Below are 144,179 nucleotides of genomic sequence, written 5' to 3'. Positions count from 1 at the left end.
GTGAGATCCTAAATTTGCAACCTTATAACCAAGAAAAACCATAAACTTGCAAGCATAATAGCATATAAATAACAAAACAAGAGCTTGACAACTTGTGCAAGCATACAAATCCTCCAACACCACATTACATATACCAAATTAGTCATATTAGTCACTAGTGGCATATAAATTTGGTTTGTTCGGATCGGTTCGGTTGATGGCTTCAACCGTATCCGAACCGTTAAACCGTAATATTTTACAATTGCATTTATAAATCGAAATCGAATTATATTATCCAAATTGAATTATTCAAATTGTTTCGAATCAATTTGGAAATTCGGATTGAACCGATTTGTGCATAAGCCTAACTGAAAGAATAAGAAGGCGCATATTAAAATTATTTTCGATAGTACAAGGGTATATTTAACCTTTCTGATTAGAGATGGGGTTGGTAGGGTAGTGGGGTTTTGAGGGGCGGCGTGGGGGGGGTGTTTAATGGTGGGATTAAAGGGGTGCACATGCTATACGAGGGTGTGGAAATGATTTTTCGAAGACGACAAGGAAAAAGTAATGAATTGGGCGTTTGGGTGGGGGTCAAGAAAATGACAAGTTTGTCCATGTGATTGGTTACTGTGTCCTAAGCTTGTCCTTGTCTTTTTATGATAAAGCTCTTTGTCTGATTCAATAGCAGTGTTTTTGGTCCATTCCTTCGGCTTTTCCCGTTTCTTAGAGTGCTTGGCATTAATTACTCGTTTGGCCACCAGAATTATTCACCTTTTCTCGAAATTTTCTTGTCAGTTTATTTAAAAATTAACATATGGCCATGAATTATTTGAAAAACAACATTCGGCCATGAATTATTTGAAAAACAACATTCGGCCATGAAAATACAAATAACTATTTTTTTTATTTTTATTTTACTTTCAGTATATCCAAACAGCTAAATGATTTTTGAAAAAAAATGATAACCCAACACAACTCCAACTTCAAAATTCCAAATAAAGTGAAAAAAATTTAATTTTCATGACCAAACGCCTACTAAGTTTGTTCCATGTTATAGTCTCCGTTCAGAAGATTTTTTTTTTTTTTAAAAGCTTAAATTAATTTCGGCCAAACTCAATTTAAGAGTTATATTTATGAATACCGTTGCTCTATATGGTTTATATAATTTACTTTTAAATGTTTCTTATACCTTTTTAAATGATTGAATTCATAAATATTTAGTTACATTTATCTTTCTCTAAGTGTCTCGTTTAATTAATAGTATTATAGTAATACATTTACCTATCTCTATATATCACACTTATAAATAAGTTTTGAAACAAATTTGATTTGCCAAAAAGAATTAACATTTGGGGCCAAAAGAAGTATAATGTAAAGAGTTTATAGTTTTTTTAAAAAACGACATAATATGTATATAAAATTTTACATTATCGTAGATATTAATCATTTAAAAAAAAAAAAGAGTCATACCCTTCCTATTTTAGGTCTCGCTTCTCATCTTTTTGCTTAAACCAAGCAATTGCGCTTCACAATGATATTAATGCCAAAAGTATGTCATCTCATGATTGTAATTAAAATACTCGTTTATATTATTTTTTAAAGAAAAAAATGATAATATTACTGTTTAAAAAGGTTATATAAGGAAATCAAATCAAATCGGACCAATTAGGTGAAGGTTAGGTGAGATGAATACGGGAAAAATGGTGTTGCTTAAACGAGGAAGAACAATATCTTAGGAAATCACTTCAGCAAATGACACCTTAATACTTGCTATTTGTCTATTGGCAAATCATTTTTATTTCATGTTATATATGCAAATTGTGACACAGAAAGGATACACATTTCTTGGGCAAGCCATTATGGGCTTGAAATAGACTAAGTTATAAACTCTGGATTGCTCCATTAATTCACATTCAGCTTAATGAAAAAAAAAAAAACGAGAAAGGGGTCCAATGATGGATTCAGGCAACTTACATAAATAACTACTTTTTAGTACTTGCTTTCAATCAGTAGCTATCATTTTGCTATTTACCATTTGTAGCTACATTTAAGCATTTATGCTGTATTTGATGTATTTTAGTGTATTTGAATAACGGTTCAATTGTATCTAACCTTATATGATGTCACATGTATTTGACTGTATTTGAATACATGCAACCTTAATTTTTCTGAATACATGTGCATTTAAAATGATGTATTTAAGTGCATTTAAACACACAATTGGGCCGCGTATTTTATTGTATTTATATATTGATGTATCCTTTTGTTTTGGTTGTATATAGTCAAACAACACATATAGTCAAATACACCTAGTTTTCCCAAAAAATACAAGCTATTCATCAATATAATTTCTCTGAATACATGTGTATTCAAAATGATTATATTTCAGTGCATTTAAATACACGGCAGAGCTGTGTATTTTATTGTATTTATATATTGATGTATCCTTTTGTTTTGGTTGTATTTGGCTGTATATAGATCATTCCCATACAATCAAATACACCTAGTTTTCCCAAAAATACAATCATCCAAATACATTAAACTTATATTTACACTAACAAAAAATGACGAAAATACACTCAGATTCTGAGATACAAGAAGAAGAAGAAGTCATAGATTCCAGTCACATACAAAAAAAGTACACTAAAAAATGACAACTCAAATCTGATATACAAGAAGGAGAAGAAGCCATGGCTTCCAGACAAATCTTCGGCAAATACACAATAGTTACCCTCAAAGAAATGAAAAATACACTCAAATTCATTTGAGAATATATTGTATTTACTCGAAAAAAATGTATACGTTCTGTTGAGTATGATGGCGACAGATTCTAGTTGACACTGTGGGCAGCGGAATCGCCACCGGAGGATAATCCATTTTTTTCAATTTGGTTTCGGATCTGGCCGGTGGAGAACGGGAATTTCTGTCGCCACGAATCCGATTAAGTTGCAGATCTATGCAAGTGTTGATGATTGTTAGGTTTTTGGATTTTCCCTTCCTATGTGAAATTGGATTAATAAACCCAATCCAATTTGGACCAGACCAATTTTGCCCAAAATTTCCTCTATATATAGGATCAATTTAGATCTTATTTTGACAACACAAGAGTGAATTTATAGCAGCCACATAGAGAGAAAAACGTGAGAGAGAAACCAGATTTTTGTCCAGAAATTTACTGCTACAGCAGTCCGCTTTAAATTGCGTTTCCCAATTCGTTAACCGTTGGATCGTGCTGAAATTTGAACTGAGAGTTCTCAACATCTGTTTCTTCGATTTCAACGTAGAGATCGGATTTTTGTGGTTTGTAGCTCTAGTTTTCGAGTACGAACAATAGCTCATTTTTTGGGGTGATTTCTCTCTTTTTTTCGCTAGTTTTGGTGTTATCTTTTATGTATTGTTGCTCCGTGCTTGGCTTTGTTGTTATAGCCATTTGGAGAACATTATTATAACTCTTGTTGTTTATAGTGGAGCTTTTGTGGGCCGGAGGTCCGTGGATGTTTCCTCTTCACATTGAAGGGGTTTTACCACGTAAATTTGGTGTCTCTTCCATTCGATTTATTTTTGCTTGCTTTGCTAGTTTATTGTTAGTATAGCTGCTGCCTAGATTTCCATTTGTGCTAGTGTTTATTGTCTTCTATTGGTTCAAATAGTGTGGAAAGTATCAATTGTCTATTTGAATGATGGAGGCAAATATGAGCAAGATGGTTTGTTTAAATGGCAGTAATTACCATATTTGGAAAAGCAAGATGAAAGATCTTCTACTTGTCAAGAAATTACATTTACCTGTGTTTGCTTCTAAGAAACATGAGTCTATTGAAGACGAGGATTGGCAATTTGAGCACTTACAGGTTTGTGGCTATATCAGGCAATGGGTTGAAGATAATGTTCAAAATCATATTGTGAATGAGACAAATGCTAAAAACTTGTGGGAAAAGATCGAGACAATTTATGCTTCGAAAATTGGCAATAATAAGTTGTTCCTACTGAAACAATTGATGAATATTAGATACAAAGAGGGCAGCCCTATTTCTGATCATATCAATGATTTTCAGGGTGTCCTTGATCAGCTGTCTGGAATGGGTGTCAAGTTTGATGAAGAAATACAAGGACTTTGGCTTCTTAATACTCTGCCAGACTCTTGGGAAACTCTTCGAGTTTCTTTGACTAATTCTGCTCCCAGTGATGGTGTAATTATGGAATATGTTAAGAGTGGTATTTTGAATGAAGAGATGAGAAGAAGATTTCAAGCTTCTTCTTCTTCAACTTCACACTCCGATGTTTTGGTTACTGAAGGCAGGGGGAGAATTAACTTCAGAGGTCAGAATGACAGAGGCAAAAGTAGAAGCAAGTCAAGATCCTCCAGGTACAAGACTTTTACATGTGACTATTGTCACTTGAAAGGGCACATCAAGAAACATTGCTACAAGTTTAAGAGAGACCAGAAAAGGCAAAAGAAATAAGGCGATAATGAAAATCGTGTTGTTGTTGTTGCTGAAAATGATCTTCTTGTTGTTTGTGGTAAAAACGATATCAATCTTGTTTGTGATGAGTCTACTTGGTTTGTGGATTCAGGTGCCACTTCTCATGTCACGCCAAAGAAGGAATTATTTTCTTCTTATACTCCGGGTAATTTTGAAAATTTACGAATGGGCAATGATAGTGAAGTTGAGGTACTTGGTATTGGAACAGTTTGCTTGAAAAGTAAGAATGGTTCGAGGTTGGTTCTTAACAATGTCAAGCATGCTGCAGATGTTCGTTTGAATTTAATTTTTGTGGAAAGCTTGATGATGATGGTTATGATCAAACCATTGGTGGTGGCCAGTGGAAGCTTCTTAAAGGTTCAATGATTATGGCTCAAGGTTACAAGATGTCTGACTTGTACTTATTTCAGGGCTCCATTTGTAATGACTCAGTAAATTTTGTGGAGAATGATACTTCATCAGAATTATGGCATAGAAGGCTGAGTCATATGAGCGAGAAGGGGATTGATAACTTGGCTAAGAAGAATTTGCTTTCTGGAGTGAAACAAGCAAAGTTAAAGAGATGTGTTCATTGCTTAGCCGGGAAACATAAAAGTGTTTCTTTTCATAGTCATTCACCTTCAAGAAAGCTGGATTTGCTAGAGTTGGTATATTTTGATTTGTGTGGTCCTTTTAAAGTAAGCTCTTTTAGTGGTGCACTTTACTTTGTGACTTTTATTGATGATCATTCTCGCAAACTCTAGGTATTTCCTTTAAAGTCCAAGGATCAAGTACTTGATGTGTTCAAGACTTTTCAGACCTTGGTTGAGAGACAGACAGGTAAGAAACTAAAATGCGTCCGCTCAGACAATGGTGGTGAATACATTGGTCCCTTTGATAATTATTGTAGACAGCAGGGCATTCTCCATCAGAAAACTCCTCCAAAGACTCCTCAGTTAAATGGTCTAGCAGACAAGATGAACAGAACTATAGTTGAGAGGGTTAGATGTTTGCTTTCAGATGCTAAGCTGCCAGATTCGTTTTGGGCAGAAGCACTTAATACTGTTGCTTATGTTATCAATTTATCTCCTACTATTACTTTGGATGGTGATGTCCCTGACAGAGTTTGGTTTGGTAAAGATGTCTCTTATGCTCATCTGAAAGTCTTCAGGTGTAAGGCTTTTGTGCATGTTCCTAAGGATGAGAGGTCAAAGCTGGAATTTAAAACTAGGCAGCGCATTTTCATTGGTTATGGTCAAGACGAATTTGGCTATCGTTTCTATGATCCAGTTGAGAAGAAACTTGTTAGAAGCCGTGATGTCGTGTTCTTTGAAGACCAGACAATTGAAGATTTTGACAAAGCTGAGAAGGTTGATTCTCAGAGCAATGAATGCTTAGTTGATATTGATCCAGTTCTTGTGACTATTGCATCTGAAGAAAATCTTCAAAATAATGAAGATCAAGTTGATAATGAAGATAGTGATCATGTTGAGAATGACCAGCATGATGCTGTTGATGCTCTAGTGGAAGATGATGTGGTTGGCCAGCAACCAGTTGCTATTGATGTTCTAGAGAGTTCTCTCATAAGATCTATTAGAGAGAAAGTACCTTCATCTCGTTATTCTCTTGACTGATGGGAGAGAACCTGAAAGTTTTGATGAGACCATGGATAGTGAAGAAAAAGAAAGGTGGTTTGACGCTATGCAAGATGAGATTAAATTCTTGCATGATAATCATACATTTGATCTGGTTAAGCTTCCTAGAGATAGAAAAGCTTTGAAAAACAGGTGGGCTTTTAGGGTGAAACATGAAGATGGTAACCCAGTTCTACGGTACAAGGCTAGATTGGCTGTGAAGGGCTTTAATCAGAAGAAGGGAGTCGATTTTGATGAAATCGTTTCTCCATTTGTGAAGATGTCATCTATTTAGGTTGTCCTAGGCTTGGCTGCGAGTCCAAATTTAGAGCGTTGCTTGATCGCCAGGGTGGTGGTTTCCTCCACACACTACTACAAAAGTTGCTTTTACCGACCAAATTTTAGCGGCTATAAACAAATTGACGCCAATTTGTTATGTAAGCGAAATCTTTACCGACAAATAAGCAATAGCCAGCAACGAATCCTTTTTTCAATGACAATTGAAATGAATGGTCGTTAAAAATTATGTGTCAAGTCAACCTTTTATTAATTTTTCATGTTCCCTCCAAACTTTTCCGCCGTTCCCTCCTTTACTTTTATACATCAGGAAGAAGTTTTGATTTTCTTGAAATCCCAAAAATCTTACATACCCTAACTCACTTCATCTCCCTCGCTCCTCTATGTTCTATCTCTTTCTCTCTTCTCTATAAGCAAAATAATACTTACAACTTGCATAACGCTAGGGTTTCAAAACCCTAAGGAAGAACAAGTAGTTACCTTCTCGGATCCTCACAGATATTGTTCAGGCCAGTACTCGATTTCTTAATTCACTAGACGATACTCTAATTTTAGTTATCATTAGTGTTTAATCCAATATTTTGAAGAATTTGGATTTTCCTTTTTTGATGTCTGATTTGGGTAAAGAATTTGCCCCATATGACTTTGTTTGTATATTCTGAATGTCTTGATTTTGTGTGTATTTCTTTTTTTTTTTTAATTCCAATGTTGTCCTTGCCAATGGGGAGGAGGGACTTGCAGAATCCATATGCTTTCATTCTTCCCTAGCAATTGCTAAATCTTGATTCTTTTGACTGGGCATCTTTATGCTGATTATTTTTTGTTGAAGATGTATTTCTTGCGTGTTCTTCAAATATAAATTTTTACTTATTTTTTATGTTTGGCTAGTATTCACAGATTTGTTTTTTTACCATCTCCCAGGGTATGAAGGAATCCAAAATAAAATGTGTTGTGGATTTCTTTTGTTCATTTATCTCAATCCAATACTAACCAAAAGCTAGCGTAGCTATTTTCTTATGTTCATTTATCTCAATCCAGCCGAACACGATGTATAACTATAGAAGTCACCACATCAAAACGTATTATAGTCAATTGGGTAAAGTTCTATGGAAAATGGAAGTGTTTGTGTATGTGTTTGGTCAAAATAAAATAATTTTTGCATCCTTTGGTACAACGAATACCAATTTATTGCATTTGGATGTTTTAGTGGGATCTGGAGCCAGAAGGCACGCCTCTAGTGCAATTGAGATATGTTAAATTGTTATTGCTATTCAGTTGATATTTCATTTTTACTGCTTGAATTCATGTGCTAGCTGATCGTAGCATGCTCTTTGTCACGTGCAAAGATTGGATCTTGTGAATATAATTTTCAGGGGAGGTAGGATTGGGCATATAACTGAAAACATAATATAAGGGTGTGTTCCTAGCAGATGATGTCTTAGACTTGAAGATGCTTAAAGAGTCATTTGTGATAGAGAATGTGGTAAGATGATTAGATAGTTCCATGTATCATGTTTAATTTGTCTTGATGATTTCTGAGTTCTGCAATAAAACTATTTGAAAAATGATTAAAGCTTCTTTTCTTTCCCGATGAAGCTTAAATTCTGTTTGCTTATGAACAACCCAGGCTTGGTAACATGACTCTAAACGGAAGATTCGCTAATTTGTAGTTCAAGCCTTATCTAGTTTGGACCTTATTCCTCCTTGTGCTCATAGATTAATATTTTAGACGTGCATAGCTTTATTAAAAAGTATTAGGTACATAAAAAACATCAATATATCAGTGAGCTTTATGATTGCTTAATTAAGTTCTATTCTACTATCTTGTGTGCTCTTTAGTTTTTATTTCGTTTGGTCTAGCAGTCTGGCCACTGCTTGGATCCTTTTTACGTAGAAAGTGTACTATGTTGAAAATGTCCATCCAGGTGAAAAAGATCTTATACGTTTAATATCAAAAAGCTGCATGTAAAGTTCTTTTTCTTAAACCTTATCAAAAACACGTTCTTGTTTTCTCTCAATTATGTTACTTTGGAAAAGATACATCTACAAAAATTGTCTAATAGAATTTAGTTAGCTTGGGTTTTTTTTTTTTCCTTTTCAATTCTGACTTTGTGAGTGGTGTAGAATCATACAAACATAAACTATAATAAAAGGTTTGGCGGCTTATATGTATAGATGGCTAAGTGATATATGTGGACGTCATGTCTTCAACTCTTTTAAAATTGATTATTTAATGATTTTCATATACACTCTCTGGTGGAGTGACTTAGCAAACTTATTCCACAGTACATGACTTGCAAATATTAAAGTAAGAATATTTTTCAGTACTGTATGTTGGTGTTCAATTTTGCATCTTAGAAGGCTCTTATTAAGGTTTTGCCACTTCTTTGGTACTGTCCACAGATCATAAATAATATTATAGGACTATACAGCTACTAAAACCAAGCAATTACACTTGCGATTGGGTAAACAATAATATGGTTACCTCTTGAATGCAGTGAGGTTTAAGCATACACCATTCTATTATCAAAAAATGGAATATTCATGCTTGTATTGAAATAAGTATAATAATATTTCCATGGTTTCAATTCATAGATTGTGAAAACACAGAATCTTGAAGTTTTGGTAACATATAAAGGTTTTAGAGAAGCTCACTTTCAGTTGACCCTTTATGGTATTCAGATTCCCACGATTAGAAGGCCAAGAAGAAAAATCACCAATCATGTTAGTATTTGTAATTGATAGGAGTCTAGACTCTGGAAGCGCTTGTTTCTTTTTAACTAGTGGCTTTAGCTCCAATTAGTTATAAATTCAAGCACATAAAGAATGAACTTCAGCAATACACCGCAAACTGGGTTAGCTTGAAGGTAGCATTGTGAATAGGGGCATCAATTATGCAGTTTGATTTTGTAAGACATGTATCACCTAAGCTTTAAACTTGATCAGCTTTAATTTATTTGAGCTGACAATTGGAACTCACCTTTCGCTTGTCAAAAAGTCAGCGACTTGGGTGTAGTAACTGTTTGGGAATTTAGCTGTGCCTTTCAACTCTACTACAGAAACTTTTCATCCCCTTCTCTTACCATAACTGTTTCCAAAGATGTTATCAATTGTAGAGCACAAATGCATGACATTACTAGTCAAAGATAGAAATATTATAGCTTATCACCGCAGATTCTATAACATTACACCTATTTCATTGTATTCTGAATGAGTAAGAGAATATTCAGGTCTTTAAAATGCTTATAGTTTACTTTTTTTTTTTTTTTTCTGCCAAATAGTTTTATGGCCATGTGTGTTTAACAATTATTTGGAATGAAGATTGGACTCTTTGATTTGTGCGTGTGTTTCTGCCTACCATTCAGTTAACTCAAAATTTGTATTTTGTTGCATCTATTATCCAGGGAAGGAAGAGAAAGGATTCAATTGTCATCACCCTTATTTATATATAAAGCATATGATGGGGTCTAGAAAAAGTAGAGAAAGGATACATTTGTCATTGCCCTTGCTGATGAAACACGCGATGAGCCAATGATTAGGATGAAAAAGGTCATATGCAAAGATTTGAGGATTCGGCAGAGAGATGTTAAAAAAAATTGGCATGTGGAAGACCATATTGATCAAGAGTTGGCGAGTTTTTATTGTCTAGTATATATTATGCCTATTTGATAAGATGCAAAATGACACTAGCAATTGGATTCAAATGAGTTACACCCTCTGTTATGTGATTGACACTTTTGTAAATTATGGATCAGTAATTTTGTTGGCTTGGATTTAATGAAATGTATTATGCTTTCTAGAATGATAATTATTATTATTATTATTATTATTGAATGTGAATAGACAAACTGAGCATTAGAAATGTTAGGAAGTTCTTAATTTTTATTGGCAATATTAAAATTGTTGAAGATCCCTTTTACCGGCCATTATAATCACCACTAAAAGTACTTCCTTTACTGGCAATAAGATGTGTCTTTATTGACAATAATAAAGGCCACAAGATGTAGTGCCTAAGAATTTCTGTAAGGGTTTTAGCAGCCATTTTAATTGCCGGTAAATAATGGCTATTAAAACTATCGGTCTTTAGCGGCAATAATAGGGGTCTTTACCAGCATTCGCTATAATGGCCGGTAAATCCTTTGCCGACGCTGGATACACCGGCCAATGTCTAATTTCCGGTAAAACTTTTAGCGGCAATATCTATTGCCACAAAAGACCATATTTATTGCCACTAAAGACGTTTTTTGTAGTAGTGACATAGTCGGGAAGGGGAGAATTGTTAGGTTTTTGGGTTTTCCCTTCCTATGTGGAATTGGATTAATAAACCCAATCCAATTTGGATCAGGCCAATTTTGCCCAAAATTTCCTCTATATATAGGATCAATTTAGATCTTATTTTGACAACACAAGAGTGAATTTATAGCAGCCATATAGAGAGAAAAACGTGAGAGAGAAAGCAGATTTTCGTCCAGAAATTTTCTACTACAGCAGTCCGCTTTAAATTGCGTTTCCCGATTCGTTAAATTTTGGATCGTGCTGAAATTTGAATTGGGGGTTCTTAACATCTGGTTCTTCAATTTCAACGGTAGAGATCGGATTTTGTGGTCTGTAGCTCCAGTTTTCGAGTACGAACAGTAGCTCATTTTTGGGGGTGATTTCTTTCTTTTCTTCGCTAGTTTTGGTGCTATCTTTTATGTATTGTTGCTCCGTGCTTGGCTTTGTTGTTGTAGCCATTTGGATAAAATTGTTGTAACTCTTGTTGTTTATAGTGGAGCTTTTGTGGGCCGGAGGTCCCGTGGATGTTTCCTCTTCACATTGAAGGGATTTTACCACGTAAATTTGGTGTCTCTTCCATTCGATTTATTTTTGCTTACTTTGCTTGTTTATTGTTGGTATAGTTGCTACCCAGATTTCCATTTGTGCTAGTGTTTATTGTCTTCTCTTGGTTCAAATAGTGTGGGAAGTTTCGACTTGGGTATTTCTTCCGCTGTTACATTGTCGTGCAATTTGGTTATTGCTTGTTTCTTCCCAACAATGATCTCTGATCTCTTCTCTGCGACGTTGATTCTCTCAAATCATCTCTATCAAATTCCAACACTCAACTTCAATCTGTAGCTCTGCCTTTACTAACAAATCTCGATTCTTTTGTTGAAGCTCGAAATAAGTGTAAAAACATAACTCTTGCTATCCAATCTCTTTGTATTGCGTTTAGTTAGTTGATCTTTGTTCTCGAGCTAATCGTCATCTTTCTGAGAATAATTTCTGCATGGTGTCGAAGTGTGTTGACTCAATTAAGAGAGATTTTATGAACAAAATACTATTTTTACTCTTCAACGAATGATTGAGAAGCAGATCCTCGGGATTCGCTCACACATTGAACGGAAAATCAACAAAGAGTTTGGTGATTGGCTTGTTGAGATCGGGGGTAGTTAGTCGGAATTTAGCACGTCAGATGAGAGCTCCCGGGTCGTGTGAAGGAGAGGGAGAGGAGAGAGGTGTTGTTGTCCTGGTTCGTCGCCGGAGCTCCGGTAGTGGGGCGGCGGCGGTTGTGTTAGTGAATAGGAAGGAGAGAGACAGGTTTTTAGGGTTGGAAAAGATAAAAAAAATCGGAAATGTGTAGTGAAGGAGAATAGAGAGAGGTATATGTATTTTGGTATAGCTACCAATGGTAATTTAGAAAATTAATTTAGCTACTAATTATAAATAAATCAAAAGGTATTTATTATCAATAGTTACCTCATAGAAGAAGCTACACCAAGTAGTTTTTCCATTCATCTATGTCATCCATTTGTTTTGCGCAGATTGTCCTTCAAAATACAATGGTCTTTAATTTGTGTCCCTCATATTTGTGGTTTTTAATTTTTGTCTCTGTTTCTTATTTAATGAAAATGTCTAGACCTGTTTCATAAGACATAATTTCTGGAATATTTGTATAATCAGAAACTGAATTTTTGCCTCGGTCGGCATAAATTACGTAGGAATTAAGTTATGCGGCCTAAGTTTTGTAGTATTTTTCAGATTATGTTGAATGTTGAAAATTTTGCCTTGTCCGATATAATTTGTGTGAATGTTATGATGCAGATGTCGAAATTAAACATAAACAAGGCCTTGTGAAGTCTAAATTATGGCACGCCAAAAATGTCGAAGGACGAAAATTAAAGATAACATATTTGAGGGGCAAACATTAAAACCACCCCGAAATAGGGGCATTTTTGGGAATAACCCATGTGCATCAAGTCTGAACGTTTAGGGGCTAAGATTAATACACCTAATGCGATATATGCTGCCCAATAATACCAAGTCCATATACGGGTAGTACTATGTAGCAGTCACCCAAAATAATAAGCTGATAAATGTATAATTTAGGTATTAATATATAAAAATTATATATATTAATGTATAATTTATGTTATTTGGTGATTATACGTAATTATATTTTGGCCGATGGACCAAATGGGTAACTTGTCCTTGCACAAATTCCTTAGACTGGAAAGTGGTACCAACCAGAAGCTCTTTAATTACTTTTATAATAAAGAAATTTGATGCTTTGTGCAAATTTGTATTTCTAGAGCTAGATCATTTGCACAAAACAAAAAACAAAAAACAAAAAAAAAAACAATGTTTTTCACGTAATTAACAGGGAGTAACAATACAGTTGGACGGTAACATTCCATATTGTATGCCGTAATTCAAATTGTGACATTTGGTCACTCTCCTGCGGACACCAAAAACAACATTCTCTTGTTTACCAGGCCACGTTCTCTTACAAGAAAAATGTGACACACGTAAAAGACTAATGAATATAATTGCTTTGCAAAAAGAATCATCAATTTGAAAATGAAATTACTCAATCAACAAGAAGATGTAGTGTAAAATGGCTTTGCAATCTTGTGCAGCAGCCAGGAAAAATGGGAGTTTCATTTCAAAAATATGTAGGAACATGAATAGGAAGTGAAGAGAAAAAAATAACTCGAAGAATAATTTTTTTAAGACTTAAAAAATACAGTAAATCAAAGGAATTAAAATTATCTAATGGCCACTTCCTCTGTGACTAGGGCCAGAATATGCTTCATGTTTCATTGCTGTATCAAGTGACGGCGAAGATAAAGAGTTATTCTTATTCTCAGTAAACCATTTTGAGTTGCTGGCATTGAAGCTTTGTTGTTCTTGATCGACATTCGTCTTTGGTGGCAAAAAAAGACGATGATGATGGTGTTCTTTAAGTTTCCTCGAACCTTGGACTTGGACTAATTGGAGGGAGGATACAATTAGGACAAGAAATACTAGGATTATAAATTGTTGCTTCATGATTTACTAGAGAGTGTTTTCTGTCTTTTGCTTTGTTGTTCTTCTTGAAAGTTGAAACTAATTGTAACATGGTTATACTAAGAGAAGTCATGTGTTTTTATAGGGCGAATACCATATTCACCAACTAGGTCGTGTGATCAGGCACTTTGACTTCCATGAAGATTTGTCGGTATTGTCCCAACCAAAACGAAGAATGAAGCATATTATTATTCTTTTCTAATTATCTATTATCTTTCCTATTTTAATTTAGATGCACATACTTTGGCATAAAAAATTGTAGCATATTCAGTATTTTCTTAAGCTTCAATTAAACGAGAATCTGTATGTTAGGATGTTGAATTATTGATGATATACTTCTTATTAATACCACTCAATAAACGTTGGAAAAGACTAAACCAAAATATTTCACATGTACAAATGGGGAAAAATTGTCTCATTCACCTAACACATTGCCAAGATGTATGGCGGGATAGATGAAATTCCTCTACGCTTAAAAAAGTCTCAAATTCGAGCCTTCCGGATTAATTTTTTTTTCTAATAAGGAACGTTTCCCTTTAATAGGCCCTATGCGGCGAAAATCTGAATTATAGTTAATTGGACTAGTATATTCCAGTAATACATGATTATTAAAAAAAACTAATTCATTAATGAGTTTTAGATAGTAATGGACTTTATATTATATTTTCCAAAAATGATTATGTCTTTACCTATATGTTAGATAATTGAATTTTGGTTAGTTAATTAGCAAATTAGCAGTAGTTATACCAGCAAATAATTATTATCAGAGATCTAGTCATGTGTCCTATAAATTTGGAAGTAGTAATACCACAATTAAGCATTTATTGCGCCAACTTGGTCCAGCTGGATACGGAGCGCACAAACCGGAGTCTGGTCGGTGACCACAAGAATTTCCAAAAACAAAATTCCTAATGAAATTATGGTATTATTCATTAGGACAACATGAACAAAGTAAATCTTTCAGTGTGAGCCGTTTGGCCATAAATAATATTTCTATAGTATTGAATATTAGTATCTGAAATACTTGTTGAATATTAGTATCGAAATACTTGTGCAATATTGAAAACTTTGCTTCAAGAGTACTTCAAATGAAATAATAATTTGTTCAAATTAAATGAATCAACAGTTTCAGCTCGCAACATCTTCAAACATTTTACCAACTAAAAATCAAGTCCGATCCCAACTACTCTTTTATACAGCTTCAAATTCATTTTTTTTTTTTTTAACTTCAACTAAATATCGTCCAATTGCCTTAATATTGTCTCTCGTTGGTTGTATTATTAAGACAAAAAAGATTTTATCAAGATTTTACCTACTCGACGTTAAACTTGAATGCTCAAATTCTTTTACATATAGATGATCTATCTAGGATGATCGTCATTCTATGAGAAACTAACATGATTTTAGCGGGGCCAGATTGGAAATGACGAAGTAGAAAATCCAATGTTTAAAGAATGAATATTAACATTCTCGTTCCGTGATGATGGGAATGAATGGTTAATCATATATTACTTGTATAATACTATGGCAGATACAATAGAATGATTCTTTTGGGGGTACTCTATATTAAAGAAATATAATACTTCGAAGCTCACCACCAAATAGTGAGGGAATAGAGAAATATTTTACAAAAATCCCAGTTGGCTAGCTGTGGAGAAATTTATTGAGGTACATGTGATAACATAATGCACTTGAAAGTATAGCCACTATATATATAATATATTATTTTAAGAAAAACAGTAGGATAAGTCACCCTCATGCATTGCAAAGGAGGGAAAACTAAGGATCGCAATCTTGGGAAGTGAGGGTTCACGAGTTGGGGTACCTACATGTTATAACATGAGTACTAATTGCATAGTTCGACAAATTTTAAGTAACACCAATTTGTTATATTCTACGCAGAATTTTCGACGATTGGCTCTTTTTGGATATCTGTTTAGTAACAACAACAACAACTCCAGTTGAATCCCACAATGTAGGGTTTGGGGAGGGTTAAATGTACGCAGACCTTATCCCCACCTTGGAAAGGTACGGAGGCTGTTTTCGAAAGACCCTCGACTCAAAAGAAAACAAGGGAAAAGAGTCAGATACAGACAAGCAAATCAAAGTAATGCGAAAATGAGAAATAACAAGAGCAAAGAAGTCAAGATAAAACAACATGAAAAGACAAGACCCATCAATACATAAAAGCAGGAATCAAAGGGCCATAGAAAGTAAAACAAACTACGCCTACTAGTGCGAAAGAAAAGCGAGACTACCTATTAGTCTTCTATCCTAATCTGAGTCCTCCACAACCTCCTATCTAAGGTCATGTCCTCAGTAATCTGAAATTGCGCCATGTCCTGCCTAATCACCTCCCCCCAATATTTCTTTGGCCTTCCTCTACCTCTCCTAAAACCGTCCATAGCCAACCTCTCACACCTCCGCACTGGAGCAGGTATGTCTCTCCTCTTCACATGCCCAAACCGTCTCAGTCTCGCTCCCCGCATCTTGTCCTCCACCGATGCCACTCCCACCTTGTCCCGGATGTCCTCATTCCTGATCCTATTTCTCCTAGTGTGCCCACACATCCACCGCAAAATTCTCATTTCCGCGACTTTCATCCTCTGCACGTGAGAGTTCTTAACTGGCCAACACTCTGCCACGTACAACAGAGTTGGTCTAACCACCATTTTGTAGAACTTGCCCTTAAGTTTTGGTGGCACTTTCTTGTCACACAACAATCCGGAAGCGAGCCTCCATTTCAACCATCCTGCACCAATACGATGTGTGACATCATCGTCAATGCCCCCATTTCCTTGTAAAATAGACCCAGGATAATGACTTTTTTTAATTTCTCTACAATTTATGTCCCTTTTAGACCGCGGTCTTAAAATCTATTTTGATCGAACTGAAAGCTTTATGAGACCAACGGTCTAAAATTTTATGTTATTGCAATCATTAGACAATAGACTAATGTTTAGTCTGCAAGGATGAGCAATGTATGAACAAACATTAAATTCGATTCAATTTAAAGCTGTCGGGAAGAATAACTTCCTGTGGGCTATATTTTTCAACTTTTTAAAAATAGAGACACTATATAAATGGTGACTTGAAAAGGGGACGTCCGCGTAAACCATTAAGAAAATATAAAGACAATCAAGGGTGTTTGTGAACTCAGATAATTTCGGAAAGCCCTATGTTTTGTCTCCCTACTGTCCAAAATTATGAATTAGGTTATTATGGGAGTCAGTTTCGTTCACCATTGCATTGACATTGCTAATCAATTTTAATTGGTCCGCTAGGGATTAATTGATCTAAAATGGGATGATCAGTAACTTTTAGTTTTCCCCTAAAATTTGAAGTTCCTCTTTAACCAACTAACGGATTAATTCAACTAAACATTTAGCAATTCTGTGATCATATTCAAAATTCACAGTTTACTTAAAATAGAGCTCATCATTCTGACATCAATGGAGAATTAATTTGTTGACTTTGTTAAAGGAGGTTGAGTGTCCAATAAAATATTGGAGCAACTTACACCAACTCTTTACAGCCATGGAGTATTTTTCTGGTGTTTTCTTCGTTCCAATTCTTTCTCCCCGATTTAAAAGATTTTTGACATTATCAAAAAAATCTTTTCGACTATAGTAAGCTACTAATCATCATTTCTATAAGTTACCAACGTCTACTTCGTATAGAAATTTGTAATTGGCTCTTTACAAAATGGATGCGTAAGATTTCTATATACTATTTGTATAGCAGATATGCAAATTCCTTTTTCCAAATCCTAATTATCCCGTGCAAAGAATGTTTACATTAATGATGTAACTTAACCTATTATAGTATGTAGGTTATCTATACCATTTATTTCAGGTTGCTAACAAATGCTAATTATATAATATTACTTGTAACTATATTTTCGGTACCGTGTAACTATTATTTACATCTTCAATAATAAATAGTAAAACTTTTAAGTGTAATTTCAATTTGCAAAGCTGTATTACTACGATCCACTACTCGTTTAGCAATTTTCAAGTGTTTGAATGTCAAAGTCAAAGCTACCATACTCGTCCACAGAGTGGACATAGATTAACTCAGCCAGCTTATTGCTAATATTTTCTTTTTCAACATCTTTTATTCGATTTTCTTTTTCAACTCGAGCTCATCATTTGACCAATGTTGGCACGTTCCGTAAGAATTCTACCTAGGCAGTTCAAAGAAGAGGCAACGGCAGAAAAATGCGTTGAAATTTTACATTTCGACCCAAGAAAATTCAAACTTAAAACAATTAGGTCATATATTTCTCTCTTGTATTCCTTATATTATATGTGAACAAGTTAATTGGAAAACTCTAAGTAGTCACGCAACATATAGGTAATGTGATGTTGAGACAAATATAGCAACCAGCTACTCATGACAAGTTATTTTGAAGCCGCCATCGTTATTTTTTCTACATATTTTGCTTAATTGTTTTACTCTAAATAATTGGTAGAAGTTGAGCTTCCTCTTATTATACCAGTTTTGTCAGCAATTTAATTTTTCGTATGTTAACGTCATCGACTTGAATAAATCAGTATACATCCCCTTTCTTCAAGGGAAGCATTTTAGAGTTAACTTACTTTTGCAATTAGTATTATCTTTTCGAATTCGGGAAATAATTTTAAATGCTTACTTTGGTGACATCATCACCGCAATTAAGTTTTCATAAGAACTTATTGCTAAAAGATTTTTTGCAATGTTGAATGCCACAAACACAGTGACGTCCTAGTCGAGTCTGTATTTCATCACAAGATGAAAATGCACCTACCAATATTCTCAGTCTCAGAGGAAGACAACGAAACAATGTTAGGTTAGAGTTACTAGTAAATGTTTGATTTTACCAAAATCAAGAAAGATTACAGATGATGCTAATTTTAGAGTAGATTAATTGCCAATTTACCACACACTACTAGAAACATAGGTTTTTCCTACTGACATTTAGTGAGAAATTTGAGCTATAAAACATGATTATCCTATTTCATTCCCACTGAATAATCTCACTGGGAAAATGCATGGCCGGAAACAGGTTCCCATTGAGACGCTGGGAAACTTTATAAATTTTTCATGTGAAAACTCTACTATTTATGTTTTTCCCACCGACATTCAGTGGGAAATAGCCCCTGAAGATTTTTCAGTGGGAAAATAGTGACTTTTTAGTAGTGTAAGTGTATACAATTCAATAACGTTCTACATACTCTCTAGATACTCCCTCCGTCCCATATTAGTTGTCCACATTACTATAAATATCAGTCCCAAAATACTAGTCCTTTACAATATCAAGATAGAATTAGTTAAATTTTTCCTACTTTGCCCTTAACATTAATTATTTTTTAAAGTAACCAATATTGATTAGAGTGCAATTAATTGGAGAGAGATAAGAATAATGTAGTAAAAAAACACTTTTATTTATGAGTTCTTAAAGGACGTGTAAAAGAGAAAGTGACTAAGTAATACGCTAAATAATCCGAGTAGGAGGGAGTATAACGTATCTTAAAGTTTATTAAGGTGTGCATTGAGACAAAAAAATCTCATGCACTCAACAAAAAAATATGTTTTGGTTTGTGGGTATTTAATACTCTCTCCGTTTCATAATAAGTGTTGTTTTAGGATTCAAGAAAAAACCGATCTTGTTCTTCCAAACTTACCCTTATTTATAATCAAGAATCATTAATTAACTTTTTTTTTTCTAGGCATTAATTAGGGTATGTTAGTAAAAATACTCATAATTTTCTAGGAGCAAGCAATTTCTTAATGCGTGGGCTAAAAACACCACTTATTATGAAACGGATGGAGTAAATTGATTATTAATAGTACGAACATTTTGTTTGTGTCGATTATATATGCAATAAATGGGGCATTTGATGTTTCTGGATTAAAAGACTCCTAAAAAGGCATGACATTTTTTTTTGTAACTAATATCTTGTATTAATAACTGGGGGTTTAATTACCAAGCAGCCAAGTTCAATATAATACAGCTTGCTATGTCTCAAAGGCATGACATTTCATGAAAGATATAATGAATCCCAAATCTATTTAAAAGTAAAATCCAATAGTCACACGGTCTTGAGTCCAAATTAAAAGTGACAAATTTTGGAGTAGATATATGTTGAAAGCAAAATATTTGGATGGTACTGAACGTCAAAACAAAGAATGGGAGGCAAAGCACTATATTGTGAACTAGCGTTAGAGTAAGGTAGGTACTAACCACCAAAGGGATATGGTGCAGTGGATGAGGCTATTCCTCTTTTAATTAGAAGTCTCGGGTTTGAGATCTCGGGTTAGAGCCCTGGGTATGAAAAAATTCTTAGTAGGAAGCGCTTCCTCCGAATGGAGCCCTACGCGGCGCCAATTCAGATATAGTCAGACTCCAATGTGGATACCGAATACCAGGTAAAAAAAAGGTAGGTCCAGGAAAAGTAGCAAAGGTCAACTGTGCTTCATTTATAAAAAGACATTATCTCATTAAAATATCTCTCTAGTTATATTCACATTAGAAAGTATTTTTCTTTCTTTGACTCTTTGGGTGTGTTTAGTATGGAAGGAAATATTTTTTGGAAATTTTCTTCCCAAATATTTCATATTTGATCGGTCAAAATGTTTTGGATATATATATTTTTTTTTTAAAATTAAGTTCCTTGAAAATTAAGAAAATAACTTTCCTTGTGAAAGTAGGAAAAATAATTTTCTTAAGTAATCTTTCAAGCTCATTGTCTCCTCGCATAGGAAAAATCAAACAGATTGGTAGGAAATATACGCCCCAAACTCCCAATCCCCTCCACAAGTCCACTTGACCAACCCAACTCTCCGTCGTCCACCCCTTATCCCATCTCTATTTTCATAATATTTTTTTTAGATTACGTATAAATGCGCTTGAGAGAAATATTTTTCTCGTTACTTGCCAAACTCCAAAAAAAAAAAAAAAAAAAAGCAACAAAACCACTTCTTTTCCAAAAAAATATTTTTCAGGAATTAAACATCTTCATGCTAAACACGTCCTTTATATTCACTCAAGGTGTAAAATTGTCATATTTACATAATTAAATCACATAAAATATATTTAGCTATAACAATCTATAAAAATTAGATTGATATATAACGTAAAAAATCGATAATTTATCTGCTAAAATAAATTAAATTGCGTTAAGTAATAATGAAGTAGTATTTTACGTCAACGTAGGTAAGTTAAACCCTTATACTTGTTTGAACTTGTTCAAGTCGTCTTTATTAGGAAGCACTCTACTCCCCAATATGGGATTTTCTGACGCGAATTTGAATTTAGTCGGGCCTCAATGCGGATAATTAGGAAGAAAAAAAAAAGTTAAACCTGGCCTTATCTAATTAGGTACCGACTTATTTCAATTAATAGGATTCAAAAGCAAACGATACCTCTTAATTAGTTTTAAACTTGTAATTAGGTAAAAGAATTAGGGAAGCAGCAGTGTCAAGTGAGCACCGTCTACACTCAGCGCGGTGGTAATGTGTAGAGGACACATCAAAAAGGAGCTTTCCAAGAATACTCGTCTACTCTCATATAGGCCTGTCCTTTTTTCACAGGTTTTCTTGTCATGCCACCTGCCATCAAAACTACCTGTCTCCCCCAAAATATTGCCTTTTCCGTACTAATAAGAAATTATACCCCCCATGCAATAGGAATGAATAAGCATAACAAAGACCGCGTAGAAAAAACAAGCTCACACGCAATTTGATCCAAAAGGTTGTTCTCGTGTGAAATGAGACCAATCTGTGTCTCTACAATAAATGCATAAATATTTATACGTATAAGATAACATCATCATCATCATCAAGTGTAAAGTCTAAATTCCAACTACTCATATAACATTCTCCACAAAAGTTAAAAAGGGCTCCGCCCTTCAAATTCCAACCTTACCAACTTGGTCCTTGGCTAGTAAAATTAGCCGAAAGAATTGTACAAACTAAGAAAAAGTAAGGCCCTTCCCTCCTCTTAAGTCAAACTTGCTCTTTTTAAGCTGCTAATTAATAAGTGTGCAATTCTATTCAAAAGCTCCTTCACCGTCCCTCTCATATACTTTTCTCATTATAAATACTGCAGCAGTTGCAAATTCTAACTACTCCATCAATTTCTTACACAATTATACACAAACCACACAAGAAGCTATAACCTTTTCAAGATTCATATATACAGCAACATGGCAGCTAGAAAAACTTCATATTTCACGTTGGCTTTTCTTTTCCTCTTGATGATCATTTCACAATTAAGCGGTGTCCATTGCCGAGTCCTTCGACAGTCACCGAAAACCGCCAGTTTTAAAGATTCCAGTATCCCAGCTATTGATGCTTCTTCCAAGGATCATCCAATGAAGAACAGCAGAACACGAAGTTCAGTGAAAAAAATGGCTTTTATAATGGTTTCTGGACCAAGTCGGAAAGGACCTGGTCATTAGTTCGTTACAGCACATATGTTAATGTCCAATCTCAAAATTTTAGAGATTTTTCTTCTCTTCTTTTTTCTGTTTATGTTTCACACATATTTTTGCACGAAGGTGTTTAAGAATTCACTATTGTTGTTCTACTTAATTAGGGGCCATTCTTTTATTCTCAAAGAAAATTAGGAAGGACATGACTACTATATGTAGACGCTTTGGGTTGTAGATGTATACTGTAATTGCAAAAGATATATACGAAATGAAATACTTTACTTTGTGTTAAGATTTAGTTTTTTAATTTAATTAATTTGTTCAGAATGTACAGTCCTATGTCAAATTTTCTAGGAGTAACCTGCAATATCCTCTTCACTGTGCATTTTACATGCTAATGGTGGTTGGCTGTATTATTTCTCAATGAAATACATGCAATTTCGATTTCAGAAAAATAATTAAGAAAGATAAAGAAATTTTGGTTTTTGTCCTACATAAGATAGATATCATAGTGGTTCAGATCAAGATTATTGCCATAACTTGATTTTTTTATTTCCCATGGAAATTAAACCATGATGACTTACTAAATTAAGCCACAAGGCATACAATAACAGAATTACAAGATTATCATTGTGTGTTATAGGGTTAATGCATTTTTTATTTATCTACTTTCAGAATTCCTAATACTTAATTCATCTGTTTTGATTGGATTTATCCGTCCTTTCAATTTTGATTTATTCTATCTCAATAAATTATGATGCTCTGAATGCATCTCCTTTCTATTGTAGATTGAAAATAAAATGTAAAAAAATTTAGTCTCAGAACCCCAAATTCAAAATTTATTACCCTTAACTATTGACTTCAAAATTCAAATGCATAACTCATGGTGACGTAAATCTTGGGAGATTTGACCACTGTGACAACTTCCGAAACTCAAGTTTTACTGGTGTTTTAAAGTTTAGTCCAAATATAGTCTCTCAATTATTTAGATTTCCAAAGTAGCTATTGTTCAATTTGTAATGATACCAATTACCATGTATTAAGTTAAGTATGAAGGACATGGAAATAAATTAAAAATGTTCACACCAAAATAATTAAACTTCTTTCGGCACATATATATTTTCAGCAATGCCCGACACATTCTACCAAATTTTTTGTAGGTACACCATGCCACATTAATAGAGATCTAGGGACGAATTAAGTATAACTTTTACTGTAATTGGCATGCATATAATTATACATGTAGTAATTACTTAAATACTATAGGTTTAGTTGAGCAGTCGATTTATGTGTAATTAGCTCAATTCAAACCTGCTCAGATTTTGGTTGGAACATTAGAAATACGTCAACCAAATAAAAAAAATTCGACTGCAACTTCAAACAGATTTTTTTTTCTGTCTAATTTTAACCAAATTATGTCCAAACGCCTAAAGGGAGTTGACTTTGTTGTAGTACTATCAGAGGGCAACATGTGGTACAACTTGAAATTAAAACCAGCCCCTCGTGGGAAGCATTAAGCTATACATTTATGACCATGCACGTTGCAGAATCTAAAATATTCTGCGACGTATACGGCGGTATGTCAAAAAGTTAGATTTTACGTAGTTGGTACTGATAGCTTTTCCACCTGCTAAAGCTGACTTGCATGTTCATAAAGAGAACAAAGAAATTGCTTGTATAACACAACATGCTATAGTTTCATGCTATAGAATAGGAACAAGAAAATAAATCGTAGCTCCGTGGTCTTACACTAGGGTTCCAAGAAGTCCTGCTAATGTTTCCTACCTCATCGGCTCATCCTATTACAAAGGAATATTTCTGGCTCAACAAGATGTATGTAATAATATTGGAAAAAATTGTCGCTTTTTTACGTGCTTATTCTTATCAAGTGTGTGCCATATTTCTCAACTTCTCTGTCCTACTCCACAGATCAAATTTGACTAAGAATATAATTAAGTTAGTTTTGGGCTAATAGTGCCTCTACCCTTCAAAATTTGACTTACTTATTCAGCATATTATCGATGGATTTTTGTGTAATGGGTCCTTAGTTGCAGCTTTTGCTCTGCATAATTTGACCAATTGCAGCTGTGAAATTAGATTTTAAAAATGTCCAAGTGTCACGGAGCCATTATCAGATGTTTTATTACTAACTTATCCTGGCTGCGTGCTTTAGATTTTTCAACATCCCCATTGACGATATTATCTTACTACTAATATGCCACATATACACGGAGTTTTGAGTTCAGTATGTTTCTTCATCCTGGATACGTTTTTCAAGTTTGTGACAACTCCATATTCATTAGACTAATTTCTGTTATCTAACAGTCAATGGATCCCAAGTTCCCTACCATGTAGAACAAGATAGAGCGTTAAAGGCCAATTCGAGAGGCAGAATATTTGCTGATGATGTTGGAATTTACAATGCGTATGGTCATAGACAGCTTGTGAAACAGTTGTCCTTTTCAACATGGAGCTCCAAAAAGATGTTCTTTGTCTATACCTGCCTTCCATTTTAACAAGTCGTCCAATTTTGTGTTAGTTCGGAATATGGAGTACGACCACTCAGCTTGCGCGCAGCTCACAACATCTAAGATTAATTTCACGAGATACCTGCGTCTACCTACCCAACCAACACAAGAATGCGGCAACACTATCCATCAAGACTTGGACAAATAACATAAAAACACCCAAGTGTTTTGCTTGAAATTTAAACCTAAAACCTCATAGTTCCCAATCTATTTTATTGACCACTAGATCACACCATTGGGATTGGGTGGGCAGTAGCTATCATTGCAGAAGCTTAGTTAAATTTTAATCTTATCTTTACTGCAATACGCTGTTCTCATGAGGTTCCGCATTTAAAGGTAGGTAATAATACTGCAAATAACAGCCACCATAGTGGTAAACATGATAATTTTGAGCCTGTTTGGATGGGCTTAAAAAAAACAACTTATAAGCTGAAATAGCTTATAAGCTACTTTAGATAAGCTAAGCCAAACGGGCCCAATTAATTTTTTAGGCTTATTTTAAGCACAAAATGACTTTAAGCTGGCCAGTCAAACACTTAAAAAAACTGAAAACAACTTATAGGCAACTTATAAGCCAATCCAAACGGGCTCTTTCTCTGCTTCTCTTTCGGGTCAATTCTAAGAAATTTGAGTTCCTCTAGTAATTGGGCGGGCACGATTAACATGATAAAAGGGCCTAAGATTAATCCAAAGCATCCTTCCTGCACCTATTAGAACATGTAAAGTAAAAGAGAAAGGGAAAATAGAGGTGATTAGAAGGGGGATGGTTTAAAGAAGTCTTAGACACCCTTCCTGAGGGGGATGGTTTAAAGAAGTCTTAAGACACCCTTCCTGCCCTCCCTCGCTGATACAGTTAAAGAAGTCTTAGACACCCTTTCTCGACTACTCCATAAGCATAACAAGTTCTTCAGCGCAAGTCAAGCATGACAAGCCTAAAACTGGGCAACTACCACCTATCAAATGTTGCTTTCACCATGTCCAAATTCGTTTATCTCCATTAACCCTAGATAAGCTGAGTAACAGTGTTGCAGAGAGAGTGCGGTAAAATATCCACGTTCGCAATACCAGCAACAACTTTTTCTTTCCATCATATCAGCAACAAGTCATCATGCCAAATTTTGAGCATCCACTACGGGTCAGGAACCAACTTTCTCCCTAAGGTTTTTTTTCTTCCTTGGAACTCCCTAAATTCATCTAGATCGAGCATACATGGTATTCAATAAACAAAAAAAGAAAAAAAAATCACGTAGCAGACAGTACGTACCTTCCACATCATACTAGTCAGTTAGATCCAAGTTCATCAGATTCACCCTGATGTGCATACAGTTAAAAAAATATCCACATTACATTCACATACATCAGTGTGCTGCATAATTTATTCCACCAGTAAAGGGAAACAAACTAGGAGATAGCACCCTCAATCAATCAGAACTGTGTGATATGTGACCGCAGTTTATATAAACACCAAAGATTTTGGCAAAAATACAAACAAACAAGCACAGCAGTGACTCTCACTTCATGGTATTCAAATAACAAGGTCCAGACTTTCGGAGAACAACCACTGCCTTTCATTAATTCTATCGAAATAACTAGTCTAAGATATCAAGCTTCGTCATGTTAAAACTTGAAGATCAGTACAATGTTTGTCACTTTAATCCCAGATTAAAAGATGAATGATCCTTTAATAAGGAGGATTCACGCTAACGCTAATTCTTTCGCTACTAATTCCCTGTAACAATCTGGAGTTTGACATATCCAAATCAAGTTTTCTGGGACCCAAGTTTATCACATTCTCCAGAACGTACATGGCTTTTGTACATGAGTATAGATTGCGGTCACCACGAATTCAGAATAGAAGTACTCTTCACCTTATTAATTGCACCTTGACATCTACCAGAATATAGGGAAGCAAACAAAACATACTATCCTCATAAAAGGAATACTATAGCTATAAAGTAAATAATGAATAAAAAGCTATAGATAACTCACTTTCTAAAATTGAAATAACAGAACTCTCCCAGCAAATTTTGTCTTATCTTCTCCAAAAATCTACTGTTTCAAGAGAACATCTCACGACTTCTTAAGCTGACACCGTCCTCCCTACTGATCTATTTACTTGAATGGTTATTTAGGAACTTGTTCATAGATCTTAAAACTATATTACCATCAAATACTCTATATCATTTCTTAATAGATCTATCTATTGATAGAAAGATCTAGATCTATATATGGACTTCATATCTAGCTATAGAAGGACCGACTTTGTTGCAATAACAAGATATAGAAGAACCGACTTTCTTGCAACAACAAAAGCTCCATCTGTCCCGACATTGTTATCTGACAATGTAACCTTAGTGAATGGAAGTTCACTCTCGAAAAACTTCAACTCTTTCTTTTAGTTGTACCATTTAGATATGTACCCTATCATTGCTCATAGATTAACCTCTCTTTATCAGTGGTAAGCAATCTAAACACACTTACTCTTGCACAAATATTTTTTTTTATAAGAGTATTCTTGCACAAACTTAACATAAAAGTGAGAGTTCATATAATCCACCCACAGAATTTCTAAAACATGAAGGTAAAGCACATTGGATACTTTCCAATTTGTACCCAAAGTGTGGTACACTTCACAACAACCCAAACTCCCTACCCTCATAATATCAGTGAATTTGTTTGATTACGATGTTCTTAGTTTCTTCCTCTTGACTGAATCTGTAACCTTCATTAGATAATTACTTTTCTATGCTTTCCCTGTTCAAACTTGAAGGTGCCAAGGAGGCATGCACAGAGCCGTCTCTTACACCAGCTAGGCCTAATAAGCTGTGAAATTGGGGGTTCCCTTACAAACAATTCGAGTTAAAATTGATTATTATTGCTCTTATACAGTTCGAACTATCTATGGATTATTGGGCATTAAAATTTGGATATCATGTAGACGAGGAGTCTACTACTACTTGTCTTTCCCTTCTGTCCAATGATTGAACAAAAAGTACAGAAGAAGAAAACTAATAAATGAACTACAAAACAGATAAAATTGAGGTACACAATAACAACCAGTTCCATCTAAAAGGATATTTAAACAAAGTAATACCAAAATCCCAATTTCATCCATCAACCACTTTTAGACAGCAATTTCAACATTACATTTATCCACCTTAACAATCCATACACAGCATAAAGCTTGTAAGTAGTTGAATTAGCGGAACCCTAGATATTTAATAAACCAAACCTCAGTACCCTTTCTTAAGACTCGGTTTCAGCAGATGAGACTTGTTCGGTGAGACCAGAAGTAGATGAGGGTTCCGAAGCATCAACAGATCTGGACTTAACGGTGTCAATCATCCGTTTACTAATCTCCTTTGAGTAAACCTCAAGTATCTCAATGCCGTCACCGTCACCGTTAGCCGTGGATCCAGCAGCATTGAAAGCTTCCTCCTCAATCAGCTTTGCAGTAACCGAAGCCTCCTCATGTGGGAGAGTTCCGTAACGTTTTGAGAGAACGGAAGGTGTTGAGAGAGACTCGATTAGACGGTTAATAACGGCGTCACGAGTGCGTTCAGTTGGTGGCCAAATGCTGAAGGAAATGTTGTTCGCTGGTTTGTTTTGGGTTTCGCCAGAAAGGGTTTCTTGGGTTATAGTTGAATCGGTTTCCGCCATTGATGGTTGGGGTTTTGGGTATTCTGGAACTTTCTGTTGTTTGCTGTTGGAAGTTGGAAAAAGGGTAAAAAATAAGGGGAGTATTTAAAGACGAAATTGATTTACGGTTTTGCGAAAAAAAAGGCGGATCTTGATTGCTGTGATTTTAGGGCGGAAATTTCAAAAGTAGTCCATTTTAGGACCGTAATTTGAAAAATAATTACTCCTTCCCTCTCAAAACGATTGTCTTACATTCCTTATTAGTTTTTTCTAAAAAAATTAACACATTTTTATATTAAAAAATAATTTATAACCATACAAATATTTAAGGCTTATTTTAGACCATAAGTGTCAAAAGTCTTCCTTTATTTCTTAAACTTCATGCCAAGTCAAACTAAGATAATCTTTTTGAAACAGAGGGAGTACTTACAATTGTAAAATTAATAGAATACATTAGTCCTTTTTGAAGATAATATTTGAAAAATATCTCCAATTTTATAAGTGGAAAAGAAACATTTTCTTTTCTCAAACTCCAAGTGTGCTAGAGTTGAAATAAAAGAAACTAGAACTAAAATAAGACGATTATATAGGGATAGATGGAAGATGGGCTAGTTGTGGGCCAAATTGGTGGCCATAAATATGGTGGATCTAAAATGATGTTTCACCATTTGGCATTTGAGACTTGAGAGAAATAAAAACAAAAGAAAAAGAAAGTGGTCTTGGCATCCGCATAGTGACAGAAGTTTCGTAAGTTTTATATTGTTACTGTTATTATCACCACAAATTCTCGTTACTTTCTAAACTTTGTTTGCAGGAATTACTTCTTGGTTTCACAAAGAATTCACACAAACTAGAAGTCTGATAGTTTATTTCAGGTGGGCATAAATGCTAATTCAAAGGTCATTAACATTCAAATGAAAACAAAGAAGATTACAGCATAAGAAACATTAGTCACACATTAGGTTGTTGCAGCTGGTTTTAAAATCCATAGTCCAATCCAGCTTAAGAAGGAATCAGAGAATGCTGAATTGTTGCTTGTCGAGGTTTGCAAATACCTTCTAAGGGCTGCACTTTTGGTATGCTAAATCCTCTACCTTCAGTCATATCCACCATTTCTTCACTTACTCTTTCCCACTCAAAAGACTGAACCAATGTTCCCAATACTAATCCAAGTACCTTATTGGCAATTCCAGCACCAGGGCAACCGCGCCTTCCTGTTCCAAATGGGAGCATCATGAACCCGCCCTCTCTCCTTTCTTCGTGTCTCTCGGGAATAAACTCTGTTGGATTCTCCCATATCTTAGGATCCCTCTGAATTGCCCACAAATTTACTAGCAACACTGTCCCCTTTGATATGTCATATCCTCCAACCTTACAATCTTCCGAGCTTTGATGAGGTATTAGAAATGGAACAGGTGGATATAATCGTAGAGTCTCCGTGATTACGTTCTGTAAGTAACTAAGTTTAGGAACATCTTCTTCGTTTAGTAGTCGGTCCTGTGGCACGTGAGTGTCTATCTCAGCTTTGACCTTCTTGATGGCTTCTGGATGGTTAAGTAAAAGAGCCATTGCCCACTCCATGCTTATTGACATTGTATCTGTCCCTGCTATGATCAATACCTACATCCAGAGTCGAATTTAGAATTTGAACTTTATAGGTTCAACCATTAAAGTTTTTAGCACCGAATAGATTGCACTCGTTAAATTATGTGCTCATAACTTAATAATTATTCTAATTTTAATGGTCTTCACATGTATATCTATGTTTCATATCTATCAGTTGATCTGTTGTCTATAGGCTACTTCTGCTCTGCCTACACTCAGTCATTATACTAAGAATAAACTACAGTACAACATTATAAATTTTGACTCAACCAAAAGAATAAGGTAAAAGAAGCCAGTTTAGGAAACAATAAAATTGAGAAGACCATATGTACTTTGCATATTTGTTACATGAGGCTATAGTTAAAGTTGAAATTGAAGACTTCTTTTGAAATTCTTGCATTATTTTACTTGATCAATGAAGTACTTTTCTTTTACAGCATAGAAGCAATGACTAACCAACAGATCAAGAGAAAGGAGTTACCATAACAATTCCTTTGATGAGCTCATCAGTATAATAAGAAGGTTCCTTTTGTTGCAGAGATAACAAGTGATCAATCATTGTCTTCTCAGCAACACAATCTGCTGCCAAGAAAACTCTACGGCGTTCATCTACCAGATCCTGCATAAATCCATCAAGCTTTTTCATCAAAGTCGAAAACTTTTTCTCTAAGCCTTTGAAATCAAACCATTGAAGAAATGGCAAGAAATCGCCTAAATTTGAGTTTCCACTCATCACCAGCATCTCTCTCATTATGAACTGAACTTTTCTTGCCTCTTCGTCATCCTCCACGTTCTCCCCATAATACCTTTTTCCAGCAATAGTCATGGAAAGTGTGTTGAATGCAAGCTCAATAAACTTTGACTTCAAATCCACCTTACAGAATCCTCCACCAACTTCACATTTCTTCATGAGTTCACTCAACAACAACATTACTTCCTTTCTCCGTGTGTTTGTGAACATAGCAATGCGAGAAGGAGAAAAAATCTCTGTTGCAGCTAGGCGCCTAAGGTTGCGCCAGTGGTCCCCATAGGGAGCTACACTAAGAGTGGTGTAATTGTAACTGAGGTGTTTAGCTGCAAGGCGAAAAGGACGGTTTGCAAAAATGATGTCATTTTTGGTGAAACATTCTTCAACAGCTGAAGGTGAGGTTAAGAGAAGGGCCTTTCGAACTCCAAATCGTAGGAGTAATATGTCACCATACATGGCAGAAACGGCTTGTAGAGTTCGATTCACTGGCTCTTTCACTAGGTGAAGGTGGCCAAAAAGTGGACGTGAAGGCGGGCTTGGAGGTTGGTTCTTCAATGTATGCTGTTTTGATTTAAAAAAGACGAAGAGGAGGATGGTGAAGAGACCTGGAATGTAATAGTACATTAGCTCCATGTCTCCGCAAGCCAAAACTCCTTCCACTACTTGTTCAACAGATCATAGTATTAGTACCTGTATTCTCAAAGTCAACCATATTATTTAGTATTTGAGATTCTGAAATCTCGAGGAGTTAAAGGAAACTAAGCACGTGGTTGCATAATTTTCTATTTTGAGTTCCAACTTGACTATCAAAGTAGGGTGAAAATCATTTACACTCCCAACTATGCTTTAAAAATTAAACTCTCCCGTCAATTTTGAACAATAGACATTCTCCTTCCTTTATCCTAATTGATTTTTTTAAATGCCTATTTTACCCTTCAAAGTTTTATTCATCGACAAAGACCTATAATTCCAATCCATGAGACTCCACAAATTCAGCATGATTGAATAAAACATCGTAATGAAAAAAGAAAAATATCTTTTAATAGGAAAGGATTCTCCATTAGGAAAAGAAAAGCCGAATTAAACGAGATCCATTATAGGGAGTTGGATTGGACAAATCAAACATCAGCTAATGGTGCTGTTACTGATATATATGAAGTGTCAATGTCCCATTAACTATATATTTGTAATACATGGTATATACATTAACGACCACTACCAACAGCTTCGATTAGGCAAATGAAAATTATTTTAGTCGCATGGCTAAAAATGTTAGGATCCTCGGATTCATATTAACTCAAAGCTGAGAAAGGAGTGTGGCCATGGACTCTCTTGGCCTATACAATGCCTCCAAAGGCTCAAGTTTGCTTAACATCAGCCCACAACTTTCATCCAACCCCGCCAATTCAGGCCCAATTCTTTCCCACTCAAAACACTGAATAAATAAGCCCAAAACTAAACCAATCAACCTCATAGCCAGACCAGTACCAGGGCAAGCCCTTCTCCCCATACCAAATGGTATAAATTTACACCCTTCAATTGCCCCTTCTATCCCTTCAAATCTCTCTGGCTTAAACTCATTTGGCTCTTCCCAGATTTTACCATCCCTCTGAATTTCCCAAACATTCACAAACAATATTGTACCTTTAGGAATATGGTAACCTTCAATAGTGCAATCTTGTGATGAAAAATGTGGCACTAGAAGTGGTCCACCAGGAAATAACCTCAACGTCTCGTTGATTATGCAACGCAAATATGGTAGTTTAAGGATGTCCGGTTCCTCCAACAAGCGCCTTGCTTCAACGAGGTTGTCGATTTCTAGTCTAGCCTTTTTCATTACCTCTGGATGATTTAATAACAGTGACATTGCCCACTCCAAAGTTACAGATGAAGTATGTGTTCCAGCAGTGAACATTGCCTTTGAAAAACAAAAGTTGAGAACATCATGTGGAACGTCGAAAATAAAATGAAAGTGAATCGTCAAAGGATTTAATTTTTATATGCCGTAGAAAAAAGTTTAGGCAATTAGTGTAGTTTAACTCGTTATAACATCTTATTTGACCTTTTCTCAAGTTATCAACTAAAGTTTGCTTGAAGTTGTAAGGAGCAGTTGACTTTTAAATCGTCTAATAATATAGGATGTGTATAAGTTATATACGTTGATTGTGTGATTTTTTTTTTTTTAATCAGGTTATTTATAAGATAATTACAAGAAGATTTCAATCAAAGGCATTAATTTGTAATACAATAAAAATGGTAACTAATCTATGATAACATGTTAAAATACGGTACTAATATGAAAATATTTACAATTGATAGTGCATCTAACAATTAATGATACAAAATGTTTGGTTATTTATAAAAATTAAACCAAAGATCAAATTATACTCAGCCTATTTCAATTTATATGTATTACTTTCCTTTTTAGTGTGTTTAAAAAAGAATGTTACTTTTTATATTTAGTAATTTTATATTCCAATAGTAGGTGTTTAAGACCATAAGATTCAAATAGCATTTTGATCTACATTTTTAGTTTAAGACTACAATATTCAAAATCACACCTACTTTCTTAAAATCGCCAAATTAGGACACAAAATGATACTGAGGGAATATGAATAAGCTTACCATTATGACACCCTTAATAATATCATCTGTGTAACATTCTGGCTGGTCTTTCTGTAAAGATAACAAAGAGTGAATGATTGTTTTCTTCTCCGCAGCCAAATTAGATAAATCATCTCTGCTTTTACGACATTCATCTATTAGACCCTGAAGAAATCTATCTCTTGTTTTCTTAATCTCCACCAAATTCTTCTCTAATCCTTGAAATCCAACCCACTTAAGTACTGGAATATAATCACAAATATTCATAATCATAGTTAGACCGAACATGTCATAAGTTGACTCAGGCCAACGTTTACCCGCGACCATCTTTGTTAACACATCGTACACCAATGTCTCAAACAAAAAATTCAAGTTCACTTTCTTAGCCTCTCCTTTGTAGTCCAAATTTAGTTTTTTAGCCAAGAATCGGACTTCTTCATTGCGGACAGCAGAGGAACTGTTGAGGCTATAAGTGGAAAATATTTGAATGCTAGAAATGCGGCGGAGATTACGCCAATGGTCACCATAAGGTGAAAATCCAATTGTTGTGCGGTTATAGCCAAGGTGTTTAGTGGCAAGAGATTTTGGTCTATTGGCGAAAATAATGTCATTTTTTGTGAAGCATTGCTCAGCGATTGAAGGAGAGGATACGATGAGTACTGGACAAATACCAAAACGGAGGTACATGATTGGGCCATATTTGCAAGAAAGTGATTTGAATGTTTGGTGGATTGGAGATTTGAGAAGATGGAGGTGTCCAATAATTGGTAGAGATGGTGGGCCTGGAGGGAGCTTTTTCTTTCTTGCATTTTGCAGATACAGAATAAAAAGCATGGAGAAAATCAGGAGTATAGTGCAGAATATGAAGCCCATCTCCAGATTCTTGGATTTTTCAGCTAAAAAGTGGTGATGGTGACTTTCATTTCTTTATCCACATATTGCCTGATAAGGTTGCGTGGGCTGATGATCAGTAAAAACTAACCAAATTGTCCCCTAGTATTAATTTCTCAAGGTTAGCTTTTGTGTTGTCGTTTATAATAAGGTCAGTTAAATTGAAGTAAGCAATGACGTCAAATGCACACTCTTTTATTCGTCAAAAGAGTTTTACTAATTCCTATGAACTAATTTAATGAATCATCTCACTGTTAGATCATGCCAGATGTACTTAAAGATTATGTAGACGTTGAACTCTTTAATTCTGTAGTTTCAGTTTCTGCTATTACAAGATATCGAGCTTATCAAGATAGAGATTTTAATTGATTTGACCGTATGAAGTTCTTTCCAGAGTTGCAAAGTCGCTGTTCCACATGCAACTAAAATTGTAGTATCAAATAAAACAAGGCCCAGAGCCACAAACTAAGCTCACATTCACCAAATAACAACTTAAGCATTGTTTCATGTTTCATTTCCACCTTGTCCTTAAACTCAGGTATCTTATTTATTAACATTCCCTTAGAACACAAAGGTAAATTTAAAAAACATACATAAACAGGAGCAGATCTATATGACGAATAGATTTAGAGCTGATCGAGGAATTGAATACAATTTTGGCGCGGAATGCAAATTGCCTCCAGAGGCATATCCTTGTTCAAACTCATTCTAGAATCATAGCGCGCGTCCAAGTTTTCCTCCAACTCCAGACTTCTCCAATCAAACCACTGAATCAAAGAACCTAAAACCAATGAAACAGCACGTAAGCCCATCGCGGCTCCAGGACATGCCCTTCTTCCCATACCAAATGGCACAAATTTATAATTGAAGCCTTCTTTTTCCCCATCCATAGCCTCAAATCTCTCCGGTTTGAACTTTTCAGGCTTGTCCCACAACTTGGGGTCCCTATGGATGGCCCAAGCGTTAACCATTAGGATCGTATGTTTTGGTACATCATAGCCACCGACAGTACAATCTTCTAATGAGTAGTGAGGCAACAGAAGCGGTGCTGGAGGGTATAATCTCAGCGTCTCGTTAATAACACACTGCAAATAAGGCAGTTTAATGAGATCAGATTCATCAAGCAAGCGCTGATTCCCCACTTTGCTATCAATCTCAGCTCTCAAATTGTGAAGTGCCTCAGGGTGAGCTAAAAGAAGTCGCATCGCCCACTGAATAGTCGTCGATGTGGTCTCTGTTCCCGCAACAAACAAAACCTGGCACACAAGATGTTTATTAGGCAAAAACTTGTGTTCCAACAAATGCACGAGTCTAACTAATGAAGTTATCTTAAAGGTAAAAAATTGACAAGATATTTAGGGATAATATCCTCTTGACATACTATCTGTCTTTTCCAGCCTGTAAATTGTAGCAAACAGAAAAGGCAAATTCTAATATAACAAAGTTCTCGAAACAGATGTGACAATTCAAAATCCGGAATTTGTTCTGAATGATACATCTGTAAGCTATCATTTTAACCTCTTATCTCAAGTTACATATCAGTGAACAGGAACAATAAGATCTAGGAATAGATTTGCTCATATTAAAACTATCTATGATCCAAATTAAGGAAATTTTGACCAGATTATGGCCATAGTTAAGGGAACATACCACTAGAACACTTTTAATGAGATCATCCGTGTAGAATTCGGGTTCCGATTCTTGCAGAGACAATAGAGTTTCAACCAGTGTGCTCTTCTTCTCCCTAGTACTGGACTCTGAAACACTAATAACTTTCTTCCCTCGAAATTCATCGAACAAACTATTCAAGAATTCATTTCTCTTCTTGTGTGCTGAGACCATCTTTTTCTCAATCCCTTTGTATCCGAACCATTTCAACACTGGCATGAAATCACACACGTTCGTAACCAACAACGTCGCGAAGAAAAATCCCCTTACCTCTTCAATTATTTGTTTACCCTTCTCTGTTCCTATGTCTTCCTCACTTACACAACGTTTCCCAGTACCAGTTCTCATCATAACATTGAACGCAAAAGTAAAAACCCAACTACTCAAGTTAACTTTTGCACCACTATTGCTATTCTTATTGCTAGCTTTGAACAAACCGCGAATAAGAGTTCGAATTTCTTCATTCCGCATAGCAGAAGACTTTTGAAGGCTATTGGAAGAGAAGATCTCAATTACAGTTAAACGGCGAAGAGCCCTCCAAAGATAGCCGTAAGGAGCCCAAACAACGGCCTTATAGTTGAAGGAAAACTTATCTCCAGCCATACTCTTAGGCCGATTTGCAAATATGACATCGTTTTTTGTGAAACATTCTTCCACAGCGGATGGAGATGACACAACCAGCAAATTTCGGCAGCCAAACCGGAGATATAAAACAGGGCCATATTTAGTTGATAAGGAGGTTAATGTTTGGTGAAGTGAATTTTTTATAAGGTAAAGATGGCCTATTATTGGAAGAGACAGAGGACTAGGTGGTAAGCGTTTTCGGGAATGAAGCAAGAATTTCAATAAAAGGATAACAAAAAATAGCAAGATAGCTAAGTAGTAGTTAGAGTTGAGATTCTCCATGGGCGAAAAGTTGAAACAACAGAGTATTGTAGAGCTTAGATATCAGGGTAGTGTAGTTTATTAAACAGATGTGCGTTTTATATATATTATTGGCAGTACCATGAGCATGAAGTTTAGTCACACGCAGAGTAATCAGTTAGTGTTTGCAGAAAAAATTCGGTAAGCAGTGACCATATGTAGCTGACGAATTTAAGTAATCGAAAAATTCAAAGTATGCCGGAAAGCAATTGTATGATAGTATATTTTATCACTTTGATAAGGATGAACCGGAGAGATAAAAGTCACACAGAGTGAAAGCGAAGTGTCATGAGTGTAACACATTTTTCCTGTTCCATTCGTTGTTTCACTTCGGTTTAAGGTATTTTTACTCGATCAGGTCATATTTACAGTGACTTATTTTATTTCAAGATACTAATTTTTGACAAATATTTACTCACATAGGTTGTTTACGTCAAATCAACACAATGTACAATGGTTAAGTGATTTAATATAATAAAATTATGCATTAATTAATCATAATTAAGTGATAGAAAAATACATGTACAAACACATGTCATATATTTATTGATTTGATGTAAGCATTCGGTGCGTGTAAGTTTTTTACCGTTATGAAGTCTAGGTTGTTCCACATGCAACAATCTTTATATAAAAGAAGGACGTAGGCCCGGTGATATGAAATTCTAAAAACTCAGTATTAGTATTTATCTTTTTTCTGATTTTTTAGGATTTTCATCCTATTTTCTCTCATTAAACAAATATTTGCTATTTTAAAACCTGGAACCCGAAACGGCACCATCAAAGAAACGATGCAATTAAAGTAACATACGTTGCTCTGTATTATAATCCCAAAAGTCACGTACTTAGGAATGAATACAATTATTTACATTAAAATATTTTCTTTGGTTCTCCTGTTGTCACATTACCCCTATTCTCTCCTCTTCTCCAATCAACATTTGTCTATGCATTTAATTCAACGAACGAAGCATAGTATCTGTATTTCTCAAGTCATTTTTTTTTTTATGACTATTTGTTTTGTCTTCTATCTTCAGGCAAAGAAATTTGCAAAAACAGTGGGAAGAAAAGTCTAAATCGGATCTAGGCTATGGCTCAAAACTCACTTTTGCCTTGAGTTTGTATTTATTCCCAAGTTCATCTATTATCTTTCTCAACTTGACATTTTATCTTTGCAAAAATGGAAGGTAAGGCTACATACAATATATGCTTGTGTTCGGTCCTTTTCCTGACCCTGCGCATAGCGAGAGCTTAGTGCACCGAATTATCCTTTATCACTTCCCTTAGCCACGGTTAGAGAATACTGATACAAATTTGTCTTTTTCTTCTTGCTTTTCCCTTCATTTTATTTTGAGAATCCAAAAGTCATACTGGTTAGTGATCGACCAATATCACTTCCATAATCCTTACTTAAACGTAATAGACAACACAACCCTTAGGACGCCTTTGAAGAAACCAATGGTTCCAATTTTAATGCTAGTATTGTGTTTATTATTCGGGGAGTCTTTCTGCGAAGTAACAATAGAATATATTACACTTTCATTTTGGCCCCAAATATTGATATTAAATAGTGTGGTTCACCGGTCTCGCGTTGACAATTGAGATTAGTATTTTATGCAATGAATATATCATTGAATGACGTCTTTGTTGCCAAGGTAGACCTTTATTCTTAACCTTTTAAGATATTGTGTATAAAGAGAAAAATAGTAAGTCCTCTCGGGGCAGCCAAGAGTGTTATATAAAAAGGATCAGGAAAAATAAGTAGCGAAAAAGGAATTAAAAAAAAAACAAATCAGAGATGTGATAGTCTTTTTGAAAAGTTTTTTTTCTTAGAAACTCATGTTTACTACTACTTTTTTTTTTCTTCTATTCAGGGACTTGTACAATAATTAAAATCAAGAAAAATTTTAGAGAAGTATATCTTGTATACATATCTATATATCTATATAAAGCAAAGACTTAGGCCCACTAACTTGACACTTTCTTTACCCGCCTTCTTAATTTCCTCGACAGAGTAAGGGCGCAGAATACCAGCGGTTGTCACTTCACTTTCTCTCCCCTCTCCTTTTTCTTTTCCGTTTTCAATTTGAGAGTTCCATTAAATTGTCTTTTATGTTTGCATATCTGATTCCTTGGATTTCCGGTATAACGCTGGCTTGCTTGGTAAATCTTTAACTTTGGGCTTTTCTTTATTTCGCATTTCACTGTTTTCCTTGGGTTGCGTGTTGTTGGTGAATGGTGATTGTACGGTTTATATTTACCTTTCTGATTGCAGCGCTGTTGTTCAAATTGATATGATTGATTTGGTTTTATCAAATTACTGATAAAAACAAATCAGTAAATTAGTTTAGTAATTTTGGTGAAACACTTCACTTATTCGCATTGAATAATTCTCTATTCCCTCTGTTGTGCTGATTATTTGTAGTACAGTTTGGGAGTGCAAAATAAGGGCCTACAAAGATCACTCTTGAAACTTGTATTGGTTCATTTACACTTGAGTTACTATATTCTTCTAAAAGCATGTGCGAGGACACATGCTGTGATTTCATAAATCTTGCTCGGGGAGGGCCTGCAAACTCCATTTGAGAGGTATTTATTCTTCTGTTTTCTGTTTTCAGTTTGGTTTTCTGGGTACGAGGAAAAAAATGAAATTCGAATTTTTAGAGTAGATGTATCACAAGTATGTACCAACAACTTGTCATGATTTCATAGAGCTTGTTGCTTCAATAGGGTATCATGATAATGTCAAATTCCACATAACCATCGAGGTTTCATCCAGTTTAGAATATCGCTGAAAGTTGATGCCCCTGATACTAATTTTCATAGCAATTCATGGTACTAACTAAAGGAATAGATGTTCCTAATATTGAGGCAAATATTGCCAGTACCAGAAGAGAAAATGCAGAACAAATCATGATTGCTCAAGCACATAAGGTTCGTCCTTAAGGTGCTCTGATTACAATACTTACTTTCTACTGGAAATAAGTTTGTAGTAACTGTTGCATGCAAAGCATTAGTATTTTTTAAACTGCTCTTCTAATATTGCTATGTGTGTATACGGTAAAAACCGGATGCGAGGCAAACCGGTGGTGCGAGGGGACCGACTGATCTGCCTTCTTCGTCATTGGAACAACCAAGCCCGGTGACCCGAGCATTCGTGGCCGTTGGTCCGTATAGCCGTTGGTCCGTACGGCTGTTGGTCCGAGTAGCCGTTGGTCCGTGTGGCCGTTGGTCCGTGTGGCCGTTACACGCGAGCCACGTGCCAGTAGCGTCCTGTCATGATCAACTACCCACCATGCGTGTGTCAGACGGCGCCGTCAGTCTAATCCCACCAAATCCGTGCAAAGCTGTCCTTATTATTATTATTTTATTAATTCATATTGGATGAAACCCATGGAAGTCACACTATAAATAAGGCATATCCCCCTCCTTTGTAGGGGTTGGCTTCTTTATTTTCCAAGAACACTTGCAATAGAAAAATATATATGCAATCTCTCTCTTAATATCTGATCCGGCCAAGGCCGTTTGTTTCCATTTACGTTGTGTTTCTTCCATTAAGTATTCAACATGGCTTCTAAACGTTCATGTTCGTAGCAAATTAAGCAAATCACTGTTACTAGCAGTTTTATTACCAAATACTCACACGCTTATTTTCCGCTATCAAATATACATCAAGATCCAAGCACATATCCTATACCCGCGTACAAATTCAATTGGTTTCCTAATTTCGGGGTAAACAGTTTGGCGCCCACCGTGGGGCTAGGATAATAGTGGTTTTTGATCTTGATCTCTATCTTACCCATCAAAATCAGAAACATCTACTGTCCGTCTCTGAAAAAACGGACCAAATGGCTAACAGTGGGCAATCTGGTCACGTCAACAACAACGAGATCGTGGCCGAAAATGAATGCAGCGGGCCACGAGGATCGCCAAACCCCACTGACCCTTTAAATACTAACAATTCAATTACTTTGTCCGGGACACAAGTCCGGAAAGAACCGGATACCCCGAATGATAATATTGACTTGCGTTTAATTTTTGAAATGTTGTAGGAACAGAGAGCGGCGATTGCCGAACAGGGAATCGCAATAGCCCAGCTGCAAAACGGAAGGGGTAAAACGACCCTGGAAAAGGCGAAGAGTGTTGCTGAACCCAGAAGAGATGAGGCACGGATGGTTGAAAGCAATGGCTCCGGAGCTGGTCCATCCACCGAGGTTCTGAGAATGCTCGAAACGTTGGCGAAGCGGGTGGACTCGACCGAAAAAAGGGTGGAGACATACAACTCTCGGGTGGATCAAATCCCGGGGGCTCCGCCTATTTTGAAAGGGCCGGATTCAAAGAGGTACATCCAAAGGCCTTTTCCTCCGAGTGCAGCTCCGAAATTGATCCCGAAGAGGTTCAAAATGCTGGATATCCAAAAATATGATGGCACAACGGACCCTCACGAACACGTGACCTCATACGCCTGTGCTATAAAAGGCAATGATATGGAAGATGATGAAATCGAATCCGTGTTGCTGAAAAAGTTCGGGGAAACTCTGTCAAAATGAGCATTGACTTGGTACGATCATCTGCCCGAGCATTCAATCACTTCTTTCGAAATGTTCGCCGATGCCTTCATAAAAGCACACGCCGGAGCCAAAAAGTTGCAGGCTCGAAAGGCGGATATTTTCCGTATAGCCCAAAGTGACAAGGAGTTATTGCGTGAATTTGTCAACCGGTTCCAAAGGGAACGAATGGAGCTCCCCCCGGTTCCGGAGGAATGGGCCGCACAAGCTTTCACAAAGGGGCTCAATGTTCAGAGCTCGACGGCTTCGTTCAAATTAAAGGAAAGCTTGCTGGAATACGAGGCTGTGACCTGGGCGGATGTCCATAACCGATACGAGTCAAAAATTCGGGTAGAGGATGACCAACTCGATCTTCCCCCGGGGCCCGTAAAAATGAACAAAAGCTCGGAGAGATCACGAAATAATTACGAACTGGAGGCCGGACCATCGAGGGAAAGGTATCGGCCATACTCTCGAAAACCAAGCTTTAGGTCGGAAAAATCAAGAGATGGCCCAAGTCATTTCTCCAGGCGGGGGTGATAAACGGGCCGAGTCCCCGGTTCAGGTATACCACCGAGGAGTCAAACGAGGAGGCCACGGCTGTGAAACTCGATCTCACAGATGAACTTCGCGAAAACGCGTTGGTCCGTACTGCAACCCAGAAGCAGAGAATGGGAAGGTACTACAATCGGAGAACCAATTTTTGACATTTCTAAGTTGGGGACTTGGTGCTTCGGAAAGATACCTTGAGCACCAAGAATCCCAACGGAGGAAAATTGGGTCCGAACTGGGAAAGACCGTACAAGATAACCGAGGTAACGGGCAAAGGATCGTGTCAGCTGGAATCCGTGGACGGGCAGCGATTGTGCAACAACCGGAACGTGGCTCATGTGAAGGGATATTACTGCTAAGGTATGGACACCTCATGTTTAACCTTTTTCTTTTTGCAGGAAGTCAAGTACCGGATAAAGTTAGGATCTAGGTCTGAAAACGCGTGTTGCACTCTTTTCCTTAGTACGGTTTTGTCCCAAAATGGGTTTTTCGACAAGGTTTTTAATGAGGCAACAAGTACAACGTGTTACTAAACAAAATAAGGACAAACGGCCGGGAACTCGGGGTCACGGCCTACGAGTGGGGGCTTGATAGCGCTCGCCTGATCTTGCAGCTCGGATAAGCACTAAGGGACTTATACCCACATCGAGGTTTACCCCGGTTAATGGAAAACGGAGGAGCTCAACAAATCAAGACCGGACCTTCTGCATTAGCCTTCGATGTAAGGACCAAACGATCATAATGAATCGTGTCCCATTTAGCATTTGCTACGGCAAAGCTAAGGCCCGGTCACCGACCATAGCCTTCGATGTAAGGACCAAACGATCGTAACGAATGGTGTCCCGTTGTATATTTGCTACAGCAAAGGCAGAAGGAATTAAAATTCTCATATGTACAAACATTTTGCAAACGCAAAGTCATCAAAAGCTGGTATAACAAAATCTTGGGTGTCTTTCTGTTAAAAGGACTTCGCCCCGATGGTAACCGCCGTATTCCGGCACTGCCCCACTCACATACTCTATATCGAGGATTGTGCCCGAAATTCGATAAAGGCGACAAGGTCACAATGACCCAAGACAAAGCTCGACAAATTCCCCCAAAACGGGGATTGCTACATCAAAAACTTTGCCAAGGTTGAAAAAATACTGACCCTAAAGAAAATGCCTATCGTAATTCGGAGACATCTGAACTTATGAAGCATCGGATAAGTCCCACGGGCACGGTGAATTAACGACTATGAGTCGACCAGTCCTAAAACGGACCAACGATCATGACAAAAATAATGGCAAACATTCAAAACGAAGAAATAAGAAGGTAACGACGAGCTGACAGGGCCACCGGTTTCAGAATTTATCCACTCCCCGTTACTCCGATAGATCGGAGATCCGGGAAGTGTGGGGCTATCTGTATACGGTAAAAACCGGATGCGAGGCAAATCGGTGGAGCGAGGGGACCGACTAATCTGCCTTCTTCGTCATTGGAACGACCAAGCCCGGTGACCCGAGCATTCGTGGCCGTTGGTCCGTATAGCCGTTGGTCAGTACGGCTGTTGGTCCGAGTAGCCGTTGGTCCGTGTGGCCGTTACACGCGAGCCACGTGCCAGTAGTGTCCTGTCATGGTCAACTACCCACCATGCATGTGTCAGACGACGCCGTCAGTCTAATCCCACCAAATTCGTGCAGAGATGTCCTTATTATTATTATTTTATTAATTCATATTGGATGAAACCCATGGAAGTCACACTATAAATAGGGCATATCCCCCTCCTTTGTAGGGGTTGGCTTCTTTATTTTCCAAGAGCACTTGCAATAGAAAAATATATATGCAATCTCTCTCTTAATATCTGATCCGGCCAAGGCCGTTTGTTTCCATTTACGTTGTGTTTCTTCCATTAAGTATTCAACATGGCTTCTAAACGTTCATGTCCGTAGCAAATTAAGCAAATCACCGTTACTAGCCGTTTTATTACCAAATACTCACACGCTTATTTTCCGCTATCAAATATACATCAAGATCCAAGCACATATCCTATACCCGCGTACAAATTCAATTGGTTTCCCAATTTCGGGGTAAACAATGTGGTGAACCAGGCTGAAGAATATGCACCAGCCTTGGCAGCCAGAAAGAGACAACCTACACAGTACGATGGATGTGAGTTGACTTATGATTCACTCTCTTAAGACTTATGTTTATTTAGTAATTCTGGTATGGCCTGATCAAATACCTAAGAAACTTTTCACCGTAATCAGAAGCAGCATAAGTGTGCCTTGAGCTTTTGCATTATTCATTATTTCATGTTGAAGATAAGCTTTAAGGATCATTTCCATGGGGAGTTAGTTATAATTTAGAACAGCTTTCTCTAACTGTTCTTCCAATTCAGTAGTAATAGATAATTATGGTATGCTTATTTTCGTGCAAATGTAAGCAACAAAATGAGTGGCAAATGCCCGGAAGCTCTACCTTTCTGCCATCACAACGGACGGTTGGTTCTTTTCCTCCAGACATCTTACTTGCTTTTGCTTTTCAATGTTTGAATTTTCAGGGTTAAAGCTTGATTTTACATGTATGGTTCCTTGATACTTATGCTTTGTTATTTTGCATAATTATGACTTAAAGGTGATTGACATTTTTATTTGTCAAAATCGAAATAAATTTGGCTAAGTGTAGCTTTATCTAAGCTTAGCCTATGCTCTGAATTATGGAAAGCTTTCTTTAACAGTGTCATACTATGCTTTATTTCTTACAATGGTGATGGCTACTCTTACTTGCAGCCATGCTACATTCTTTTAGTCAAATGATTTATTTAATCCCCCATCCCCTTTTCAGAATTTCTCTCTTTAAGGTAGAAAGTAAGGAAATTATATTTGGGTTGGGTTGGGAGAAAGACTGTTCTCTAATACACTGTGCGAAATTAAAAAAAGAGGGAAGATCCTGAAAAAGAAATGTCTTCCACCTTTTCTTCTTTGATAGATCAAATAATCGTTTAATTAAAATGTGCCAAGAGGGTGCCAAAAAGATTCCACACAATTCTATAACTTTTTGGTAATTTAAATAATATCATTTAATCAGTACCTTATATACAAGTGAATGAGTGGCTTAATCACAATTATCAAACAAGCAATCCGAAGTATATGAATCTTTGTCTTCCATCCCGCCTAATCTTAAGATACTAGATGCCAAAGCCCGTGCCACCACGAGCACAATATATATTTATAATTTTGTTTTTATGTAATTATAAAAAGAATTAATATATTCTATAATATTTCTTGAAAGTCACGTATGTAAAGATAGAAATTTTGGGAGCACGGGTTCAATAATTTGTGTCACGATGTTATTTCTTTTTTGAGTTTATACGACTTTATTTAAGAAAAAGGCTAATAGACAATTTTTAAACTACAACAACAACAACATACCCAGTGAAATCTCACGATGTGGGTGTCACGACCCAACCCCGTAGGCCGTGACTGGCGCCCTAGTTGGGCACCCTGATGTACTTATTCAATCGAATCACACACAAATAGCATATACGGCCATAAATACTATATGCCGTCTCAAACTATATCAAACTAATTCAAACACATCTCAACACAACCGTATGCGGATATATATATCAAAAAACCGGCAAGGCTATCAAATGTATCAAAAGCCTACAAGGCTATCAAATGGCACAACGGCCCAAAACATATACAAATGCACGCCGACAAGGCTGCCATAGCGAATAGGGTCATACAACCACATCTGAACAGAAGTAGGCACACACACCCACAAATATGTCTACAGACCTCTAAACAGACCAACCGAATCATATGGCGGGACAGGGCCCCGCCGTACCCCTGAACGAATATATGCATACATAGCGAACAAAATATATATACCAAAAGTGTATGCTCTGAAATGAGAAGAGCGCTCCAAATAGCAGGAGAGGGTGTCCTAAACTGGTGGATCACCGAACTGTACGTCTGTACCTGCGGGCATGAAACGCAGCCCCCGAAGAAAGGGGGTCAGTACGAAATATGTATTGAGTATGCAAAGCAGAATATACAGAAGCAAACCTGAGACATAAACGAAATAGTAGTACAGAGAATAGGTACAAATCCATCGTATCAAAATGTTTACTTTAAAAATATATAAGTCATGCAGAAGGTACAGAAGAATATGGTCGCTCGCCCGTCGATGGCGCCATAACACAGCATCACACCAGAAAGATTTCAATTCTCCGAATTCCCGTCACATATCATAACACAGCATAACGCCATACACACCATAACATCATATATAAGTGGAACCCGACCCTCTTTGGCGAGTAGCTCGGTGAACCATAAGCACAGCATAACTCCGGAGTATATCAAAGTGCGCACGACAACAGAACCGGCCCGGGACTCGGCGAAGGGATAACAGAATGCACGAGTAGAGTCGTGAGTAGTCATATGCAAAAAATCATTATCACAAACTCAAACATAAGTAAAAATGATCATATTCGAAATCGGAATAATAGTCATACCAAATTCTTTCAAAAGTTCTCCGAATCGCATAAAGGAAAATAGCGGGACCCACGAACGGGTATTGACCCGAGTCGGGCCCGCCTATGGAAATCATACTCATTATACATCATGCAAACTCCTATAAAAATATTGGAACAATCCGAGCCTATATGCGAAAGATATGGCATCCAAAAGTTATGGAATTCTCTAAACAAACTTTTTGTGCAACATTTGGAAAACGATTATTTCGAAGACATAATGGTTCATATTCTTATCAAATCATACATAAGAGTGCCAAGAATTATATAAGGATCATATCATGCAGGGATTTCGAATTTGGAATTTCCTTAAGGCTCTAGTCTAGCCTATGTAAAACTAAGGCATGCCAAAAGAAGGAAGGTTGCTTTACATACCTCGAACGCACTCCAAGCTAGCCGATCTAAAGTTATTCCCAATCTACGCCTCGGGCTCCCCAAGGTCTACAAATATGTCAACGAATATCCCATATTAACCATAGGCACTTAAGCAATTATTTATTCCAAACTAACTCTAAATTCTACAAAAAATTCGGCAGCATTTCCCCTGTAAATAGGCCAACCCGAGAATTTAACTCGCTCAAAATCAACAACAACAATCACAATAACCAACCTAGAAACATCGATAATCAATTCGAAAGGCAATATTACATTAATACTCTCTTTTTCATCATTCAACAACATTCATAATAACTAACTCGACGGCTTACATTCAAGCCACAATATTGCTCGTGCATCCAATTTCCAACCCGAATCCTTACCAACAATATTCAAGGACATCCTAAACATCTCACAAAATTTTTCCAACAAGCCAATAATTTATTTATTTATTTATTATATGGTGGCCGAAAACAGTCCCAACCGTGAGCAGCCCCTCTTTACCACATTCCTCATTTTCAAGTCATGATTTGTATCACAATCCACAATGTAACGATATCGTTCTCATAAAATATACTAATTACCTCAACGCACAATAACCCTCAAATCAGCCCACACAATTTCAACATCTTTCTTAAGTCATTAAATGCTCATTTCCAAACTAGAATTCATAACGACGATGATTAAAACGCTAAGCGATGTTAATGCGATCTTCGGCATATTATATGACCCACATTCGTCCACACTACACATATACATATGTTGATGGTTCTCATAAATAAAGATTGCATTAAGTGCACAAAATTCTCCAAATCAGTCCGCACATTTACCATATCAATTTTGGGACATTAAGCTCTCATTTTCAACATAAAAGTCATCACAACAACCATTACGACGCTAAGCGATATTAATTCATTCTTTGCTACAAAATGGAAGCTATATACACGGCTACATACCCACCTATATACATACATCGATAGTTCTCATTCATTTCTTCACCCTACAACAACCAACATACTAAATAGGATTAATTCTTCACTTAGTCACCACACCCATTTACACAACTTCACACACCATACACGACCCAACTTCCAACATACTACATTTCATGATTTTCATCCATATTAACATACTATAATATGCATACAACATTTATAACACATAAACAAGGTTAGAACTCACCTTTCTTCTTAAACCCACAAGAAGGCTAGGGTTTGCGAATTCACAAAACGGATGACCCAATCGCTCCAACAACACTTCCACGCTACTTAGGGACCTCAAAATAGTTGATTTGAACCAAGGAATTATTTTTGGAGAGGCTCAATTTGGATTTGGTTTTTTTTTTTTCTTGGTGTTGGCCGAGAATGGGAGGAGTTGTTTCTCCTTCTTGATATATTTTTGTCTAAGTGTTGAGTGAAGAGCAAATGAATACTTGGTCATCTATTTAGTTACCACAAAATATCTACAAGCCCTTGGCCCACACATGTGTTGGACCATTTAAAATTGGCCACACAATGTGTGGGACCAACTCCATCATACACGGCCACAATGGCCTTGTGCACAAAATTTTTTAATTCCAATTTTATGAATTGTGGTCCCAATTTTTCCTAAGTGTTCAATGCCAACAATTTCATATATAACTTATGTCTCAAAATAAAATCAAGGGTCAAAAGTCCCGACTTCAAATCCCGGAATAGTCTTGGCCTTAATTTATCATAGTTAATCCGGGTTGTCCCAATGTATAAAAATACGGGACGTAACAGTGGGGTCTGGGGAGGGTAAAATGTACGCAGACCTTACCCCTATCTCGAAAGATAGGGAGGCTGCTTCCGGAAGACCCTCGGCTACACTTTTTAAACTACACGTTAATCAAATTTGAACCAGAATTTCAAAACTTATTGAATTTTTAACTACTTCTAAATACGGAAACGTCATTTGAACTACCATTCCCCTAGGCTAAAACGTGAAACTTTTTATACATATGGTGATTATGTATATTGTGTCATATAACATGGGCATAGATGCGGGGCATAGATGCGGTATAAAATTTCTATCTTTTTTTTTTTTTACTTAGCCTATCATAAGTATGTACTAATAAATTATTCTGATTATTATGGTGCTCCGTATATAATTAGAAACTTAAGACATTAAAATGCCTTTTGAGAATGTAATACCCATCTTAGTTTCTTTTTAGGATATTAAACAGTGCTGCAATAAGCATCCGAGTAATTTATCAGTTGTAACAATATTCAATTAAATTGATTATAGAATTACTGTTGGTGAGGTAAGATATCACCCATGAAACTACAAAATGTAAGCAGTTGTAATAATAATTTAAAAAAAATGAAGCTTGATAATAATATATTCAGAACTACTTTTGAAAAACTAATCCTTACCTGTACTTTCTCTGTCTATTGAATATTAGTAATACAGGAGTACAAAAAAAGCTATGGAGATTGGAGGGAGAGATGAGTAAGAGACTGACACATTAAAGTGTAATAGGGGCCACTTTTTTAGGACAGTCATTTAAAAATGCTGCAAATGCAGCGCGTGGTATATAAGTCCAACTGAATGAATTCACTATTATTGACTTAATGAGGGATACTTTGAGAATTACATGGATATTGCTTGATTTTTTAATATGAAATTCACATTTTTTTTTTGTTTTTTTTTACATGAGTGGGAGGTGGATGACGAAACCACCTCCAAACTCTTGCTTCTAATAGAGTAAAAATAAAAAGTCTGCACTAATTCTAAGAAAGCGATAGAGTATGAGACCAAGCATGGAGATCCGGTGAAACTCTTTTTTTTTTTCTTTTTCTTTTTTTAAAATTTATTTTCCCTTCTCAGTGTTTGTTTTGAAAGTGGGTGATTTGAGTTCAGAGAAAGAGTGGTAAAAGGATAACTGAGAAAATCACAGTAAACTACAAAAGCAATATCGATAGTCAATTTGACTAATTCTCTAAACTAAATTGGATTAGATAACTCAATATTTTAAAACTAAAATTTACATCTTCAAAAACTATAAATTGCAATTTTCTTCATGTTAATGAAAATTTATAATTTAAGATGTTGGTGAAAGTTTGCATACTTTGAATCTCGATAAGCGAAATGTGTAATGTAAATTTGGACATAAGGATTATTATTCTTTTATCACGCTCCTTGTGGAATAACAATCTCTACATTAATAATCCTTTAATCTCGGGATTAAACATCAAAATGACACATTTGCCCTTCTCCAAAAAAAAAAAAAAACTGCAAAGTCTTTTTAAAAATCGAGGTTAAAATTAAAAATAAAAGTTTATCCCACTTTATCTAGTTTTAACCAATCACATATTTTATGTTGTACCCCATATATCCTATTATTTATTAGTTTAATAAACCAAACAATATCTATCAATAAAAGTATACCAACTATTCGTCATTATTAATCCCAGCATATATTGTAATACTATCATTATTAATTTTGGTAGTATAATTTATTCACCAACCATAGGACTCCTAACTGTCTCTCTTCCTTTCATCCCTTCTCTCTAGAAATCAATCAAAAACCAAAAAGGTAAAGTCAGCTTTGTTTTTCCTTCCTAATCTCCCTATAACCTTCAGTGCCAAAAAGATATGTTGGGGAAACTTTACATAGACAAGCTTTGTTGTAATCCTCCCTAATCTCCCTATGAAATATATGTAGCAGTACTTTTTAAAATTAATTCTAAGTGAAAGGGAATGTGAGAATGGTAATGTAAAGACAGAAGCGCAGATAATATGTCTTTTGTGAGCCATTTTTTGTCGGTGATTTGAGTGCATGCATGTGCCTGGCCATTAAGGGCGGATTTTTGTAACATGTTCCATTTCCACAATGTTTACAAGTTAGATCTTATTTAGTACATGCCATCTAAACACAAAGATAAATCGTTATATCATATAAACACACAGGATCCATCCTTTTTAATTTTTACACAGGATCAGCTGAACTTTAGATCTTGTAAGTTACACTTAAAGATTATGTACACGTTGAACTCTTTATTTTATAGTTTCAGTTTCTGCTATTACAAGATATCGCGCTGATCAAGATAGGGATTTTAATCGATTTGACCGTATGAAGCTCCAATTTTCTAGGATTGCCAAGTCCAGGATGTTCCACATGCAACAAATATATACTACTTCAAATAAAACATGGCACAGAGTCACAAACTAAGCTAGCTGGCATTCACCAAATAACAGCTTAAGCATTGTTTCATGTTTCATTTCCACCTTGTCATGAAACTCATATTTTATTTATTAACATTCCCTTAGAACACAAAGGTAAATTTTAAAAAACATAGATAAACAGGAGCAGATCTATATGATGAATAGACTCAGAGCTGATCGAGGAAGTGAATACAGGTCTGGCGCGGAATGCAAATAGCTTCCAAGGGCATGTGCTTGTTCAAAGTGATTCTAGAATCATAGCATGCATCGAAATTTTCCTTTAATTCCAAACTTTTCCAATCAAACCACTGAACCAACGAACCTAAAACCAATGAAACACTGCGTAAGCCCATCGCGGCACCGGGGCATGCTCTTATTGGTAGCTTTAAACAAACCGCGAATAAGAATTCCAATTTCTTCATTTCGCATAGCAGAAGACTTATTTAAGCTATTGGAAGAGAAGATTTCAATTACAGTTAAACGGCGAATAGCCCTCCAGAGATAGTCATAGGGAGCCCAAACAACGGCTGTATAATTGAAGGAAAACTTATCTCCATCCATACTTTGAGGACGATTTGCAAATATGATATCGTTCTTTGTAAAGCATTCTTCCACAGCAGATGGAGATGACACAACAAGAATATTTCGGCAGCCAAACCGGAGATATAAAACAGGGCCATATTTAGTTGATAAGGAGGTTAATGTTTGATGAAGTGAATTTTTTATAAGGTAAAGATGGCCTATTATTGGAAGAGACAGAGGACTAGGTGGTAAACGTTTTCTGGGATGAAGCAAATGTTTCAATAAAAATATACTAACAAAACATAGCAAGATAGCTAAGTAGTAGTTCAGATTCTCCATGTGCGAAAAGTTGCAACAACAAGAAAAATGTAGAGCGTAGAAATCAGGGCAGTGTAGTTTATTAAACAGATGTGCGTTGGACATTAGCAGTTGGACATTAGCAGAGTATATATCAGGCGGAATAGTCTGGTAAGCCCTGTACTTGTCTATTTTTGTCATCCCGATCGATTTAGTTTGACAACTAAATCCTTCTGCCTTTTAAAATTGAACATTTTAAATGCCTCTGACCGTTGACCAAGCACATGTAGCATTAATCATGCTGAGTTGGAAAAAGTGTGTGAGATTCATGCATATTAAGAACCCGTTTGGATTGGCTTATAAGTTGCTGAAAATAACTTATAAGTTATTTTTAGTTTTTTTTTTTGGTGTTTGGGTGGATAGCTTAAAGTCATTTTGTGCTTAAAATAAGTTCAAAAAAATAATTGGGCTCGTTTGACTTAGCTTATCTAAAACAGCTTATAAGTTATAAACTAAAAAAATAAGTTAAGCTACCCCAACTTATTTATTTTTACTTATAAGTTAGCTTTTTTTAAGTTCATCCAAACAGGCTTTAAGAGCATGAATGTAATAATTTTAATTTAAAATATAAATATTTTAAAAAGGAAAGAAAGAAAAAAAACAAAAAAAAATTAAGGAAAAAAAAATTCCCAATCCTCACCCTAAGTTTTTCTTCTCCCTTTCGATTTTAGGACACTCAGCCCATCAACTACTACTTCTTCATGTAGTTTTTTTTTTTTTCTGTTCTTGATCAAGTTATTAGTCTGAAATTGAACCTTTGCATTACACAAATCTTCGCCGACGGAGCAACATTTCGATGCAAGTCGATCTCTAAAATCAAAATCTTCTCAATTGGGTATGTAAACGGGCGTGAACTTTTAAGTTTTACAATTAGAAAATAGCTATAAATCTCGGGTTGGTGTTGTTTTTGTATAACCCGAATTTCAGTAACAATTGAATTTGTAAGTGAGATATAAAATATGTGGATGAATTTTAATCTATTTTGGGTTGGTAAGAAATGCGTATAGATTTGTTTGTTATAATATATATATGTGTATGTGCTAATGCCGTGAATAAGTATATTGAGATTGGTGATTTAAGCTAAATATATATATTAACAATGTACTTTGTTGAATGGATGAATAAAGCTAAAGAACACTAAAAATTCGGATTAAAACCAGAGATAGAGAGAGAGTGCTTCAATATATTTTCTATTACAATGTTCTAGATCTGAAAAGTTAACCCCAAAAAGTGGGAAAATATCTCCTATTTATAGGTATGGCTCATGGCTTTGAATACAATACAAAAGCCCTTATGAATAAAGAAACCCTAAAAGGATAAAGTAGGACCGTACGGTCTGACACCCGTACGTTTGTCAATATAAAATGGCAGAACAGTTTTTGACGTGTGGCAGCTCCGCAACCGGCTATCCGGACAAACAGCCACGATGATCTTTGGACCGGCTAACCGGACCAACGGGCACGATGATCTTGGACCGGCTAACCGGACCAACGGACCCATGACCTTGGATCGGCCTACCCGAAAAAACGGACATGCTTTCCCTCTCTCGGGTCAATTGCATCCGACACGATACCTTGGTATGAAGAGAAAAACCGAACATGCTCGTACTCATTTGGTCATACCCTCGGCTCCAAGTTAACCGGTCAAATATTGACCCGATTTTTACCGTATACAGTTTTCTGCTGCGAATTGCAAATAGCTTGAGAGGTTGCAATGTCTTGTGCTTGTATTGGGTATGTTTTTAAGTTTTCGCTGAGCAATCAATCCACAGCTAGGCCATTTTTATACTAGTTTGAACCGGAGTAGCCATTGTTTCCGTCGGATACTTGCCAGAGTAGACAATCAACATAGTTTTTTTTTTTTTTAAGGTGGGGAATTTCCATGTGGCATTTTAAAATGACGTGAAAATGATGTGTAAGCAGTTGTATTACACGCACCATAACCAGGTTGAAAAGGGGTTTAAAATGTCCAATTTTAAAGGATAAAAGGATTTAATTGTCAAACTCATAACTATGAAACCGGAATAATAAAAATGGACAAATACAGAAGCCAGCCAGATTATTCCACCTTATATTATCCCTAGTACCATGAGCCTGAAGTTGGACATTAGCCGTTGGACATTACCAGAGTAATCATTTAGTGTGTGTGGAGACAAAACTTCGCAAGCGATGATCGTATATCTGACGAGACAAAATTTCGTAAGAAAAATTCGTAAGCAATGATTGTATAGCTGACGAATTTAAGTAATCGACAAATTCACAGTATGCCAGAGAGCAATTGTATGATTGCACTAGTAAAGCACTGTGGGTGCCAAGCACGGGCCCATTATATATTTTCAACGGTATTTACTTGCAGATAAATCTAGAAGTCAAAGAGTAAACTATTATTTCAGTTTATGATCCTCTACATAATTTTAGAATGAGCAAAAACTATTTTGGTATAATGTCATTAGTTAACAATTAGTATGTAATAAAATACAAATTTTTTTGCTAATATATTTCATGGTCAACCCTTTATCACTGTTTCTTTTGTACTTGCAGATTAATATATAAAGTCTTTAAATTTTCAAACATGTGTTAATCTAGTTTTAATTAGAACAAATAAATTACTCAGGAAAAACAATATTAAAGGCAATTGGCTTTTTGTTTTCTCACGGCAAGTTGGCCTTAATTTTACTCTTAACTAAAACTACTTTTTGGTTAATTATTTTTATTCAGTAACAGGTTCTAACCAAAAATAAAAATAAAAGATTTCAGCACCGTGCCTAAAACAAATACGATTAACTTGATCATGATATGTTTTGGCAAAAAAATCCTGCCCCTTTAGACACATATATTTCATGTATAATTGAAAGCAAGATATATTTCTCCTGATGAAACTACTTTTAATGTTTGATTTTCTAATACTTGGATGCATTTTCCTCAAAGAAAACACTCTCTGCCTATTAAAAAAAATGTATATTATATGTTAATTTTATCCAACTTTATTAACTTATTATGTTGTATTAGTAGTTTTATTAACATGTGAATATTATACTTTCTTTAAGCAATTGTTCAGGAATGTGAAGAAGCGCACATAAGAATTTCCAAGAGACGGACCAGGTACCTATGACCAGGGGCGAATCTATCCATTAAAAATAGGTCACATGAATACATGATCACCTGACTAAACTCAATATATTATGTATATAATCCTTAAAATATATCTAATATTAACTGAAGGAACACTTGGTTAAACTAGACTGAGTGGAGCACTGGTAAGTGTTGGGTTTAATCCCTTGACGTTGTGGGATTGAACCCTATTAAATGCACTTTTGCGTCTTTTTTTCAAAAAAAAAAAAAAAATCAAGGTGAACTCATCCTCTTGAAATCATGTATTCGCCTCTGCTTATGACATCAGTAGTTTGATGCCTTTCTAAACATTGAAAAGAGGCCCAACACTTGCTGGATTTATGAAAATGCAACTGTATATCTATTGTAAGAAATTGCTAAGGAAGGGGCAAAATGAGACTTGAAAAAAGTGTGCAATGTAATGCATTAGCCGTACATGGACGGAATGGAAATTAAACGGAAGAGTCCTACTTTTCCAATTAACACAGCCGAACAACTCAGCAAGGAAAATTGATAATTTCAAAATTACCGCTATATCGGCAAGGAGGACAACGGGAAGGAGGGGAAACTATCCCTTATACAATAGTAGTAAAGTAAAGTAATAGTAATAGGATAAAATAAATGGAAAATTATGCATGATTTTCCACAATTATTATGCATACATTTTTTTGACCTGTTCATCAGCCACGTACAATTCAAAAAGGCTTTTAATTATCCATAATTATTTTCAACAACCCAACATTTCATATGTCTTTGGAAGAAAAAAAACTTAAGAACATTTAATATAATTAAGAGGTTAAATGAGTGATTTTTGAGTTTTTTTACATAGAATGTAAATGAGAAAAATAGGAAAAAGGTCCAAAAAAAAATGAGAAAAAAGATAAATGATTTTCTAGGCTATAGAAAGATGCCATGTCATATTGTCTATGCCTAGTTTTATTATATATATATAGATATTATATTGTAGTATCACTTTAATAAAGGATGAAGCAGAAAAATAAAAATTGAGAGTGAAAGCGAAGGCTCACGGACTCGCGAGCTTAACAAACATTTAGTAGTTTAACTATGTTTTTTTAGTGCAGAAAAGATTCATTTAAAAGGATCTTGTTCCGATCAATCTCCAGTCTCCACCCACTTTTTACGGGAAAAGTAGTACTCCCTCTCTCTCAAATTATTTATTGTGGTTACTAAAAATAGTTATCTCAAATTATTTGTCGTTTTAGAAATTCAAGATACAATTAATTACTTTTTTTCATTTTATCCTTAATAGAATTTTGTCATTATAAATGACATAAAGCTAATCAAATACCTCTTCTAATGTAAAACGAAAAAGTAACAAATAATTTGAGACGGAGAGAATATTAACGAACCTTAACCTTCTTCATAAATCAAAACCAATCATTAACTCGCTCTTTCTTCCTTCCTTTTTCTCTAGAAATCAATTGAAAGTTATAGTAGTAGTAAAGTTGGGTCCGTGGCATTTTGCACCCTTAATGTGTGCTCTTTTTTTCAACTTGCACCCTATTCTATTTTTTTTTATGATTTAAACCCCAATCTCTTTATTTCCTTGCAAAACAATAAATTCACCCTTTTTATAAATTTACCATGAGGGCAAAATAGGAATACAAATAATATATCTTTTTTTCCTTCAATTTATTTATTTTATTAGAACTGCAACAACAATAAATTTTATTTTCAAAGCTCTTTTTTTATTTTTTTTATTTTAAGTGATATTTCTCTATCAATAGTTGCTAAACATTTGGAGTTCTTATTGTTACAAGTTTGTCGTTTTTCCTTTATAATTTAATTACTACTAATTTATAAAGGAAAAACGACAAACTTGTAACAATAAGAACTCCAAATGTTTAGCAACTATTGATAGAGAAATATCACTTAAAATAAAATAAAAATAAAAAAAAAGAGCTTTGAAAATAAAATTTATTGTTGTTGCAGTTCTAATAAAATAAATAAATTGAAGGAAAAAAAGATATATTATTTGTATTCCTATTTTGCCCTCATGGTAAATTTATAAAAAGGGTGAATTTATTGTTTTGCAAGGAAATAAAGAGATTGGGGTTTAAATCATAAAAAAAAATAGAATAGGGTGCAAGTTGAAAAAAAGAGCACACATTAAGGGTGCAAAATGCCACGGACTCAGTAAAGTTAGTTCTCTTTTCCTTCCTTTTCTAACTAGTCTCCAGTACACAAAAAGATCTGTTAGGGAAACGTCACATAAATTAGGCTTCTGTAATTGTCAAAGCAGAGAAGATTTGGAGGTGGCAAATGAGCAGGTCGGATCATATATGGGCTGGTCAAAAACGGGTTAAATAAAAAAGAATAAAATATCCGATCAGCTCATATTTAACACGGATAAAAAATGGTTAACCGCCGGGTAATATGAAATTATGAATTATCCATCGCTTCATGAATATAATCAAGTGAGAATACAAGCTAAAAATCAAAATAAGGTTAGACTCCCAAGAAGCAAAAATCATGAAAAATACTTAACAAGCAACAAATATGTATTGATAATATAGATATTCATATTATCCATCTGAATTTTCATATTTGATCAGTTTTCAAATGTTGAAATGTGAACCTTGCCTTGGAAGAAGAAAAAGACTTTTTGATTTATGTGATACATGAGTTTAGTTAGTTCCTGTATTTGGATATTAGTGTACGGATACATGTATAGTTGAATGTACACGTATTCGAGGAAAAAGGAGGATGAATATAATTAAGTGATGATGCATGTACTAGATGTACGGATACATGTATAGTTGAATGTACACGTATTCGAGGAAAAAGGAGGATGAATATAATTAAGTGATGATGCATGTACTAGATGTACATGCTAGGATAGTCCCATAAATACCTAGGCATTATTGTCATATAATATGATAGAAGAAAAAATGTAGCATTTTAGCATGTTAAGTTGGTGGAAGGAAAATATTCCCCATTTTTCTTCAAATAGAATGATTGATTATGTAAGTCAAGTTGAGTGGAACAAAGAAGAATCGTTGCCTTACTTATCTTCAACCGAGAATTTGAATTACTTAAGTGTCCCCTCCTCTCCCGATTTTCCAACATATGGTATCAGAGCCATTTGTCTTAAGGAACCTGTGGATAACCCGAATTTTCAGATTGAGAATGAACATGAATGAGATTAGCTATTACAGCTATGAGAATGTTGTGCTAGAGAAGCGTCAGCTTGAAGAAACTGTAGTGGTAGGTGTGGAGCTACCAAAATTTAAAAGTGAAAAGCTTTTGAAGGATATTTTTTAGGGCAAGAAGCCTAACAAATGTGTCAACCTTGATGAAGTTGTTGCGTTTGAAGTAGCTGCACGATGAAGAATCTCGAGTAGAGAGGTAGCGAACGATATTGCTGCCATGAGAAAGATGGATATGAAAATCCACACTCATATTGATGAAGAGATGCCAAAGAATGTTTATTTTTATGAAACTTGAGATGAAGATGTTTATGATTATAAACATGAGAAAGCATGCTGTCGAATCTAACAACTCTAGCATTGATGAAAATTGAAAGAAGTGAATCCTGAAGAGATGGACACTTCTAAAATATTATCTATTGTTGTAGAATCTAAATAGATTTTTACAATAAATATGATAATTGAGAAAGTGATGAAAAAGAACTGCTCATCCTACTAAGAAATCTCCAAAAGGGGAGAGCAGTGGTGAAGAGGAAAGTTCTGATGAAACTGATGATGTGTCTTTTACGACACAATTAGTAAACATCTTCTGAGAAGATGAGGATCTTTAGAAGAATGATGAGATCACATAACGAATATGGTCTTGAGCTAGCTTTGCAAGCCAAGGCTGTGATCGACTCAAGAAGAAGAAAAAAAAAGAAGAAGAAGAAGAAGAAGAAGAAGAAGAAGAAGAAGAAGAAGAAGAAGAAGAAGAAGAAGAAGAAGAAGAAGGAGGAGGAGGAGGAGGAGGAGGAGGAGGAGGAGGAGGAGGAGGAGGAGGAGACAACTTAAAGGTTGAATACATGTATTCGAGGAAAAGGAGGATGAATATAATTAAGTGATGGTACATGTACTAGATGTACATGCTAGAATAGTCCCATAAATACCTAGGTACTATAGTTATATAATATGAGAGAAGAAAAAATGTAGCATTTTAGCAAGTTAAGTTGGTGGAAGGAAAATATTCCCCACTTTTCTTCAAATAGAATGATTGATTATGTAAGTCAAGTTGAGTGGAACAAAGAAGAATCGTTGCCTTACTTGTCTTCAACCGAGAATTTGAATTATTTGAGTGTCCCCTCCTCCTCCGATTTTCCAACATCAAAAAGTTAGTTATCCAACCCATATCTAATAATGGGTCAGATTAGATGTGTTAAGAGTCCCACATCGGTGGGTTAGACGGTATATGGTCTCCTTATATGGACTTGGACAGTCCTCCCCTCATGTGCTAGAGCTTTTGTGGCTGAGTTAGACTCATGATCTATTTCTTTACAAGATGATTACTGGTTTTTTTAATCATTTTGCCAGCCCGAGATAAGATATAGATTTAACAGTACTTTTCAAAATTAATACTCCTATTCAAAATAAGTACTCCCTTAAGTGGAAAAGAATATGAGAATGGTAATGTAAAGACAGAAGCGCGAATAACTATTTAAGTCTTTTGGTAGGTCAGTGGTCTCTCTCTTTCAGTAGAATCGTCACTCAGATATTTTTCCTTGTTAGGCAAACTTGTGTGCCACTGTTAGTTGTTGGTGATTTTAGTGCATGCATGCCTGGCCATTAAGGCCAGATTTTACCTGAACAGGCAAGCTCCAAATATATATATATATATATATATATATATATATATATATATATCATGGGGCTAGAATTGTCAAGTTCAGGCTGTTCCACATATATGAAACAATTTTCTAACAAAATGAAGGCACATACGTAAGCTGAATTTTGCATTTCACCAAATTAAATTTTTATACTTAAGCTTACATGTTCCATTTTACACAATATTTTCAACTTAGAGATCTTATTTAGTTCTTTCCATTAATTAGAACACAAAGATAAATCCTTATAGCACTATACATATACAAACACACAGGAGCTAGCATACGACGCATTTGTATATGAATATATATTTAGTCTCACAGCTGCGGAAGGAGTTGAATACAATTCTCTCGCGGAATGCAAATAGCTTCCAAAGGCTTATCCTTATTCGAGGTTATTTTAGAATTGTAGCATGCATCCAGGTTATTTTCCTCTTCCACGCTTTTCCAGTCAAAACCCTGAACCAACGGGCCTAAAACCAATGCAACAGTGCGTAAGCCCATAGTGGCTCCAGGGCATGCTCTTCTCCCCATTCCAAAGGGTACAAATTTATAATTGAACCCTTCTTTTTCCCCTTCCATAGCCTCAAATCGCTCCGGCTTAAACTTTTCTGGCTCGTACCATAACTCGGGGTCCCTATGAATGGCCCAAGCATTAACCATCAGGATCGTATGTTTTGGTACATCGTAGCCTCCAATGGTACAATCTTCTAATGAATAGTGAGGCAATAGAAGTGGTACTGGAGGGTACAATCTCAACGTCTCATTGATAACACATTGCAAATAAGGAAGCTTAGTGAGATCAGATTCGTTTAGCAAGCTCTCGTTTCCCACTTTGCTATCAATCTCAGCTCTCAGCTTGTGAAATGCCTCAGGATGAGCTAAAAGAAGTCGCATCGCCCATTGAATAGTCATTGATGTTGTTTCTGTTCCCGCAACGAACAAAGCCTGAAGTACCCCAGAGACGTTTATTAGTATAAGAATCATGTTAATTCTAGGTTTCTTAGTTATGGTAGTAATTTAATTAATAGACTTACAATATAAAAGAATTTATACACCATCATATTACCTAATAGGTAATTAAAGATAACCGTCTATGTATGAGGAATTAGTAACACAGAAGATAAGATATTTCCTAGCTACATCAAGGATAAGAACACATCATCGTAAAATACCTATGTATAAATTGTCAATCTTGGTAATTGCACGGATGGTCACTTAAATTTTACTTTATTTAATCAAATTAAAGTCACTAATTTACTCTTTGTAACGAAAAACCCACTCAACTTTTCATAAATATCACATAAATTCACGAAACAACTTTTTGTAATTAAAAAATTACTCAAATTTGCGTAAGTATTACCAAAAATGTCTACTTTATTTTCTCTTAGGGACTTTATGTGATAACTGCAAAACTAAGTAACTTTTCTATTAGAAAAAATATTTTAGGTTATTTACTTAAATAGTGATTCTTTTGTTACAAAAATAGTTTAGCACATCAGAACAATAAAATAAAAGTTGGAGTAATCATCATGAAATTAACCCCGTCGGTTTGTAATTTGTGTATGTTAGTTAAATTCAACTGTGATAGGTGTTTGTTGCAAACAGGAATGGCAATTTTTCTAACATGACATGATGACAATGCTCACAACTACTGTTACCACCAAATCCAGAATCATTATGAACGAATGCGTAGCCAGTTTTCATTTCCATCCCAAAAAACACGTCAGCGACGTTAGTACTTATAAGGGTACATGCGACTTCGAGGAATATATTTCTTGGTAGTAGTAAAAGTATGAGCCAAAACAAGGAAATATTAGTAATTAAGTATCAACTTAATGCCAAAGTTTGAGAAAACGTACGTACGTACCAGTAGAATACTTTTAATGAGATCATCTGTGTAGAATTCAGGTTCAGATTCTTGAAGACACAAGAGTTTCTCAACCAGCGTCGTCTTCTTTCCCTTAGCACAACTATGTCGAAGTTCGTCAAGTAATCTGCTCAAGAATTCATTTCTCTTCGTGTTCGTTAAGTTCATCTTTTTCTCAATCCCTTGGTACTCAATCCATTTCAACACTGGCAAGAAATCACACATGTTCAAAATCGACAAGTTTGCAGTAAAAAAAAACCTTATCTCTTCAATTAAGTTTTTGCCCTTCTCGGTTCCAATATCTTCCTCACTTACACAACATTTTCCAGTACCAATTCGCATCATAACATTAAACACAAAGGTAAAAATGCAACAGCTCAAGTTAACTCTGATTCCTCCACGTGTACTTTTTTTACCGGCTTTAAACAAAGATCGAATTAAAATCGAAACTTCTTCGTCCCGAATTAAAGAAGACTTTTGAAGACTGTTTGAAGAAAAGAGTTCAATAGCCGTTTGACGGCGGAGAACTCTCCATAGATGGCCATACGGTGCCCAAAACATAGCAGTATAGTTAAAAGAAAGCCGGTCTCCTAGCATGCTACGTGGCCGGTTCGCAAATAGTACGTCGTTTTTTGTGAAGCATTCTTCCACAGCCGATGGAGAAGACACAACAAGCAAATTTCTACAACCGAACCGGAGATATAAAACCGGTCCATATTTAGTTGATAAGGAGGTAAATGTTTGCTGAAGTGAATTTTTTGTAAGGTAAAGATGGCCGATTATTGGGAGAGACAAAGGACTAGGTGGTAAATGTTTTCTGGGATGAAGCAAGTGTTTTACTAATAAAATTACGAGGAAAAATAGAAGGATAGCTAGGTAGCAGTAAGAGGAATTAGAATACAAGTTCTGCATGGCTGAAATATATAACTTGAAGAATGCTTTTTTTTTTTTTTTTTCGAACTTGAAAATGCTTGAGCTTAGAAAGTCTTTGAGAACTCATTGCTGCTTAGCCCTTTTTTTATATAGACGACATTCGCCCTTCAATGTATAATGTTATATTGCTGGTTTTTAGGGATCATGTGAAACACAATTGAATTGTGAAACTCGTTAGAATATGGAAAGGATAATGTGAAACTTATGTAAGTTGTGAATTGTGGTACTCATTTAACGGTAATTGGTTTTGTGTGAGGAATTGTAAAATTCAGAAAAGTAGAAAGATCAGCAGCAGTTATAAATATTACTGTAATTTTTTGGGTCACAAACTAGTTCTTTTAACCTTCCTCTAATTGACTCATTCTCCTAGATGTCCTTAGAATACTTTAGATCCATAATACTGTAACTTGACTAACTCATTTTGAGACATTATCTAAGATTACTTTTAATTACTACTATGAACATATTCATAGTTTAAATTTGGAGGGTTAATGGTCTAACTGCTTATTGGATCGCCCTTGGTGGAAAGAGGTATGCTCGCGGCAATTACTCATCTCTAGATAACTTCTCCGGTTCATTTATCTCAAGTTTGTGGGCCTGACTGTGGAAATTGCAGGGGACAGTAGCCCCTTGCGGTTGGATGAAGCAAGGGTTGGCGACAGTCGTATGTTTTCTTCCCTTGAGGATTTCCTACTTAAAACTGTGTGTTGTTTATTTTCGATGTTATTGCTTTCATATATTGTTGTTTCATAACATTTTTGTTGTATCATACTACCTCCCAAATTCTTAGAAACTTATCCGAACTCGGTGAAACTTATCCGCATCGGTATTTATACCAATCTAATGAATATATATGTTTACATAGACTCCAACTACTTAACCACAATTAATTAATACACATTTTCACCTTAAGTTATGACGCAACATAGTAAATTAGTATGATTTGGTATAAACACAAGGTGCGAGTAAATTTTTACCAAAATCCTTGTATATATCTATGTTGTATTTGTTTCACTCCTATTTAAAGGTGTACATGGACAGGAAGTGAATAGATCAACTAATTTGCAGATTGAAGGTCTCGTGCGTTTACATATGGGAATTAAGTGCAGAGATTGAATAAGATCAAATAATTAGATGGGTCTCGATCGTGTGTGCTCTTCGCATTGCTAAAGATGCTAACCCTACCAATAAAGTGTAGTCCTGCACGTTAGCAAGTGAGCCACAACAAACACGAAATACATGCAATTTTAATTGAATATTACTTATAAAATAAATTACAATCGTCAATTATACAGTATACTAGCACTAATTGGATTACACATTCTCTCAACCCGCACGGCTGCACATAATTAGACGTCATTCATGACGATCGGAAGAGTTGAATAGTAATATATAGCAGAGAGTATTCATAATTCTAGCTTGAATTTTCCTCTTAAAATTAAGAATTTGAATACCTGATCAAACAGACACAGTTCTGAGGTGGCCTTCGTCTCGAATTTTATTAAAAAAAAATGAATCTGAGGACCTATATAGTTTCTAAGTTCGTAGAAGATTTGAAGAAACCGGGTATATATGAGAACAACCAAAAGAAGTTGGCTTTTGCAAAATACTTGATCTTTTTCCACATGAAATTGCAAAAAAAACGTCTTTCAACAAGTTATTCACACAGCTTATGTATGTGGTGTTAAGATGTACTCCACTTAGAAATGAAGCATTAAAAGTTAGGGAGGTCAAGTGCCCAAATCAAATATTTAGTTGGTGTATGATGGAAAGAAACATTCATTTGATTGATCACGAAATTAAGATACATATATACCACCAAACAATATGTCCAGATGGATGGAATTTGTTCGTCTTTAATCAGAGATTTTCGATTCAAAATCTTAGAACACAAAAAATATAATGAGGCACGCGAATTATATTATACTGGAGAAATGTAATTACAAATTACTTTACTACTATATAGAAGAGTGAGTTAAGCCTATGAGATCGACATGTGTGCTTTCTTATAGTTAACTTATTTGTTGATGGCATTTTAGTCATTTTAAGTTGATAGTATTTTCTACTTATTCTACGTTTAACTTTGTGTTTTGCTTGGTGTCTCATACATGTCTATGTCATCATATCACGGGACCCGCAAAATATTCATGCACATCACAATCATCAATTACTCTTTATAGATGACTTTTTTTTTTTTAATACTATAAGATATTATTCAAATGAGCTAATCTAACTTTATTAAGTCATGGAAAATTATAATATGGGAACATACTCTAAATAGGAAAAAACTTAAGAAAAATATACATATATTTTGCAATAAATTTATGTATTTATTTTCTTCATGATAATAAAATTACAAGCATTAAATTATGTTCATATCACGGGACCCGCAAAATATTCATGCACAGCACAATCATCAATTACTCTTTATAGATGACATTTTTTTTTTTTTAATACTATAAGATATTATTCAAATGAGCTAATCTAACTATATTAAGTCATGGAAAATTATAATATGGGAAAATACTCTAAATAGGAAAAAACTCAAGAAAAATATACATATATTTGTAATAAATTTATGTATTTATTTTCTTCATGTTAATAAAATTACAAGCATTAAATTATGTTCATTTGCAATCAAAGTTCATTTTTCGGATATGAATGCCATTTATATTGATATAAATATACTTTTCTAATTACATGCATTTTTTAGCATAAAAAGTAAAATTGAAAGAAATTTCTATTACTAAGGAGTTTTTGCAACTGTAAAAAATAAACTACTCTTTTAGCTATAATTGAAAAGTTTAGTGGAAAATTCATTTATTTTATGCTTCTTAATACTTATTTCAATTTGGAAATATGAAGTTGAAGACAAAAACTTACAAACAAAATAAATTTGTATAACTTAACTAAAGGTACGTAATGTATTTATCTCTACCCACAATTAAAGGTAACAATAGTATAATAATCATAATTAATTATTATGCTCTTTACTTCAACTAATCACTGAATTATCGTAAATTAACATTATTTGATATAAACATTTTGTGAGAGTAAGTTTTTACCTCTAATATGTTTAACATAGTTTGGCTCAACCCAAAATTTTAGAAAGAAAATTAAAAAAAAAAATGTCATGATATTTGTGTAACTATAGAACTTTTGGAAACTTGTGTTCTTAATTATGGCCTAATATTTGTATGGCTACAAAAGCTTCTCATAAAAGTTAAAATGAGAAGTTTAAAGTTAATTATTTTCTTCAATTGTTTAAACTTAATTGTTATCAACATAAAAATATATCATTATTTCTAAAATAGATTAATTATAAATAAACAAAACATATTACAAGGAACACATTAATAAGTAAAAAACCACATATTGTTAGGCCCGTGCTAACACATGCAGTGGCATCTAGTACTAACTAGATGACCTATGCCCGTGCTGCGCACGGGCCCAACACTTCGGATTATAGTGTATCTATGTGTATGTAGTTATCTTTGAATAGTGATTATATATAATAGCAATATTTGAGCATCAGTTGATACTTTCAATTTTAATTTGATTAATTTAAAAGTGTAAAATACTTATTATTTTTTATCAAATTTGGATTTGGATAATTCTAATTCAATTTATTAAATTAACTTTACATGTTTAAAATGAAACAAAGTAGAAATTGATTTTCTATTTAAAAAAATGTAAATATTCTCGCTTTAGCTCATTTGACTTAATGAGATACTTTGGAAATTACATGAATATTATTTGATTTTTTAATATGGAGTGCATCTTTTTTTGGACATTATTAATTTGCACTATTTTTTTGCACATATATATATATATATACATACACTATGTTCAAAACAGGATTAATATAACATTGTAGTTTGTACTCCGTATCTAAAATTTTATTATATTAGTGTTTACTACGAATACAAAGTCTGCACTTTTTTTTTTTGACATTATTTATTTTTTTAATATGGGGTTCATTTTTTTTCAATATTGCTTGATTTTACTAATATGGGATTTACTTTTTTTTTTTATATTGCTTGATGTCGTTTAATATGGGGTCCACCCTTTAAGGGGTGCACTTTTTTTTTAACATTATTAGTTTGTACTATTTTTATGCATATAATATATATACATATACTATGTTCAAAACACAATTAATATAATATTATAGTTTGTGCTCCGTATCTAAAATTTTATTATATTAGTGTTTGCTCCGAATACAAAGCCTGCACTTTTTTTTTTAACATTATATTTTTTTTAATAAGGGGTTCACTTTTTTTTATATTGCTTGATTTTGTTAATATGGAGTCCACCTTTTTTTTTCCCCGTGAGTTTGGAGATGGTGGGTTCCACTTAATTTACTTCCTTTTTTTTTTTTAATATTGGTTGGCGTTTTTTTTCTTTTATTTTTTAATATTGGTTGGTCTTTAATATGGGGACCACACTTTTTTTTAATGCTTAATTGGTTGGTATTTTTTTTTTTTTTAATATTGGTTGGTGTTTAATATAGGGACCACACTTTTTTTTAAATGCTTAACGGACGACGAAGCATGGGACCATTTTACTTGTCACGTTATTTTTTACACAATTTTTTAAGGAAACGTCAATTAGAATTAGAATTTCACTAATTTACCTTATTAATTATTTGATCTCCATTTAATATTATTTTTACTTTTATGACATTAATCTCTTTTCACATTTATTAGAATAAGGAAAAAAATGAAAAAGTAATTAAATTTTATCTTATTTTAATATATAAGTATTTTAAGTATGTTGTTATACAATAATTTCATTTGCTCTCACTAATGGGTTGATACGCATGTGGCAATAAATCCATCATTATTGATTTAATTGTTTGATTTTCTAACCACTTTTATATTTTAAGTATGTTGTTGTACAATAATTTCATTTGCTCCCTCTAATGGGTTGATACGCATGTGGTAATGAATCCATCATTATGGATTTAATTTTTTGATTTTCTAAGCACTTTTTTTTTTAACATTATTTGTTTTTTTAATATGGAATTCACTTTTTTTTTTAATATTGCTTGATTTTTAATATGGGATCCACTTTGTTTACCCCCATGAGTTTGAATGTGGTGGGTTCAACTTTTTTTCCCATGAGTTTGCATGTGCCGGGTTCTACTTTTTTTTTTTAATATGAGTTTTTTTTTTGTATGTTGTTGTACAATAATTTATTTACTCCCGCTAATAGGTTGATACGCATATGACAATAAATTCATCATTATTGATTTAATTGTTTGATTTTCTAAGCACTTTTTTTTAACATTGTTTGTTTTTTTAATATGGAATTCACTTTTTTTTTTAATATTGCTTGATTTTGTTAATATGAGATCCACTTTTTTTTCCCCATGAGTTTGAATGTGGTGGGTTCTCCTTAATGGTTGGTGTTTAATATGGGGCCCATAAATTATTTTTTAATATGAGTTATTGATTATTGATTTAATTGTTTGTTTTTCTAAGCACTTTTTTTTTAACATTGTTTGCTTTTTTAATATGGGATTCACTTTTTTTTAATATTGCTTGATTTTGTTAATATGAGGTCCACTTTTTTTTCCCCATGAGTTTGAATGTGATGGGTTCTACTTTTTTTTTTTTTTTTTTTTTTTATTACTGGTTGGTGTTTAATATGGGGTCCACAATTTTTTTTTAATATGAGTTATTGTTTAATATATATGGTCACAATTTTATTTTTTAATATGAGTTGTTGTTTTTTAATAATAAATAATATATGAGCCCACCATTTTTTTAATAATAAATAATATATGGGCCCACCATTTATTTAATATATATGAGTCCGGTTGGGCCCACAAACGGACGACGAAAGGGGAGCCCAACCGGCTCTTCTATGTAGTACTAGACGGCCTATGCCCGTGCTGCGCACAGGCCCAACACTTTAGATTATAGTGCATTTATGTGTATGTAGTTGTTTTTGAATATTGATAATATATATATATATATATATATATATATATATATTATGTTCAAAACATGATTAATATAACATTGTAGTTTATGCTCCGTATCTAAAATTTTATTATATTAATGTTCGCTATGAACACAAAATCGGCAAATTTATTAATATTTTTTAAAAGAGAAGACTTGTTTAAAAGGAAACTATTTTCTTCTCTTTGAGATAAAACAATAGCAATATTTAAGCATCAGTTGATACTTTCAATTTTAATTTGATTAATTTAAAGGTGTAAAATACTTATTATTTTTTATCAAATTTTGATTTGGACAATTCTAATTCAAATTATTAAATTAATTTTACATGTTTAAAACGAAACAAAGTAGAAATTGATTTTTTATTTAAACGAAGAAATACTATTTTTTAATTTTTAGTAAATATTCTCGGTTTAGCTCATTTTACTTGTCATGTTGTCTTTTGCATGGTTTTTTAAGAAAACGTCGATTATAATTATAATTTGACTAATTTACCTTATTTATTATTTGATCTACATTTGATATATTTTTTTTTACGACATTAATTTATTTTCACGTTTATTAGAGTAAGAATAAAAATAAAAAAGTAATTAAATTCTATCTTATTTTAAAATATAAATATTTTAAGTATATTTATTTTAGTAAACATAACAAATAAATGACATGGCGGAATAGCAAATATAACAATTTAATATCTAGATTAGATCTCAGGCTAATATAAAAAAAAAATTGTATAGTTTGACTACTTAACCTTTTGAAGAAAAGCAATTTCATAGATTGACACGCACGAGGTAATGAATTCATCATTATTGACTTAATGAGATACATTGGAAATTACATGAATATTATTTGATTTTTTAATAGGGGGTGCACTTTTTTTTTTTTGACATTATTAATTTGCACTATTTTTATGTATATATATATATATATATATATATATATATATATATATATATATATATATATATATATATATATATGTGTGTGTGTTCAAAACACGATTAATATAACATTGTAGTTTGTACTCCATATCTAAAACTTTATTATATTAGTGTTTACTACGAATACAAAGTCTGCACTTTTTTTTTTATATATTACTTGATTTTGTTAATATGGGGTCCACTTTTTTTTACCGTGAGTTTGGAGATGGTGGGATCCACTTTTTTTTTTTTATATTGCTTGATGTCGTTTAGTATGGGGTCCACCCTTTATGGGGTGCACTTTTTGTTTTTGGACATTATTAGTTTGTACTATTTTTATGCATATAATATATATACATATACTATGTTCAAAACACGATTACTATAACATTGTAATTTGTGCTCCATATCTAAAACTTTATTATATTAGTGTTTGCTACAAATATAAAGTCTGCACTTCTTCTTTTTTTAACATTATATTTTTTTTTAATATGGGGTTCACTTTTTTTTTTGATATTGCTTGATTTTAATAATATGGGGTCCACTTTTTTTTTTTCCCCATGAGTTTGGAGATGGTGAGTTCCCTTTTTTTTCTTCCCTTTTTTTTATTGCTCGGTGTTATTTAGTATGGGGCCCACCCCCTTTTTTTAAGGGACAACGAACGATGAAGCATGGGTCTAAACCCATGCTTTATATAGTTTGTTTTTATATTGCTTGGTGTTGTTTAGTATGGGGCCCACCCTTTTGGACATTATTAGTTTGCACTATTTTTATGCATATAATATATAAACTATGTTCAAAACACGATTAATATAACATTGTAGTTTGTGCTCCGTATCTAAAACTTTATTATATTAGTGTTAGCTACGAATACAAAGTCTGCATTCTTTTTTTTTACATTGTTTGTTTTTTTAATATGAGATTCACTTTTTTTTTATATTGCTTGATTTTGTTAATATGGAGTCCACCTTTTTTTTTTCCCATGAGTTTGGAGATGGTGGGTTCCACTTTATTTACTTTTTTTTTTTTTTAAATATTGGTTGGTGTTTTTTTTTTTTAATATTGGTTGGTGTTTAATATGGGGACCACACTTTTTTTTTAAATGCTTAATTGGTTGGCGTTTTTTTGAATTTTTTAATATTGGTTGGTGTTTAATATGGGGACCACACTTTTTTTTTTAAAGTATTTTAAGTATGTTGTTGTACAATAATTCCATTTGCTCCCTCTAATAGGTTGATACGCATGTGGCAATGAATCCATCAGGCTATATGGGCCCACAATATTTTTTTTCAAAAATTGGAAAACGGATATATATGTATAAGTATTTTAAGTATGTTGTTGTACAATAATTTCATTTTCTCCCACTAATGGGTTGATACGCATGTGGCAATAAATCCATCATTATTGATTTAATTGTTTAATTTTCTAAGCATTTTTGTATTTTAAGTATGTTGTTGTACAATAATTTCATTTGCTCCCACTAATGGGTTGATGCGCATGTGGCAATAAATTCATCATTATTGATTTAATTGTTTGATTTTCTAAGCATTTTTGTATTTTAAGTATGTTGTTGTACAATAATTTCATTTGCTCCCTCTAATGGGTTGATACGCATGTGGCAATGAATCCATCATTATTGATTTAATTGTTTGATTTTCTAAGCACTTTTTGTTTTTAACATTGTTTGTTTTTTAATATGGGATTCACTTTTCTTTTTTTTAAATATTGCTTGATTTTGTTAATATGGGATCCACTTTTTTTTTCCGTGAGTTTGGATGTGGTGGGTTCCACTTTTTTTTTTTTTTTTTAATTACTGGTTGGTGTTTAATATGAGGTCCACAATTTTTTTTTTTAATATTAGTAGTTGTTTAAAATATGTGGGCCATAATTTTTTTTTAAATATTAGTAGTTATTTTTAAATATTAGTAGTTGTTTAAAATATGTGGGCCCACAATTTTTTTGGGGCCCACAAACGGACGACGAAACCTGACGACGAAGAAGTGAGGAAACTCCGTTGTTGTACAATAATTTCATTTGCTCCCACTAATGGGTTGATACGCATGTGACAATAAATCCATCATTATTGATTTAATTATTTAATTTCTAAGCATTTTTGTATTTTAAGTATGTTGCTGTACAATAATTTCATTTGCTTCCTCTAATGGGTTGATACGCATGTGGCAATGAATCCATCATTATTGATTTAATTGTTTGATTTTCTAAGCACTTTTTTTTTAACATTGTTTGTTTTTTAATATGGGATTCATTTTTTTTTAAATATTGTTTGATTTTGTTAATATGGGATTCATTTTTTTTTCCCGTGAGTTTGGATGTGGTGGATTTCACTTTTTTTTTTTTTAAATATTAGTAGTTGTTTAAAATATGTGGACCCATAATTTTTTTTAGGGCCCACAAACGGAGGACGAAACCTGAGGACGAAGAAGTGAGGAAACTCACTCTTCTAAATAGTTAGAATATATATAGAAAAGCTCATGTGATCTTACAATAAAACTCAAAACTAAAATAAAAAATCAAGTAAGGGAAGGTTCCAAATTTATTCTGGTTAATAATTAGGAAATAAAAGAGAAACTCTTGCATAACTTTAATAGAATATTTTCTCATGTACATAGACATCTTCTCGGAGTTCACATGCTCCTAATTGGGTACCAAATATAATTTGTTAGATTCTTAGCTAGCCATGTCCCCCCACAGATTATTACGTTCATACCAAATATATAGTTTCACCGGTTCATAATAAGGGTTCGCTTAGCCGTTTTGTTTGATTCAAAACAAGTGTCAACTTACATATTCAAGAAGGATTCAATTTTTTTTTTCAAATTTACTCCAATTTTAATAAATGAGTTTTTTTATATAATCAAGAAACTATATTGATTAAATAGTAATTTTATCAAAATACATATTTTTTTTAGGAGTTAGCATTTTTTTTAAAAATGTACAAAATGCGAAAATAGATACTTATTTTGAGATGGAGGGAGCATAATTTCTCTGCAAATGTACTCGACACGGCTTGATTTGAATTTATTGAAGTAGTAATAGATTTCAAAAGTCGAATGATTAATGAGTAAGGAAAAAAGGAAGATCCATAAATGGAAATGATTGAGGCCACAAGCTCTTTAATTTCTGTCTTTACATGGTGTGCTCAATAAAGTGCACTTAAACCAATAAATACTCGCTAATCGCAATTTTACAGTTTTCAAGTAACTCGATTTTTTTTTACACTTGAATAATTAAAAAATAATAACTTTAACCAATAAAAATCCTTAAAAAAAGAAATTTCAAATTAAGAAATTTCTAAGTTCAGTATTTCAAGTGTAAAAGAAATTTCAAATTAAGAAAACTGTAAAGCCGAGAAGAAAATCCTTAAAAAAAAGAAATTTCTTAATTTGAAATTTCTTTTTTTAAGGATTTTTATTGGTTAAAGTTATTGTTTTTTAATTATTCAAGTGTAAAAAAAAAACCGAGTTACTTGAAAGCTGCAAAATTGCGATTAGCGAGTATTTATTGGTTTAAGTGCACATTTATAGTCTCATGTATATGCGTTTGCCTTATTTTTGCATTTTAAAAAAAATATTTTGTGATATATTTAGGGCTTGTTTGGCCATGAAAATTGTGAGTGTTTGAAAAATATAGTTTTTGTTTTCAAAACAACTGAAAAACTTGAAAAATACACTTTGAGTAAGTTTAAGTGTCTATCTGGTCACCTTATAAGTTTATATGCCTATCTTACAAAACATGTCAAGTTTAAGGGTCCATCTGGGTATTAAGCCTAAGAAGAATTAACAGTGTCAGGTTTAGGGGAATCTGTCTGTGCTTTTCCTTCGTCTTATTCAATCAGTTCCGTACCACCTGATGGAGGCTCGGACTTCAGAAGAAAAAAAGGAAGCTTTTAGTTTTTGCTTCTCGATGTTAAAAAGGTAAAGTAGACAAACTTGGCTTTTACTCTTCTAATTTCTATCCTAGTAAATAACATGGCACGCTGGATATATAATTAGCTTACAGTACCAATTCTTTATTAAGGTTAAAAGGACCAATTATATTAGCCAAAACCTTTAGGGGCAGTTTGGTTCAAGATATTAGGTTGATTATCCCGGTTTCAATTTTGGGACTAAAGTTATCTCATTTAGATTAGAGAATTATATAGGTTATAGTCGTGGTTTAATTCCAGAATTATAATTCCGAGATTATTATTCCACATGAAGTGTAGGATAAAATAATATACTACAATTGTTATATCCTATTTTTTATTTTATTTAATAAACCAAACATCAGATGCACTAAATAATTATATTTCATTAATCTGGTAATTATAATCCAATCAGTATTAATTCCGGGATAATTTGTTCCCCGACCAAACGACCCTTACTTTTTTATTTCACCCTTTGGTTTAAGTAATACTCAAAAAGGTAAGTGATAATGGTTTCAATTAGCATGAAACATGAAAGTTGATCTCGTTCCACTTCATTATTTAATTAACCTTATCTATAGTTTTAAAAACAATATTAGTAAGGCGTGTTAATCCCATGTCATCCTACTTTGTCAAAGCTGCATGCGTTGTTTCAGACATGTTGGCGCTATCTCTTGCAATCCGTCAGTTAGAAATACATATTTTTGTTAAAAATAATGATAACCCTAAAATATATAATAAAGATAAAATCAAACACACTAACTATGAGGTTTATCAGAAGAAGAAAATTTTGGAACTACAAGAACGTTCAACGTTTTCTTAGTAACCGACGAAGAGTATATTAATATTTTCACATTTAACACACTTTTTTTTCTGGCTATATTAATTTTTTCACATTTAACACACTTTTTTTTTCCTACTACTATATGTTGTTTCTTGTACTTCGATTATCTTAGTTATCTATGGTAGCTACTGTTTTTTTTTTTTTTTCCAGACTGCTTTATCGTGGCTTTTTCGCTTTCATTAGTTTTATTTTCATATTGCTTTGAACTGCTTGTCTTTATCTAACCTTTTTTTCGTCATGTTTTCTTTTGAGCCAAGGGTCTTTCGAAAACAGTCTCCCTACCTTCCAAGGTAGAGGTAAGATATGAGTATATTTTACCCTCCTCAGACCCTACATAGTGGGATTTCACACGTAATGTTGTTGTTGTAGTAATTTAACACACTTTTTGAATTATTTTTTTTAAGGTATAAACTCAAATTATTGGTCGTTGTATTATGACTTTGTGAGATACTGAGAATTGAGTGGCAACCTAGTGGCCGGTCGTTAGCCAATATGATATCAAAGGTTACATCAAAACCTTAGCCAAATTAAACAACTTGTTTGATAGAGAAATCATTTCTATCATTTCAAGTCTAATTACTGGACTTCAATATACATACGCAATTTCTTGGGTGATGTTTGATTTGATTTTAATAGTGAGAAAATTGATTAAGTTGATACTAATTGAATCATGAAAACCTCCACATACTTCCAACATCCAAAAGAAAAAAGAAAGTCCCTTATACTAACTTGTATACACAGGAAGGAAAAAAAAAAACTTGTATAAGGAAAAACTAAATAAATTCTTTCCCGATTTCTCTTGCTTAAATCCACCACAAGAGTCTGAGCAGGGGCGGAGGCAGAGTATCGCTTACGGGTTCAGACAAACCCAATAATTTTTGCGGAGATAGATTATCGCTTTCGGGTTTGGACGAACAATAATTTTTGCTTAAATTATGTATTTATATTAGAAAATTCATTAAACATGTATAAATATTTAACGTGAACCCACTAACCTAGACAAACTATTAGTTCGATGGCAATTCAGAACCCATTAACTTTAAATCTTGACTCTGCCTTGAAATTTGAGTACAGGAGAAGAAAGGGAACAGCATAATCTAAATTAAAGTCTCAAAAGGGAGAACTAAAATTTCCTCAAAGTGCTGAAAACATGAAACAAAAAGCAAATCCCTTATTTACAAAATTATATCTTACAAAACTAAAAGGAGAAATAATTACTATATAACTACTACAAGCAATAAAGTAACACACACCACCAAAGGATGTGGTGCACCAAATAGGACTGCTTCTTCCTTAATCAGAGGTGCCGGATTAGAGTCATGAGTGTAAAAAAATCTTTGGTAGTTAGCGCTTTTCCAGAATAGGCCCTAGAAGGCGCAAATCCCCATTTAGTCGGGCTTCAATGTGAATAGCGAACACGGATGCGAAACAAAAACAAAACAAAAAAAAAAGGTAGGGTAACACACTCCTCCAAAGTTTTTTAAAAAACAGCACACCTAACTATCAGATGTGCGATTGATGTACGAAGTTCCGTGATCATCATTTCATTCGCATCAAAAAATCAACAATCTCCAAAATAACATCACATCACTAAGTGAAACATCAAGAACCCAAAGTCCAAAATGGTTGTCAACGATTATGAAGAGGGTCAGACTCATTAGGAACTCTCCTTTTACTTGGAAAAAACACATCAATTGAGTGCCTCATCATCTTCCAATTGTGTGTCTGCTTTTGTTCTTCCTCTGATTGTTTCTGCATTGATTTCTTCTTTAAGCCAACGACCATTGTGTTGTTTTTAGCTGCAGATGCGAACAACAAAAATAGAAAAACCAGCATTACTAGCATTTGCACATGACCTACTGGTAGAGGCTGCTTAATATGCATTATGCTGTTGAAAACAGAGACTAAAAGAAAGGCACAGAGCTTTATTTTAAGGAAGCACCCACAAAGAGGAAGGGTGAAAAACGGGAAGAGCTTTAGTTTGTTAAATGAATAGCAAAGGAAGGAAAGTTGAGGGAGAAAAAAGACAGGAGCTGAGGAGTAGTAAGTACAGAATTTACCTTCTGTACATTAATAATGTAAAACCTTTTTTACACTATCAGCCACAAGGTATTTAAAAGTGGAGTCGTGATTTAAATTTAAATTTATGAGTTCTAAATTTTAAGATAACGATATTAAGTGTCTTTGTTTTGAATATAATGATTTTTTTAATACAAACACAATGTTGGTACTAGATTCGGTCAAACTAATACCTAGTTTAATTTCTAGCTTTGCCTATGAAAGGTAACTGCAAAGAACAACACATAATATACCACAAAAATGGTGTGATGAGATGATTAATTTCCCTCCACAATTAACTAGAGAACAAATTCGAGCTCTGACAACAGAAAATTTGTTGGTAAAGAGCGCATATATGAACCTAGCAAATGCGATTCGAATTAGTCAAGCCAACTATGAGTTTCAAATACCAGATAGTTAAATGAAAACACATTTTAATAGCTAGTTGAGATTAACTAATATATAAGGCATATAATCTATTAAAAATTGTTAAAATATACTAAGTGCCGCTTTTTACGCTAATAAATTTATGTTAAGTTCATTGAGTGGTATAACTCCGCACAAGGGAGACAACACACGATGGGAAGGCTTTCCTTATGTTTTCTTTACTTTATGATAAAGGCCAAATATGTATTACTATATTCTTTGTGCTTCACGAGAAGTTCTTTTTATAAATTTTTGGCCTCTCTCGCTTTCAGTCCTTTAAAATAAGGCCAAAATTACGTATGAAATAATATGCTAACAAAGCATGGCTTCTAGTGCTTTAACTTTGTCTGTTTTGGAAGGTAGTCAATTTATACTTTTTATAGCTTACTTCTGTAATGGTCAGATATTGTACTACTAATCCTATATATACTCCTCAAACGATGCGAAAAGTTACGTAGAAAATCAAAGTCTTGAATCTTTTATGATGAGAGCTCTGAAATCTTCAGTGTCACAGTATCAATTGATCTGTTTTTTCTTCTTTTTACTCTTTCTTCCGTGAAATATTTATTTAAGTTATAATATGTCCATGTAAATTTGGATCCAGATTTGGGTAAAAAAGGATCTGATTGTGTGAATAATCTGCACATACATGTACAGAATTCGAGTGGTCAAATCGCTGCCAGAAGGAATCGTTATGTGCCAATTAAGCTTGACATTAAACTTGAGAGTACAACTAATTTTAACTTGGAAAAAAATCTCTGAACGTGAACTAAAGAGATACAATTCCCCAAGTTGAGGTCCTCATTATTTTGAGTAGCAAATTTATAAGCCTAGTGGGACCAATTATGGAAACGAACATGGTTTTTTGTTTAAAAAAAAAAGGAAAAGGGTCAATACCCGTGTACTATTAAAAAAATGTTAAATATACCCCTCGTTATACTTTGGGTCCAAATATACTTTTCTCGTTATACTTTGGGTCCAAATATACCCCTTTGTTATATTTTGGGTTCAAATATACCCCTACTCCGTTAAAATTGTCTAAAGTGACATGAAATCTGACATGGCGCTGACAACTTGGTGAGGTGGACATCACATAGCATGGCCACCTCACCACCCTAACCCATTTACCCCTCTTTTCCCCTTCTTCTTCCATCGCTACCATCTCATCCCTCTTCACAACCTTTGCCACCAATAGCATCACCACACCACCATCTCCACCTTTTCACAGCGTGTCCAAAATATGTCAATTGCAATTGTCTGAAATCCGAGACTCCGAGTATCATTTTTTTGTCGGATTGCCCTTCAAACGGACTGGTCTGTAATTTTTGCCCTCGTATATGTGGTCTCTAATTGCCCTACTTATTTAATGAAAGTATATCTATTTGTGAGGCATAATTTCTGTATATCTGTTTCGTAAGGCATAATTTATGTAACATTTTTATCTTCATAAATTGAGGTTTTGCCTCGCTCGAATTTGATAGGAACTAAGTTATGCGGCATAAGTTTTGTAATATTTTTCAGATTATGTTGAGTGTTGAAAGTTTTGTCTTGTCCGACATATTTGTGTGGACGTTATGATACATATGCCGAAACTAAACGTAAATTACGCCGAGCGAAATCTAAAATTATGTCGTTTTTCAAAGTATGTTGAGTGTTAAAAGTTTTATCTTGTCCGGCATAATTTGTGTGTATATTAGATGCATATGCAGATGTTAAACTAAACTATGCCTTGCGAAATCTAAATATGCCGTGCAAACAATGTTGGGCAAAATTAATAATCAAAATTTGAGAGACAAAAATTAAAGACCACCCCGAAATAGGTTTAGGGTCATTTTGTGCAAATGACCCTTCGAGTATTTACCTCAGGAATTTCAAGTCGTCCTTCGGCTCGTATAGGGCTGGTGAAGAAATGGGCCTATTTCAAATCATAGACCGATCATTTTTTTGTGCGGATTGTCCTTCTTCAATATGTCGTGCCAAATAATCAAAGCAAAGAGCTAAGATGTAGTTAATACTCCAATGCATATATATGATCAAAAGTATGATTAAAGACAGCGACTAATATGTAGTTACATCATAATTTATTGTAGTAAATCTGCCCCATCCATTGATCTAAATGGAAGTGATAAAAACTGGGTTTGATGGATTCGGTGTTTTCTTTTTTTCTAAAGGGGAAGTGCTCAAATATTCTATGGTGATGTCACTGTTTAAGTTTATGTTCTTAAGTCAGTAAATTTTTACATGCTTACTCATTTCGGAACAATTACAAACATCCGGTGTTTGAAGTTAATTTAGATGAAGCCTAACTTTAGAAAAATTCATATCATTTTTTCTGAACTTCAACCATGTCATTTTTACTTGATTGCCTGAAGTTATTATGCATATATGATTGAAGTTCACCCAGTTTTGCTTGAACTTCATGCAAAAATGTTTGTTGAAACGTTAAGCTAGATAAAATCTAACTTCAAACACCGCATATCTAAAACTATTCGAAAGTGGATAAATATATAGAAAAAATTAAGAAAGTGGATACAAATTAAATAATAGTGTCCAAATATGATACTCGTGAATTTTTTACCTTAACGATGTTTTTCACTTTTTCACCTCGAATTCAGAATTAGCATGCCAAAATGTGAACAAATGTAATCTTATTGTCTAGATAAAGAAGGGAAAAGGACAGAAATGGCCATTCAGGTGAAACTTTTGGCACTTGATGGCTAGGAATCTTAAAAGTCATTTTTAGCCTTTTCAAAATAATTCCATTTTCTAGTCTTTTTCAAACTAATTTCAGCATATGTATATAAACTGTATCATTGTTGTGTGTGTATCACTACTGTTTATGTATATACAGAAAATGTATCATACATATAGAAATTATATCATTGTTGTATAGAATATGCATTACTACTATATATGTATAGAAAAAATATATCATACGTATAGAAATTGTATCATTATCGTATAGAATATGTATCCCCAAAGCATATGTATAGAAAATATGTCATTTTTGTATAATTTGTGTATAATAATATAATTAGAAAATGTACCATTGGTGCATAATCTTTGTTTAATAAATGTATACTTACTAATTATACACATATTATACGTGTTTTGAGATATTTCTTGAAGGCTCAATCAATGTATACTTACTAATTATACACGTATTATACATATTTTTGGATACTTTTGAAGGCTCAATATGAATATTTTTCGTGGATCTTTAGTGGCGACTTTTTGATCTTTTGGGGCAACTTTAGTCGCCACAAATATTCCTATTCTATTTGTAGCGAACCTTTTAGTGACGACTTTTTGATCTTAGTCTAATTTTTTCCTGTAGTGAATGAGTTGTTGGGCTAGCGTTTGATAATACTTTGGGCCCATGTTTCCAATGTCCAAACATGGGCCGAACAAATTTCTGATGGCCACTGCGTGTCCTTTTCCCAAGAAAGAAAGGGCAATTCTGCGAATTGTCCTTATTTTGGGGTGGTCTTTAAATTTTTCCCTTCGGCTAAAACCCATGAGTTCCAAGTTCGAACCCCACACAGTCAAATTTTTTTTAAAAATTCGTAAGACAGAGTTTAAATTTCGCTATGCCCCCACCGGCATACACTTGTGAAGGAATTACCAAAGTTATGCCGGACCCGACATACTTATGCCTTATGGGCAGACTTGGCATAAGTATGTCGGGTCCGGCATAACTTTGGTAATTTCTTCACAAGTTTATGCCGGGTCCGGCATAAAAGTTTGCCCATTAAAAGTATGCCCCCATCGGCATAAACTTGTTAAGGAATTACCAAAGTTATGCTGGACCCGGCATACTTATGTCAAGTATGCCCATAAGGCATGAGTATGACGGGTCCGACATAAATTTGGTAATTCCTAGTGTATGCCGGGTCCGGCATACATGCGACCCAAACCTTGTCTTGCAATTTTTTTTTTTAAATTTATACTTGAGCGGGAGTTCGAACTCAGAACCTCATGATTTCTGCGTGAACGCTCAGAGTTGCAATGCGAAGGACAAAAATTAAAGACCAGCAATATGAGGAGCATAATTTAAAGACCACAAATATGAGGGGCAAAATTTAAAGACCAGCCCAAAAGAAGGGCAATCCAGCGCAAAAAAAATGGAAAGAGAAGGGGTAAAACCAAGTAAATGGGCTGGATGGCCCAAGCCCACGAAAGGCCTAGAGCAGTCACTTCAAGCATCTACATCCATGTTCCAAATTCCAAATCACCGAGCTATAGCAATAAGCGGTGAAGATGACGTTTGCTACGGAAAAATGTACATCTAAATTGTAACGTCTCCCTTCGTACATATCTCTTTCCTCAAGCACATGGTGTTTGTTTTCTCCGTTTCGCAACGATGATCTCTATTACCTCCTCCGAGCTTAACTACCTCGTTTTCCGCTACCTTCAAGAATCAGGTCTTTTTTCTATGTGTATTTTTAGGGTTCAATTACTAATTGCTACTCGCTATTTATATTTGAGAAAATTCGTCTTTTGTTTCGATTTTCAACTTCCTGTTTTACTAGGTTTATAGGTTTTGGTTATGATATACACCGTTTGCTTTGTTTTATGCACGAACGCTTATGTAACACTCTCTTTCGTACCAACGAATGCTTTGTTTGGCGTTTTTAGCTTATGGAAAGTTAATTTGAACAATTTTCGGAGCAATCCCACAACACACCCGACTGTAATCCCACAAGCGGGGTATGGGAGGATAGGATGTACCCAGACCTTAACCCTACCTACCTTTGTGAGGGGTAGAGAGGCTGTTTCCGATAGACAGCGATGGACCCAGGATTTAAGGGTCGTGTGTGCAACTAAAAGATAATTGCGTTTAATATTATCATTACCAAAATTGAAATGCTGAGCAATAGGATGGAAACCGGTCTCCTGCCGCCCGAGCCTTTAGATTCCGCCTGGAAACCAAAGCACCCAGCTGTCTTATTGGTTTGCAGGGTGTTTTTTTAACATTTATAACCAAATTTCATATATTTCTTGTATAACTACACCTAATTTATGTCGGGTTTAACGGGTGCTGAAGCACCACTAAGTTGCACATATGTACGCCCCTGCCGATAGGCACTCGGCTCCAAAGAGATGTAAGCAATGTAGGATTGTAAGAAAAATAATTAATTGTCGCGGTTACTAAAAATAGTTTTCTCAAATTACTTGCCGTTTTAGAAGTTCAAGGCATAATTAATTATTTTTTTCTCCATTTTACCCTTAGTAGAATTTTGTCATTAATGGAATTGACACATAATAGAGTAAACATTTAGTGGAGAGAGATTATAACTTAGACATAAATAAGGGTAAAGTAGGTCTAATATCCCTTCCAATTAATATTTTTTAAGGAGCGTGTAAAACAAAAAAGCGACAATTAATTGAGACGGAGGGGATTAGTAATACTCCTTGGAGATTAAGAAACTACGTGATAACTAAATAAAATTACATAAAGAAGAAGAGGCGGCGGCTTCCACGCACAGTGCAACACCGACTAACCTTGTACCCTTATCCTCGTTGTCCATACCTTCCAATCTAAGGTCATGTCCTAAGTTAGTTGAAGCTGTGCCATGTCTTGTCTAATCACTTCCTTCCAGTTCTTCTTCGGCCTACCTCTACCTCTTCCAGCTCTTGCCATAGCCAACATCTCACACGTCCTCACTGGCACATCCTTGCACCTCCTGTTCATATGCCCGCGCCATATCAGTCTTGCTTTCCTCATCTTGTCCACCACGTAGGTCACTACCTCCTTGGCCTGTTTAACTTTATTGGGCATATCCATCTAAGTATCCTCATTCCGCTACCTCCTCAGTCCTCACTGGAGTAATTTATATTTTTCGTGTTAAATTTTGGATATTGTGAAGATATAGGAAAAGTACTGTCGGTTGCAATTATCCCTGCTTGGCAGACAAATACATCTTAAAAATGTTAGTTAAACATACATCTTAAAAACGTTTAAGATATTTTAAGATAGAGCCATGAAAGCAGGGGCGGAGCTAGGGACCTTTGCCAAAAAATTACATTGTATATATACTGCATAATGAACCCCCTTGACATAATTGTGAAGCTTGGCTCAGTGGTTAAGGGGGTTCAACTTATCTTTAAGGTCGCAGGTTCGAGTCTTGCTCACTGCCGATTTTTCTCTTTTTTAAGCTTTCCCCAGCTTGCATGCATAAGGTATGGCCCACGATTTCTTTCCCAGCTTTGGTGATTTAAGGCCCACGATTTCCTTCCAAGCCTTGTATCTATTAAGGCCCATGATTACTTTCTCATGTGAAAAATCCAACTTAAATGATTTCAAGATCCTTTTGTCCCAAAATATGAACATAATGGTAGTTCCTAAAATAAGTTGAAGAAGATCGTTATCCTTTTTTTTTTTTTTCCCCTTGAATTTTGCATTTCGTAGGAGAAATAAACTACAAATGGCCAGCCCAGGTATATAGTTCCTTGTTTTTACATTGTAGATATCTTATAAAAAGATATTTATATTAATACCATAATTTTTGGATTATTTCCATAGTAGCAGACTTTACAATTAATATACCATATTTAAACAAAATCCTATCACTTTTTTAATAATTAGGGATTACGTTAAGATTCTTATTATTTTGTTCCTCTTTCTCTCTCATTCATAAATTTTATCAGTCTCTTTCCCGTTCAAGAACTTTGGCGATTTTCAAAGATAATATATGATTGAAGGGGCACTAATTCGGAAAAAAAAGAGAGATTAAAATGAAGTAAAACACTGCAAAGTGAACAAAATAAAAAAGCGCAAGTAATTTTAAGAAGACCTTGATGGAGCAGGGCAAAAGTAGAAAGAGATGTTACATGGCGGCATGACAAGGCGAGCTTAAATTTAGCGGGTTAAGCTTAGTCTGACCCACCCCGTCCCGTCCCGCCCCGACCCGAATCTCACCTTTTATCATGTTGTAATTTTCGTGTGTTACTTCTTTATATTTTGAACCCCCTTGGTAAAAATCCTGTCTCTGCCACTACACAGAGGGAGTAATTTCTACTTTTGAAACAGTGCCAAGAAAGTTGACTAACTTCGAGAAGGCTCTGAATGTAACCTGAAGTTTTCAAGCTCTAATACCTGAAATCTGCTAAAGTTTTGTTTCCATGCTTGTGACCGGCTATGGAGCTTCCTGTTGTCTTCCATTTATGTTTTGGTCCTTGGTTGTGATGTTGATTCTAAGATTGTAAGTTTGTGGTTATTCGTCTGCAATAATGGAGTCTGTACCAGGTAGAGATTAGAGCACCAATTGTTGCTAAGCAATCAGTCGGCAAAGAAAATACTTTGAAAAGGAAGTGGATGTTGTTCTTTATAAATAACAATCCTCAGAGTCTTTGTTATGAATTCCCCTGAGAAATAGAAAGAAGCTGTTTAATTAAGGCAAGTTTAGAACCTTGCATGCTCAAATTCTTCCCTCTGTTATTAAAGGGAGAGACGGGGAAAAGAGACAGCTTTATAGGGCTTCAAGCAAAGGACAGTATTATTTGTAATCCTGTGCCATTTTAAATTGCTTTGGCATGTAATAGATCATGTTCGTTGGATTAAGGCAAACTCAATGTTAGCTATCAATTAATGATTGTTTCGTACACTTCCTATATTAATGGGTTGCAGCAAACCGGAATTTTCACCAGAAAATGTGTTTAAAAATGATATAATCTGACCTAGCGCAAAGTTTCTGATTTATCCAATGTGAATTAGTGCAGAACCACATAATGTCAGTTAGTTAGGGATGATTATTTTAACTAGTTAAAGATAGGATGGCTAAGTAGTACTCTTACATGTGCATGTTGTGATTTTCATTTAGGCGCAAAATAGTTGCTGGGGTTGTAGTATTGTGTTGGTTCGGTTAATCTAGAGATATGCCCTCATTGTCTTGGGCCTTTTCTCTTACTTCTCCTTTATCCACGACTTCTGTTGTTCTTCAGTTTTTTTCTGATATGATTAAATTAAGTTTCAGAACATCCATTTCTATTAACTTTGTTGCTACAATAGACATATTTGGTAAAATGAACCCTTAGTGCTGGGTCTCTTAGGTGATCATGTTTGTATCTTCTGTCTATTTATTGATTTCAGTCCAAGTTCTCTTTATTAATGTTTTCATAGTCTTTCGGCACTCTTGGTTGTGTAGTTTGTCATCTTGAGTCTCCTGGTTTTCTGACTTCTTTACAGGGTTCACGCATGCAGCATTTGCTTTAGGATATGAGGCAGGGATCAATAAGAGCACAATAGATGGAAATTTAGTTCCTCCTGGTGCTCTGGTTACCTTTATCCAGAAGGGAATTCAATATCTCGAATTGGAAGCAAATTTGAGCAATGTAAGTGCAAAATTTGTGATGCTTTGATGTTTGTGTCCTGACTTGTAGGGGTGGCAAATGGGCTGTTTGGGCTAAAGTTGGGTGGGTCAAGATGGGCTGGATCAATAAATGGGTCAATGCCCAACCCTGCCCAAAGCTTGCTTGGGCTAAGATGGGCTGGGTCAAGATGGGCTAAATGATGGGTCATAACCCAACCAGCCCAACTCAACCTACTTTTAAAACATTTTGTGAAACTAAAATTATTGATATTCTTTGATTGCAAATATTCTCTGGCTCGTGCTTTTCCAAATAAACGGTGTTTTGAAAATCAAATCTAAATACTTTTTGGAAATAGAAAAATTAAAAAAAATAATTTAAATTAAAAAAATAGTAAATAATATTAACAAAAGATTACAAAAAATAAAAAAAATAAAAATAAAATATTTTAAAAATGTAAAAAAAAATAAAAAAAAAATAAAAAAAAATAAAAAAAAATAAAAAATTAAATAATGATTAAAAATAGTTAATCATGTTTTGTAGCTTTTATACTTTTGAATGGAGAGCAATTGATGGGTCAATTTGGGCTCATTGATGGGATTGTATGGGCTGATGATTTGGCGCAAATCAGCCCATCTTCAAAATCACTCTAGGCCAAACCATTAAAGCTTGGGTGGGTTGGGCGGGTCAAATGTGTTTGGGCTAGTTTTGCCACCCCTAGTCGTGAGTTCAAGGTCTTTTTAGAACTTCCAACTGACTGATAATAAATAAGGCATGCAGGATGACGATATGGACGAGGACTTCCAGTTTTTACAACCCATTGATCTTATCACCAAGGATGTATATGAGCTACAGAAAATAATAAAAGAAAAAAAGGAAAAGCTTCGGAAAGATAAACCTAGGGGAAAGGACAAGGATAACAATGACCATGAGAGGGAGCATGAACGGGAACCTGCTATAGGACCTGCTAGGGATCCTGTTAAAGAAAGAGAGAAGGAAAAACAACAGAAGGAAAAAGAGCGAGATCGAGAAAGAGAAAGGATTGAGAAAGATAAGGAGAGAGAAAAAAATAAGGAGAAAGAAAAACCACGTGAGGATCTTATGGACATGAGACCCAATGGAGATAAAGAGATTGTTAGACATGAGGAGAATGGAAAGGCTGGAGGTATGATATTTCTATATCTTCTTGCTTGCAAATCTTTACAAACTTTACTGCTAGACATCCTGGAACATACATGCATCTGATACATTTGGTCTGAACTTTATTAATCGTGTTAATGCATAAAATTTCTACTCATCTGACTTTTTGGAGTTGCAAAATAGTAGATCCAGAGCCCATGGAGATTTGCACAAGCTCAACCTCCTTGCCATGTGAAATCCTAAGTTCTGATTTACTGGTTTTGGAAGGCCATACATCCGAGGTGCGATTAGATACTATCTATAACTCCTTAACTCAGTATCACTCTCATTTAATGATTTGATTAACTTTGTTGATATCAGCATGACAATATTTGTGGTTCTTAAACTTATGGCAGGTTTTTGCATGTGCCTGGAGTCCAGATGGTTCACTTCTTGCATCTGGGTTAGCACATTAGTATTTCTTTTGATGCTGCTCTTATATAGGAATCAAGTGATATTTCATTTTTATTCTCCTGTCTCCATTTTGCGAGTTTTAGCACTTTGGAGATGATCATTGTTCTTTTCAAGACCTAGTATCTAATTGATCTCATAAATCCCTTCGAAACCACTTACCCTCTCTGGACTACTTTAGACTTTATCGAGTATTGACATTTGCGTGTTAGATGCATTTACCTGGTTCATACATCAAACCTTTAATAGTCGGGTTTTGTATTGTTAGATGACCTTTTTTTGTATTGTTAATAGTCTTTTTAGAGGACTTATATTGGTGGTGGTGGTGGTGTTGCGTTGTTAGTTGTTACTATTTTTGTTTTGTATATATTTAACTGAGTCCTCACTTTTGGTTTTATTTGGTATTATGATGACATGAATTGAGCTTAAATAGAGAAGTGAGGATTTATATAGTCAACCCCAACTTGTTTGGGATTGAGGCATAGTAGTTGTTGTGTACGTCAAATGTTTACTATAAAGGAGGATGTCTTGTTTAGGGGGAAGTGGGTAACCTTCTATAGTTATATTATTTAACTAGTAAACACCACACCCTGGGGAAAAGGCATACAGTAGAGACATTCTAAAAGGATTTTGTCCAGGAGTAGAAACATAAGCCCCAGAAGTAATCAGGTCCTATATATGTGACAGGGTAAGGGCTTGTTGGTCTTATCAAATCAGCAAGTCTTACTATTAAGGAGGGGGAAATAAATAATAAATCGCTATCGTGTATATACCTATAGAGGAGCGTGTCGTACTTAGATGGTTGGAGATATTTTTGAGGACAACAATTTGTATTCTTAAAGAAAGCCTGCTTTTCAGCATGTCACTTATCAACATTTGAAGGCTTTGCTTTAAATTGTACCTTAAATTAGTTCATTGAAGGAAGTATCTTTGCATTGAGAATTTTGCTATGATATTACTTCGTGTGATTAGTACCTCTTTCAGATTTCTTGACCACAATAGATCTCTTCTTGTGGCTCAAGTTCTCTACTCTTGTCACTAGAATGGTACTATTGACTTGTATGTTCGCAGTTAATAATATTGACATCTAAGGTAATTATTCATTTAAAATTGAGACTGTACTGCACCTAAATCTTGAACAATATGACTTACTAATAACCAAAATCTTGAATGTCATTACTGTGTGGTACATTTCTCGGTACACTTCTTGAGTTCAGTGTTCTAAATTGTAAAATCTTTTGCACAGGGTATGCTACATCTAAAGGTCAAGACCAGCCTTAAATTATTATTATTAGTATTTTACTTTTTAGCTAATTATACGAAATCCTTAATTCAGGTCTGGAGATTCTACTGCTAGGATTTGGAGAATTGGGGATGGTCCTTGTAATTCCCATATGCAAAATGGGCCAGTAAATGTCATGGTATTAAAGCATTTTAAAGGTCGAACAAATGAGAAAAGCAAGGATGTCACTACACTTGAGTGGAATGTAAGCTTTTTGTAGATTGTTACTGGCCATCCTTTTTATTTGTCTTTTCTACTTTCTGTATCTATGACTTCTTTATTGTGTAGGGCGAGGGAAACCTACTTGCAACAGGTTCTTATGATGGCCAAGCAAGAATTTGGAACCGAGATGGTAAGCAATCTTCTTTTAACATTTTCTTGCTGTTGAACAATGGGGTGTGACAAAATGCAAAAGTAAAGTTGGTCCTGACGATATTGAGTTTTATGAGACACCATTGAGTGGTAGGAGATATAGTTCCCTATTTTTTTATGCCTTTTTTAAATATCATTGAGGGAGTGAGTAGATCATTTTATTATTATAGCATCAAGAGGATGCTGCTTTACAGCATCTGCAAACAACAACTACGCCTCAGTCCCAAACAAGTCAGCTATATAATTCTCACTTCTTAGCTGTACTACAATATACACGACAACTTATAGAGTGAAAGTGAAAGCTCTAAACCTTTCTGGAATTGCTAGCATTTTCCTGTGACGGACCGGTCTTCCTAAAATCACTTTGCTATTGTAGTAAACATCAGTGCAATTCATCCCTCATTTCTCCTTTTCTTATTCAACTTCCCTTTCTAGAGCGATGCACTATCAGAATCCTCGTGTCCAGCTATTAAGAAGGCCTGCGATTTTTTCCCCTGAAGGACTATGATGGTCACAGATTTTGTTCTAAAAAGCATGTGAGAGAACTGATTTATTATCCACCAATCTTCATAGAATTGTTGAACATCTACCATCTTGAAAGGATAGTTGTAAATATATACTAGCTACAGCAGCTGCCTGACTTATGCTACTCATAAAGGGTAGCCTCCTGCCCATTAGTTTTCAGCCTTGAGAGAGTTGTGAACCACGTCTAAGACCAAAAAGATAATGTGCATCAGGAGGTTTCTTCACTCCAATGAAAGTATAGTTGAAAAAGTATACTACCTATAGCATCTTCCCAACTTAGCCCTAGGGTGTGTTTCAACAGCAAAGATTGTATAACACGAGATGTGTTGTAGGCACATGTCACGAGGTCGAATTCTATTGGTTATTAAGTCTAATATACAAGAGGAGAAACCAGATGGGCAAACCTATTATCCACCAAATTTTGAAACTGGTTATCAGTAGATTTCATGATTATAACCCAAATCATAATCTCACTTACTTCCCTTTCCACAGTTGGAAAAAGTATCCTTCTTGATATAGACTATTCTTAGTCATGGTTTGGTCAACTTCAGAATATGTTGAAATTATCAGACTGGTTTGTTGTTTCATTCAAAAGTTTAATATGTTGAAATTATTAGACTGGTTTGTTTCATTCAGAAGTTTAATATGTTGAAATTATCAGACTGGTTTGTTTCATTCAAAAGTTTAACTTCTGTTAAGGTCTTTCCTTGCTTACTGTGTGGGGTACCTGTCTCATCTTATGGCACTGAATGTCTTCTGCTGATAATGATTGATCTTACGAGTCACTTCATATCCAGGGGAACTGGTAAATACTCTAATCAAACATAAAGGGCCAATCTTCTCTTTGAAGTGGAATAAGAAAGGTGATTATCTCCTTAGTGGTAGTGTAGACAAAACTGCAATTGTGTGGGATGTAAAGTCAGGCGAATGGAAGCAGCAATTTGAATTTCATACAGGTGCTTTTCCTTGTTCTGTTTTACTATTGTCCTAATTCCTAAACTTTTCTGCCATGATACAGTTTGGTTTCTCTTCCTTGTCTAATCATTTATATATTATTGTATTCCAGCTCCAACTCTTGATGTTGATTGGCGAAACAACAATTCCTTTGCGACCTGCTCCACTGATAACATGATTTATGTTTGTAAAGTTGGAGAGAGTCGGCCTGTCAAAACTTTCTCCGGGCATCAGGTTATATTCCAGTACTTTTTTTTTTCGGGGGGTGGAATATTTGTTCAATATTTTGTTACTGTTGCCAGTAAGTATTTTATTGGTGCTGGTGTACTGTGCACCTTTGTGAGGGGAGATGAGAGGATGAGAAGGGCATAAAAGAGTCGGCCTGTCAATATTTTTTTTGTTTCTTTTTTTCAGTACCAGTTTCTCAAAAAATGTTCCGGGCAAAAGCCTAAATGTGAACATTATCCTAAAATATGTGTACCACTATTGCCTCGGTTGAGTTACCTGATTATTAAGATGCAACCTGTATTTATGGTATCTTTATATGTCTTTGTTGCATGTGATGTTTTAATTGTAGCTACACATATGGTATAATGAGGTGATAGGCTAAAGAATCTTGTGACCCCTTTCTCTGGCCATGAAAAAGAATTGGTTAGGCTGTGCGAAGATTTCTCAAGCAAATGCATTATCATGCAACTGTGCACTTCTCAGACAATCATTTCCTTACCTTCTATTTGGAGCTTCATCTTATGAGTTGTGGTTCTATTATTTTGTGTTCTAGACCATACATACTATTTTTGCGAATTTAAGTCCCATTCAAATGCAAACTTTTAGCATGCTAGATTGTAAGAAACACCAATTTTTAGCACTCTTTTTGTGAGCGTTGTTAAAAGTTTTTATCTTGTGATTGCAGAGTGAAGTCAATGCAATCAAGTGGGACCCTTCAGGATCCTTGTTGGCGTCATGCTCTGATGACACCACAGCTAAGGTAATTGCTAACGTACTCTTTCGTTAAATTAATAGCAGGAGAAGTGTTTCCCTCACAGGTCTCAGAAAAGCGGTGATTATGGCATTCTTGTTACCTGGTCTGCAATAATTGCACTCGTATAGTTATCCAAATTCTGAATTTAGTCGTTACAGATTAGCTGATACAAATGTCTCTAATTTTTTTTTCTTCTGATAATTCAGCTGATCATTTTTTATTTCTCTCTTGGGAGTCCTGATTGATATCTTCTATTCATGTAACTTATTCAAATAGTTGAACGTGACGTCTTGCATCTGTAACGGATACATACTAACTAGGTCTTGCAAAGATTTTGATAAGTTTATTTTCTAATAATCAGTAAGCTCTTCCTTAACCTCATAGAAAACTACGTCTCAGTCCCACACTAGTGGGGTTCACTATATCCACTTTGCTCTATCTTGGGCTTGTTTCATTTCACTATGCAAAAATTTGTCCTTTGAGGACAAAGTAGTTCTCTCAAGCTAGGGATTCTCTACATTTCACACCAGTCCCTATGCTGTCGGACACCTTTGACATTTCATGAAAAGAAGAAGTTATCATGCTTAACCTCTTCAATTAAAAAAAATGCATTTCGGCCTAGATTCCTGAATACTAAATCAGTAATCCCAAGCCAGTTCAAACACATTCCAGAACTCCAGTTCCTGCTTTATATAAATAGATTTTAGTGTAAGAAGAGATTGCATGGAACTTGATTCACATCTTCACTTTAAGATAGGATTTCAAATTTGTTGATTCTTGAATCAATGTTGATTGATGCTGTGTAAAATTGGTGGATGACTCTTATCCCCTGTGCAGATATGGAGCGTGAAACAAGATGCCTGCTTGCATGATTTCAGAGAACATTCCAAGGTGCAGAATACATATACAAATAGGAATTTGAATATGTTGGTTCTCTTTTCCTGATTTTGTTTGATTCACGTAATCAGATCACACATCAGTTATTACGGTATTCATTTTTTTAGGAGATCTACACCATCAGATGGAGTCCAACTGGCCCTGGTACAAGCAACCCAAATCAACAGTTGTTGCTGGCAAGGTAAATATGCTACAAAGATCAGCCCTCAGGGGTTTCTGGCTTATCAAAACCTATTGCCACTGATCTTACTTTGCATGACCTACTGTTTCTACCACAGTTGTCTGTCAATTGGTAACCTCGAGGTCTCCTTCCTATAAGATCTCGTCCCATGATTGTATTATAATTTTTGGGTTAAGGGATGACAGTTCTCTATATTACGTAGTTTCTGGTGATCTATAGAAAACTAACAAAGCTATTATCGTTTTAAACTTGTTTTCCTCCTTGTGTCGTGTTCTTGATGATACATGGCTGTTTTACCACTTCAAGCTTGTTTTCTTTTCTGTGATTCATGGTGAAGATGGCAAGTTAATTATCCAAACTATTAAACCAATTAACTCTGTCTTATCTTCGAGATAGCCTTCAAATTGAGTCCAATCCTACTCTTATTTTCCTGCACCTTAAAAGGTAGTTATTTAGTATTGGAGTGAAGCCGAGCGTCTTTCGGAAATAGCCTCCCTATCTTCCGAGATAGGGGTAAGGTCTGCGTACACTTTATCCTCCCCAGACCCCACATTGTGGGATTTTACTGGGTATGTTGTTGTTGTTAGTATTGGAGTGAAATGGGTATGGGTATATATATATATATATATATATATATATATATAGAATTAATAGGATGAATATAGTGGATTAAGATGGCTGAAATCAACTACTAGATTGGGATTGAAGCATACATGGTTGATTCACTTATTTTTATTTTTTATTTTTTAAAACATGGGGGAAGATGGCTTCCCGCAAACTTCTCACTACACTTGTTACATTTCATAGAGCTACAATATCTCCAGAAATATATGATTTGCACATTAGGAGTTCTATAATGGCCCCTACTCTTGCCTTATAAGTGTTGTCCCTGTGATTTGCCTATGTCCTCATATAGCTACCTGCATGTAGAATGTTGCGATGGATGTATGGGCACACCAGGCGAGATAGGATTAGGAATGAAGATATCTGTGATAAGGTGAGAGTGGCATCAGTAGAGGACAAGATGCGGGAAGCGAGGCTGAGATGGTTTGGGCATGTGAGGAGAGACACAGATGTCCTAGTGCGGAGGTGTGAGAGGTTAGCTATGGATGGTTTCAGAAGAGTTAGAGGTCGGCTGAAGAAGTATTGGGGAGATGTACTTAGACAGAACATGGCGCAGTTCCAGCTTGTCGAGGACATGACCTTAGATAGGAGGTTATGGAGTACTCAGATTAGGGTAGAAGGCTAGTAGGTAATCGCAGTTTTGATCTATAGTCTGTTGTCCTTTGATTCTTGCTACTATATGTTGTTTTTTGTACTTCGATTATCTTATTTATCTGTGGTAGATACTGCTTCTTTTTCTCAGACTGCTCTATCTGCTTTATCATGACTTTTTCGCTTTCGTTAGTTTCATTTTCATTTTGCTTTGAACTGCTTGTGCTTATCTGACCTTTTTCTCGTCGTGTTTTCTCTTGACCCGAGCGTCTTTCGGAAACAGCCTCCCTATCTTCCGAGATAAGGGTAAGGTCTGCGTACACTTTACCTTCCCCAGACCCCACATTGTGGGATTTCACTGGGTATGTTGTTGTTCTATAGCTACCTGCATGTAACATTGTCTATAAAATAGGTTAGGTTTGTCCGATTGGCTTCATGCTCTATATCCACCTCTGAGGAATAATCCGAGTACAAGACAATGAGTACCTTGTTTTGTTGTTCTTCACTCTAATAATTTTTGTGCCTACTCTTTCCTCCAAACTTTTTATTTCTTGTGCAGTGCCTCGTTTGACTCCACAGTGAAGCTATGGGATGTTGAAATTGGCCGCCTCGTCCACAGCTTGAATGGCCATAGGTAATGGATATAATTCTTTATTATGATTTTTTTGTTTGACACACTTGTTTGACTTCACCCTTCTATGATTTTTTTGTTTTGCGTGGTGAACTATTGAATTCTTTTGATTATTTTTATAACTAAAATTGAATCATCATTGTTATTGCTACAATTGGTGTACTAGTATTTACTTTTAGGAGATGCCTTAAGGGATAGAGCGGAAAAGCAAGACAATTTCTCGTGTCCATCTTTAAATATTTCTATTGTTATTGTTATGTGAATGGGTTTGTGTTAGTATTTATTGAGGTCTCTTCCATTTTAAACCCAGGGATCCTGTCTACTCTGTCGCATTTAGTCCAAACAGTGAGTACTTGGCAACTGGGTCATTGGATAGATGCTTGAATATATGGTCTGTCAAAGACGCCAAGATCATAAAAACGTACAGTGGAAATGGCGGAATCTTTGAAGTGTGCTGGAACAAGGAAGGCAACAAGGTCGCAGCTTGTTTTGCAGACAATGTGGTCTGTGTCTTTGATGTTCGGATGTAGGGGTTGAGGAACAAACATGAAAAAGTTCATGTTGAAGATAGGCGAAATCCATGCACTTGTAACAAGCAATGTGTGAATTTGTGACAAATGTCTGCTTAGTCGCATGTAGAATTGTAGAACAATTGGTATTCAAATCGTATTTATAGCGTGTTGTAGATATGCCGGTAGGATCATGGCACTGACCTAGGTTTAGGTTTTGGGACAGCTGAAGCTGTATTTATACCATTGTACTGTGTTGAAGTGAGGAAGCTGAAGCGTGTACTGTCGTAACTGTATTTGTTGCCCAAATGCTGATATCGAGTTACATTAATTGTATTTTCTCCTCCAGTTTCAGGTTGATGTTCTACTGTTAATTCTCTGGGAGCGCGGGTTCACCTCCCTCTATTGCAAACCCAGTTTAACTATGAGTGAGCTAGAATAGTATAATGGCACTCAAACCACATAGTTGGCAAAGTACTAGACCTAGACTTTCCGTATTTCGGCCTTGATGCAAAACGAGTCCTCTATAACATTTAGAATTTGGACAGATCACTTGAGGTTAAGCCTCATGAGTAGGGAACAGATCCCTTTACATAATTATGCAGTAAAGTTCAATACATGGTTAGATTATTGCCATGTGTCGAAAAAAGAAGTGACGGTTGAGATTCATTTGTTGATAGACTAAACAAAAATAGACATATTCTAGTCTTTAAGGAAAAAAGAGATGCGAAGTAATGACATGAGCTTTCGCAGCATGTGTTACCCAACAGGTCCCCAGTAACGGAAAGCTTCATTTTGGAATCCGCGACTTAAGTAGTACAAAAAAAAAAAAAAAAAGTTGAACCAAACTAGTACAAAAAAAAAAGAGATAGAAGTAGTTTTCACGCAGGAAATTCGTGCGTTAAAGGAGCAAGACTCAAATCAGCTTTGGCCTTGCACGCATGTCTGAATTAACCTTTCACGCACATAAACTGTGCGCGAAAGGCCTCCCTTCCCCTTCACCTTGATTTGACAATGCATTATTTGACCGTTTTAACACGATTTGTATTGCACACCATTTTAATGTGCACTGTAAGCATTGATTTGACAACACACCACGCATGACAATTTCAGGAATCTATGACACATAAAGTCTTGATTTGACAATACGTTATTGCATTATTTGACCGTTTTAACACGACTTGTATTGCGCACCATTTTAATGCGCACTGTAAGTATTGATTTGATAACACACCACGCATGACAATTTCAGGAATCTATGACACATAAAACCTTGATTTGACAATACGTTGTTGCATTATTTGACCGTTTTAACACGACTTGTATTGCGCATCATTTTAATGCGCAATGTAACACCACGCATGACAATTTCAGGAATCTATGACACATAAAGCCTTGATTTGACAATACATTGCTGCATTATTTGACCGTTTTAACACGACTTGTATTGCGCACCATTTTAATGCGCAATCTAAGTGTTAATTTGACAACACACCACGCATTACAATTTTGAGTGGTGTATTTAACTTGAAGGCTTGGCGAGTGAAAAACTCATCAACTTCAATAGTCTAAGTCTTACAAGTCATTAAAAAAAAAATCAAACTTCATAGAAAAAATGTCTCAAAATGCTTCAACTGTTAAGGTTTCACTATTTTGGGATGGAGATATCGTCGAGGACAATTACTCCATTCGTTATAGTATCAAACCAAAAGCCCATGTTAAATTTCCGACAACTTTAAATTATGAAACACTTGTCAGTTACATGCACAAAAGAATGAAAACTACACCCACTGAGTTTGGAATCTCAATAACTGGCAGATATCCACAAACAATATCAAACGGTGTAGTGCGTTATGGCATGCACAATATCAACGATGATGAATCTTTGAGTGATTATTTGGGATCGCCGGAAGAATATCGTGATTTAGTATTCATTAATGTTCTTGAGATGTCTATTGAAAAGATACCTCGAGAAGAAGTCCCTCAAGTCCAGCCTATTCATGGTAACACTTATGGGGGCTTTAGTTCTTATGGAGACATTTTGAGTGGTCAAGTGCCGCTGGAAAATCTAAGCCCACAATTTAATCGAGCTTACAATGAAAATTGGTAAATATGAATTTTTCATATTATTATGTGTAGTAGCACGTGTTTGTTGTATGAATTGGTAAATAACCAGTTTTCAAATCTTTATAGGAACTATTCTTAAAACTCGCCAGTGGTACCAAATATGGATGTTGGTCAATCCTCTCAGTTCGGTGGAGTTGATCATTCTCCACACCATGACAGTGCTTATGAACGACAGTAAGTTCATCACCTTGATATTAAATTATCTGTATATATATATATATATATATATGTTACTTTTCGTGTAGGAGGATGAATGCACTTGATAATGAAGATTTTCCTAATTATTATGAGTCATCATCAAGTGATGACGATGAAATAGCTAATAATGCAGAGGTAACCGATGATGAAGATGATGATGATGATCCTCAAAGCCAAAACCAACAAGAACCAATGCACCACCATGTACCACCACCGATGGCTGAAAACCCAGCTTCTGAAAGCCCAATTCAGTGGCATTCTAACAATATCCCTTATCTTGACAGCCTGCAGAGTCGTGATAATGCATTTGTCTTCACAATAGAAGATGATGATAGTCGCCAAAAAACCTAGATTGAACCAAAGGATCTCAACAAAGATCGATGCTACCTTGCAAAGGGAATGTTGTTCGCATCCAAAAAGGCGTTGCAACGGGCTGTCAAAATTTATTGTTTTAAGGACATGAGGGAGTTTAAGGTTGATCAGTCAACCTCAAAGATATGGAGACTAGTTTGTAAACGACGGTATCAAGGCTGTGAGTGGTTGCTTCGGGGAATTGTTAAGCCTGATGGTATGTGGGCTATCACAAAATTTCGCGAAAGACACACTTGTGATATGGAAGAAAATCGAGCAGATCATTATAATTTAGATACAAACATGATTGCTCAAGTATTACTTAAAGACATTGCTGAAACGCCAAGGTAACTTATCCTACCTAGTACATTATATGTCTTATATCGATTAAAAGATCATTACTAAATGTTGTTTGTTTAAACTTGTGCAGGATCCCCATCAAAGATTGTATTCGAAACGTTCAAACCGTATATAGTAAAACTATAAGCAACAGAAAGGGATTTCTCGGGCCTAGACGCGCTTTTGAGATGGTCTTCGGAAATTGGCATACTTCTTTTCAATCGCTGCCAAGGTATATGGCAGCTCTACAACATTTTAATAATGGTACTGTTGTAGAGTGGCGGCTTATAGAGGGTAAAATCTTCAACTTCGTATTTTGGACATTCAAACCATGCATTGATGGTTTTGCTCACTGCCGACCAGTGATATCCATAGATGGTACGCATGTATATGGTGCCTACGACATCAAGCTCCTAATTGCAATAGGAATGGATGCCAATGGGTCAATATTTCCTCTTGCTTTCGCAATTGCCGCTAACGAGAGCAACGACACATGGGGGATCTTTTTGACCCAGTTGAAAACTCATGTTATTAAGGATCGTACCGGCATATGCGTGTTGTCTGATCGTCATAAAGGCATATTGCACAATATGGCTAATTTATCGGGGAGGGGGGGGGGGGGGGGGGGCAGCCTCCCTTTGTTTACCATCGATATTGTTTAAGGCACTTGAAGGCAAATTTGCAATCAACGTTTCACAATGGCACTCTAAAAAAATTGATGTGGGGGGCTGCGATGGAGCATCAACAACGAAATGGGCTGCAAAAATGGATCTGATCAGGGCAGTGAGTGATCCCGCATATGTTTGGTTGATGAAGCTCGAAGTTGAAAAATGGACGCTTCATGCTGATGGAGGCAAAAGATGGGGCATGCTCACAACAAACAGCTCAGAGTCTTTCAATGGCTTGCTGAAATATGCTCGAGGACTACCTGTCACCGCAATGGTGAGAATGACTTTCAAGCAGGTTGTGGAGCGATTTGTTGTTAGGACAAGGCAAGCTAGAGCGATATTAGCCGACGGCGGGACATGGATGCCAAAGCCCTTCAAAAAGATGGAGGATTATAGAAAAAAATGTGAGCATCACCAAATGACCGAGTATGACCCAATTCAACATGTGTATGAAGTTAGGACGGTTTATCATAACGGTAAGGGTGGAAACGTGCATACCGTTTATGAGGCAACAAGAACATGCACTTGCGGTAAGTGGCAAACGTACCACATGCAGTGTTCTCATGCTGTCAAGTGCTTCGAGAGAATGAGAAAAACGGTAACAAGTTATGTGGCGGGGGAATACAAGGTCCACAGTTACCTTAGAGCATATTCCGACCAATTCCACCCACTTGGTAATGAAGCTTATTGGCCAAACGAGCCGTTTTCGATGGTTGCTAACAAGGATTACATTAGGAAATTTGGCATTAACTCACGGAGTCGTAGACCCGATCAAATGGATGTTAGTGAAAGAACTTATTCTCGCAAGTGCTCTACATGTAAGCAATATGGCCATGACAAGTGTTCGTGTGGGCAACAAGGCTGTGGTAGTACAAGCACGTCTCGAAGTAATAGAGCCTCTAGAACTTGAAGATTGTATTATTATTGTAATTTATTATTGTATTGCTTTGAATTAGTATTGTAATTAAATGAAATGAATTACGTTTTAATTAGTGTAAACCTCTCGTATTGGATGAATTATCAAATATAATAAAACACTTAAATCAAAACCATATAAATATAACAAGTTTCAAAACTTACTTCGGGCACTTTAGAACCCCTAAAATGACGATCCAAACGTTTAGGTGGACTTGATGTAATGAGCCGACATTATTGTACGCAAAAAAAAAAGATATTAAGTTTTATATAAAATATTGATATTTTGGGGTTTTGAAACATGACTAATCTTTTCCCAAAGTATGGAAAAAAATGTGATTTGAAAGGTAACACTGAAAAAAACAAGGAAAAAAAGAAAGGTCATTTAACGCACGAATTTCGTGCCTGAAAGGCAGAAGCTGCAATTTTACAGTTTGGTCCTTTCACGGCACGAAATTCGTGCGTGAAAACTATTTTTGTCTTTTTTTTTTTTTTTATACTAGTTTGGTTCAACTTTTTTTTTTTTTTATACTAGTTTGGTTCAATTTTTTTTTTTGTACTACTTAAGTCGCGATTTTGTGCCCAGTATAATTTTGTGGTCCCAAATCTTTGGGTCCACTAAGTTATGAGACGAAATAAATCTGACATAGCGTCAGATCTAGGAGATACAATATAAATTATTTTCCTCGTAATATTACAGATTGTTCGTTTTATAAGAATTTTAATTTTTCTGCCAAATAAATACACCAAACAATAAGCTATAGGAGAAAATTTTAAGCAATTTTTAAGAATCCCTCGTAATTTTTTAGTATGAATTTATCAAAGCATTAGTTAATTTATTTATGTAATAAAGAAAAACAAATGGGATACAATAATAAGCATCCGCAATGAATTATCGAATAAAATAGAGATATTACTAGCCCGTACAAGACAAAAATATGGACAATATGTTTGTAATTTTGTACCCATTACAAAAATCAAACTATATCACATTTTCAAAAAAGTTGTTTCTTAATCTATTTGCACTGTAAAATGAATTTCAACGATCATTTGTTTATTAGACAAATGGCAAGAATCCAACAATGTATTGATCTTTACTGGATGGTTTACTACTGGAGCGGATCCGCTCCCTCATAAGTCATGTGATATTGTCATTAATTAAGGAACAAGATACCCGTCGTCTTCAATGTGGAAAGATTAAAAAAATCCATGAAAGGAAAGAGAGCTTCGCAACTTTCAAAATGAAGGGTCAACATCTGCAATTTCAAAAGATGATAAAAAGTTGGACATTAACGAGCGCTAATGTAACAACAACATCCAATTTCAAATTGAAAGGTTACAAAATTTGAATCACAAAGATCCTCCCAAAAAAGCTGTAACAGTTAGGCCTTTAATATAAGTTAGATCACCAGAATTCAGAAATCTTTAAGCCATTTTAGCGTAACTTACATCATCGTTGGATAATCATCTCTACATATCATTAAAACAGTAACCATTAGTTGCCTGATGAACACATTCTCTATTTTAGAAAATAACAAAGCTGAAAAAGAGACTAGTAGTCGTAAACGTATACAAGTACTTCGGTAAATGAATACAATGACTTGATCCAACAATCTTTTCTTTAGTTCTGAAGCTACTAGGACTTTATACATGAGAGATTTGTATCTTCATCAAAAACAAATAAAAGACTTGTAAAGGAACCAATAACTTCAATTGTTCTAAGCCAAACATCTACAGATTTCTGACCAAGCTACAAAAAATCTGTCAAACTTCCATCTTACTACCAGTTAGTAACTTCTTGCACCAGATTCATTCTAAGACTGCAAAATCTACTAAAACTAATGTCCTCAGCATCCTTAAAGCCCAGTTAGACAGACATCCAGGTTAAGCAAAACCAAGAACACAGTCCATTTTTTCCAGGAATCATTGGCACTTTCTAATCTATATGTCCAAGCAGAAGCCTAATCTCAAAAGAATGTAGCTGGTATTTCCACGGGAGAAGTCAACATCGACGCACATTTGAACTGTAACAAGTAAATAACAGGTCAAGTTAGATAGCTGAATTAAACAAGCACCTACAGCAAAATCACCAACAATTAACTTAGATTAATTTATACCTTATGCTGCTTATATTTGTCCCTCACGGCGACTAAAGAACCTCCTCTTCTACTTAATTGCAAGTCGTGTAGGATAAGAACACATTCCTTCAAGTCCGATGTTTTATATCCCGAGTATTGTTGAAGAGCCAAACTCCAAGGATGTTCATTAGGTCGTAATGTAAACCTCGAAAGGTATATAACAGATGCAGCCACCAAAGAAGGTAAGAATTTCACACAGCTATAGTCCAACATACTTAACTCAGCTAGGTAATATCCCAAAAACTCCAACTGTAAATTGGGGCTTTTATAGTCTACTTGAGCAACCCCAGTAAATCTCCTGAGAAATGTTTTCACTGTGGGATTACCCATCTCAAATTTGAGTGATTTTAGCACATGAGCTTCCATTTTCACCACTTCTTCTTTAGTATATGTATTGTCCGTAATGTAACAAAAATCTTCAACATGTGGTGGACTAATCTCCTCATACTTCCTGTAAATTACCATATCAGAATACACTCATTAGCAAAACCAACTAACCAAATTTCCAGGGAAAAATTACATTTTTGGACCGGTCAAAAGATTATTAGCCAACAAACGTGTAGGTTTGTATATTAAGTATAAATATACAAATGATAAACATATTGTATACACAAACTAAACATAATCAGTATATAGGTCTTGTCACTCAACACACCAAAAACCATCAGAAGCTAAGATACTTACGCAGCAATAAGCATCGAGGAAACACCTAAAAGCTGAAGCTTTTGCCTGCTGATTACATTCATTGATAAGAATCTGTCAAGGTATGAAACAGTAAGATATAAGGTGTCTGAAAGCAGCTTGTATTCCTCTGAAACTTCCACCAGCCAATCCACCAATATCCCTCTCATATTTGCACTCACATCCTTCTGAACTGTCTCTAAGTAATCAGGCAAAGGTCTCCTCTTTTCTTCAATCTGAACACAAAAATCACCAAATTTGTCAAAACCCAATTTCCAATAATGCCACTGTACTGAACACAAACAACCAACACCTTTATAGACCTTAAAGTCAGATTCAATAATCCATAACAGTAAACACACTTACCTTTAAGTTAAACAAGTTCGATTGCAAAATAAGACATAAGAAACCAGAAAATAGCTATATTATGTCATATACCATTAAACTAATAACTACTAAGTCTCAATGTGAAACTAGTTGTGATTTATTTCACTCCATTTGAACCAATTACATTCAGATACAGTAAATTAAACTAACCTCCATTTTACGAAGATAATCATAAATATCAGAAACATAAGCTTTACACATCTGAGGGTCATCATCATTTAAATTCACTTCCTCAACAGTTTTACTAGCCACAGCCCTTTTCACCTTCCTCTTAGATTGCTTCTTCACACCCACATTAGTTAAATTCTGAATCTCACCCAAAACAGCTCTCTTTTTACTAGCCCGTTGTTGATGTTTTAAGGCCATAGCCTCTGCTGCCCTTTTTTTGGCTAATCTTGTAACTCTACCACTGTTGCAATTTTCTTTATTATCAGCCATTAATAATACCCTCTTCCTTTTACTCTTTCAAGAACAAAGAGTAAAAGAGAATTCAAGAGCTTGAGAAATGAGAGGTTGTTATGGGTTTATATGCCGCCATATAAGAGTCTTGAATTTTTTCGAAAATATTTCACTTGAGGCGGGTACAGGCGTTTTTTGGTTTTTGATTTTTTTTTTTTTTTAATTGGGAAATGGGATTTGGAGGGGTGATTGAAAGAAAGAGTGAAGTGTTTTTTTTTTGAGTTTCAGAAATTTGGGGGGTCAAATGTTTTGAAATTCGAAGTTTAGTAAAATTTGGGTGATTTTCCCTCCAACACGCTCCCGGCTTAAATATATTCACGAGCGAAAGGTAGTAGTGGTATCACATTTACAGCTGTAATTATTAGAGTCGTTTTGTTTTTTGGTCCCTAATGTATTGATAAATTTTAATTTGTTCCTTGTAATTTACTTTCTGTTTTTATTATCACTTATTGTTTTCTTTGCATCTGTTATTGTATTACTTATTGTTTTTCTCCATTATTTTCAATATGGCCTCTTGGCCCTCTTCAATACTGTATTTCTTTTTTAAACCTGTGCTTTTAATTGTTTTACTTGATCCGAGAATCTTCCGAAAACAACCCCTCTATCTTTAGAAGGTGCAAGGTCTGCGTACTCATGGTGTTGTAATTTACTTTCTCTGTCCCAATTTATGTGATATTATTCAAATTTTGAGAGTCAAGCTTTTGAATTTCACAGTGAATTGGACCTTAGATCTTTAAATTTTTTTGAAATAAATTTTACATATTTGAAAATTATGTAAAAAGTATTATAAGTCGGAATAATTGATAACTCAAATTAATTAATATAAGACATGTAAAAACCGCGATCGCTCTCGAACTTAGTAGTGGTTGCACCATTTTTGTCATCTTAATAGACATACCTGGAAATAAAGTAAAGCATAGGAGCTTTTAGTTGTTGTTACAAACATACATATTATTAATTAAACATAAAGACTACCAAAAATTAAAATGAAAATATATGAAATAAAAAAAACTTTGTGTAATGATCCCAAACTTGGGGGCAGTACTTGCATTTTGCCCTCAATTCTCCCATTTTATTAAAAAAAAAATTATGTAATGATCCCAAACTTCAGATGTTTTTCTATCATTATCCCCAAGGCTAGGGTTTCGACTACAAGGAGTTGTTCTTTTCTTCTTTTTAGGAGGATTACCCACGGAAGAAGTATTAGGGCATTACCATGTGTTTGAGTTGAAGCAAATGCTGATGTTACTGAAGTATCTTCTATGGGAACTTCGAAATTTACGACCTTTGTCCTTTTCAGGCAAGAAAAAAGAAAGGTATAAATTCGAAGAAAAAAAAAAAGAAACAACCTAAAATCAAATGGCTGACAAAGAAAGACTAACAATTCAAATTAAAGACATTAGACTTTACGTGAACTTCTGTTAGTAGGTTTACACTTAACACTTAAAGAGTTAAAAGACTTAAAGACATAGGCTTGGACATATTCTTAAAAACACAGGCCTTAAACAACAAACAACAACAACAACATACCCAGTTGAATCCCACAGTGTGGGATCTGGGGAGGGTTAAATGTACGCAGACCTTACCCCCACCTTGGTAGGGAGGCTGTTTCCGTAAGACCCTCGGCTCAAAAGAAAACAAGAAAACAAGGGGAGAAAAGTCAGATACCGACAGGCAAATCAAAGCAATGCGAAAATGAGAAAAAAAAACAAGGGCAAAGAAGTCATGATAAAACAGCATGGAGAGACAAGACCCAACACATAAAAGCAGGAAATATAGGGCAATAAAAAGTAGAGCAAAGCTACGCCTACTAGTGCGACAGAAAAGCGAGACTACGTACTAGCCTTCTACCCTAATCTGAGCCCTCCACAACCTCCTATCTAAGGTCATGTCCTCGGTAATCTGAAACAACGAAAAACACGGGCCTTAAACAATCATGTGAAATAAGTAGACCAAAAATCAAATTAATGATTAAAAACTATAAAATATTTATAATTATTTATGAAAAACTAATATTATACATATAAATAATTATAAAATTTATGTATATAATTTATCGGTTTGGTTCGGTTATTTATTCGGTTATTTTTTTAATAGAACCATAACCAAACCAAATATTATCAGTTTTTAAAATTTAAAATCAAACCAAACCAAATGTCGATTTTTTTATTCGATTTGGTTAAATTTTCAGTTTGGTTTTGATTTTAACCAAAACCGTGAACAACCCTACCTACAGCTACAGGCCCCAACCGCGCTAATTTCCTCTTTATGATTTCTTTAACTTGTTTGCTCCAAATATTCGGAGAAAAAAAAAACTGGAAGTTTTTCTTCTTCTTCTTCTTCTTCTTTTTTTGGAAAAAAATTGAGACTCGGGACATGATCAAGTTTAAGAAAAACATAGTGATGGTCCAAGTCTGTTTGGCTGAGTCAAAATATACTTATTAAGGAAGGTACTTTTTTGTAGAATTGACATTCAAATGGAGTAATTTCATATAATGAAATTTTGTGTATGGCAATGCTTTTGTTAGATTTATATAAATAATTTTTGTTTCGCTTATCTTTCCAAAAGATAATCTGGAGTGCAAATTACAAGTTATGACGTGTAAATATTAATTTTGAAATTGTATTTTTGTAAATTTAAATAAATAAATGATGATCTGATATAGTTCTTATGAGATATACATTACTTAAATTCTTCAATTTCATTTAACTAAAATGTAAAAAGTGAAATCATCAAATTGTGCGAGAGCAGAGTTACTTGACTTTGGCCATGGATTTGTTATCAACAATCTATGAGATAGTTTTTGTCATCAATGTGGAGATGGTCTGATAAACATAAATATTGATAGTAAATTTTGTTGAGAAAAAATTAAAAGTAACTTATGCTTTTTCAAAGGAGAAGCTATATTTTCCAGTTCTTTCACACATAAAAAAAAGTCTCTGCCATTACTCAAAATCATTAAAAAAAATTCCCAAAACACTTGACCAAACACTATATATGTGTCTAAATATGTAATGTAAAGAGAAAATACATTTAGTTTCCCATAAAATTTGGTTAAACATGCTAATGCTATCAAAGTAGTAGAGGAAGTAGATGAAGTAAAATTTGTTTTCTTATAGCCTGTTTGGTAAAACTTCTAAAATTAGCTTATTTTGAAAAGTGTTTTTTTAGTGAAAAGCAGTTTGTTTTTCGGTCAATTAATTTAAAAAGAGTTTTTGAGCAGCAATTAGTGTTTGATCAAGTTTTAAAAAAGTTTTCTAAGTGTATTTTTCTAAAAAATGCTTTAGGGCAGAAGTTTTTTTTTTTTTTTTTTTTTTAGGGAAAAGGGTCAATATATACCCCTCTGCTTTAATTTATTGGCTAACTTTGTCTTCTGTTAGCCAAAGCCCAAAGTAGTCAAATATACCCCTTCATTAGCCAAAGTTGTCAAATATATCCCTAAATGGATGGAAATACCCAAATCAGCTGAAATAACCGTTTAACTAAAAAACACCATGGCCATAAGTTAGACCCAACCCGACCCAAATGTAATGTAACATGCTGAAATTAACCATTTAGGGGCAGCAATGTTGTGGGTGATAGCTATATATAAATGGCATGAGAATTGCTACAGAGGGCTATACTTGGTTTTGGGTATATGATAGAAGTGAGCCACTTCTATCAGCATGAACAAAATAATTAGTCAGCATACATTCAAAAGGAAAAACAAAGAAAAAATTAATGAATGACGAAGTTTCAGAATGTCTCTATAATTCATAAATGGATATTGAGTATTTAAGTGTCATCATCAGGAAATGAAGCAATAGTCCCCTGCTAAACAAAGCCTTAAATTGCACGCTACTGATATTTTGAAGAAATCAGCAGCCAACAACCCGTGCATTATTTGAGTTTCACATGGCTGCACTAGTCATCTAATAATTCTTTATCCCTACTTCTAACTTAGAGTAGAATGTAAACTGGTAAACAATTTCTTGGTTCTTTAATGCCTTTTATGCACAACTTTGAGTTTGTTAATCAATTGACCTATAACCTAGCCGTGCATTATTTCCAGCTATTTCAGCATGTTACATTATATTTGGGTCGGGTCGGGTCTAATTTATGGGACATGTTTTTTTTTAAAGTTAAATGGTTAATTTCAGCTGATTTGGGTATTTCCATCCATTTTAGGGGTATATTGGACAACTTTGACTAACGGAGGGGTATATTTGATTATTTTGGCTAACAGAGGACAAAGTTAGCCAATAAACTAAAGTAGAGAGGGGTATATTTGACCCTTCCCCCCCCCCCCCCCCCCCCCTCTCCCCCTCTTTTTTTTTTTAACTTCTAAAACAGCTTCTACGATTCCTCATAAACACTTATTTTCTTCCAAAAGCTTGACCAAACATCTCACTTTTTTTAATAATCACTTATTGAAAAAGAATAAGCACTTTTGTGGAAAAAAAATGGATTGGCCAAACAGGCTATTAGACATTCTTTGAAAAATTCTCATATTTCACGGTCCTTTGTATAAGTATAGATCAAGAACAAGTATCCTTGGGGCACCACCAAAGGATGTGGTGCAAAGGCCTCGGGTTCGAGCTCTGGGTATGAAAAAATTCTTGTTAGGAGTGTTATCGCCAGAATGGACCCTACGCAGCGCGAATCCAAATATAGTCGAGCTCCAATACGAGTACCAAACACCAGGTGAAAAACAATAAAAATTCTTGGGGCAAGTCTATTCTCTTCTGCGTGAAATTTCACCCTAATAGTGAACTCAGAGCAGATATTTTAAAAAAATATCAAATGAATGCCGATGATTAATCTCCTTTTTTTTCCCGATAAAGTCGCTTCAATTCTCTACGTATATCTTGCAAAGTAGTATTTGCGATGTTAAAAGTTAACAAGAAGATAGGATTATGAGATAACGCTGGTTTTACGAATATCAATAAATAAATAGGAAAATCAAAATGAATGTTAACTACACTGCATTGTGCATTTGTCTATATTTTACTTGGAGCGATTACTGCATTCATTGATATATAATTCTGCCATTCCACTTTACTATTGATGAGGTTCACACCCATTCAATTGATGAAGAGGAAAAGTCAAGTCTGGACATGAGTTTGTCTCTAATAAATTGGCCACTTGAAGACTATGTCACGACATCTTGCACTTGAAGATTATGTCACGACATCTTGCAGTTGAAGACTATGTCACGACATCTTGCAATTGAAGACTATGTCGCGACATTTGCAATTGTTTCCTTCATTTTGTTTGGTTAAGAGGGAGTCAACTTTTCCTATAAATAGAAGCCTTCAGGCTTCTCATTCATCACACCAACGAAAAGAGAGAAAGAGTGAGGCATCACAGACAGGGTTAGAAATTGTCTGTGAGGAAAAATAGAGAGTGTGAGCGATATTGTAGTGAGGTGGGAAAATCTTAAAAGAGGGTTATTTCTTTTGAGTGTGTAGTGATCTTTGGAGTGTTTTACTCAGACCTACAAAGTGTAAAATCCTTACTATAATGATATCAGTTGCTCCTCTCGGCTCATGGTTTTTTCCTTTTTGGGTTTTCACAAAAAAATCTTGGTGTCATTATCGCTCTTTTTAGTCTTGTTGATTAATCGTATCACAGTGCTACTTAATTATTCCACTGTTAATACCGTGAATATTATTTCTGTGGCGGGTTTATTCCCAACAACTAGTATCAGAGCACAGGTTCTGCTCATTCACATAAATATTTTTTGCGGTGGGCCGTACTATACTCGGTGAAAAAAAAATGTCTGGAGTAAAGTACAAGGTAGCAAAATTCAACGGAGATAGCGGTTTCTCAACATGGTAGAGAAGGATGAGGGATCTGCTCATTCAATAAGGATTGCACAAGGCACTAGTGGGAAAATCCAAAAAGCCCGAATCCATGAAAATTGAGGATTGGTAGGAAATGAATGAAAAGGCAGCTAGTGCAATCAAGTTGCACTTAACATATGATGTGGTCAATAACATCATCGACGAAGAAAGTGCATGTAGTATCTGGACAAGGTTAGAAAACTTGTACATGTCCAAGACGTTGACAAACAAATTGTACCTAAAGAAGCAATTATACGCCCTGCATATGGGTGAAGGTACAAATTTTTTGTCACATTTAAATGTGCTTAATGGATTAGTCACGCAGCTGGCTAACCTTGGAGTAAAGATCGAGGAGGAAGATAAAGCCATTGTGCTCTTGAACTCGTTGCCATTTTCTTACGATAATTTGGCAACAAACATCTTGCATGGTAAGGACTCAATTGAGTTGAAGGATGTCACATCAGCTCTTCTACTCAATGAGAAGATGAGAAAGAAGCCTGAAAATCATGGTCAGACTCTCATCACAGAAAGTAGAGGCAGGAGTTACCAAAGGGGTTCGAGCAACTATGGTAGATTCGGAGCTCGTGGGAAATCTAAGATTCGATCTAACTCAAAAGCCAAAAATTGCTATAATTGTGATCAAACAGGTCACTATAAAAGAGATTGTCCAAATCTAAAAAGGGGCAAAGGTGAAAGCAGTGGCCAGAAGAATGACGACAATACAACTGCCACGGTGCAAAACAATGATAGTGTTGTTCTCTTCATAAATGAGGAAGAGGAATGCATGCACTTGGCAGGTTCAGAGTCGGAATGGGTGGTTGACACAGCAGCATCTTACATGCCACACCGGTAAGAGATCTTTTTTACAGATATGTAGCAGGTGATTTCTACACTGTGAAAATGGGTAACACAAGTTACTCAAAGATTGCGGGAATAGGAGACATTTGTATCAAGACAAATGTCGGATGTACATTGGTTCTGAAGGACGTGTGCCATGTACCTGATTTGCGGTTGAACTTGATCTCGAGAATTGCCTTGGACCGAGATGGATACGAGAACTATTTTGCAAATAAAAAATGGAGACTCACCAAGGGATCATTGGTGATTGCAAAAGGAGTTTCTCGTGGCACGTTGTACAGGACAAATGCATAAATATGCTGAGGTGAATTGAACGCGGCTCAAGATGAGATTTCTGCGGATTTGTGGCATAGAAGAATGGATCATATGAGCTAGAAAATATTGCAAATTCTTGCCAAGCAAATTCTTGCCAAGAAATCATTCATTTCTTTTGCCAAAGGTACAAAAATAAAACCATGTGACTACTGTTTATTTGGTAAACAACATAGAGTCTCATTTCAGACATCATTTGAAAGAAAATTGAATATACTTGATTTGGCATATTCTGATGTTTGTGGTCCAATGGAGATAGATTCGATGGGTGGTAACAAATATTTTGTTACTTTTATTGATGAAGATTTACGAAAATTATGGGTTTATATCTTGAAAACCAAAGATCAGGTGTTTCAAGTTTTCCAAAAGTTTCGTGCTCTGGTGGAGAGGCAGACAGGTCGAAAGCTAAAGCGTCTCCGCAGTGACAATGGATGAGAGTACACTTCAAGGGAATTTGAAGGGTACTGTTCAAGCCATGGGATCAGACATGAAAAGACAGTTCCTGGAACCCCACAACACAATAGTGTAGCTGAGAGGATGAATCGCACCATTGTTGAGAAGGTGAGAAGCATGCTCAGAATGGCTAAACTGCCTAAGTCATTCTGGGGTGAAGCAGTTCAGACAACCTGTTACCTAATCAATAGGAGTCCATCAATTCCATTAGAGTTTGACATCCCAGAGAGAGTTTGGACCAACAAAGAGGTGTCCTACTCGCATCTGAAGGTGTTCGGTTGCAGATCTTTTGCACATGTACCGAAGGAGCAGAGGACAAAGCTGGATGCTAAATCTGTTCCCTGCATATTCATTGGATATGGAGATGAAGAGTTCGGGTACAGACTGTGGGATCTTGTAAAGAAGAAGGTCATCAAAAGCAGAGATGTAGTCTTCCGAAAAAGTGAAGTTGGAACTGCTGATGATGTATCAGAGAAGGCTAAGAATGGTATAGTCCCTAACTTTGTTACTATTCCTTCTAACCATCCCAGATGTGTAGAAAGTACGATTGATGAGGTTGCCGAGCAGGAGGAGCAACCTGACGAGATTGCTGAGCAGGGGGAGCAACTTGGTGAATATGCCGAGCAAGTTGAGTATCCTACTCAGGAAGAAGAAGAACAATCTCAACCTCTGAGGAGATCAGAAAGGCAAAGGGTAGGGTCATCCAAGTACCCATCCTCAGAGTATGTCCTCATCAGTGATGAGGGGGAGCCAGAAAGTCTGAAGGAGGTGCTGTCCCATCCAGAAAAATGCCAGTGGATAAAAGTCATGCAAGAAGAGATGGAATCTTTACATAAAAATGACACGTACAAGCTGGTTGAACTTCCAAAGGGAAAAAGACCACTCGAATGCAAGTGGGTCTTCAAGCTCAAGATAGATGGAAATGGCAAGATGGTCTGATACAAAGCTTGATTGGTGGTAAAAGGCTTCGAACAAGATTTTTTTTTATTGATTTTGACGAAATTTTCTCACCTGTTGTCAAAATGACTTCTATTCGAACCATTTTGAGCCTAGTAGCTAGCCTAGATCTTGAAGTGGAGCAGTTGTGTAACACCTCGTAACTTCAGACGAAAAGTTTGACTCATAAGATGATAATATAATGGAACCAATATGATGGTTATAGGAAGTGTTTTGAAAACCAATTATGTCATAAGAAATGTTTTTGAGCAAAGAAAAGTTGGAAGCCACTCTATGGGGCATGTTTGTAAGTGAGTTTATAGATGGTATTACTTCCAACGACCATAACCCCATTATTAATTTGGAATTTGGGAAAACATCCTTGATTAAAGTTGTAGCCCTTTGAAATAGCTTTCCAACGGTATATTATGGAGGTCGAACGGACATCTTTGCAAAGAGTTATGCCCATTTTACTGAAGCCTGTCTTCGCTGGAAAATGGGTGACTTCGACGGGAAGATCGACGTTTCGTCGATCTGATCGACGGTTCATCCTTTGAACCGTCGATTGTGCATTGTTCACTGGAAATTTGACCAATTCGACGGAGCAGATCGACGGTTCGTCGTTTGAACCGTCGTTTGGTCCGTTAAGTACGTTTTCGGGTCAAAAGTCGGGTTTACGCGTTTTAAGCTATATTTAGGACTTGGGGTTATTTCCCCAGCCTCCCCATTCACGAAAATACTCTCTAAACTCATAGAGAACAAGTCCCAAATCTCAAGATCTTCCAAGGTAAGTTTCTATCATGATTCTAGATTGAATCCAAGTCCCTAATCCCGTTCTAACTTGAGTAAACCCTTCTAATCTATAGAGTTATGATTGGAACATTATAGTTGGAGGTGAAAACCCTAGAACCCGAACTCAAGAGGATTGGACTTCGAAAAGGTAATGTTTCTACTCTCTGAACATTTATAGTTGTGAATTGATGAGTTCTTGGGAGAATAGTAAATGGGTTTGATAAAGAGGATTATATGAACAATGCTAGAGTTTTTGGATTGTTGACTTGGGATTGTTGTATTCATATGGGTGAAGAAGAATGATGTCAATTACATCTAATTGAGATTGTAGAATCAGCTAAAAGTAATAGAATGGGGATTGGGGGAAGAAAACACCATTAATGAAGGTTGTGGAGCTTCATGCCCACCAAGTGTTTGATAAAATGCTTAAATGAACAAAACATGGATATTGTCGCTAATATAGAGTCCCTATGACCTGTATTGCTATAGATTAAAGTTGAAGGGATTGAAGGACATTGTGATACACTCAAAAGCAGGAAGTCAAGGTATGTAGAACTTCCATCCACATGTGGGAATCTCTACGTTCTTCCCCATGATTCGTTTCGTAAAATATATGAAGTTCAAATCCTAGGGCATTAAACCCAACATATTGGTAGCCCGTAATTATGTATGTATGTACATGAATTTTGTATCTATGTTCGTTATTGTATTCCTAATCTTCCATTACGGATATTAGGAATCCTAGCTAAATCCATGAATCATGAATTCTTCCTCATGTGTTCTCATTATGTTTATATGAAACTTTATGATTTCATCCAGCAAGTTACAAGCATGTTTTCAAGTCAAGTATATATATATGATTATGAACTATTGTTATTACTCATGCATCAAAAACATGTTTTGCAAGACTATGACAAGTTATCTTATGAAACTATATTTACAAGTTATGATTTATGAAAACCATGTACAAGCAAGTTATGATTTATGAAAATCATGTACAAGTAAGTTATGATTCATGAAAACCATGTACAAGCAAGTTATGATCATGAATACCATGTACAAGCAAGTTACGATTCATGATATACCATGGGCAGCAAGTGCCACTATTTTCATGTTCATGTTTTGGGAGTTGCATTAATTACCGAGGAGGGCTTCAGATAGCCTGAAACTACGTAGCCACCGTAGGATGAGGATCGCTCCACCCATGTCCCGGACGATCTCTCATAATGACTGGATCCTTTCATATTTTATTAAATCTCATGTTCCCTGGCAAGGACTGAGTGTTCTGCTGGCGGGACGCAAGCACCAGACCATGGATCGGTTATAAGTTATTGCTCTCCCTACTTATGATATTTTTACCATGTTTTATATATATATGTATGCACTCATGTTCATGTCCAGGTTTTCAGTTTCAGTTCTTATCATGTTATTCCATGTCCCATGTTATTTCTTTCAGTTGTTTTACATACCAGTACATTCAATGTGCTGACGTCCCCTTTTTATTGCCCGGGGGCCTGCATTTCACGATGCAGGTACTGATATACAGGACGACACATCTGCTCAGTAAGACAGCATTCGTATCAGCTTATTGGTGAGCCCCATCTCATTCGGGGTTTAGTCAACTTTTGTTTTATGCTTAGTTATGCATCTGAAGGTACGCTGGGGGCCTTGTCCCAGTAAGTATGTTTTCCAGTCAGACTCATGATAGAGGTTTCATAGACTAGACAAGTCAGTTATGTTATGTCAGACATTCGGAGTCGTATAGCCATTTTTGGCTCATTCATGTTATTTCCGCACTCATGTTTAAACAAGTGTTTTTATTAAGTATTATGACTTACTACGTTTTATAAAGGCTCATCATGCATTCACGTTATATTTCCGCTCATGTATGTATCATGATGATTCAGCAAGCCATGTGGTTCGCTCGGTCACACGCAGTCAGGCACCGAGTGCCGTGTTACGTCCAGGCCATGGTTCGGGGCGTGACAAAGCTTGGTATCAGAGCCTAGGTTCAAGTGTCTTAGGGAGTCTATGAAACCGTGTCCAGTGGGGTCACTTTTATATGTGTGTGCGCGCCACACATATAAACAGTTGACCACCAAGACATTCAGGATTGTCTCATTTCTTTCTACTCTAGATCGTGCCATGAAGCTTAGAGCAATAAGAAACTTCTCTTCCTCTCGAATTACGTACGTTTCGAATGCGCAAGAGATGAACAGGTAATTCAAGGTCCAAGTAAGCATGTTTACCCATAGGGAGTACAATTCTGCAGTACTTGCTGGTAACGAATGAGACTTCAAGTGCTATTGAAAGTGGAATACAATGTAAGTTGCCCGAGAATGGGTGTAGTGGAATGAATAGTATGTTGAATGATAATGATGTTCTTGAGAAAGGAGAATGGGATACCACAGGAAGAGGATATTAGAGAAATTAGAAAATGAGCTAAGTCTACAGGGAAAAGGTAAATCATGGAGGATCTCAAGGAGGTGGTGGCAGACAGTTTTCTACCGGAGGTCATCAGGACCCACTCCATCTGCAGTTAAAGATTGAAAGGGAAAATAAACAGGAAAGTGTAACAGGTACAATTTGAGTTAGACATATGAGGTAAGTTCATCATTTTTATACTGCTGTTGAAATTGGGAGCCCTGTGTGGCTATGATATGATATGATATATATGTATATATATATGTTGGCCTTGTGAGGCATTATTGGTATTTCCTGCGTGCAGGTTTTTGGGATAGTAAGAAATACAGAGGAAACTCTGCCAAAATTTTTCTAGAAATAGAAGGAGAATGAGATATAAGTTCGTAATATGTCTGGAAAAGCCATATCAACAGTAATGATAAGATTTGACTAAGTTACGAGTACGGCTGACTTTGAGAAATATGATTTGATTTCCTATTCAGCTGAACACCTCAAGTGGGTGACAGTTCGGATACATCCGAATGTGTGTTAGAAACCAAGGGCTTAAGTTAAGTTCAGAGTAGAATGATTAGTGGAAGAAGAAATCAGCTAAGCCGTAAGAGAGCAAACCACAGAAGAATAGCCTTTAAGAGTTGTCAAAAGGGGTTGACCTAAGATTTACAATGTGCGCAGAGTAAAGTCGTTAAGATGAAGTATGCCAGTTATGAATACAGTAGCAACCCGTTCATGTAAGTAAATTTAGTTTTTCCCCATGAGAAATTGCTCAGATGTGAGTCAAAAAAAATCGTCAGTGTTGTAGAATACAAAGAAATTACAGAAGATAAGGAATGTTAATTGCAATCCCATCAGAAGAGAAGAATTTATAAGTATAAGATGTTAGCCTTGGTCTAAAGGGGAGATGCATAAATCGCTAGTAAGTCCAGCGAGATAATGGAAGACCTAAATGGTTAGTATGAGATATGAAGAACCTCAGTTAAGTTAAGTTGGTATAATGAGACAGTCTCCATAAGGAATATGCCTCATCTTAGAGGAAACCCGAAGTGAGTAGAATGATCGTCGAACGAATCGTGTCAAGTTCAATTACTATCGATTAGGCGATCACAGAAAAGCTATAAGATCATACCCAGTTATGTGTCATAAGGGTAGTGCCATTGCACAAGACTCTAATCTTTAAGGTGCTCGCAAAAGACTTAGCGTACAACCGTACTATGAGTATTTTAGGAAGAATCTCAAAAACAAAAATAAAAAATAAAAAAAATCAAGTATGGGAAGTACAACTCATGATTTAGGCAGACAAGAGAACTAAGGTGAAAGAATTTCACTATTTCTCCAAGCTAGGAATTCGACTTTCAGACTCCGAAGTGGGTGGAGTTATTGCTCAGAACATGACTTATTCCTCCTTAGTCATCGAAGTTAGAGAGAAGCAGTTTGGTGATTCCTGCTTGCTGCAGATGAAAGAGGGGATTCATGAATAGAAAGCCTTAGCTTTTGAACAAGGGGGAGATAATTTTACCTTGAGATATCGAGGCAGATTATGCGTTCCAGATGTAGATGGGATCAGAGAGCGAATCATGTCAGAAGCTCATAACTCTAGGTATTCCATTTACCCAAGCTCCACTAAGATGTACCATGATCTTAAGGAGATTTATTGGTGGATTGATATGAAGAAGAATGTAGCAGAGTTCGTAGCTGAGTGTCCGAGTTGTCAGCAAGTGAAAGCCGAACACCAGAGGCCTGGTGGCTTGGCGCAGTCGGAAGCTTGATGTATGCAATGGTATGCACTAGACCTGATATTGCTCATGCAGTGGCTGTTGTTAGCAGGTTTCTTGAAAATCCTGGAAAAGAACACTAGTAAGCAGTTAAGTGGATACTCAGGTACTTGAGAGGTACTACTGGAGACTGCTTATGTTTTGGACTTTGGAGGATCAAATCCTATCCTGACAGGATATACAGATGCAGATATGGCAGGTGATCTTGATCATAAAAAATCCACTATTGGATATCTGTTTGCTTTTTCAGTGAGAGCTATATCATGGCAGTCAAAGTTGCAGAAGTGTGTCGCACTCTCAACAATTGAGGCAGAGTACATTGCCGCCACTGAAGCTGGCAAGGAGATAATATGGCTGAAACGGTTCCTTCAAGAGTTTGGATTGCATCATGAGGAGTATGTTGTCTATTGTGACAGTCAAAGTGCAATAGACTTGAGCAAGAACTCCATGTACCATGCAAGGACGAAGCACATCGACTTGAGATATCACTGGATTCGGGAAAAGATAGAGGACAGATCTATGCAGGTCAAAAAGATCCCTACATCTGAGAATCCTTTGGATATGCTGACTAAGGTGGTAATAAGAGACAAGTTCGAGCTATGCAAGGAACTTGTCGGGATGCACTCAAACTAGAAGCCTGGTGTTACCTCCTTCCGGTGAATGGGTCTGGAGGGGGAGGTTGATGAGGTCCACACCCATTCAATTGATGAAGAGGAAAAGTGAAGTCTGGACATGAGTTTGTCTCTAACAAGTTGGCCACTTGAAGACTATGTCACGACATCTTGCACTTGAAGACTATGTCACGACATCTTGCAATTGAAGACTATGTCGCGAATTTGCAACTATTTCTTTCATTTTGATTGGTTAAGAAAGAGCCAACTTTTCCTATAAATAGAAGCCTTCAGGCTTCTCATTCATCACACCAACGAAAAGAGAGAAAGAGTGAGGCATCACAGACAGGGTTAGAAATTGTCTGTGAGGAAAATAGCGAGCATGAGCGATATTGTAGTGAGGTGGGAAAATCTTAAAGAGGGTTATTTCTTTTGAGCGTGTAGTGGTCTTTGGAGTATTTTACTCAGACCTACAAAGTGTAAAATCCTTGCTATAGTGATATCAGTTGCTCCTCTCGGCCCGTGGTTTTTTCCCTTTTGGGTTTCCACGCAAAAATCTTGGTGTCATTATCGCTCTTTTTATTCTTATTGATTAATCGTATCACGGTGCTACTTTATTATTCCGCTGTTAATACCGTGAATATTATTTCTGTGGCGGGTTTATTCCCAACAACTATCACATATTGGCAGAGTAATAAACAGAGATCCTAAAGCTCATAGCAATAATTTATTAAGCTGTTGAAAAAGTAGCCAAGATGGTATTCAAACTAGAGCATAATCAGTTTAACCCCTGGTGGCAACTTCATTTCAAGCTGCTTGCTCCGCTTTTCGATTAATGCCGAGTTGTAGAGGGGATAGTCATTTGTAGGCTGAAGGATGATCTTATTAAGAGAGCATCTTACAATTTCTAGCAAATGCAAGACAAGCTTATAATCACTTCTACACCCTGTAAAACCAATTAACTTCACCACCTTTAGATGTTTGTGAACAAAACGAGTAGCCAACTTAGTTGTACGTTCAACATGACACTAATCATCGATACACTGCGACAGCCAAAAAACACCTCCAATTAGGATCAAATATCCTGGCTATACAGAAACTTGAAGCTCTGTAGGAGTAGCTGTAACGAGGTACATTACCTTATTTGAGACATAGGTGTATCTTATCTGCCTCAATAGAAAGAAAGAAAAGAAATTAAAAAAAAAAAAACAAGTATGAGCACTCTCAAGGGCAGGGAAGAAAATATAGAAAACAACCATTTCAAAATGGGGAAAATGTTGTGATACTTGTGTACTCCCTTTCAACACTAACGACGCTGGGAGAACATGTTAAGAAGAACTACCTGACTTGCAAATCAATGCAACTGCGGGGATGCTTTTGAAAGTACTGGAGACCTGGATGATCACTGGGGTAGATACACTCTGCGGCATGGGAAGAGTACGAACAACATTAAGAAGGCAATTTCTCAAAGCCGCGAGGTAAAACTGAAAGCGAACGAAGATGAGGATTCAGTAGGAGAGGAAGTTGTTGTGGAGTGACATGAAGTTGGATTCATGTTGGAGTTTTGACATCATTTCATGCACATCGAATTTTTCAAAACTATTACTTGCATACTCTCATATTAGTCCAATTACTTGTTTCGCCATTCTGGTAGAATGAAATTTACGGTATTCTAAATCAAATTGGTTTTAAATTGACGAATAACCACATGATATGTGTGGTTTTGCCATTTGTATTCATCTTAGAATTGATTATGCAGAAGACAAAATGAGTAGTTGCATTCTCACAGATACTACTAGGTGTTAGTTCTAATATATATATATATATATATATAAAAGTGAGAATTTTAAAAGTTGAACCCATTAAATTAATATCCTAGATTCACTTTTGTAAGTAACATATATTTATATTGACAAGTGTTCTTTCGAGTTAACAGAATGTGATCCATTTGATTTAATACACTACTTTGATTCTTGTTGTCAAAAATTCTATTGACAAATATGGCGAATATAATAGTTTAATTCAAAGTTATAAAACATTAGACAAAGTTATACAGTTGAAAACTTGAAAATCGAAATAAAAATTTAAAAACTTGGAATGGAAATGTTGCACCTCATTTTTTCGCGAAAGCAGAATTCGACATATGAAAACTCTTTTAAGAGAAAAAAAAAAAAAAGTAGAGTCGCCACCATAGTTGGCAGGAGAGAAATCAGGGTCCACAGGTAAAAAGAAAGGACTAACCATTCTCATCAAGCTGATTATTCAAGAGATCTATGTTCGAGGAGCTATGAAGGCCAAATTAGCTAGAAAATTGGAAGAGTTGAACTATTTTCTGTGATTATCATAGGCTGTAGTTTGTAGCTGTTAGTTTGTTCAGCAGTCAAGTATAATATAGATGAGTACAGGAGGCTGGCTTGGGGTTTCATGTACAAGTCTTGACTTATATGTAGAGGTGTATAAAGCAAACCGACAAACCGCACCAAATCGATAAATTAAATCAAATCGAGAAAAAACCCGACTAGTGGTTTGGTGTTGAAAAAAAAAAAAAAAACCCGACCATAATTGGTTTGGTTTGGTTTTAGCGAAAAAAAGTCAAACCGAACCAAACTGACCCGACATTACGTATATTCGATTTTAAAAATATTTATTTGTAATGTAATTTATAAATATTTCTTAAATTTTTTCATAGTTTTTTTTATCTTTTATCATATTATTTTAAGCTTGAACTTAGAATTTTGAATGCCAATAAGTTTTATATCCCGTGGATGTTAGTAACTCAAATAAAGTCCAAATCAAAACCAACTCAACACTAATGCTAACAAAAGAAATTCAATCCTAACACTAGGAATGACAAGAATGTTGTATATCTATTATTTATTTTTGTATAATTGGTTTAAAGCGTAAAAATACATAGCTTAATTTTTTTCTCTGTCATGTAATTAAAACTTATTAGCCGTACTTATTTTAGCATAACTTAGTAGTTAGAGTAAAGTCATTTTATTTAGGGATTATTAATTAGCAATACTTATTTTAATCAATTTTTTTTTTTGTTGAATATTTTAATACGATGTCATCACCCATCTCACATTTTGTGTTATTTTCTTAAGAAACACCTTAGTTATATAGTTGTATTTTATTGGGACTAAAGAAATATTTGAAGTAAAAGTCATATGTTTTGTATGAAGACTTTTTCGAAAAAAAAATCCGAGAAACCCAAAAAAACCGAATAACCCGAGAAAATTCGAAGTTGAAAAACCCGAATTTTCTTGGTTTGATTTGGTTTATAAATTTAAAAACCCGACGCAATTGATTTGGTTTGGTATTTGAAAAATTCGAACCAACCCGGTTCATGTACATCCCTACTTATATAGTATTTTTGTTTGTTTTGTAAAGCTCACTCGGTAAATAAAAAATTTTACCTACCAAAAAGACGTTCTAACTTTATGCTACCTATCTTATTAACCTCACTGTTAACTCAACGAATCTGGAAGACATTTTAAAGTAAAGCTTAACATATTGGCTTTTCAAAACCAACACCGGAATATTACAGCATAATTGGCTTGTTCTAAGTAACTCGTTATTAGGTACGTAGTTGGGCCAGCAAGAATACTATATTTATTGACGAGTTCCAACTGGATCGCAATTTTTGGAACAATATATAGTAACACGCTAATAAACTCTCTAATCTAGTATTTTGAAATATAAGGGATATCCAAAACAGAGAGAACAAAATGAAAAGAACAAAATCTAAGTATAGCACAACAATAATATGATCCTCATAGGTGATCTTGGTTAACCGGAGTGAGTTGAGACAAGAAGAGTTCAAGGAGTGCTCGTTCTCTGGGTTGTGACACTGGAAATGGATCTTCACCTGTCATAAGTGGAAACAATATCAATGTAAAATCATATTTCTAATTCTGAAACCTTCAACACTGGATAAAAAGATTCACTTAAAGTATACATAATGCGGCAGGTTATGTAGGAAAAGGTGTATAAATAGCCTAAAACATGTTTGTAGCTTTCTAGGAAGGCTAGAAATTGCAAGTCATCGGCTGATCACACCCTTGAGCGAAAAATTTACGCGTTTTCGAGTTTTAGATTAAACTAGTGAACAAATAACATACAATTCTATCACTGAACTATACTTAATTAATGTACTTACACCTCAATATAATACTTAATCATGATTAACTGATGTAATTTGGTATAACTATCAGCTGTAAGTAAGTTATTCCGCCTGAAGACCGATGAAACAAGCCAGATTCTTTAAAACAAATATAAAGTGGAATAACTGAAGTTTGGGGACAAGCAAAATTCAAGGTGCGACACCCTCTACCTTACTAAAGACTCATTGAACCCTTAACGATGATAAAATTTCTACATTCAGGAGTAGACTTGAAAGAAGTGCCACTTTCAAATTGAATTTATGTTGAATCGAGATTCTTTGCAACTATATATTGAAGAATAATTTCATGTGTGTGACATGTTGTATTTTTTTTCTCCGTTCAAGAATATAGTGAAAGATATTAACCTGTTGGATATAACGGTGGCCACGGCGCATTGTTGACATCAATGATGCCATCAAACGATGTTGGACGTGGGGGATCATTTTGATCAAATTGACTATTTGGACTCAGATGATTTGTTACTGCAGGAACAGTGGGAGTGTGAAGTTGATTTAAAGATGGTGGTAACAGGTTGTCCATGTGTTGATCAGCTTCATCTCTGCACACAACGAAATCCTTAATTTGTTAAAAAAATTGGAATTTGTTACTCATTAATTGACTCGACTAATTCAAATTTGTCTCCTTACCGGACATTTCTCCATTATGACTTTCTCAGGGCTCGTACCAAGACCTTTGATTAAAGATGAAAGGATCCTATTTATCCACCATTTGGTCATCAAACATATATTTATTTTGCTTCTTGGAAGGTGATTGATGTCTTTTTTATTCTTTTATGTATAGACATAAATAAGAGGAACCTAAGAAAGATAAGTACTGTGATTGTTTTAAATATAACACTAAACATTTTTTCATGACAATTTAAGAGAATTAAGAAATCATAAGGTATAAATTTTAGAGTTTTTGTTGATTACAATTTGAGTAACTTAGCCGATATGGACACAATAGTCCTTCAGATGGAAAGAACAATCACTTAGAGAAAAGTACCTGAAGGGAAGAAGCCCATTGGAACCAAGAAAATTGAGAATTTGGACATGAGGATCTCTCTGTGAGTGTGAAACCCAATCCATGAATGTACTAGCAGTATTTGCAATTGAATCACTTGTTGCCACATTATTCACCATGTTCACATTCTGTGCTGGAAAATCCATCTAAAATTTACCCCCACCACAAAAAAAAAAAAAAAAAAAAAAAACCACAAAAGTTTACTTTGGTTTCAAACGTGTCAAAATTATTTGTAATTGAACAATAGAAAGTTTCAAAGATTAATTAAACCAACCTGTGGCTGTGTAGTGGTTTGTGCTTGGGGAGAGTTATAATTTTCCTCCAATACTTGCTGTGAAAAGTAGAACTTGAGTAAAAAATGGCTTATAAGTAAGCAAATTAAGAACAGATTCATGATGATCATATCAAATAATTAACTTGGTAACTTACTTTTCGAGCTTGGACTTGCTTCAGTGTCTCTTGGAGTATTTCTTCTCTATATTGTGCCTCACATACTGTGGTAATTTCACAAAAATCGCCTTCATACATTCTGTAAAATGGCACAAACACCGCTTGAAGACATAGTTAATAATCGTGGCAATTGATTCTATGCGCGTTGTTGCTGTCAGTATATATAACTTAATTTTTTTTACGGTAAGCCATTTACCTAAGTCGCCTTTCCAGGTCTTCCTGTTGAGTCTTGTATCTAATAATTTCTTGTTGAAATTCCTGCAAGAGAAGTCAATTAATCTCAAAACTAGACGAGTAAATCAGCTGATTAGCAGAATTTGTGGCAATTATATTATATAGCACTTAGGATTAATTTTTGCTTACCTCTATTTGAGAATCAACGCTTGCTGGGCTGCTTCACATACAAGAAGGAGAATTATCATTTTAAAAAATGCATTAATTTCACATTAGAAGCTACAGATGTCATGAAGGTTAGTTGAACCTGGGAGCTTGATAAGTTCGTTCTGTTTCACATTTTAGCTTAGCAATAGCCCTTTGGAGATGCTGCAAAATTCAGCCAAAAAGATTAAGAAATTAGATGTAGTTCATTTTTAGGAAAAAAGAAGAAAGAAACAAAACAAAAACCAACAATTTGTACCTCTTGGTTATGTAGCCTTTACAACAGAAAGCACGTACAAACAAAGATCAAAACAAACAAAGATAAAAGATAAGCATATCACTATAAGCTCAAGAAAAAGAAAAGAAACTATAAAATAAAATAAATTAACTTAATTTCTATGTAAGCAAGAGGGGCAATTTATTCTACTATTTAGAACTGATACGGTGACTTGAGACGGATCAGTGATTTCCGAATACAGTAGGGTAAAATTACCGTCCTCGATCATGCTCCGGGAGATTCACATAACGTGCCATAATATCTTCAATGCTGTTGTAAAATTAACAAAAACATGAATGAGAAAATTTGCAATGGAGAAATGTAGTCAATTAGATGATTATTCAATGATCTTTTATGTGTAAAAATAAAAATTAAAAATATATAAAATTATGAATAAATTTATAAAGAACTACAAAATCAATTAACTGAGAGAAGTAGTAAAAGGAAATTTTATAGCACCTTTTATTTCCAGAGAAACTACTAACTCGACCGGACGGAGAGAACATGATGAGGGCAACATCAACATCACAAAGGACAGAAAGTTCATATGCTTTCTTTATAAGACCATTCCTTCTCTTGGAGAAAGTGACTTGCCTATTTGTTGTATTCTCTATTTTCTTGATTTGAAGCTTAACTCTCCCCATCACTAAACTATTATTCTCCCTTCACCACAGACCACCTTTTTCGTTATAAGGATGCTAAATATAGAATAAAGTTGTAGTACTATGAATTGACAAGTCCCATGATGTCTATCTCAAGATATTTATATTTATCAATTGGTACCAACTCACTTAATAAATAAAAAATGGAACAAGAAGCTAAGAGAGAGGGTGGAAGTTGAGGAATTAAGGAAGATAGAGAGGAAATATTAAGGAGGAAGAACAAAGTTACAAAAGAAGAAAGGGAAGAAAAATTAACAACTGGATTTGGCAACATTAGGCAAGATGACGCCACTAACTTAGCCGCAGAAATAAGAGATGGATGGCGGTTTGTGTATTTCTGGCTCGGCCTCTTATTAGAAAGAGCTTCTAAGCTATGTAGTCTTATAGAGAAGGTAAGCAATTTTACTTAGACTTTCGACAATTCATACATCTCTCAAGTTCTTTGGCAAATAGTATTGAGCCAGCTAGTAGGAGATTTTGGATTTAAACGATGACGAATAATCAAGTGGGAGCTTTAAAAAAATTGCACCATCAAGTTATATGTCACGTCCCGAAATACCCCTCGACGTGATTGACACCCAGCACACACCATCGGCCAGGTGAACCACATTTTCATATCGTAATCATAATTTTGCAGCATTAAACAAATTAAATAAGCACTCAAATAATATAATAATTAATTATGAGTAATTAGTGTCTCAAAATATTAACCAAATACTCTTGCCCAAATTCCACACTAGACCATGGAGCATCTAAGAGAATTACAAAAGGCTTGGGTTTTTAAATCCCAAAAGAAAAAAAACATTAATAAATAAATAAATGATAAAGACACTTTTGGTAGCCTCCACGAACAAAGCGGCGGCTCACCTCAACCAATAGATCAACTCTAGCAAACTCATGAGCTACTAGCTTCGTCGTCACCAATAGTATCTGCATGGACATGCAGGTAAGGAGTGAGCTATACGTAAATATAACCCAGTAAGATCCTCGACCCGCCACTTCAAATACCCCTGGAACAAGTGTTAGAAAATACACACACACAACAGGCACAAAAATATTATGCACATGAATATATCATTATATAATAGCAACCAAGGTCCAAACCACTGTTTATCAAATATATTATATATCTCAACACAATTTACACTACGAACCGTCATAAGTGGCAGTTAAAGAATTTGTCAACACTATGAATCCACGGCAACATACACAATGTGCCAAATATGTCAGGAAGCATACACAATGCTAAGGGAAGCATACACAATGCCCCAATATCATCAGGAAGCATACACAATGCTAAGGGAAGCATACATAATGCCCCAATATCATGACTCACAGTTATATCACATCACAAAATAATTTATAAAGAGAGTTTTGGATTATTTGAAAATAAAGTATATGCGGTTGGTCTTAAGGACCACCAATTCTGCAAAGCACACGCTCGCCCCAACACATGGACCAGGCAGACAAAACATATTTTTAAAACAGTTTTGAAAAGCAAGTACCCAAAGCTTAAAGTCTCACTTACCTCAAATTCACAATTCAAGCACACTTTCCAATAAATCAAAACTGCGTTCTCGAGTCTCCGGATTGCCTCAAACTACACAAAAACGGATTTAGAATGGTCAAAACCCTTAGGGTAAACCACTTCTATATTTTTAGAGGCTTAAACGGTTAAAGTCAAATTTTAAAAGACGAAAACGCACTCTGGTCAATGTGTTCAAAACCCGACAAGACTTATATTTTTGGAAAGGCCTTAACGAGAGGATTCCAACGATATATAGAAGTCTAAAATTCGACGCTATTTGCCCTTTCAAATCAATGATTTTGGTTGAAGAACCCTAGAGCTAAACTTTCTCAATGCCTCAAAACATCCCCATGTTTTCACCATAAAGATTCACCCATAATTATGTAATAAACTTAAATAAAAGATTAGAGTCATTACCTTGATGATTTAGGATAAAAGTTCTTGTTTTTATCCTTTTTTTTTTTTCTCCCTTTCTTTTCCTTTCTTTCTCTGCGTATTTTTCTGCTGCTTCTGCCTTTTCTGCTTCTGTTAGGCAGAAGCAGAAAAGGCTTCCTTTTTCTTTTTAAATCATTCTTCTTTTTTGTTTCAAATTTGGGCTTCAGCCCTTCCTTTTCCTTTTTGGGCTTGACCCAATAAATTCCTTCTTTTCTATTTTCTTTTTAATTCCTTTTAGCAAAAATTACCAAACAAACCCTTATTTAAAAAAAAAAGAGTTATTACATTGTCCACCACTTAAAAAAACGTTCGTCCTTGAACGTGTTCAAGAACTTTTCGAAATTGTCGGGATATGAATACTCAGTACGCATGTCCCACTCATACTATCAAAGTGATTTCTTTTGTAGATAGTCCTACTATAATACTTTGACCTCAAAATACTTGTTCATCCATAACCAACAAAGTCATATGTTCGAATACAGAATAACAACTTCCTACAAAAAGACGCAATTCGCATTTACCAACACTATTTCAGTCTCAATAACATGGATCCGATCATAAATGCACTCTCAGAACGTATTCACATAATATAACATGTACCTCCCGCAGCATAGCAAGTCTCTTAGCTACCACCACAACCTATTGCCCATAATCTTATCACTAATACGCTTGTACCCCACAACTTATCATTTTTTCAATATCTCACACAACACTGCTAACGGTAAAAGAAACCTCTAAAAGCAATCACTCACTATAAATTTTAGTCATGAATTTTTCTTGTTCGAGAGAAAAGGAAACTTTACCTGCTCCAAGTTGTATTTTAGTCCAACCCAAACTTATCAGGGCCTATCACACTTGTTTTCTTAATAAAATAGCATTGTCTTCTCGAGCTCAAACAACTCAACTAGAGACGATATCGATATCCTAATAAAGCCTTAAAAAAGCATGATTTGCACACCATACTTCCACTTAAGAAACCTTGTTCGAGCTCAATTATCGCACTTGTCTTTACAATAGATATTGAACCTTCTTCGCAAGTCAAACTTTAATCTAGCTCCATTTTTTTTGGACTAAATCATGGCTATCATTACGAACATATGATCTAAGCATGGACACGTGAAACACGAGATATGAACAACAGACAATCACAGAGGTAAAGCAAGTTCACATACACCAACCTGATTCGATCCCAATCCCACAAGAAATAATATACCTAAGATTTTGCCTACCGTTCGACAAAATCTCATGATTCATTTCATATTGAGAACTTTCAAATTACTCCCTTTCATAAGCTTCAAATCACAATCTTGTTTTTCACTATAAGACTTTTGTCAACTCTATGCTATCTGAAATCGTTCCCGCATTCAATGCAACCTTCTTCGAGGCTTGCTAATCAGAGTCTAGACCCAACTACTCTGATTTAGAGTATTCAATCAACCAGATAGAGTAAGACTCCAGCATTCGTATAAAGCCTAAAACGACAAGATTTGCATAATGAGTTAGTAAACTAATATTATACACAAACTCAGTCAAAAGCAACTGATCATTAACCACTTATCAGGTAATATCCATCTGACTAGTGTTAAGACTGGGCACCCAAGGATGACACAATCCAAGTGCCACAACCACGATCCTATGGTGAAACATATCCACCAATCTTACATACGGTAGAGCTGAAACACCTCCAAGCACTCCTACATAATGCTCTCACGTACAACAATGTTAGAAATACATCCTTATGCGTCTACATATCTCTCACATGTACAGTGGTGTTGGAACACATCCATGCACTCCTACATAACACTTTCACATATAGCGATGCTGGAACACATCCACACGCTCCTACATAAACGTTCCATGCACTGTTACTCTTGTCACACATGACAATATTGACATCTCATGCCATTGCACTATCTCTGACACATAACACCATATAAGCTAGTATGATATATAAAAAAATAGTTCAGCTTAAATCAGGTACACAATCTCTCTAAGTCAATCAATATCACCCAAGCTACGATCACGATTTTCTGAATGAACATATAGACCAGCTACAAAGTCTACATTGATCTATTTTTACTTTCTATCGGAGACAACCATGCATCAGAAATTTCGAGTCTCTAACACTCGTATTTAATATATTAGCGATTTAAACACAAGAACAACATTTATGTACCCTAAATAGCTTTTGTCAATTTTAACTCTCTTCCTGCGGCCCCAATGCATATTTGTGAATCTAAAAAGTAATAAATATAATAAACGTTGTATCTTTTTTAGTACAAATCTCCTTAAGTAAACCACCATAGGTGTACACACATTCAACTCTTTAATTAGAATGTTCCCTTTTTTTCTCCACTATCAAGTAGCCTCGTCTTGAGAGACTATTACTAATCCCCAATAAGGTCAAGACTCTCGTATCGATCAACTGTGCATGTTCAAACAAAAACAACTGTAGCATAACACATGATAGAGCCTTAGTGCGTGTATTAAACTCAACCTTCCATCCTTTTACTAGACACCACAAGGCTCATAACGCCATGATGTAAAAATTAAACTTCACACTTTTAACCTCAGTTGTTTAATCAATATTATCCCGGCGTCTTTTTCAACCACAACATATGCTTCTATCGACTGAGAAGATATTCGTATATGTCATTAATGAACATTACAAATAGAGAGCTAAGGAACGTTTTTGAATACCCCAATCCTCTAGTGCATGACAATCACTAATGCATTCTCTATCCAAAAGATATCACCAGAAATTTACACTAACCAGAATAAGTATTGGTACATGTCTTCAGATTATCCAATCCTTTCTTCTACTACTCAGCGTATCCTGATCACAAGTCTATCTTTGCATAGCATATAACACCCTGTAACTGAAGCCACATATCATGTAATTTAGAAAAAGACAAAAAGATACTTGCTCATCATATGATAAAAATTAAGTCATTTTCCTCTTAGTGATAAAAATTTGCATAGATTCAATGTTCTCCCCAAACAGACAGAAATTAAGCACCTCCGGGCTCTATACTTAATATAGTGACCTCTCAATCACGAAATCTTGTAAATTATAATTTACTTCCTTTGACTTTGCAGTCATTCTATAATTAAAAATAAAAATATACTAGATTAATGACAGCATATCAATACCAAGTTTTAGTCGACCTCCCCATTATATGGTATAATTAGTAGGTTCGCTGAAAGAATAGTCAAAAACTTATTACCAACTCATACTCAAAAACTTATTAACTACTCACACTGACCCACTAGTTAGTTATTCAACTCAGGTGCCTCGAGTTAAAGTTAGATACGACCTATATTATCGACGAGGTTGCTTTGTCTGTGGACATACCAATTGAATCCTTTAAACTCATTACAAACTCAATATTAGGCTCTATCGAAATGGAAAATGGAACGGTCTTTTTATGGCAATCAAGATTAAGGCAAGACGAAGTTATTCAATCTGAATCAAAGATAACCTCAAGGTCAATAACGCCATGTTTTTTTTCCCCAGCACATAAACGTATCATGACTCTGAACTGTGTCCACACATGTTCGATAGACCGGCCAATAATAGTAGACTCCACCGCAAAATCACAAAGGGTACATCTAAGTATCAACTTTTCTCTTTATCCTCATCTATACTATCATCTCATTAATGTGTTTCTCATCTTCCTCAAGCTTGTGCTTTATCGAAAACAACGTATATTAACAAAACCGTGTGAACTGGTTATCTGTGGCAATCATGTCATTTCTTATTTACTCCAACTTCTTTTATGGTTCATTTATTTTCTTGGTGCGTGATAGTCTTTAATATTCCACGTCTTTCCCTTCAACAACTAATCAAGCCACTATACACTGAGTTTCATGCTAAACATCTTACTATCTTGTTTCAATAATTCTTATACTTAAGTCTTATTCTCGCTCACAATTTGGAATTCACCCAGGGACCTACTCCACGAACAAGTTGTGCATCTCATAGGGCCATTCTCATGCTCATACTTAATACACTTAAGATATGTAATATTACGCCACAGTCACACTTATGACATCACCATCACGACGTTACTAATAATAGTGAATCACTTTAAGAGGCATTAATCTTAGAGCCCTTTAAGCACTTTTCTCAAAATATCTTTCACCATAAAGCCCAACAACTTAGGCATGGGTATGCAATTACACTTCTTACTTTCCCGCTACCCTCTTTCTCTTTATCGATAAGACTCATAATATAAAGTTATACCAACAACCCCAGATTTGGATGGTCTCTCTTACATAATTTTTTTTATATCATTTGACCACTTTTTTTTTTTTTGATGACTAGGGAACCCGTAGACGCTACCCTTTCATTCAACGATTTCTTAACGTTCAAAATTTTCACTAACTCCTAAACATTCAAAAAAATGTTTGGCAGAATTTTCTTTGTAAATAAAACTATCCCAAGGAGTACACCGGCCCAATCTCAACTGCAATCAACACACACAACATTCCATGTACTCAGTATCACTCTCAGTTGCACATATGACGTTAAAAAAAAACTTTCGAATCAACCGTGACATCTAGCAGAGGAGGATATGCATGTCCTAGCCGTCTGCGGAATAAGTATTACAACAATTAGACTAGATTCAAGTCAACGCACGAATAAGGAATGAAAGAAGGGGAACCATCCTAGATGTTCAGTAGCCTCAAGGTCATAAGTATGGGCGCCTACATACCCATGAACAAGATTCTACTAAACACTGCTCCATGACCCGGGACTTAAAGCCTAGGCTTTGATACAAACTTTGTCACGTCCCGAAATACCCCTAGACGTGATTGGCACCCAACACACACCACCGGCCAGGCGAACCACATTTTCATATCTTAATCATAATTTTGTAGCATTAACCAAATTAAATAAGCACTCAAATACTATAATAATTAATTATGGATAATTAGTGTCTCAAAATATTAACCAAATACTCCTGCCAAAATCCCACACTAGACCATGGAGCATCTAAGAGAATTACAAAAGGCTTGGGTTTTTAAATCCCAAAAGAAAAAAAAATTAATAAATAAATGATAAAGACACTTTTGGTAACCTCCACGAACAAAGCAGCGGCTCACCTCAACCAATAGATCAACTCTAGCAAACTCGTGAGCTACTAGATTCGTCGTTACCAATAGCATCTGCATGGACATGCAGGTAAGGAGTGAGCTATACGTAAATATAACCTAGTAAGATGATCGACCCGCCACTTCAAATACCCCTGGAACAAGTGTTAGAAAATACACACACACAACAGGCACAAAAATATTATGCACATGAATATATCATTATATAATAGCAACCAAGGTCCAAACTACTGTTTATCAAATATATTATATATCTCAACACAATTTACACTACGAACCGTCATAAGTGGCAGTTAAAGAATTAGTCAACACTATGAATCCACGACAACATACACAATGTGCCAAATATGTCAGGAAGCATACACAATGCTAAGGGAAGCATACACAATGCCCCAATATCATCAAGAAGCATACACAATGCTAAGGGAAGCATACACAATGCCCCAATATCATGGCTCACAGCTATATCACATCACAAAATAATTTATAAAGAGAGTTTTGGATTATTTGAAAATAAAGTATATGCGGTTGGCCTTAAGGACCACCGATTCTGCCAAGCACACGCTCACCCCAACACATGGACCAGGCAGACAAAACATATTTTTAAAATGGATTTTGAAAAGCAAGTACCCAAAGCTTAAAGTCTCACTTACCTCAAATTCACAATTCAAGCACACTTCCCAATAAATCAAAACTGTGTTCTCGAGTCTCGGGATTGCCTCAAACTACACAAAAACGAATTTAGAATGGTCAAAATCCTTAGGATAAACCACTTCTATATTTTTAGAGGCTTAAACGGTTAAAGTCAAATTTTAAAGGACGAAAACGCCCTCTGGTCAATGTGTTCAAAACCCGACAAGACTTATGTTTTCGGAAAGGCCTTAACGAGAGGATTCCAATGATATATAGAAGTATAAAATTCGACGCTATTTGCCCTTTCAAATCAATGATTTTGGTTGAAGAACCCTAGAACTAAACTTTCTCAATTCCTCAAAACATCCCCATGTTTTCACCATAAAGATTCACCCATAATTATGTAATAAACTTAAATAAAAGATTAGAGACAGTACCTTGATGATTTGGGATGAAAGTTCTTGTTTTTATCCTCTCTTTTCCTTTCTTTTTCTCCCTTTCTTTTCCTTTCTTTCTCTGCGTATTTTTCTACTGCTTCTGTTACATAGGCTTCCTTTTTCTTTTTAAATCATTCTTCTCTTTTCTTTCTAATTTGGGCTTCAGCCCTTCGTTTTTTTTTCTTTTCCTTTTTGGGCTTGGCCGACTAAATTCCTTCTTTTCTATTTTTTTTTTAAATTCCTTTTAGCAAAAATTACCAAACAAACCCTTATTTAAAAAAAATGAGTTATTACATTATAAACAAGTTACTTTGGCATTATTCAGCAGTAAATATTGAGTTGATGCTGCTAATTTCTTGTATAGAGGTATATATACTTTTAATTTAATGTTAACAAGTCTTTCTTTGGATTGACTTCACACCAACAGACTATTTTCAGATGATTTGACGGGACGAATATAAAGAACTCACTAAAAATTACTAGCACTCACTACTAAAAATAGAGGTTTTGCCTACCGATATTCAGTGAGAAATTTGTGCTATAATATATGACTTTCCCACTTCATTCCTACTGAACCAACTCACTGGAAAACAGGTTTCCATGAAAACGCTGAGAAACTTCCTACTTTTTTCCTGTGAAAACACTACTATTTAAATTTTTTCCCACCGACATTCAATGGAAAATAGCCACTGAACATTTTTCAGTGAAAAATCAGTGGGATCAGTGGGGAAATTTTTTAATAGTGACTCATGAAGAACTAAATATATAGTCTTCGCTTGTAGTTTTAGAGATGCACCCACAAAGAAAAAGCATAGGAACTTTGATAATCATAAGTACTCGATTGATCGTACATTATGGTCTCTAGTTAAACTCATTAATTTTAGTGATAATTGGGCTACGTGGTGCTTAGTTGCATGAGGCCGAGACGATTGTCTAGTGCTAGAGCAAATTAAGTCCTAACACTACAAGAAAAAATATATTTGGCAACAAAAATAGTCATAGATTGATTATTATTGCAAAAAGTACTTTTGACAATAGTTTTTTTTGTTGCATAGACTTTTCCCAACGGCTGTTATTGCAACAACGTGCAATAATTTTTTATTTTTTTTATCAAAAGTACTTTTTGCAATAATAATCAATATTATGACAACAAAATTAAATTCTTTTACAATAAAAAAGTTCCTTGCCAATAATAAAACTAAGTTATAGTCAAGTATTAAATTTTTTGTTGTCATTTCTATACTTTCTTGTAGTGCAAAGAAAGTTAGCAAGAAAAAAGATATAGCGACACTTCTTATATGATGAGATTTAAGAAAGAAATTACTGTTTGATTTTAATGCAAAATGAACACTGCCACAAGATATATTAAGAGTATCTTTAATTTGACTGACCTTGAGCCCACATTTTCCCACCGGCCACCTCCTTCCTGTTGGTGTTCTTGGTCTCATTTCCACATCAAAACAAAGTCTTCTTCCAAAGTCTGACCAAAACAATATATTGACGTCGGGATTATTAGTAAAAGATTTACCACACCAATAAAAATCAAGTCCTTAAACTTTATTTACAATTAGGCCAACCTCCTCGAGTCAATATATATATGTTACTAGTAGTAATTCCAAGATGAGGAACGACGACATCAGTTGTGCATGTGATAGCAAAGGAAATTACAAAGAAAAAGAGAACACTTAGAGGAAAAATAAGGTCACAATGACGGAAGAAAGAATCCACATATTGCTGGTGAAAAATGTGGATACAAATTCCCAATGAGTGTGTGTGTGTTTGTGTGAGATGATACAGTTGAGGGGGTGATAACACCGAGGTGGATACCCTCAAAACGTGTCCCGTGTTTCCTTGATTCCCTTGACACCCATAAAACTTCGGTTTCCCACAGTTGCCTTGCACCTGTGCTTTTCTCCTTCTTTTCTGTTTAGTTAAATAACAAAACCGTTAAAAGGTTACCATGAAAAAGATAGAATCACTTGTTCTTAGTTAAAGACCAGGGAATTTGTCCGAGCGGAAATTTATAAAATATAATATTTTAACATATTAAAGAAAGTCTTAATTCTTTTCCTCTAGTCTTTGAACACAAATAAATAAGATTTCAAGTTTTAATCAATTTTATTAGTATGATATTAATTAGTCTGATATTTCTCTAACTTTTCTTTGGATTTTTAATCTTCTCGAAATACTTGATTTTTGTATAAGTTGATAAATGTAAAACTATATTTCTTATAAGGCATGTAAATAAAGAAAAAGATGTCAAGAAATGTTAACTTTTTTATGGTCATGTAGTATATGCTTAACTTAAAATATGAATTTATCTTTAATTTGGACATTTAGTATCTAACTTTTTATTTTTTTTAAAGAGTTAAACATTCGGTGTTTCATAATTTTCACCTTCTTAAAATCAGCAAAGAGAACCAACAACAATAAAATAAAATAGATTTTATAAAATTTCTTTTACCACTTCTTCCAACAGTTAACAAATACTAACTAATAGAGAGTCATAAACATCAAAATATTTTTCGAATTGAAAATTTTGTAGAAAACAATTTTCACCTTTTTTCTATTCGCTGCATATTGTTCACTTTAGACATAACTTAAGAACTCCCTAAAATAAAATAAAAATATAAAATTCATCTTGAGTGGTGTAAATTACACTACATATAGCTTCTATTTTATTCAAAAACACATACCGTTCTACAAAACTCACAAAAGTATGTTGTAGCAACAAAAAGAAACCATAAATTTAATTGCTATTCTGGTTAACTTTCGTTTTCTTCATCTACTTCCGCAAACTGACAAGAGGTTAACTAAACTTACTTATTAAATAAACACAAAAAATTAGATTTTTATAAATTTAATAAATAAGCAATTATAGAAGGAGGAGAGGAACCTTAGAATTAAGGGAAAATTTCAGAGACCTTCCCTCACGTTTTGCTTCGTTTCACTGCCTTTCCCTCACGTTTGTAATATTACGTCTACCTCCGCTATTTTAACTTTTTTGTACCTGAAATTTTTCGTAGAATTAAAACATTCAAAATAACTAAAGAAATCTTTTTTACCACTTCTCCCAACAGCTACAAAATAACTAATTGAGAGCCACAAACATCAAGATATTTTTCGAATTGAAAATTTTGAGACAACAATTTTCATCTTTTTTTTGTTTGCTGCATATTGGTCGCTTTAGGCAAAATTTAAGAACTCCCTGAAATAAAATAAAAATATAAAACTCATCCCGAGTGGTGTAAATCAAATTACATATACCTTCTATCATATTCAAAAGCACTAGAAACACATACGTTTCTACAAAACTCACAAAAGTACATAGAAATTAAATAACAAAAAGAATCATAAAAACGATTGCTATTCTGGCTAACTTTCGTTTTCTTCAGCTACTTCTGCAATTTGGCTAGAGGTTAACTAAACATATTAACTAAATAAACACAAAGAATGAGATGTTAATACATTTAATAAATAAGCAATTATAGGGGAGGAGAGAAACCTTAAAACATATAAATAAGTATTAAGAATTATAAAAAGCAAATAAACTACCCATAGGTTTTGTAGCGGCAGTTTCTTGCACTGCACTTACAACATAATGCCTCGACATTTGATCAAGTGGGGCTGGTCATGGTAGCATAATTATAGCACATGAATTGTGAATTGCTGAATTTAAAAATGCCCGCACGAGTATATTCATCCTTGCACCTATAAGAAAATAGAAAATTACCATTATTTCTAATGGAAGAACAAAAATACCCATACGTTAAATATTTAACTGAGAACAAAAAGACATAAATAAAATCCGCTTACACATATCAAAGCAAGCTGAAAGATAAGTTTATATGTGTATATATATAGAAGCCCAAGGTTTATTGGTGAAGAACTCTTTTAAATTTCATAATAATCAAATGAAAAGAAGGTGGAGCCTTTCCATTTTCCAAATTCATGGGCAAAAACTGTTTTTTGTATTATGAATTCATTATAGGGAAAATTTCATAAACGACTACTATTTGGGGGTTTTTTTTTCTTTTCGCGTAGCTACAGTTTAGCTATTTACTTTTCGTGGCAAACATATAGCTAAACTAAGCGCTTGTTTCATGTTGTATTCATTATTAAGCGACACTGTATTCATGAATACAGTCATTAAATTTTGCTAAAATCATGGGATGAAATCTCCTAAACAAGGCAAACTAAGTAAAATCTTCCTAGAATCACTCTCAATGACCTGACTTCCAAAATATCACACGATTCTTTTCGATTACAATTATCTCAAATTCAAATTCAAACGGAAAAAACAGAGCTTAACCTCCTAACAGTAGATTCAATTCAAACATATAGAATACGTTCAGAATACAATCTCAAAAATCAATTGCGATTTTAATTTAGATTGTCTCAATCGAATCTGCTGTTGTTCGTATGAGTTTCTACAAGATTTTTTTAGAGTTGTTCTATACAGAAATTGTTGGACTTATTTTGCATTTCGAAGGTAAATAATAGTTTAGTTGATGTTCATGATACAACGAGTATTAAATACACAATGACTACCATACCGACAGTAATTCAACATTTCGGGATTTTAGACGATGAGAATCGTTTTGTGAATTACACAATCGATGCAATAGTTTTCAAAGATTATGCCTCGTATGAGGATGTAGTTGATATAATAGCGAAATAGGTGGGAGTAGATACAAGTAACAAAACAATTAATATCAAATACATGATCGAAGGTTATTCTATGCCGCTTGAAATACACAATGACATGAGTGTCAGGGTGTATGTTGAACTGAAGAAAGATAGTAGGCAGTTTGGGATGTATCCTTTGTGTATTACCACAACTGATAAGGTGAGTGAATACAATGTGTCTAGTGAAAGTGTAGTTAAAGGTGACATACCGCAATTAGAATACAATCATCAATTACAAGTTATGAATACAAATGATGCGACAGAACTGGCAACATCAACTTTTGATCAGCAAATAGTTATGTATAATGATTTGATCATTTCAAATCATAATCACAAAGAGATCAAGGTAAATCAGGTATACAATGATAAAGATACTTTGAAGGCTGTGATGAAAAAATATGCAATTGACAATAGGTTTCAGTTCCGTATAGAGAGATCAAATTCTATAAGGTATGGTTGTTAAACTATTTATTATTTATTTGTATATAACAATAAAATTGTATATTTTTTCAGTAAGTGATGTGTATTTAACTAGTTGATATTTCTTACATATATCTGACTATCTAGTTTAAATTGGTATATGAAACTGTATTCAATTTTTTGCTTAATGATTTGATACGTGTTGGCAACTGAATGTATAAGTATACAATAGCGGATTTTCAGCTACACCACTGTGTCTGTCAGAACAATGTGAGTGGAAAATGAAAGCTTCAAGCATTAACAAATCTGCAATGTTCAAAGTTGGAGAGTTTGTGGACAAACGTACATGTCCATTGAAGGATAAGGTGTATTCTTGTACTCAAGCAAGTTGTGGTTTTATAGCAGGCAGTATTAAACCAAAGTTAAAAAATCACAAGAGGAAGTATACGCCAAAGGATATAGTAGATGATGTGAAAAATGAAATTGGTGTGGATGTGAATTACATGAAGGCTTATCGTGCTAAAGAAAAGGCTATGATGGAGTTGAGGGGAGAGCCAGCATATTCTTACAAGAAGTTACCTGGATATGTATACATCTTGGATAAAACGTATCCAGGTTCTCATATAAGAATGCAAAAATTGCCTGAAAATGAGTTCTTATATCTGTTTGTAGCATTGTATGCCTTTATAAAAGGGTTCGACTATCGTCGACCAATAGTGGTTGTAGACGGGAGCCACCTAAAACAAGAATACAATGGCACCTTTGTTTCAGCGAGCACTTTGGATGGTGCAGGTAATTTGTATACAAATGTACTGTTTTTTGCATACAATGAATACAGTGGAGTAAAAATCAGTAACCTTTTGCTTTTCTCAATTGAATTTGTAGGTAATATAATGCCTCTAGCATATGGCGTGATCGATTCTGAGAACGATAAGTCTTGGTCATGGTTCTTTCAACGGTTCAAGAAAGTGTATGGGGTAAGGGATAACATGTGTATTGTATCTGATAGACATGAAAGCATCATCAAGGCCGTTGCTAGAATTTATCCTACTATTCCGCATTTAGCTTGCATATGGCATCTTTGGAAAAATGTGTATAATAACTATAGGAAGAGTCATGAAGTGTTGAGCGGTGTATACTATAAAATGGAAAAAGCATACACACAGAATGACTTTGATATGCTAATGGGAAAAGTTGAGAAAAAGGATATTCGGGTGAAGGAGTACTTGGATTCAGTGGGAAGGGCAAAGTGGGTTAGGCTTTGTTGTTCAGTTAACCGAGCATGGACATTAACATCAAATATTGCTAAGTCCGTTAATGCAACACTCGTATCTGCTATAGAATTACCAATATATGATTTTCTGGAGGAAGTTAGGTTGATGTATGGACGATGAAATTGCACAAAACGACAAAATTGTTCGTATACATTCACAACGCTTGGGAAAATATTTCAAGAATTGCTGACCATTAATGAGCATAAATCTACGCGCATGAAGGTTTGTTTTCGTGCATCTGTATACGTATTTTTTTCATTGCTTATATTTCATCTTTACGATTCTTATACATAAGTATATTTCTTACAAAAAAATTATATATTGATATGGCTTGTTATGTTTGTAATAAAAACTTGATGTGAATCTGTTTGTATATTGTTGCTCGGGTAATTCCATCAACCGAATACTTACACACCGTAATTGATGAAGGGAGGAGTTTCATTGTGTGTATTGAAAAGAAAACTTACAGTTGCAAAATGTTCCAAATGGATGAGATGCCCTGCCCCCATGCTTGGGCTGTTCTTAAGATGAAGAATCTCACTACCGACACCTACTGCTCAAACTTGTACAAACCAGAAACTGTGATGAAGACTTATGATGTCCCAATTTATCCGTTACCAGATCAGAGTAAGTGGAATGTGCCTGTATACATTTCAGAAGAAGTAGTGTTGCCACCAAGGTACAAGAGGCCGCCTGGAAGGCCAAAAAAGAAGCGCGATAAGTCTTTATCTGAATGGTTTTCAAATTCACGTACAAACTCGTGCAGTAAATGTGGACATGCAGGACATAATAGGCGCTCCTACAGGAATGAGCCTAAAAGAAATTAGTTGATGTTTGCTTAGTAATTTGTTCTGTTTTTCTGGTTTCTGTATTGAACCACGTCGACTTTAAAGCGTCATGACATTGTTGTTCTTATTAGCTGGTTTTTGATGAATGATTCTGTTCTTTTTTGTTGATATTGGATGATTGAAAATAAAGGAACTCTCTATGAGTAACTTGCAATATTTCCACTGTATTATATTAGATGTAAACGTGACCGGTATACTTTGTATTCTATGTATGTGTCTGTTTCCAAAATCAGAAACCAATTGCATCATGTTCAGTTCATCAAATTCAGAATTCAGAGACAAGTAATCAGAGATAGAGAATAACTGTATGCATTGCTGACTGATATACAGTTATGTTTTAATTCGGTATACATTAGTGTTATATTTCTGAATACAGCTATGTATTCATGTTGAAAAAAGTTAATTCTGTATACATTCAAATCTTTGGATACAACAATGGCCAAATGTTAACAAAACTGTAAATGATGGCATCCCATAAGTGAATAACTCAACAATGTAAAAACACTGTTTTATATTCATTAAATTTTATAACTGTATATTAGGTATTCAACAGATATATCTGTTTTACAAGTTAGAAACTAATTCCATCCGTAACAATTCTAAATACAACTCTATATTATCTTTGAATATAATATTTTAACATCTCTATATACAAGAAATGGCCAAAGTTAACAAAATCTGTAAAATAATGGCATCCCATAATGATTAACTCGACAATGTAAGAACACTTAATTGTATTCATCAAAAAAATAAAACTGTATATTGTGAATTCATACTAACAACTGCCATTTAGACATAAAGATAATGTTTTCACATGAAACATTTTCTTGTTTTCCAACACTTATGGCACCATCCGGGTCAGCATAGCCTTTGTGAATAGTATCAATTTTGGTATTGAAAACACAGTCTACAGTGGTAAACTTGTATGTGCTATTTGTATCATATTTGGCTTTTTTTTCCGGAAGTAGTAAAACATGACATCAAGATGCTGCAATAAAAATGAACAAAAACATTTAATATTTAAATCACAAAGCACTATAATGTATGTGAAAAAAGAAGGTAAATCACACCTCGTCATTCCACATCTGACCATCCATTGATAAAAGGTAGAACCAATTTTTGTCGCTGATTTTCTTAATACCACATTCCATGGATGTTGGCAGTTTTGCCTTACCCTTTTTGTAGTGACCCTCTTTGTTCTTTCTATAAAATACACACAAAATATATATCAAAACATTATTGAAACTATGTCTATACAACAAGTACATACGATAGATCAACTAACTTACCTGCTATCATGCCTAACAAACAGCCCCTCTTTTACCCATTTTGAGAATTCACCGAACAGCTTGGCATCATGTCGCCCCGTGATGCAATTATTATCAAATGGGAGTTTTTTATCAAATATCTCTGTCAACTTAACTGAACTACCTGGTTGAATACGAGCAGAGTTGAATACAATCTTTAATCACATTAACTACAAGCAGAGTGGAATACAATCTAAAAAATAAAAATACGTCATAATGCTTACCCGAAGCTGACCCGAAATTTGTCATGTAAGGAGACATTTGCAAAGGGCCAGAATGCCTCTCTTTACGCAATGTCATGACAATTTTTGTTATAGTATTCAGTGTTGGAAGGAATTCATCCGCCAGCTCATACTGAGGCACATGTTCTAGTTCCTTACCAACATGAATACCCTCAAACTCAACAATGACATTGTGTGGCATCACTTGATTAGAATCATCTGTATCGGCACAAAATGAAGAAGAAGATACACCTTGCACAATATTTTCATGAACTAACATGTTACTTCCTTCATTGATAGGTATGGCAGCAGGAGTAACAATGATAACATTAGTTGTCTTGATAGGGATTTGTGATTGAAACTGCTATAAACAAAGAGATGATAAATTTTAATCGTAATCTGAAACGTATATATCATATAACAAAATTTCAACGAAGAGTTGAATAAACTATTAAATGTAGTACCTCTGGTTCAACATAATCTCCCAAAATATCACTTGGTCCCTGAATTTCCTGTGTTGAATCCCTTAATGTATCACCAGTAGAATTAACCTCGTTCACACCAACATCTCCCACTAGGCCCTAAAATGGAAAGGAAAAAATTAATAAATTTAGTAATGAACAAGCATTACACAACCTGCTCATATGTGTATACAAGACTTTCAAGTATTTGTATACTGGACTGAGATATGAATACAGTCGTTTAAACTGTTTCAGTAAAATATAAGGAGTTATATTTATGAATACAGTCTGTTAAATATGAATACAATCACTTAACTGTATCATAAAAATGGATGTATGAAGATAAGTGTAAACATAAATACAATGTTATATTTATGAATACAGTCTGTTAAAATATGAATATAATCACTTAACTGTATCATAAAAATGAAAGTCTGAATATAATTGAAAACATCCATACAATGTTTGGTGGAAATAAAAAGATACAGTCAAGTATTTTGGATACAGAAATAGACTGATACAGGCAACTCATCAGATACCTCTATTGGAAAATGAGTCGTATTACTCTCGTTTTGTATCGGTGCTTTATTGTGTATTCCATTATCATGTTGCTGAAATGTAGATTCTCTGGCAGCACCCTTAAAGAAGAAAAATATCATTCATGTAAGATTATTTCAATTGCAAATATTCAAATTGTTTTTATTTTACCTTTTCAGAATCCTTATTCCCTTTAATTGCTTCATAGCTTGAAAAATCGTTGTCAAGTTGTCATTGATCAATTTGTGGAGTTCATTGAACTCATCCTTCACCTAAAAATATTAAAGAAAATCAAATACAGGAGAGACACATTAACTCCTTGAACTCATCCTTCAACTAAAATCTATAATTACACTCACCGACTTCTTAAATTCATCAATTTCTTGCCTTATGAGAGACAAACGTCTTGTTTGCTGGATGTCGGGACATCATACTGGAAAAATGGGGTATTTACATACACTTGTTCGTTCCCAATTGGATAAGCCGACTTTCTTGTTTGTACAACAGGCGTCTTTCTACGGGGAGCAATGTTGGAAATTGGAATTGTTTCAGGTTGCAGATCTGCTTTCTTTGATGATGAAGTCCCAACAGACATCTGCCTACGTTTCTTAGACGGTGGAGATTCTGATTGAACAACTCCCTTTTGATGTGTGTCGTTATTGTTAGACCCCGTATTTTATACGTCGAGTTATTCGCGAAGGAATCGACGTGAGATAGAAACCTCAGATTTTTATTTCTAAAATAGAACTAATAGGTTATAAATTTTACTTAGTACAGAAATATTATTGGAGATTAAGAATTACTTAATTATGGTGTTAAGTAAAAATTTGTGACAACAATGAACCAAGAAGGATCATCAACGTGCAAGGACAAAAGATGACTCAAAGTCATCTAAAATAAAGCTATTATGGAAGACATACAAATATGCGTTCAAATGTGGAATCATTCACTACACTTTCAATATTTTGTAGACAACTAAAATACACTTCATAATCAATGGGAGGGTTCGGCCAAGGAGCTGAAATTTGGAGGAGGAAAAGGTTAGTCATGTAATTGAATATTGAAGCATGCATTACTTTATAAAAGCATGCATTATTTTATGAAGACATAACATGGTGGAGGAATCATTTCACATTAAATATTGACCATTCATCTTGTATGATTACAATGGACAAGGGTTAGTGTATGAATCATAAAATACACATTCAATTGTCTTGTAAACAATTGAAAAGAAATAAGAAAGGAAACAAAGAATGACAATTCAGCCATATGCTAGCCGAAAGTAGGAGAAAAAGAAATGAAATTTTTGTGTAAAGTTAATGGAGTGACTCATTGTCATGAGTGGAGTATGTGGCCACCTTGTAGGAATCATAGTTTAACCAAATAAGGACTAAGGAGATCAGCAAATACATTCATTTCAACTACACAACACAAAGAAAGAAGACTTAGAACCTAGAGAGAGAGAGTCTCGGCCAAGGGGCTGATTTTTGAGCTCTTTGAGTCTTGATCCAAAAATTATTTTCCAAGGTGTTTCAACCCTTTAGAAGGTCCCTACAACGTGAATATATTCTTTGGAGCAACAAGAACCATTTTCATTTCAATTCACAAACTCTAGCCAAGTTGAGAAGTCAAGTTGTCAAGGTAAGATCTAACTTTCTTTTTCATGTATTAAGGGTGATGTAGATGTGTAAATATAAGTTGTATGCATGAAATAAGGTGTGTTGATGTGGGAACATGATAGTAACCATGAGGTTATAGGTGTTGATGTTGAAGTATGGTTGTAACTTGATGAACATGAATCGCATGCATAAAATCATGAATGCTGGTGTTGGAATGACTATGTGGCCAAGGGAACTGTTTTGGTGGAATTAATGGACTAATTTTCTTTAATAAATATGGTTGTTACTATCATAGATCTCATGGTAAAAAAATGAAAAGAATTGGAAGGTTAAAGGTGAAGATGTGTTAGTATGAAAATAATTGAATTTATGATTTTATGTGAGTGATGTTGAAGCATGTTGAAACCGTGTATGGACTGTTTTTGTAAGAAGTTAGTGAACTGATTTTACTTGATATTTTGATTGTTATTGTCATGAATTTTATGATGGAAATAAAGGTGTTTAATGGGTGGAGTTGGAACTAAAGTCGTTTGTGAGTTGTTGTAAGGATTATAGAAATAACGATATAGCTTAGTTGCGTATGAATTAATGTTGTACTTGTCATGTGGATAGCTGGTCATAACTTACTGAAATTATATGAAAAGAAGACATGAAATAATGTGTAAAGATCGTATGTGGTTGGCTTAGTATGTTCGTAAACGTTTGCAAGAATTCCGAACATTGTTATGTTGTCGGTTAGGGACTGTTTTGGATGTGTTGTTGGTTAGGAACTGTTTTGGACTTGTGTTTTCATTAAGTTGGAAATATTATTGATAATTAAGATTATGCATTGTGTTGTATGTTGGATGGGCTGTTATAAGTTGTTACATGCAAACATTAAGACTACGAACTATTAGAAGTAACTTGAGAATGTAGTAGCCGTATGTGAATTGTTATTGCATGTTGTGAATATGGGTTGTTTGGAATATTGTGTGGGCTGTTCGGATTGGTATTGAACACATAATTATTGATGTTGGATTGGTTGTATGTGGTTGGTTTGGATACAAGAGAAAACATCGCCTAAACATCTAGAAGGAGTTACTAACGTTAGAATACGTTTTGAATCTCCCCGTAACTTAAACGTAGTTGTTGGCATCTTAATATAGGTTGAAATATTATCGGGCAGCGTATACATATTACGTGACGAATAAGCGCTAAAGGTATGTGAAGCTAACCTTTCTTTCTTTTAGCATGATCGTTGTGAAATGAATATACGATATATATATATATATACGATTCCAAAGGAATTCCTATTCCTAGAGCGATGGCTATTGATCTTGCTTCCCATAACTTATGATTTGTTATATATATATTGATATGTACACA

At 34.9% G+C, this 144,179-nt stretch overlaps 9 protein-coding genes across 17 annotated transcripts; 3 read left to right on the top strand and 6 right to left on the bottom strand.

Annotated features, from left to right (window-relative positions):
* Positions 1-27,687: 27,687 nt before the first annotated feature.
* On the bottom strand, positions 27,688-28,384 carry LOC132627812 (MFP1 attachment factor 1-like). Its single transcript, XM_060343397.1, has one exon. It carries the CDS (start codon positions 28,302-28,304, stop codon positions 27,891-27,893), a length of 414 nt encoding a protein of 137 aa, XP_060199380.1. The 5' UTR covers positions 28,305-28,384; the 3' UTR covers positions 27,688-27,890.
* Positions 28,385-29,169: 785 nt separating this feature from the next.
* Positions 29,170-31,269, bottom strand: LOC132629091 (cytochrome P450 81Q32-like). The gene is made up of 2 exons (XM_060344829.1): positions 30,370-31,269; positions 29,170-29,903 (listed from the first exon to the last, which is right to left on the bottom strand). Exons 1-2 carry the CDS (start codon positions 31,267-31,269, stop codon positions 29,286-29,288), a joined length of 1,518 nt encoding a protein of 505 aa, XP_060200812.1. The 3' UTR covers positions 29,170-29,285.
* A 427-nt stretch (positions 31,270-31,696) lies between these two features.
* LOC132629090 (uncharacterized) lies at positions 31,697-36,928 on the bottom strand. Its single transcript, XM_060344828.1, has 5 exons — positions 35,782-36,928; positions 34,761-35,387; positions 34,579-34,691; positions 33,262-34,165; positions 31,697-32,554 (listed from the first exon to the last, which is right to left on the bottom strand). The coding sequence occupies exons 1-5, from the start codon at positions 36,703-36,705 to the stop codon at positions 31,934-31,936; spliced, it is 3,189 nt and encodes a 1,062-aa protein (XP_060200811.1). The 5' UTR covers positions 36,706-36,928; the 3' UTR covers positions 31,697-31,933.
* A 23,084-nt stretch (positions 36,929-60,012) lies between these two features.
* LOC132623306 (cytochrome P450 81C13-like) lies at positions 60,013-62,830 on the bottom strand. The gene is made up of 2 exons (XM_060338043.1): positions 61,565-62,830; positions 60,013-60,642 (listed from the first exon to the last, which is right to left on the bottom strand). Exons 1-2 carry the CDS (start codon positions 62,474-62,476, stop codon positions 60,013-60,015), a joined length of 1,542 nt encoding a protein of 513 aa, XP_060194026.1. The 5' UTR covers positions 62,477-62,830.
* Positions 62,831-80,862: 18,032 nt separating this feature from the next.
* LOC132627811 (WD40 repeat-containing protein HOS15-like) lies at positions 80,863-94,447 on the top strand. Of its 5 annotated transcripts, none has more exons than XM_060343393.1 (14): positions 80,863-81,063; positions 84,828-84,973; positions 85,730-86,114; positions 86,276-86,370; positions 86,485-86,531; positions 87,876-88,026; positions 88,110-88,173; positions 89,516-89,674; positions 89,785-89,906; positions 90,586-90,660; positions 91,492-91,545; positions 91,659-91,732; positions 92,663-92,984; positions 93,507-93,568. In XM_060343393.1, exons 1-13 carry the CDS (start codon positions 81,003-81,005, stop codon positions 92,979-92,981), a joined length of 1,752 nt encoding a protein of 583 aa, XP_060199376.1. In that variant the 5' UTR covers positions 80,863-81,002; the 3' UTR covers positions 92,982-92,984; positions 93,507-93,568. The 5 variants fall into 5 exon arrangements, with proteins under 5 accessions (XP_060199376.1, XP_060199375.1, XP_060199378.1 ...); XM_060343392.1 differs by having other exon boundaries at positions 86,273-86,370; XM_060343395.1 differs by lacking the exon at positions 92,663-92,984 and adding an exon at positions 93,889-94,447 and having other exon boundaries at positions 80,865-81,063; positions 93,507-93,581.
* A 5,775-nt stretch (positions 94,448-100,222) lies between these two features.
* Positions 100,223-102,676, bottom strand: LOC132627810 (putative cyclin-A3-1). Its single transcript, XM_060343391.1, has 4 exons — positions 102,042-102,676; positions 101,508-101,740; positions 100,803-101,274; positions 100,223-100,709 (listed from the first exon to the last, which is right to left on the bottom strand). Exons 1-4 carry the CDS (start codon positions 102,327-102,329, stop codon positions 100,653-100,655), a joined length of 1,050 nt encoding a protein of 349 aa, XP_060199374.1. The 5' UTR covers positions 102,330-102,676; the 3' UTR covers positions 100,223-100,652.
* Positions 102,677-119,923: 17,247 nt separating this feature from the next.
* LOC132627809 (agamous-like MADS-box protein AGL104) lies at positions 119,924-123,722 on the bottom strand. 5 transcript variants are annotated; one of them, XM_060343385.1, is made up of 11 exons: positions 123,085-123,681; positions 122,842-122,895; positions 122,608-122,623; positions 122,452-122,513; positions 122,334-122,364; positions 122,167-122,228; positions 121,950-122,049; positions 121,795-121,866; positions 121,503-121,666; positions 120,863-121,056; positions 119,924-120,202 (listed from the first exon to the last, which is right to left on the bottom strand). In XM_060343385.1, exons 1-11 carry the CDS (start codon positions 123,267-123,269, stop codon positions 120,108-120,110), a joined length of 1,035 nt encoding a protein of 344 aa, XP_060199368.1. In that variant the 5' UTR covers positions 123,270-123,681; the 3' UTR covers positions 119,924-120,107. The 5 variants fall into 5 exon arrangements, with proteins under 5 accessions (XP_060199368.1, XP_060199369.1, XP_060199370.1 ...); XM_060343386.1 differs by having other exon boundaries at positions 122,334-122,361; positions 123,085-123,673; XM_060343387.1 differs by having other exon boundaries at positions 121,795-121,851; positions 123,085-123,671.
* Positions 123,723-136,179: 12,457 nt separating this feature from the next.
* On the top strand, positions 136,180-137,941 carry LOC132629089 (uncharacterized). The gene is made up of 3 exons (XM_060344827.1): positions 136,180-136,577; positions 136,780-137,339; positions 137,433-137,941. The coding sequence occupies exons 1-3, from the start codon at positions 136,180-136,182 to the stop codon at positions 137,939-137,941; spliced, it is 1,467 nt and encodes a 488-aa protein (XP_060200810.1).
* Positions 137,942-138,306: 365 nt separating this feature from the next.
* LOC132629088 (uncharacterized) lies at positions 138,307-138,648 on the top strand. Its single transcript, XM_060344826.1, has one exon. It carries the CDS (start codon positions 138,307-138,309, stop codon positions 138,646-138,648), a length of 342 nt encoding a protein of 113 aa, XP_060200809.1.
* The last annotated feature ends 5,531 nt before the right edge of the window (positions 138,649-144,179 follow it).

This window comes from Lycium barbarum, chromosome 2 (genome assembly GCF_019175385.1).
Source record: "Lycium barbarum isolate Lr01 chromosome 2, ASM1917538v2, whole genome shotgun sequence".
NCBI lineage: Eukaryota > Viridiplantae > Streptophyta > Magnoliopsida > Solanales > Solanaceae > Lycium > Lycium barbarum.
The sequence above is the reverse complement of the archived record's forward strand: the minus strand, read 5'-3'. Positions and strand labels throughout refer to the sequence as shown.

Coding starts and splice junctions, on each gene's coding strand:
- LOC132629091 (XM_060344829.1), bottom strand. CDS start 31,269: ATGGAGCTAATGTACTATTACATTCCAGGTCTCTTCACCATCCTCCTC. Junction 29,904..30,369: donor TCATCAAAGGAATTGTTATG/GTAACTCCTTTC, acceptor CTCTGGATGTAG/GTATTGATCATAGCAGGGAC.
- LOC132629089 (XM_060344827.1), top strand. CDS start 136,180: ATGCCGCTTGAAATACACAATGACATGAGTGTCAGGGTGTATGTTGAA. Junction 136,578..136,779: donor GAGAGATCAAATTCTATAAG/GTATGGTTGTTA, acceptor AGTATACAATAG/CGGATTTTCAGCTACACCAC. Junction 137,340..137,432: donor GAGCACTTTGGATGGTGCAG/GTAATTTGTATA, acceptor TTGAATTTGTAG/GTAATATAATGCCTCTAGCA.
- LOC132627812 (XM_060343397.1), bottom strand. CDS start 28,304: ATGGCGGAAACCGATTCAACTATAACCCAAGAAACCCTTTCTGGCGAA.
- LOC132627809 (XM_060343385.1), bottom strand. CDS start 123,269: ATGGGGAGAGTTAAGCTTCAAATCAAGAAAATAGAGAATACAACAAAT. Junction 122,365..122,451: donor CGAACTTATCAAGCTCCCAG/GTTCAACTAACC, acceptor TTGTATGTGAAG/CAGCCCAGCAAGCGTTGATT. Junction 122,229..122,333: donor GCGTTGATTCTCAAATAGAG/GTAAGCAAAAAT, acceptor CTTCTCTTGCAG/GAATTTCAACAAGAAATTAT.
- LOC132627811 (XM_060343392.1), top strand. CDS start 81,003: ATGATCTCTATTACCTCCTCCGAGCTTAACTACCTCGTTTTCCGCTAC. Junction 81,064..84,827: donor CCGCTACCTTCAAGAATCAG/GTCTTTTTTCTA, acceptor ACTTCTTTACAG/GGTTCACGCATGCAGCATTT. Junction 88,174..89,515: donor AAGAATTTGGAACCGAGATG/GTAAGCAATCTT, acceptor CTTCATATCCAG/GGGAACTGGTAAATACTCTA.
- LOC132629088 (XM_060344826.1), top strand. CDS start 138,307: ATGGATGAGATGCCCTGCCCCCATGCTTGGGCTGTTCTTAAGATGAAG.
- LOC132627810 (XM_060343391.1), bottom strand. CDS start 102,329: ATGGCTGATAATAAAGAAAATTGCAACAGTGGTAGAGTTACAAGATTA. Junction 101,741..102,041: donor ATTATCTTCGTAAAATGGAG/GTTAGTTTAATT, acceptor TTTTGTGTTCAG/ATTGAAGAAAAGAGGAGACC. Junction 101,275..101,507: donor TCCTCGATGCTTATTGCTGC/GTAAGTATCTTA, acceptor GGTAATTTACAG/GAAGTATGAGGAGATTAGTC.
- LOC132623306 (XM_060338043.1), bottom strand. CDS start 62,476: ATGCAGAACTTGTATTCTAATTCCTCTTACTGCTACCTAGCTATCCTT. Junction 60,643..61,564: donor TCATTAAAAGTATTCTACTG/GTACGTACGTAC, acceptor GGGGTACTTCAG/GCTTTGTTCGTTGCGGGAAC.
- LOC132629090 (XM_060344828.1), bottom strand. CDS start 36,705: ATGGAGAATCTCAACTCTAACTACTACTTAGCTATCTTGCTATTTTTT. Junction 34,692..34,760: donor TTCAATTCCTCGATCAGCTC/TAAATCTATTCG, acceptor TTGTGTTCTAAG/GGAATGTTAATAAATAAGAT. Junction 32,555..33,261: donor TTATTAAGGGTGTCATAATG/GTAAGCTTATTC, acceptor TGTTTTTCAAAG/GCAATGTTCACTGCTGGAAC.